Below are 117,070 nucleotides of genomic sequence, written 5' to 3'. Positions count from 1 at the left end.
TATCTCTGAGCTGCACCCCCAGCCCTATATTTTATTCTTTGTTTTGAAACAGGGTCTCACTAAGTTGTAGTGGGCCTCACTAAGTAGCTGAGGCTGGCTGTGAACCTGGGATCCTCCTGTCTCAGCCTCCCAAGTACTGGGATTACAAGCGTGCGCCACCACACCTGGCATTGAGAATGTTATTTAAAAAGAAGGTGCAAGCCAGGCCTGGTGGCCCACGCTTGTAATCCCCGCGCTTGGGAGGCTGAGACAGGAGAATCGCACAGGTTCGAAGCCAGCCTCAGCTACTTAGTGAGGCTCTCAGCAACTTAGTGAGACCCTGTTTCCAAATAAAATATAATATAGGTCTGGGAGGATAGCCCAGAGGTAGAAAGCCTCTGGGTTCCACCCCCAGTACCACCAAAAAAAAAAAAAAAAAAAAAAGAAGGTGCAAAAAAGCACACACCTGTAATTCCAGTACTTTGAAGCCGAAACACACACACACACACACACACACACACACACACACACACACACACGGTCGCTTGTAATACTCCCTTCTGGCAATAAGTGTGATTGACAATGACTGGTCAGAGTTGATGCTTCCAGGTTGACCCTATATCCCTTTATTATCTAAAACCTCCAGGCAACAATTACTATTTTCGAAGAAAACCAAAACTAAAGTTCAATTACTTTTCTTTCCTTAAAAAAAATACAATCAAATGGACATTCTGGGACTAAAATGCAACATCTGAAATTAGAAATTCATTAGATGGATTTAACAGCAGGCTAGACACAGATTATAAAATTAGCAAACTTGAAGGCAGCTCATTAGAAAATATCTAAATAGAATTTAAGAGAATAAATAATAAAAATTAAGAGTAAAAAATGGGGAATAAAAGATACATGAGATGAATCAAAATACCAAGATGAAGCCTGGCGTGGTGGCGCAGGTTTGTAATCCCAGTACTTGGGAGGCTGAGACAGGAGGATCGCAGGTTCACCACCAGCCTCAGGTACATAATGAGGCCCTCCGCAACTTAGTGAAACCCTGTTTCAAAATAAAGAATAAAATTGGGCTGGGGATGTAGCTTAGAGGTAATATGCTCCTGGGTTCAGTCTTCAGTACTGAAAAAAAAAAAGATATATAGAACAAACCTAAAGCTATATGCACTTAATAACAATTTTTTTTCTTGTGCTGGGGACTGAACCCACGGGCATTCTAGCTCTGAGCTACACCCCCAGTCCAATTTTTTATTTTTTATTTTGAAACAGGGCCTAGATAGTTGCCGAGGGCCTCACTAAGTAGCTGAGGCCAGCTTCTGTCTCCACCTCCCAAGTACTGGGATTGCAAGAATGCACCCCCACACCCATCTTTTTTTTTTTCTTTGTGGTACTGGGGGTTGAACCCAGGAGCATTCTACCTCCAAGCTACACCCCCAGCCCTATTTTCTTTCTTCTGTCTCTCCCTCCCTTCCTCCCTCCCTCCCTTCCTTCCTTTTTTCCATCCTCCTCCTCCTCTTCCTTCTTTCTTTCTTTCTTTCTTTCTTTCTTTCTTTCTTTCTTTCTTTCTTTCTTTCTTTCTTCTTTCTTTCTTTCCTTATCTCTTTCTTATTTTTGCAGTACTGGGGATAGAACCCAGGGGAATTGTGATTATTCCTTATTTGGAAACAGGATCTCACTGAGTTGCAAAGGGCCTCACTAAGTAGCTGAGGCTATCCTTGAACCATGATCCTCTTGTCTCAGCCTCCCAAATGTTTATACAAGCTTACATCTCAAGAAGTTACCAAAAGGAAGAGAAACTAAGCCTAAGGAAAGCAGGAGAATAAGAACAAAAATCCGATCTACACCCCAGCCCTATTTTTTAGTCTTTTTATTTTTGAAACAGCGTCTCACTGAGTTGTGAAGGGCCTAAGTAGCTGAGGCTGACTTTGAATCTGCGATCCTCCTGTCTCAGACTCCTAACTAAGTACTGGAGTTATGAGTGCGTGCTACCACGCTGGGTTCACACCAGCTTTAATAACTCATTTAACAATATATAAAAGAAAAGTTAAGCCAGGCTTGGTGGTGCATGCTTTTAATCTCAGCAAACATTTGGGAGCCTGAGACAGGAGGATCATGGTTCAAGGACAGCCTCAGCTACTTAGTGAGGCCCTTTGCAACTCAGTGAGATCCTGTTTCCAAATAAAGAATAAAAAATAGGGCTGGGGGTGTAGCTTGGACATAGAATGCCCCTGGGTTCTATTCCAAGTGCCACACACACACAAAAAGTTAACAAAACCAAAAGGGGGAGTAGACAATTTCATAATCAGACTGGAGATTTGGCATGTATCTCTCAGACACACAACACACAGAGAAAAATTCAGTAAGAATATAATTTTCTTGCTAGGTGTGGTAGCGCATGCTTGTAATCCCAGCATTTGGGAGGCGGAGACCAGAGGATCTCAATTCACGGACGGCCTCAGCTGCTTAGTGAAGCTCTTGGCAACTCAGTGAGACCCTGTTTCAAAAATAAAAAACTAAAAATGAGGGCTAGAGGTGTAGCTCGAAGGTAGAATTCCCCGGGGTTTCATTTCCGGTACCGCAATAAAATAAATAAATAAATAAATAAATAAATAAATAAAAATAAATAAATAAAAAGAAAAAAAATATATAGTATATATATTTTTAGTACTGAACTTTTAACCCAGGTGCATTCTATGTCTGAGCTAGGCCCCCAGCCCTGTTTTATTTTTTGTTTTAAAACAGGGTCTCAGTAAGTTGCTGAGAATCTCACTATGTTATTGAGACTCTCCTCTAACCTTTGATCCTCCTGTCTCAGCCTCCCAAGTTCAGGAGCTACAGGTTTGTGCCATCACACCCGGCTCAAATACTTGGGTTTAAAGCAATTCATGGAAGTAACCTATAGATCAAAGAAGAAATCAGAAAATAAACTATAAAATGGTTGGAGCTGAATATTTTATGATATACTTGAGAGAATTAGGCAAATCAATACTCAGAAAAAATTTACATTTAAATAAATGTTTTACAAAATAAGAAAGGTTTAGCCAGGTGTGGTGGTACACATTTGTAATCCCAATACTTGGGAGGTTGAGTAGGAGGATCGCAGGTTCAAGACCAGCCTCAGCAATTTAGTGAGACACTTAGCAACTTAGCAAGACCCTGTTTCAAAATAAGATATAAAATAGGGCTAAAGGTGTAGCTTGGAAGTAGAACATTACTAGGTTCAATCCTTACTACTCCTCCAAAAAATAAATGTTTAAAATAAATGATACAAGCCGGGCATGGTGGCGCACGCTTGTAATCCCCGCGCTTGGGAGGCTGAGACAGGAGGATCACCTGGGTTCGAAGCCAGCCTCAGCTACTTAGACTCTCAGAGACTTAGTGAGACCCTGTTTCCAAATAAAATATAAAATAGGTCTGGGAGTATAGCCTGGAGGTAGAAAGCTTCTGGGTTCCACCCCCAGTACCACCAAAAACATAAATAAAATAAAATAAGATAAGTGATACAAGCTTACATCTCAAGAAGTTACCAAAAGGAAGAGAAACTAAGGAAAGCAGGAGAATAAGAACAAAAATCAATGAAATAAACTGGGTGCAGTGGCATACGCCTGTAATTCTACAATTCCAATCCATGGGAAGCTGAGACAGGAGGATGGCAGATTCAAGGTCAGGCTTCGCAACTTATTGAAGCCCTTAGCAACCTGGTGAGACTCAGATTCCAAAAATAAAATGGGACTGAGGGTGCGGCTCAGAGGTAGAACGCCCCTGGGTTCTATCCCCAGGACCACCACCGCCTCAACACCAACAGTGAAATAGAAAGCAAGCATCCAAATGATAAAAGCAACAAAATCCAAAGCTGGCTCATTGAAAGCTTGATAATATTGGTTAATGACTGGCAAAACTCACAAAGATAAATAAATACATGCTTTGGCCTAGTCATCCCGACATCCAGTGTCCCTTTCCTCCCAACCCCAACTGGGCCCATCTGCAGACGGCCTGGGGCAGGCCCGGGGGGCCACAGCCCTGCCACTGCTTTGGCCATGTGGGCGCAGCTGAGGCGTCAGTGCTTGATAGGATTCACGAGAATTTATCTGGGTGTAGTACTGGGGATGGAACCTCCTGGGGGCTTCTACCTGAGTTACACCCCCAGCCCTATTTTATTTTGAAACAGGGTCTCACTAAGCTGTGGCGGGGGAGCTCACTAAGTCGCTGAGGCTGGCCACGAACCCGGGTCCTTCTGTCTTTGGGCCTCTCAAGTACTGGGATTACACCACGCTCGGCTTTGAGGGTTCTCCTTGTGGGATGGTTTTCTGTTAGGAATTCAGTTTCCTTAATGGATATAAGCCTATTGAAGTTTTGTATTTCTTCAATCAGTTTTAGCCATTTGTTTCTTTCACTGAACTTGCCAATTTCCTCTAAATTTTTGAAGTTATTAAAGTTGTCATACACTTATTGTATAATCCTTTAAATGCCTATAGTATCATGATTTTTTTTTTTTTGTATTAGGAATTGAACCCAGGGGTGTTCTGCCTCAGAGCTACACCCCCAACTTTTTTTTTCTTTTTTGAAACAGGGTCTCCCTAGGTTACTGACAGTTGCTAAACTCTCTTTGAACCTGGGATGGTCCTGTCTCATCCCCCCAAATACTGGGATTACAAGTATGCACCATCATACCTGGCTTCTTTTATTTCTGATATTAATAAATGTTATCTCCTCACCTTTTCCTGATCAATTTATTAGCAGTTTATACATTTTATTGATCTTTTAAAGAACTAGTTTTATTGTTTTTTCCATTGTTTGTTTTATACTTTTAAAATTCTGCTTTTATCTCTATGATTTTTTTTCCCTCTATGTATTTGGGGGTTAATAAGCTCTGTTTTCTTTCTTTTTCTTTTTTTTTTTTTTTTTGCGGGTCTGGGGATGGAACCCAGGGGCATTCGACCTCCCAGCTACACCCCCTGCCCTATTTTTTATTCTTTATTTTGAAACCAGGTCTCACTGAGTTGCAGAGGGCCTCACTAAGTAGCTGAGGCTGTCCGTAAACCGCGATCCTCTGGTCTTAGCCTCCCGAATGCTGGTATTACAAGCATGTGCCACCACACCCGGCCTCTTTTTTCTTAAGGTGAAGTTTTTGGGCTTTTTTTTTTTTTTTTTTTTAGTACTGAGAGTGGAACCCAGGGGCTTTTCCATCTCCGGGCTATACTACCAAACCTATTTTATACTTTATTTGGACATAGGGTCTAAGTTGCCAGGAGCCTCACCAAGTAACTGAGGCTGGCTTTGAACCTGTGCAATCCTGTCTCAGCCTCCCAAGCACTGGGATTACAAGCATGTGCCACCACGCCCAGCTGGGCCTCTCTTTTTAATATAAGCATTTAAAAGTATGCATTTCTTGGTAGGGTGCCTGTTTTTGGATAATTTGAGCTTGTTGGTGACAGCTGTCTCACTTTTTGGTAAAGACACATTAGCCAGAGCCGGGCGTGGTGGCGCATGCTTGTAATCCCAGCATTTGGGAGGCTGAGACAGGAAGATCGCAGTTCGCAGACAGCCTCAGCTACTAGTGAGGCCCTTTGCAACTCAGTGAGACCCTGTTTCAAAATAAAGAATAAAAAAATAGGGCTGGGGGTGTAGCTCAGAGGTTGAATGCCCATCGGTTCTATCCCCAGTACCTCAACACACACACACACACACACACACACACACACAGCCAGGCATGGTGGCACCCACCTGTAATCCCAGTACTTGAGAAGCAGAGAGATAGGAGGATCACAGGTTTGCTGCCAAGCGTCAGCTGCTTAGTGAGAACCTGTTTCAAAATAAAAAATAAGCTGGGCATGGTGTTGCATGCTCATAATTCCAGTATTGAGAGGCTGAGACAGGAGGATCTTAGGTTCTAGAACAGCCTCAGCAAATAGTGAGACTCTCATCAGCCTAGTGAGAGCCTGTTTCAAAAATAAAGAATAAAAGATAGGACTGGGGTGTGGCTGGGAGGTAGAATGTTCCTGAGTTTAATCCCCAGTACCTCAAAGGAGGAGGAGGAGAAGGAAGGAAGGAAGGAAAGAAAAGGAAAAGAAATGTAGCTTCTTATTCCTGGTATTAGTTCTTGTTCTGAAGTCTGCTTTGTCAGATACTATTATAACCACTTTATTTAAATTTGATTAGTGTTAGTTTCCTTCTTTCTTTCTTTCTTTTCTTCTTTTTTTCTCTCTCTCTTTCTTTTTTGGGTATTGGGGATGGAACTCAGGGGCATTCTACCTCTGAGCTACAACCCTGGCCTTATTTTTTTTTCTTTATTTGGAAACAGGGTCTCTCTGAGTTGCAAAGGGCCTCACTAAGTAGCTAAGGCTGTCCTAGAACTGTGATCCTCCTGTCTCCGCCTCTGCTATTTCTTTTTCATCTTTTTACTTTTAGCCTATCTGTGCCCTTTCAGAGTAGACAGCCTCCGCCTCTTTGTTGAAGTGTTTTGTCTGTTTACTTTAAAAAAAATTTTTTTTTGGTACTAGGGATTGAGCTCAGAGACCTCTGAGTCATACCCCAGCCCTATTTTATTTTCATTTTGAAGTAGGGTCTCACTTAGTTGCCAAGGGTCTCACTCAGTGGATGAGACTGGCCTCAAACCTGTGATCCTCCAGTCTCAATTTCCCAGGTACTGTGATTACAGGTGTATACTACTATTTACTCTGAATGTGATTATTGATATGGTTGACTTCTTTTTCCTGTATTTTTTCATTTTTTCTCCTTCTCTTCTTCCCCCTCCCTTTCTCTCTTCCTCTTATACTAGGTGATTGAACCCAGGGGCATCCTACCTCTGAACTATACTCTCAGCCTTATTTTACTTTTTGTTTTGAAACAATGTCTCGCTCAGTTGCTGAGGTTGTCCTCAAACCTGTGATCTTTCTGTCTCATCCTCCCAAGCACTGGATGACAGCTATTCACCACAGTCCTATTTTTATTAATTAATTAATTAATTAATTTTTATTGGTGGATTGTAGACATATCTTAATGGGATACAAAATGGTGGAGACACACATGCACACATCACCCAATTAGCTCTTATCAAATTCCCACCTCATCCCCTCTCCCTCCCTCCTTCTCATGTTTGGCTTAGTGATTGAATTTGATATGCTTGTTAAAGTACATCATGTGCATTAAAGGATTTACCTCTTCCCCCTCCCATCCCCTCAGGTTGCCTTATTTACTCATCTATAAAATCTCCTTCTTCCTCTAAAGTTCCTCCTATGATCCATTTTCTTCCTAGCTTTAATGCTTATTAGGGAGAACATCTGATTTCTTATTTTTTGTGACTGACTAATCTCACTTAGCACAATGCCCTCCAGTTCCATCCATTTCCTGTAAACGATGTACTTGTGTTCTTTATGTCTGAGTAAAATTCCACTGTGTACATATCCCACAGTTCTGTAATCCATTCATCTGTTGATGGACATCTTGGCTGGTTCCATAGTTTGGCTATGGTGAATTGTGCAGCTATGAACATAGATAACACATGCATTAGTTTGGTAGTTTGGTTTCCTATCTTTTGGGTAGATACCCTGAAGTGGTATTGCTGGATCAAATGGTAGATTTGTTCCCATTATTCTGAGGATTCTACATACTGTTTTCCAAAGTGGTTGCACTAATTTGCAATCCCACCAACAATGTCTTAGAGTTCCCACTTCTCCACATCCTCACCAGCATTTGTTGTTGTTTGTGTTTTGAATGATTGCCATTCTAGTTGGAGTTAGGTGAAATCTCAGGGTGGTTTTGATTTGCATCTCTCTGATTGCTAATGAAGTTGAGCATTTTTTATGCATTTATTGGCCATTTGAATTTCTTCCTTTGTGAAGTGTCTGTTTAATTCACTTGCCCATTTTTGGTTGGGTTATTTGTTTTCTTAGTGCTGAGTTTCTTGAGTTGTCTGTATATTCTAGATATTAGTCCTCTATCGGTGGCGTAGGTGGCAAAAATCTTCTCCCATTCTGTTGGCTCTCGGTTGAGGTTCTCGATAGTTTCCTTTGCTGTACTGAAGCTCTTCTGTTTCATGCAATCCCACATATGGATTTTCCTTTTAGTTTTTTGTGCCTTTGGGGTCTTGTTGAGAAAGTTTTTATCTGTCCCTATGTGTTGCAGTGTTGGACCTATGCCCTCTTCAAGGAGCTTCAAGGTCTCTGGCCTATTTTCCAAGTCTTTGATCCATCTTGAATTGACTCTTGTGCAGGGTGAGAAAGTGGGATTTATTTCCATTTTTCTGCATATGGTTAACCAGTTTTGCCAACACCATTTGTTGAACAGGCTTTTTTTTCTGTGTATCTTTTTGGCCCCTTTGTCAAAAATCAATTGGCTGTAAGTATGTGGATTTGTTTCTGAGTCTTTTATTCTGCTCCATTGGTATATATATATATATATATATATATATATATATATATATATATATCTGTTTCTGTGCCTGAACCATGCTTTTTTTTTATTACTATCGCTTTGTAGCATAGTTTAAAGTCAGGTATTATGATTCCTCCTGCATGGTTTTTGTTGTTGAGAATTACTTTGGCTATTCTGTTTTTTTTGTTGTTGTTGTTCCGAATGAATTTGACTGGTTTTTCTATGTCTGTGAGGAATGATCTTAGTAATTTAATGGGTATTGCATTGAATATGTATATCACTTTTGGAAGTATGGCCATTTTGATTATATTTATTCTATTAACATGGGAGATCTTTCCATATTCTAAAATCTTCTTTGCTTTCTTTTTTCAGTGGTTTATAATTTTCTTTGTAGAGGACTTTAACCTTCTTGGTTAAGTTTATTCCTAAGTATTTTATTTTTGTGGGAAATCCTGAGTGGAAGTGTTTTCTGGATTTGTTTTTCCAGTGGATTTATGGTTGGTGTACAGAAAAGCTTCGGATTTTTTAAGATTGATTTTTTTTTTTTGTGGTACTGGGGTTCCTGGAATCCCTTCTACCTCCGGGCTACACTCCCAGACCTATTTTTACATTTTTATTTGGAAACAGGGTCTCCTAAACCAGCGCGCGCGGCTGGCTTCGAACCTGCGCAATCCTCCTGTCTCTGCCTCCCAAGCGCGGGGATTACAAGCGTGCGCCACCACGCCCGGCCTTTAAGATTGATTTTTTATCCAGACAGTTTGCTGAATTTGTTGATCAGTTCTGTAAGGTTTTTGGTTGAGTTTGTTGGGTCTTCTAAATATAGTATCAGGTCATCTGCAAATAGTGAAAGTTTGAGTTCTTTTTTTCCTATTCGTGCTTCTTTAATTTCTTTTCTTGCCTTATTGCTCTGGCTAGAGTCTCAAGTATTATATTGAAGAGAAGTGGTGATAATGGGCATCCTTGTCTTGTTCCTGTTTTTAGGGGAAATTCTTGAGTTTCTCCCCATTTAATATGATGCTGGCTGTGGGCCTGTTGTAGATTGCCTTTATGATGTTGAGGTGTGTTCCTTCTATTCCAGTACTCTGCAGTGCTTTTTAGCATAAGTGGATGTTGGATTTTATCAAATGCTTTTATTTTTGAGCATCTATTGAAATGATCATGTGATTTTTGTCTTTGGTTCGGTTTGTGTGATGAATTACATGGATTGATTTTCATATGTTGAACCAGCCTTGCATCCCTGAGATGAACCCTACCTGGTCATGGTGTATGATTTTCTTTATTTGAATGCTTGTTGCTAGTATTTTGTTTAGCAGTTTTGCATCAAAGTTTATCAAAGATATAGGCCTGTAGTTTTCCTTCCTTGAGCTGTCTTTATTTGGTTTTGGTATTAATGTGATGTTGGCTTTATAGAATGTATTTGGAGAGTCCTTTTTTATTTCTCAAAATAGATTGAGGAGTATCAGGATTAGCTCTTCTATAAAGGTTTTATAAAATTAACTTGGGAAACCATCTGGTCCTGGGCTTTTCTTTGATGGTAAGCTCTTTATTGCTATTTCAACCTCTTTGATTGCTATTGGTTGGTTTTAAAATTTCTATATTTTCTTGACTCAGTTTAGGCAGGTTATATTTATCTAGAAAGTTATCAATTTCCTCCACATTTTCCTTTTTTTTTTGGAGTATAGTTTTTCAAAGTAGTTTCTGATAATCCTCTGGATTTCTACACTATCAGTAGTGATATTTTCTTTTTCATCACTTATCTTCATAATTTGGTTCATTTCTCCTCTCTCTCTCTCTCTCTCTCTCTCTCTCTCTCTCTCTCTCCTCTCTTTGGTTAGGTTAGCTAGTGGTTTATCTATCTTGTTAATTTTTTTGAGAAACCATCTTTTGGTTTTGTTCATTTTCTGTATTTTTTGATTCCCTATTTCGTTGATTTCTGCTCTGATTTTAATAATTTCCTATCTTCTACTGGCTTTGGGGTTAGATTATACCTGTTTTTCAAGGGCTTTGAGATGTGTCATTAGGTTATTTATTTGATGATTTTCTTTTTTTTTTTATGTGAGCACTCAGTGCTATGCATTTTCTTTCTTAATACTGCCTTCAAAGAGTTCCAGAGGTTTTGATATGTTGTATCTCTATTTTTGTTTGTTTCTAGAAATTTCTTGATTTCACCCCTTATTTATTCTATGACCCATTCTTCATTTAACAGTGTGATGTTCAGTCTCCACATATTTATGTGGTTTCTCTGGGTTTCCTTATAGTTGATTTCTAGTTTCATTCATTCCATTATGGTCTGAAATGATACTGGGAAGTATGTCACATTTTTTGAATTTGCTAGTGTTCCCTTTGTGGCCAAGAATGTGATCTGTTTTGGAGAAGGTTCTGTGAACAGCTGAGAAAAATGTGAACTCTGCTGTAGTTGGGTCGAATATTCTATATGTGTCTAACAGGTCCATTTGATTAATGGTGTTCTTTCAGTCTGAGGCATCTCTACTGACCTTTTGTCTGGAAGACTGATCTAATAGTGTGAGAAAGGTATTGAAGTCTCCCAGTATTAATGTATTGGGATTTATGTGTGTCACAAAGAGTTTGTTTTATGAAAGTAGCTGTACCTGTGCACCTATTTTGGGGGGCATAAATGTTGACTATGATTATTTCCTCTTGCTGGATTGTTCCTTTAACCAGTAAAAAATGACCAGTAAAAAAAAGAAGCTGGGCATGGTGGCACACACTTGTAATCCCAGCGCTTGCGAGGCTGAGACAGGAGGATCGCACAGGTTTGAAGCCAGCCTCAGCTACTTAGTGAGGCTCTCAGAAACTTAGTGAGGCCCTGTTTTCAAATAAAGTATAAAATAGGTCTGGGAGAATAGCTCAGAGGTAGAAAAGCCCCTGGGTTCCACCCAAGTACCACACACAAAAAGAGAGAGAGAGAGAGAGAGAGAGAGAGAGAGAGAGAGAGAGAGAGAGAGAGAGAGAATGAGAATATGACTTTGTCTCTTCTAATAAGCTTGGGCTTGAAGTCTAACTTGTCTGATATCATAGTTGCTACTCCTGCTTTTCTTTGAGTTCTGTTGGTATGGATTACCTTGCTCTAGCCCTTAACCTTAAGTTTGTTGCTATTTTTACTTGTAAGGTGTGTTTCTTGCAGGCAGCAGATAGATAGATTCTGGTTTTAAATCCATTTTGCCACTTTATGTCTTTTTACTGGGGAGTTGAGGCTATTAACATTCAGTGTGATTATTGGGAGATGATTTTTAATTACAAACATGTTGAGATTTAACTTTTGTTTGAAATAGTGTTTGTTGTTCTTTGCTTAGTTGTCTCTTGGATGGAAATTCTTGTTTCTCTGGTTCTGGCATATATTACTTACTTCTTTGCAGTTAATCTCTTTGAGTATTTTCTCTAGTGCTGGTTTTGTTCTTTTTTGTGTGGTACTGGGGTTTGAAGCCAGGGACATTCTACTTCTGAGCTCTCCCCCGCCCCAGCCCTATTTTGTTCATTCTTTATTTTTAAATAGGATTTCACTGAGTTGCAAAGGGCCTCACTAAATAGCTGAAGCTGGCCTTGAACCACAATCCTCCTATCTTAGCCTCCCAAATGCTGGGATTACAAGCGTGATCCACTACGCCTGGCTGTAGTGCTGTTTTTTTGGTTTTTTTTTTTTTTTTTTTTTTTTTTTTTTTTTTTTTTTTGGTAGTACTGGGGTTCCTGGATGCCCTTCTACTGCTGGGCTACATTCCCAGACCTATTTTTCTATACTTTTAAATTTGGAAACAGGGTCTCTTAGGCCAGCACGTGCAGCTGGCTTCAAACCTGTGCAATCCTCCTGTCTCTGCCTCCCAAGCGTGGGGATTATAAGTGTGCGCCACCATGCCCAGCTATAGTGCTGGTTTTGAATACATAAATTTCTTCAACTCTGTTTGTTGTGGAAGACTTTTATTTTCCCATCTAATTTGAGTGATAGGTTTGCTGGGTAGGAAAAATTTGGCTGCAAGTTGTTTTCTTTCAGAGTTTGGACTATGTTGCTCCAGGCCCTTCTGGCTTTCATGACTTGATTTGGAAAGTCTGGAGTGATTCTAATTGGCTTGCCTCTGAATGTCATTTGGTCTTTTGTTTTTGTTGCCTTTAAGATTTTCTCCTTGGCTTCTACATTGGCTAGTTTGACTATTATGTGGTGTGGAAAACCTTTTCTATGATCTTGTCTAAAGGAGGTTCTATAAGTTTCCTATACCTGTGTATTGACCTCTTGCTCTATGTTTGGAAAATTTCCTGATATTACTTCTTTTTTTTTTTTTTTGGTACTAAGAATGGAACCCAGTGGCATTCTATCTCTGAGCTACACCCTCAACCCTATTTTTTTATTCTTTATTTTGACACAGTGTCTCACTGAGTTGAAAAGGGCCTCACTAAGTAGCTGAGTTTGGCCATGAACTGAGATCCTCCTGTCTCAGCCTCCCAAATGCTGGGATTACTATGCCCAGCTCTGATATTACTTTGAAAAGATTGTTGATTCCTTTGGTTTTGCCTTTTTTTCCCTCCTCTATGCCAATTATTCTTAGGTTAGGTCTTTTAAAATGGGCTCATATTTCTTCAATGTTCAATTCATGCTGTCTAATTGTTTTTTCTAAGTTATATACTATACATTCATTTTTGAAGTGATCATCTTCTAGAAGCGAGATTCTATTCTCTATGTGGTCTAATTGATTCTTTATAGTTTTAATTGATGTCTTCACTTCAATGATTGCATCTTTATTTCTTTCAGACTCTTTCTAAATTTTTTTGGAAGTCCTATATTATTTATACAGTTACATTCCTGATTTGACCTTCTGGAGAGCTCTGCAATTTTGTGTTGTCAGGTTCTGTTATTGTGGTGCTGTAGGAGCTCATTACTTCCTTCTTATTCTGCCTTCTCAGAAGTTTGTATCTGTTGCTTTTGATAGATTTCTCTCAGCTTCTAAATTGAGGTATATTCCAAGGGCTAGTTGTAAATGTAGCCGGTATATCCAAGGGCAAGTTGTATTGTATTCAACAGTGAAGGTTGAGTGAGGAGGGAAGTGATCATAAAGGAAGAATAGGGTGATGTCTCAGATAGGACCGAATAGAATGAGAGTATGAGTTTGGTAAGGTAGTATATACTAGAGATTAGAGATAGTGAAAATTTAGTAGTATTCTAGTAACTAATGCAGAGTTTCTGGTACAGTGATATGAAGTGGATTTAATACAAGACAAGGAAGAGAGAAGAAGAGAGAAAAAAGTTAGAAAAAGAATAGAAGAGAGTAGGTATATACAAGGGAAGAAGCTTGGGAGAGGGATTGGGAGTAGGGTTAAAAAAAACAGGCATACACGCTGGGCATGGTGGCGCACGTTTGTAATCCCCGCGCTTGGGAGGCGGAGACAGGAGGATTGTGCTGGTTCGGAGCCAGCCTCACTGGCTTAAGAGACCCTGTTTCCACATAAAAATGTTAAAATATAGGTGTGGGAGTGTAGCCCATGGGAGTGTATCCCGGAGGTAGAAGGGCTTCCAGGAACCCCGGTACCACCAAAAAAAAAAAACCAAAAAAAAAAAAAAAAAGTACACACTCACACACAGAAAAAGAACAACAACAACAACAACAACAACAAAAAAACCCAAAACAACTCCAATGACAAATTAATGCAACTCTACAAATAAATGACTATTCAGCAGATTGGGTCTCGCAGTCTCTCTCTGTGCTGGTACTGAGTGCCACCGGCATCTTTCCTGCTGTAAGCCTGGTTCTCTGAGTCTTTCTCAGTCTATGCAGCTGGTCAGTATCGATGGGGCTAGATCTAGTGTTAAGCGCAGGTCACCCTCCAGGGTTTCCACAGATTTGGAGCCTCAGTCTCTCCCTGCCTCCACAGGTGGTGTATGCCTCTGAGACCAAACTCAATGTAAGAGTCTCTGTTCTCCACAGCTAGGGCTTGTCTGGTCTGACTTCTCCCCTTTCACCATGATTGGGTGGTCTGTGGTGATCCTGGAGATTCTACTAGTTAGGTCTAGTGTTAAGCCTAAGTCTCCCCCTATGCTTTCCACTGATCAGAGCCTGAGTCTGTGTGAGCCTCTGCTATGTCCAACAGCAGACTCTAACACCACCTTCTCTGGGTTGAACCGTAAAGCCCCAGACCCAGGGAGTTAATCGAGGCTACGCGAGTCCCTGAAGGTACCATGCTGAGTGTTCTCCTGTGGGAACTGTGACTTCACTTATGGTGTTATTGAGTAGAGCTCTGGATCTTTGGAGGGCATGGTAAACTTAGCCACCATGGCTCCAAGTTGTAGACTCCATCCCCTCCTTCGCTGAGTTGAACTATAAACTCTTAGACCCAGGGCATTTGTCGTGGCTGTGGGAGTCCCTGGGGGCACTGTGCTGGATGTTCTCCTGCGGAGACTGTGGCTTCACTTACAGTTTTGGTGTGTGCCGGTCTGGATCTCTGGAGGGTGTGGTGGGCTTGACCACCACTGCTGCAAGTTGTAGCTGGTGTTTGTGCAGGAGGACTTAATGCTTACAGTTCCAATGATCTGCAGCTGTTTACTCCAGGTCCTTGGATGTTTTCCTGATCATTCCTGGATTCAGGTGCAGTGAGACAAGATGGTGGTGCTGCAGCGCTGCAAGGCAGGTGGGTTTCTTTTCTGATGTTGAGCTCCATTCTGGATCCCTGGAGGGTGTGATGAGCTCAGTTACCACTGCTGGAAGTTGTAGCAGGCATCTGCACAAGAAGAACCTCGATGGTCTGCAACTGCTCACTTCAGGTCCTTGAAAACCAGTGTCTCTGGAGTTGGGAGCTGTGAGGTAAGATTGTGCCACTGCTGCAAGGCAGGTGGGTTTCTTTTCTTCTGCTCTTTGATTGGTCTTCTAAGCTTCTTTTTCTTTTCTTTTTTTTTTTTTGTGGTACTGGGGATGGAACCCAGGGTCTTTTCTACCTCTGGGATATACTCCCAAACCTATTTTATACTTTATTTGGAAACAGGGTCTCACTAAGTTGCTGAGAGCCTCACTAAGTGTGCAATCGTTCTGTCTCAGCCTCTTATGCGCTGGGATTACAAGCATGTGCCACAATGCCTGGCTCTAAACTTCTTTTAATCTGTCCCTTGTATCTATAATTTTTATTTCTCTACTGATAGTATTTTCTGCCTTTGTAGAATGCTGTTTTTGAGGGAATGGAGAGCAGGTGTCCGCAAGACTGGTATGTACTGTTTCCCTTGGTCTCCATCTTTCTGGAAGTCATTTATTTATTTATTTATTTATTTATTTATTTATTTATTTATTGTGGTACTGGGGGTAGAGCCCAGGGCCTTTTCTACCTCCAGGCTATACCAGACCTATTTTATACTTTATTTGGAAACAGTGTCTCACTAAGTTGCTGAGAGCCTCACCAAGTAGCTGAGGCTGGCTTTGAACCTGTGTGATCCTCCCGTCTCAGCCTCCCAAGCGCTGGGATTACAAGTGTGCACCACCATGCCTGGCCCCTCTTTATTTTTTGAAACAGGGTCTTACTAAGTTGTGGAGGGCCTCACTAAGTAGATGAGGCTGTCCTCCAACCATGATCCTCCTGTCTCAGCCTGCCAAGTACTGGGGTTACAATTGTGCGTCACCACACCCAGCTTCATTGTACTTAGATAATTTTTGGTCATTGTTTCTTAAACTAGTTTTGTGTCCTCCTCCTCCTCTTTCTGTGTGACTCTAGTTACAGGCATGTTCAACTACTTGAATTTGTTCCCCATTGAGTCTCTGTTCTGGCCCAGGCTTTCTCTTTCTCTCTTCTTTCAATATTTTATATTGTGTTTTTAACTTCACCTATACTTCTTTTTCCCCAGTGTCTAAATTACTCTTAGTTCCATTACTCTTAGTTCCATTTACTGACTTTATTATGTCGTACCTTCATGATTTGTGTATATATATATATATATATATATATATATATATATATATATATATATGTATTTAGTACTAGTGATGGAACCCAGAGGCATTGTACCTCTGAGCTACACCCCCAGTCCTATTTTTTTATTTTTTGAAACAGGGTCTCACTGAGTTGAAAAGGGCCTCCCCAAGTAGCTGAGGCTGTCCGTGAATTGAGATCCTCTGGTCTCTGCCTCACAAATGATGGGATTACAGGTTTGTGCCAATACACCCAGCCCTCCTAGATTATTTCTATTTTAAGTCTTCCATTTTTCTTCTCAGTACTCATGTTTCCCTTCATGTTCATCAATCTATCAAACATATCTACAATAAAATTTAAAGTTCTTGTTTTTTAATCCACAATCTTACTTCTTTTTTTATAAATTTTTTTTTTTTCGGTACTGGGGATGGAACCCAGGGGCATTCTACTTCCGAGCTACACCCCCCAGCCCTAATTTTTTATTCTTTTTTTTGAAACAGGGTCTCACTAAGAGTTGCAAAGGGCCTCACTAAGTAGTAGCTGAGGCTGTCCGCGAACCGCGATCCTCCTGTCTCAGCCTCCCAAATGCTGGGATTACAAGCATGCACCACCATGCCCAGCTTTTTATACATTTTTATTGATGCATTGTAGTCATACATCTCAATGGGATAAAAAACTTGTGGAGATATACATGCACACATCACTCAATCAGCCCCTACCCAATCTCTGACCCCTTCCCCCCCTCCCTCCTACCCATGCCTGGCTTCCGGATTGACTTTGATATGTTTAAGTACATCATGTGCTTTAAAGAGTTTTCCTTATCCTCCCTCTTATCCCCTCAGATATGTCACCTTCATTGCTCCTCTATAGGGGCCCTTCTTCATCTAGAGTTCCTCCCATTACCCATTTCTCCCTAATATTTTACACATTAAGAAAAGCATCTGATTTCTTATATTTTTGTGACATTTCACTATAAATGCCATAATTTTGTTCTCCCTTATGGCTGGGCAAAATTCCATTGTGTACATATCCCATAGTTTTGAAACCCACTCATCCGTTGAAGGACATCTTGGCTGGTTCCACAGTTTGGCAATGGTGAACTGTGCAGCTGTGAACATGGTTGTTCACACATTAGTTTGGTATTTTGGTTTTCATTCTTTTTGGTAGATACCCAGAGGTGGTATTGCTGGATCATATGGTAAGTTTGCTTTCCTTCTTTTGAGGATCTTCTATACTGTTCTCCAAAGTGGTTGCGCCAACTTGCAATCCCATCAACAATTTATTAGAGCTTTTATTTTATTTCTCATTTCTGATCTTTTGTTTTTTAAATTTTTTTTTTTTTTGGTACTGGGGGTGAAACCCAGAGGCTTTCTACCTCTGGGCTATACTCCCAGAAATATTTTATATTTTACTTGGAAACAGGGTCTCACTAAGTTGCTGAGAGCCTCACTAAGTAGCCGAGGCTGGCTTCGAACCTGTGCGATCCTCCTGTCTCAGCCTCCCAAGCGCGGGGATTACAAGCGTGCGCCACCATGCCTGGGTCTGATCTTTGCTTCTATTTACTAATCCTGATTTTTTGTGTGTGGTATTGGGTCAGGATTGAACGCAGGGGCATTCTACCTCTGAGCTACACCCCCAGCTCTATTTTTTATTCTTTATTTTATTTTATTTTTGTGGTACTGGGGTTCCTGGAAGCCCTTCTACCTCCGGGCTACACTCCCAGACCTATTTTTTTATATTTTTATTTGGAAACAGGGTCTCTTAAGGCAGCGCGGCTGGCTTCAAACCTGCACGATCCTCCTGTCTCCACCTCCCAAGCCTGGGGATTATAAGCACGCGCCACCACGCCCGGTTTTATTCTTTATTTTTGAAACAGGGTCTCACTAAGTTGTCGAGGGCCTTACTAAGAAGCTGAGGCTGGCCGAAAACCTGTGGTCCTCCTGTCTTAGCCTCCCAAGTACTGGGATAACAAGTGTGAGCCACCATTAATTGTGATTTTGGCTCTGGTTACATTTGTTGCTCTTAGCTCATCTACTTTCTTTTGGATGTTGGGCACTGTGAATGGTATCCAGGTTTCGTAGCATCCTCTAAAGATGTGTAGGCTTTGACATGCTAGGAAGCTAATTTACTACGCAATCACATTGATCTTTCTGAGCCTTTACTCTGTAGGTAGCTTTATTGTTTGGCACTGGGGATTGAACTCAGGAACATTCTACCTCCTAGCTACACCCATAGACTTTTTTTTTTTTAAGGTACTAGGGATTGAAACCTGGGGTATTCTACCTCCGAGCTACACCCCCAACCCTATTTTTTATTTTTTATTTTGAAAAAGGTCTCACTAAGTTGTAGAGGTCACACTTAGTAGCTGAGGCTGGCCGCAAACCAGCAATCCTCCTGTTTCAGCCTCCCAAAAGCGAGTTTACAAGCTTGTGACATCACACCCAACTTAACCATGACCTATTATTTATTTATTTATTTATTTATTTATTTATTTATTTATTTATTGGTGGTACTGGGGATGGAACCCTTCTACCTCTGGGCTACACTCCCAGACCTATTTTATATTTTTTATTTGAAAACAGTGTCTCTTAAGCCAGCAAGGCTGGCTTCGAACCTTCACGATCCTCCTGTCTCTGCCTCCCAAGCGTGGGGATTACAAGCGTGTGCCACCATGCCTGGCTATTTTACTTAATTTATTAATTTTTTTGTGGTCTTGGGGATGGAAACCAGGGGCTTTCTAACTCCGGGCTACACTCCCAGACCTATATTATATTTTATTTGGAAACAAGGTCTCACTGAGATGCTGAGAGCCTCACTAAGTAGCTGAGGCAGGCTTCGAACCTGATCGATCCTCCTGTCTCACCCTCCCAAGTACTGGGATTACAAGCATGCATCTCCACGCCCGGCCTCCCATTTAAATTTTTATTTTGAAACAGGGTCACTCTAAATTGTCAAGGCTGGCCTTAAACTTGTGGTCCTCCTGTCTCAGCCTCCCACCTATTGAGATTATAGGCATGGGCCACCATGCCCTGCTTGTAGACAACTTCCTTTCTCTACCAATGCATGACCCTTCTGGTGTTGACTGAAGGCCTCGGGTATTCAGTGAGGATGCGCTCCTCTGGGTGAACCCGATGAAACCCCCAGATCTGTGCTTGGAGATACCTTCTAGACTAGACTGTGGTGCAGGGGAGTGGATCCCAAGCAGAGTATGGCAGTCTTGTTTGGTTGAGGAGAGGAAATGTGACTCTAGGAGCCTGAGCTCATTGCAATTAACAGGGAAAGGTTATCCACAAGAGGAACTGCACAGAAGCGAGCTTCAGATCTGCCGAGGCATCCCCTTGAGTTTATGCTGAAATCTGAGCTATAAATGGAAGGATAAGCACCACAGAGCGATGCAAAGAACACGTAAGGAGCTGTAAGCTGGAGATTCATCAGCACTTCTGGGTCTCCAGCCGGCTCAGTGCAGATCCTGGGACTTTTCAGTTCCTGGCATCCTGAGATCTGGTTCCTAATAAGAGGGCTCACTCTGTTTATTTTCCTTTTCTCAGGTCCACAGGACTGAATTATTTGTTTTATACATAAAAGCAGCTTTTTCTTAGATTTTGTCATGTTTCTTCATTATGTTAGAAGGATCAGCATGGGCCCTATTATTCATGCACTGCCCTAAGCAAGAGTCAAGACACACACTGCTCCGAGAGTGTGTAACTGGTCCAAGAATAGAGAAACAGCCTAGTGGAACAGAACAGAGGGGAGAAACAGGCCCAGGCACACACGGTCTTCTGCTGGACGTTGTGGTGCATGCCTATAATCCCAGCACTTGGCAGGCTGAGACAGGAGGATCGCAGGTTCGAGACGAGCTTCAGCAACATAGCAAGGCTCTCAGCAAATCTGGCCAGACCTGCTTCCAAACGAAAAAATAAAGGGATGGGAGTCTAGCTCAGTGGTAGAATGCCCCCCGAGTTCAATCTCCAGTACCGTCACGCATACATACAAACACAGTTCTTTGACTTATAACTAAAATGCTACCAAGATTCAGTAAGAGAAAGGAAGATTTTTGAATAAATGATAAAGGAAATAAACCTAAAGCTGAACATGGTGGCACATGCTTGTAATCTTAGTACTTGGGAAGCTGAGACAGGAGGATCGCAGGTTAGAAACCAGGCTCAGCAAGATCCTTAAGTGAGATCCCATGCAACTTAGTGAGACCTTGTTTCCAAATAAGAAATAAAATCAGACTGGGATTATAATTTGGAGGTAGAATGCCCCTAGGTTCAATCCCTAGTACCACAGAAGAAAAAAACCTAGCCAGATATGATGGCACATGCTTGTGATCCCAGTACTTGACAGGCTAGACAGGAGAATCATAGGTTCGTGGATAGCCTTAGCAACGTAGTGAGACCCTGTTTCAAAACAACAACAACAAAATAAAACAAAATAAAATAAAATGAGCTGGGGTTGTAGTTTGGAGGTAGAATGCCTCTGGGTTCAATCCCTTATCTGTCTGTTTGTCTGTCTGTCTGTCTGTCTGTCTCTGTCTCACACACACACACAGCAAATAAACTTATCCCTACCTCACACCATACCTAATATGAATCAGAGATGGAGCATAGACCTATATGCAAGAGACAGAATGATAAAGCTTCAAAAAATCCAGTGGGAGAATGTATTTATTACATTAAGGGGTAGGCAAAGATTTCTTAAAGAGGAAAAATAGAAGAACCAACTGTAAAAGAAAGAGTGGTAATTTTTATTTCATTAAAATAAAAAAAAATAGCTGGGCGTGGTGGCGCACGCTTGTAATCCCAGCATTCGGGAGGCTGAGACCTGGAGGACTGCGGTTCGCAGACAGCCTCAGCTACTTAGTGAGGCCCTCTGCAACTCAGTGAGACCCGGTTTCAAAATAAAGAATAAAAAATAGGGCAGGGATGTAGCTCGGAGGTCAAATGCCCTTGGGTTCCATCCCTAGACCTGCAAAAACAAAAAACAAAAAACAAAACCTTCTTTATGACACATTATAAAAGTTTTTTTTTTTTTTTTTTTTTTTTTGCAGGTCAGGGGATGGAACCCAGAGGCATTTGACCTCCGAGCTACAGCCCCTACCCAATTTTTTATTCTTTATTTTGAAACAGGATCTCACTGAGTTGCAGAGGGCCTCACTAAGTAGCTGAGGCTGTCCGCAAACTGCGATCCTCTGGTCTCAGCCTCCCAAATGCTGGGATTACAAGCGTGCGCCACACATACACACCCGGCAAAATAAGAGGTTTTAAAGGTAAACTACACTCTGGGAGAGAAGATGTTTACAATATATATTTTAGAAATATGTATTTTTAAACACAACTAATAACTGGAATATATAATAAACCTCTTCAAATCAATTTTTAAAAAAAGACCTACAGCCCAAGTTTCAGAAGATAAGAGACTTTAACAGGCACTTCACAAAAAGTCAAAATAGTTAATAAGTATTTATAAAAGTATCCAACAAAATTATGTATCCACTCAAGGCAAATTAAAACTACAATGAGACATCATTTCATGTCCATCCACTTTTAGAATAGCAAAAATTAAAAGAACTGACAATTACAAGAATTAGTGAAGATGCAGAAAAACTAAAAGTCTCATATATGGTTTAAGAAAATGTATAGTTTGCATAAACATTTTTTTTTGGCGGTACTGGGGATGAAACCCAGGGGCATTCTACCTCCAAGCTACACCCCTAGCCCTATTTTTTATTTTTTGGAACAGGGTCTCACTGAGTTGCAGAGGGCCTCACTACGTAGCTGAGGCTGTCCCCGAATCACGGTCCTCCAGTCTCAGCCTCCCGACGGCTGGGATTACAAGCGTGTTTGCATAAACATTTCAGAACAGAGCCCACTAAAGAAAAGCAAACATTTGTTACATTGTGTGCAGCTCGGCTCCTGGGTATATGCCCAAGATAAATGAACACATCCATCCACTAAAAGACATGCACAGGCACATTTATAGCAGTGCTATTAATTGTTGCTCCACATCGGAGGCAAATTAGATGTCAATAACAGTAGACTGGATCAATAAATCATAAAACAATCTATAATACCAGAATACTACACAGCAGTGAAGAATAATTAACGGAATGAATCTTACAGCTATAGTGTTGAACAGAGGACATAGAAAATTATACACTTTATGATTCTATTTTTATATAAAGTATGGATAAAGCCACTTTGTGGTAATGAAATTCAGAATGGTGGTTTCCTTTTAGGACACTGAGAGGTTTTATAGGACATTGAAAATTTCTATATATTCATCTGGATGGCAATTACATATGAAATAATTCATGAATATAAAATATATTCCAAATGAGAAAATTGTACTTCTTAAAATAGACATGATGTGCTAATGATTTTTGACTTTCATTGTTGACAGTTCACAACATATATAATAAAGTTAGTGCTCCACATGGCTTCTGTAGCTGGGCTCAGTGGCGCATGCCTGTAATCTCAGTTTTTGGGAGGCTGAGATAGGAGGAGCATATGTTGGAGGCCAGCCTCAGCAATTTAGCAAGATCCTATTTTAACTTAAAAAATAAAAATGGCTGGGAGTGTAGCCTGGAGGTAGAGTGCCCCTAGGTTAAATTCTCAGTACAAAAATAAGTAAATGAATAAATAAGTAAAATAAAAAATAAAAAGGGCTGGGGTAGACTAGCTAAGAGGTAGAATTCCCCTGGGTTGATCCCTAGTACCACAAAGCAAAGCAAAACAAATCATGACTCTTGTTCTTGTACAATCTAGTTTAATGGAGTAATATTTATGTTCTGAAATGTTATGTATAATTTCTCCTCTGGCTAAATTGGCCATTAAATTCTGAGTCTTGTCTTGAGCTCACCATCTCAGACAGTGATTATTTTATCATTAATTTCTTATCCATATGACATGTTTGTCCAGTTTATCATCACATTTCAAAATCATTTTTATTATATCAAAAATATCTATCCTTCCCTGGAAATATTGAGATTTGTTAGCTAAATATCAAAACATATTATTCTTTTAAGAATATCATACCAATGTTCCATATCAAGTTTATATTCATTTAATACTATCAGTGGTTGCTTGCAACAGCTCTGGATCTAGAATGACAGACATCTCTGTGTTCTTTAACAAATTAGTGTGTGTGTGTGTGTGTGTGTGTGTGTGTGTGTGTGTGTGTGTGTGTGTTTCATTCCAGGCCCTTCAAATTACAGTGACCGGAGATGGAATCTTTTGCCTCCCGTCTGCTTTCTTTCCTAATGCCTGATCTGTAGTAAGCAATTGTAATTCTCCCCATTTTGAGAACAGTTCTTATTTCAAATACTGTCATAGCCAGATGTGGTGGCGAATGCCTGTAGTCCCAGTACCTGGGAGGCTGAGACAGGAGGATCACAGGTTCACAGCCAGCCGCAGCAACTGAGGGGGGCCCTCTGCAACTCAGTGAAACCCTGTTTCAAAATTAAAAAAAAAAAAAAAAAGGGCTGGGGATATAGCTCAGGAGTAGGATGAGTTCAAGCCCCAGGTTCAGTCCTGAGTACACAAATATGCGCAAAAATTTGTAGTCACATCACCCTCATCAGTAGCTAACATTTTAATGAGTGTGTCCTATGTATCAGGAATTGTTTAAAGCACTTTATATTTGTTTACTCATTAAGTATTTAATGTTTACTCACAAGAACTTTATAAAGTAGGTATCATGATTACCCCAGTTTTACAGATAAGAAGGCTAAAGATAAAGAGGATAAACAAATTGACAAAAACAGTGAAATATTCCAAGAATGTCAATACTTTAGCATTTTCTTTGCATTTTCTCCCTTATGTCGGGAAGACCCACAAAAATCCATTGCAAATCATGGTCCTCAGTTCTTGGTTCAGAAAATATGGTCACCAAGTCTGTCTAGCCAGCCCCAAGCATTCCCTGGAGTTCTAATGCCAGAATTCCAACTGAGTGCTAGAAATACGTCTTGTGATTACACATCCATCTTTCTATATTCCTCCAAAATCAAATTTCTAATTTTCCATTGCAAACTTGCTTTTTCTCTGGCGTTTTTTATTTCAGCTAATGACACCGCAGTCCACTCACTGGGCCATCCAAACCAGACTCGGATGATCTCAGGCTTTTCCTTTCTGCTTCTACTGCGTGTGTGTGTGTGTGTGTGTGTGTGTGTGTGTGTGTGTGTGTGTGTGTGTGTCTGGGCCAACAGCTCAAGCAATTTTATCCCAGGCTCTCTCCAACTGAGCATGACACGAAAGGCACACTTTCCATTTCACAAGAGATAACTTTAATCTCAGGCATCAGCCCGGAGCATTTCCGTTCCACTAACAGTGGCTCATGGCATTGTGGGACTGCCAGTGTGGGGTGGCCCTTCTACCAGCGCCTGGGTCCTGAGCCTGCAGGTTTCCTGCTTTGGCTAGCCAAGGCCCAAAGCCCCCACATTTTGCCTACTTGCAAAACTGCTGGTCTTAAGCTACTGAGATTTGTTGATTTTTTTTTTTTTTTTTTTGTGTGTGGTACTGGGGATGGAACCCAGCGGCACTGTACCTCTGAGCTACACTCACTCCCAGCCCTTTTTAAATTCTTTATATTGAAACAGGGTCTCACTGAGTTGCCGAGGGCCTCACTAAGTAGCTGAGGCTGTCCGCGAACCACGATCCTCCTGTCTCAGCCTCCCAAATGCTGGGATTACAAGCATTCGCCACCATGCCCAGCTAGCCTTGAATTTCTTTCTGATTATCCTGCTTGTTATTTGTTGGGCATTGATAGCTTGATCATCTTCATCAGTTTTGGACTCTGCCTCTGCCCCTTTCTCTCCCGCTGGTCTCGGCTCTGATTGGCTGGCGGCTGGGCCATCTCCCGTCAGCCTTTGTACTCCTAGCCTCCCTTCAGGGCTTTGTCTCCGTGATGTTTCCTGGGTATTTTTCAGCTCTGTCTTCTTGTTCACTGATTCTATTAGCCCTTGCCTTCGGTTGACTTTTAAGCCCATTTATCGAGTTTCTAATTTTAGTTATTATAGTTTTCATTTCAAGAAGTTATTTTTGGCTCCTTTTCTTATCTGCTTGGCCTTTCTTTAAAATTTCTCATATTTCAAGTTTGTCTTTTATTTTTTAATGGACCTGAGAGACGCAGACTTGGATAAACCCTAGTCTTTGGTCCGTGGTTCTTCGTCATCACCTCCTCTACCCCTTATTTCTGTATGAATGTATGTATGTTTTTATAAAAGAATGTAATGAGTGCCCACCCCACCGCCCAGCCCTAGAGCTGCAGAAGCTGCCCCTCCCCTCCCTTCCCTCCAACTCTGCTTTCTCCTTTCCAAAATTGTAATTCTTGTTCCCTTTAATAGTGTTATAAAATATATATATATATATATATATATATATATATATATATATATATGTATCGTTCAGCATTTGTCATTTTTGAACTTTATGAAAAGGGCATTACGGCATATATAATCTTCTTTATGTTGGTTGGTGCTGGGAATTGAACCCAGAGGTGTTCTACCTCTGAGCTACACCCCAGCCCTGTTTCATTCTTTTTTTTTTTTTTTTTTTTTTTGTGATACTGGGCATGGAACCCAGGGGCATTCTACCTCAGAGCTATACCACCATTCCTATTTTATTTATTTATTTATTTATTTATTTATTTATTTATTTATTTATTATGGTACTGGAGATTGAATCCAGGGGCATTTTACCTCCGAGCTACACCCCCAGCCCTATTTTTTTTATTCTTTATTTTGAAACAGGGTCTCACTGAGTTGCCGAGGGCCTCACCAAGTAGCTGAGGCTGGCTGTGAACCGAGATCCTCCTGTCTCCCCCTCCCAAATGCTGGGACTACGAGTGTGCGCCACCATGCTTGGCAGCATTTTTTAATTTTGTTATGCTACTGGAAGCTGAACCTAGGTGCATCTACCTGTGAACTACAGCCCCAGAGCCCTATTTTATTTTTAAAAATTTGAGACAGGGTCTTGTTAAGTTGCCGAGGATCTTGCTAAATTGCTGAGGCCGGCCTTGAACTTTGATCCTCCTGTCTTAGCCTCCCAAGTATTGGAATTACAGGCAAAGGGCACCAACATACTCAGCTGAGATAATGCTTTTTTGGTGTATCTTTTTTTTTTTTTTTTTTGGTGGTGGTACTGGGGTGGAACCAAGGGGCCTTCTACCTCCGGGCTATACTCCCAGACCTATTTTCTATTTTATTTGGAAATAGGGTCTCACTAAGTTTCTGAGAACCTCACTAAGTAGCTGAGGCTGGCTTCCTCCTGTCTCAGCCTCCCAAGCACAGGGATTACAAGTGTGTGCCACCACACCTGGCTGTTGTATCTTGTTTAAGAAAATCTTTATAATCAAGGTCAAGAGGATATTTAGCCAGATGTGGTGGTGCACATCTGTAGTTCCAACTTTTCTAGGCTAGCCTGGGACAATATAACAGAATCTCCACCTCCACCTCCACCTCCACCTCTTCCTCCTCCTCCTCCTCCTCCTCCTCCTCCTCCTCCTCCTCCTCCTCCTCCTCCTTCTTCTTCTTCTTCTTCTTCTTCTCCCCCCCCCTTTTGTGATACTAAGGATTGAATCCAGGAAAATACTACTTCTGAGTCATACCTCCAGCCCTATTTTATTTTTTATTTTACACCAGGGTCTGGCTAAATTGCTGAGGCTTGCCTTGAACCTGTAATCCTCCTATTTCACCTCCCAAGCATTGGGATTACAGGTGTGTACCACCATGCCCAGTCAGGGTTTCATCTATTTAAAAAATTACCTAAATTTCTGGGATGGTTAATTTTATATGTCAACATAACGCCTCAGAGCACCCAGATATTACGTTAAAAATTATTTTTGGGTGTGTCTATGAGGGTGTTTCGAATCATAATTAGAGTAAAGAATTTGGTTCTCCTCAGTGTGAGTAGACTTTATCTGATCTACTGAAGGCTTGAATAAAATAAAAAGGTTAACAAAGGATTTTTTTTTGGTACCGGGGATTAAAACCCAGGGGCATTCAGCCTGCGTGGTGGTGCATGCTTGTAATCCCAGCACTTGGAAGGCTGAAACAGCAGGAGTACACAAGCTCAAGGCCAGCCTCAGCTACTTAGTGAGGTTCTCAGCAACTAGTGAGACCCTGTTTCCAAATAAAGTATAAAATAGGTCTGGAAGTATAGTTGGGAGGTAGAAAAGCCCCTGGGTTCCACCCCCAGTACCACCTAAACAAAACAAAACAAAACAAACTAAAAAAAAAAAAAAAAAAAAAACCCAGGGGCATTCTACCTCCAAGATACACATCTATTCCCCCCACCTTTTTGGTGGTACTGGGGATGGAACCCAGGGGCATTCTACCTTTGAGTTGCATCCCCAGCCCTATTTTTTATTCTTTATTTTGAAACAGGATCTCACTGAGTTGCAAAGGGCCTCACTAAGTAGCGGAGGCTGACTGTGAAGCGCGATCTTCCTGTCTCAGCCTCCCAAATGCTGGGATTACAAACGTTCGCCACCATGCCTGACTTCCCCTTTTTATTTTGAAACAGGATCTCACTAAGTTGCTGAAGGTCTTGCAAAATTGCCTCTAACTTGAGATCCTCCTGTCTCAGTCTCCCAAGTACTGGATTGTAGGTGTGTGCCACTGCACCCACCTACAAACAATTCTTTCTCTCTGCTTGACTCTCATTAAGCTGGGCTATTGCCCTTCTGTTTTGGGGCTCTGGCTGAAGCTATATTATCTGTCTCAGTCTTCAGCTTGCCTACTGCAGATCCTAAGACTTCTTAGCTTCCATCACCCTGAGATCCAGTTTCTTAGCATCCATCTATCCATCCACACAGACAGACACAGACAGAGAGACAGATACACACACACACACACACACACACACACACACACACACACTATTGGTTCTGCTTCTTTGGAGAATCTGGATTAATATAACTTCTATTAAGAATTTTGCATTTGATATTTAATTCATTAACCCAACCCAACTGGAGTTGAATTGTACATTGTGTGAAGCAGGGTACCAATTAATTATTTTTCCAAATGGATAATCATTTTTCCTCCTTATTTTACTTCTCTGCCGTGGCCTCTCTGTCATCCATCCAAGTTCCATATGTAAATCTGTTTCGAGCTCTCTGGTCTATTGTGCTGATCATTTTGTTTCTCTGAGCCAGCATGGACTGCATGGTGTAGATGCTGTGTCTTCTGATATGTGATGGGACAGATGACACCTCCTTAGTGTTCAGCAGTGTGTAGAGTAATTAATGAGATCTCTTAGTACCTGGTCTGAAGCTTCTAATACCATTCAAATTAAAAGCAGCCTGTATTCTTGGGAACGTGGCTATTTTCAGGTCTGGCACAGTAAATGTACAAAATAAATGGAAGTTCCTTCCTTCTTTCCTTCCTTCTTTCATTGCGATTGAAGCCAGGGGCATTCTACTTCCAAGCTATATCCCCAGCTGCTTTGGTTTTTTACTTTGAAACAGGGGCTTGTTAAGTTGCTGAGACTGGCCTTGACGTTGCAATCCTCTTGTCTCAGCCTCCCAAATACTGGGATTGCAGGAGGGCACAGGCAAACTATTTTCTTGTATTATACAGCAAAGGAAATTACCACTTATTTCTGGGTTTGTGAAAGACCCAGCAGCTAACTTAAAAAAGCTACCTTTGGGCATAAACGGGGAAAATAGAGCATAAACAGAATCGAAGCCAAGCATTAAGGATGGTTCCTTTCATTAGGTGACTCTGGCTATCAGCAGAAGGCCCCGGGGCAGCTACCCCCTCTAACCTGCTCATTGTGTAATAAGTCAGGAACTGCACGCGGGCAAACTAATCTGTGACAAGAATAGCCTGGAGAAATAATGATCTTTCTGCTTGAGGTTGGCAGAACTGAAAAAGCATCTTTTGACCAGGTGATTAGGATCAGATGTTCATCCTCTGTCCCGCCCGCGATGAGAAGGTCCCCACCAGTCTTTGGCCACCCAATATCTACAGTGAGGAGGCACCCCCTAAACTGGGAACACCCACCAACTGCCTGTATGAACTACTCCTAAATCAGCTGCCCGGCAAGAGAGACATTGTGACGGGAGTCCTCCATCTTCTTGTCTAGCTGGCTTTTTGAATAAAATCACTTTCTCTGCCTCAATACCTTATTTCTTGACATAATTGGCTTGCCATGTGGCCAACAGCTGGGCTTGAGTCTGGTAACAGAACAATAGCTTCAGTGGGTTAAAATACAACAAATGTGGGTATGATCATACTCTTTTGGTCTCCTTTATCAGACCCCTTTGGAATATGCTAGAAAACCAAGTTATTACTTTTTTTTTTTTTAGTTAAAAATGATAGTAAACCAGCTGGGCATGGTGGCACATGCTTGTAATCCCAGTGTTTGGGAGGCTGAGACAGGAGGATCGTACAGGTTCGAAGCAAGCCTCAGCTACTTAGTGAGGCTCTCAGCAATTTAGTGAGACCCTGTTGCCAAATAAAATATAAAATAGGGCTGGGAGTATAGCCAGGAGGTAGAAAGCCTCTGGGCTCCACCTCCAGTACCACACACACACAAAATTATAGTAAAGCAGCTGGGCGCGGTGGCGCATGGTTGTAATCTCAGCATTTGAGAGGCTGAGACAGAAGGATTGCAGTCCATGGACAGTCTCAGCTACTTAGTGAGGCCCTCTGCAACTCAGTGAGACCCTGTTTCAAAATAAAGAATAAAAAATAGGACTGGGGATGTATCTTGGAGGTAGAATGACCCTGGGTTCCATTCTCGGTATCTCACACACACACACACACACACACACACACACACACACACACACACACAATGATAATAAACCGGGCATGATGGCGCACGTCTGTAATCTCTATAATCTCAGTATTTGGGAGGCTGAGATAGGAGAATTGCAGGTTTGAGGCCAGTAACAGTATTTTAGTGATATCTTATTGCAAAATAAAAAATAAAATAGGACTGGGAGTGTAGTTCAGAAATAGAGCCCTCCTGCGTTAAATTCCTAGACCCTCCCTCCAAAAGTAATAGTAAAGTACATTCTAAGTGTTTAGGGTTTTTTGTTTGTTATTGGATTATTTGTTGTTGACATTTATTTATTCATTTATTTTTGTACTAGAGATTGAGCCTAGGGGTATTCTACCTTTGACCTATACCTCCAAGCCTCCTTCCTTTCTTCCTTCCTCCCTTCCTCCTTTCCTTTCAATTCTGGGGCTAGACCCAGGGGAATTCTACCTTAGAGCTATACCCAGTTCATTTATTTATTTATTTATTTATTTATTTATTTATTTATTTATTTTATTGGTAGTACTGGGGTGCAACCCAGGGGATTTTCTACCTCCCAGCTATACTCCCAGACCTATTTTATACTTTATTTGGAAACAGGGTCTCTTAAGCCTCATTGCTGGCTTAAGAGACCCTGTTTCCAAATTAAAAAAAAAAGGTCTGGGAGTGTAGCCTGGAGGTAGAAGGGTTTCCAGGAACCCCAGTACCACCACCAAAAAAATTATATATATATATATATATATATATATATATATATATATATATCTGTGGAAATCATTTGAGTCCTGAGGTGAAAGTGGTGTGTGTGTGTGTGTGTGTGTGTGTGTGTGTGTGAATTGAACCCAGGGACATTCTGCCTCCAAGCTACACCCCATCTCTATTTTTTACTTTGAAACAGAGTGTTGCTAAGTTGCTGACAGCATAAGTTGTCGACGCTATCTTTGAGCCTGTGATCCTCCTGTCTCAGCTTCCCAAGTACTGGGATTATAGTGAAAGTGAATTTTTTTTTGTGTGGTACTGGGGTTCCTGGAAACCCTTCTACTTCCGGGCTACACTCCCAGACCTATTTTTATACTTTTTTATTTGGAAACAGGGTCTCGGTGTCTGTCTCTCTCTCTCTCTCTCTCTCTCTCTCTCTCTCTCTCTCTCTCTCTCTCTCTTTTGGTTGTACTGGTGTTCCTGGAAGCCCTTCTACCTCCGGGCTACACTCCCAGACCTATTTTATATTTTTATATGGAAACAGGGTCTCTTAAGCCAGCGCGGCTGGCTTCGAACCTGCGCGATCCTCCTGTCTCCGCCTCCCAAGTGTGGGGATTATAAGCGTGCACCACCACACTTGGCGAAAGTAAATTTTTTTAAACAAACATTTATATTTTCTTCTGCCGGTGGTGGGGCACTCTCATTCTGGAAGTATCTTCTTCTTATTATTTTTTGGTGGTACTGGGGGTGGAACCCAGAGGCTTTCTACCTCCGGGCTATACTCCCAGACCTTTTTTATATTTTATTTGGAAACAGGGTCTCACTAAGTTGCTGAGAGCCTCACTAAGTAGCTGAGGCTGGCTTCGAACCCGTGCGATCCTCCTGTCTCAGCCTCCCAAGCGTGGGGATTACAAGCGTGCGCCACCACGCCCGGCTTGGAAGTATCTTATACTAAGTTTTTGGCTTGAATTTTTCTAGCTCAGCTGGGTAGAGTGAATTTGACTGTATATGAGGTCTAGCTTGTAGCTGTGGATTCTCAGGAGGTGGTTATTTTCCCTGACATCCATTGCTATCACCAAGTTTAAAACAAGCAATTTTCTTGCAATTTCCTACGTCTGGAGATGGGGTGAGTTCTCTTGTACATTGACAGTAACAGCCCTTTGAGGTTCTGAATTTATGCACAGGAGTATTGACCATCTTGAGTAGTCTCTGGGTTTTATCTTTTTCTCATACTCTGAGGAGCAGGACAGCTGAAGTGAAATTCCATCTGTCAGCAAATGTCTCTATGTCACTTATTTATTGCCATGATATTGTGGCGTAGCACATAATCCTGAAACTCAGTAGCTTAAGTTAATAAGGAGTTATTATTGCTCAAGAGCCCTCACATTGGCTCGTTAGTTCTCCCCACTCTGCTGGGCTCACTAATATGTCTGAGGTCAGCTTTGGCCACGGTCGATACCTCGGCTGATCTTGGCTGGGCTCTCTCACATGCTTAGAGGTGAGCAGCTATAGGCCGTCTTTCATTTCTTAGCTGGGACAGTGGGATGACATGGCTCTCTTCTACCTGGCTGCTTATGCTCCATGGGCTATCTTAGGCTTGTCCTCATAGGAAGACCAGTATGCAAGTCTGTTGGGGCCTAGGCCTACAAAGGACACGTCTTATATTGGCTAAATCAAGTCGCAAGTCCATCTAGATTTAAGGGGAGGGAAAACAGAGCCTGTCTCTTGATCAAAGAGTTGCAAAGTCATCTGGCAGAGGACTCAGACTCAGGGAGAGGTAGGTACTTGGTGCATCCCTTTTGCACCTGATCTATCATAGTTCCTGGTACTTAAATTGGCCTTAATGCCACATTATCTTCTCATTGTGCTGTTAGATTTGGGTTGGAGTAATTCTTATTTCCTTGCCAGCATATCTATACATTTAAGAAGATTTTAAAAATCTTATTTATCATTTTTTAATCATCTATTGTGTTTTCAGCAGGAAGGTCAATCAAGGTACCCAGTCTGCCATACAGCTTGCTTGACACTTTTATGAGTCTTTGTCTTGTGTGACTGTTCACCTGAAATTCTCTCTCCAAATCTTTGGGGACTCTATTCAAATGTCTCCTTTATGCTTCTTTGACTGCCTCTCTTCACCCAGACAGAGCTGGCTATTGCCTCTAGACTTTAAAAACATTCTGTAGAAAGGCATAGTGGCACTTGTCTGTAATCCCAGCATTTGGGGAGGCAGAGGCAGGAGGTTCCCAGGTTTGAGGCCAGCCTGGGCAACTTAGTGAGCCCTTACCTTAAAAAAAAAAAAAATAAAAAGGGCTAATGATGCAAGTTTGTGGTAGAATGTCCCTGGGTTTTATCCCTAAATAAAATAAAATAAAATAGCCGAGCTGAGCATGGAGGACACACTTGTATTTCTATTTCTTGGGCGACTGAGACAGGAAGGTCGCAAGTTTGCAGCTAACCTCAGCAACTTAGTGAGGCCCTCTGCAACTCAGACCCTATTTCAAAATAAAAATTAAAGTAGAGATGGGGGTGGAGCTCAGAGGCAGAATGCCCCTGGTTGAATTCCCAGTACCCTCCCTCAAACAAACACAATAGCTGGGTGTGGTGGCACATGCCTGTAATTCAGTGCTTGGGAGGCTGAGATAGGAGGATCACAGGTTTGAGGCCAGTGTATGGTAACCAAAAAAATCTTGTTTCAAAATAAAAATTAAAAAGGGCTGGGAAGCCGGGCGTGGTGGTGAACGCTTGTAATCCCCGCGCTTGGGAGGCAGAGACAGGAGGATCGTGCAGGTTCGAAGCCAGCCGCGTGCTGGCTTAGGAGACCCTGTTTCCAAATACAAATGTAAAAATAGGTCTGGAAGTGTAACCCGGAGGTAGAAGGACTTCCAGGAACCCCAGTACCACCAAAAAAAAAAAAAAAAAAAAAAAAAAAAAAGGCTGGGAAGCTGGGCGTGGTGGCACACACTTGTAATCCCAGCGCTTGGGAGGCTGAGACAGGAGGATCCTACAGGTTCGAAGCCAACCCCAGCTACTTAGTGAGGCTCTCAGCAACTTAGTGAGACCCTGTTTCCAAATAAAGTAAAAAATAGGTCTGGGAGTATAGCCCGGAGGTAGAAAAGCCCCTGGGTTCCACCCCCATTACCACCCAAAAAAAAAAAAAAAAAAAAAAGGGCTGGGAAAGCCAGACATGGTGGCACACGCTTGTAATCCCTGTGCTTGGGAGGCTGAGACAGGAGGATCCCGCAGGTTTCAAAGCCAGCCTCAGCTACTTAGTGAGGTTCTCAGCAACTTAGTGAGACCTTGTTTCCAAATAAAATATAAAATAGGTCTGGGAGTATAGCCTGGAGGTAGAAAGCCTCTGGGTTCCACCCCCAGTGCCGCCAAAAAAAAAAAAAAAAAAAAAAAAAAAAAAAGGCTGGGAACCAGGCGTGGTGCACACTTGTAATCCCAGCATTTGGGAGGTTGAGACAGGAGGATCACAGTTCAAGGACAGCCTCAGCTACTCTTAGTGAGGCTCTTTGCAACTCGGTGTGACCTTGTTTCAAATTAAAGAATAAAAAAATAGGGCTAGGGGTGTAGCTCAGAGGTACATCCGAGGTTCCATCCCCAGTACTGCCAAAAAAAAAAAAAAAAAAAAAAGGACTGGGGGTATGGGGGTATAGCTCAAGATAGAATGCCTCTGGTCCAGTCCTCAGTACCACAAGATAAATATAAAAGTATTCTTTTTTAAAAGTTATTAACAATTTCAAGGCAACAACAGAATGGGAGTGAGATGCTGTGTGTGTGTGTGTGTGTGTGTGTGTGTGTGTGTGTGTGTGTGTTACTGGGGATTGAACCCAGGGACATTCTATCTTGGAGCTACACCCACAGCCCTATTTTATATTTTCATTTAAAACAGGGTCTTGGTAGGTTGATGAGAGTCTCACTTCTTGCTGAAGCTATCCTCCAACCTGCAATCTTCCTGTCTCAGTTGCCAAGTACTGGATTATAGTTGTGAATCACCACACCCAGCAAGGTGAGGTACTTCTAAAGATGGGGCTCTGTACAACTGCCCTGCTCAAACTCACCTGAAGTTGGCTTTAATTTTTATTACTATTATTGTTTTTGGTGTGGGACTGGGGATTGAACCCAAGGGTATTTACCTCTGTACTATACCTCCAGCTTTATTTATTTATTTATTTATTTATTTATTTATTTATTTATTTATTTATTTATTGCAGTACTGGAGATGGAACCCAGGGGCATCCTACCTCTGAGCTACACCTCCAGTCCTATTTTTTTATTCTTCATTTTGAAACAGGGTCTTACTGAGTTGCAAAGGGCCTCACTAAGTAGCTGAGGCTGTCTGTGAACCTGCAATCCTGCTGTCTCAGCCTCCCAAATGCTGGGATTATAAGCATGAGCCACCATGCCTCTTTCTCTGTCTGTCTGTCTGTCTGTCTGTCTTTTTGGTGGTACTGGGGGTGGAACCAGAGGCTTTCTACCTCTGGGCTATACTCCCAGACCTATTTTATATTTTATTTAGAAACAGGGTCTCTCCAAGTTGCTGAGAGCCTAAGTAGCTGAGGCTGGCTTTGAACCTGTGCGGTCCTCCTGTCTCAGCCTCCCAAGCATGGGGATTACAACTGTGTGCCACCACACCCGGCTTCTATTTTTATTTTGAAAAAGAATCTTACTAAGTCACTGGGGCTGGCCTTGAACCTGTGATTCTCCTACCTCAGCCTCCCAGGTACTGAGATTATAGACATGTGCTACAACGTCCGGCTTATTATGATGATGATGGTACCCCATGGCCATTTTACTTGTGAGCTACACTCTAGTCTTTTTTTTTTTTTTTTTTTTTGGTACTGAATTTGGAACCCAGGAGTATTCTACCTCCAAGCAACATCCCAACCCTATTTTTTATTCTTTATTTTATTTTATTTTAACTTTTTTTTGTGGTACTGGGGATGAAATCCAGGGGCCTTCTACCTCTGGGCTAAACCTCCAGACCTATTTAATATTTTATTTGGAAACCGTGTCTCACTAAGTTGCTGAGAGCCTCACTAAGTAGCTGAGGCTGGCTTCTAACCTGTGTGATACTCCTGTCTCAGCCTCCCAAGTACTGGGATTACAAGCATGTACCACCACGCCTGGCATTTATTCTTTATTTTGAAAAAGGGCCTAAGTATCTGAGGCTGTCTAAGTATCTGAGAATTGTGATCCTCCTGTCTCAGCCTCTCAAATGCTAGGATTAGAAGCATGTGACACCATGCCCGGCTCTAGTTCTTTTAAATTAATTAATTAAATTATTTTTTGTGGTACTGGGGATGGAACCCAGGGTCATTCTACTTCTGAGCTCTACCTCTAGCCCTATTTTATTTTTTATTTTGAAAGAGTGCCACTGAATTGCTGAGGCTGGCCGTGAACATGTGATTTTCCTGTCTCAGCCTCCCAAGCTCTGGGATTACAAGCGCGTGCCACCAGGCCCGGTTTGGCACATGCTTCTAATCCCAGTACTTGGGAGGCTGAGACAGGTGGATCGCACAGCTTCGAAGCCAGCCTCAGCTACTGAGTGAAGCTCTCAGCAACTTAGTGAGACCCTGTTTCCAAATAAAGTATAAAACAGATCTGAGAGTATAGCCCAGAGGTAGAAAAGCCCCTGGGTGGTTCTATCCCCCGTATCACAAAAATAAATAAATAAATAAATAAATAAAGAGACTTAAAAATAGGGCTGGGGGTGTAGCTCAGAGGTACAATGCCTCTGGGTTCCATCCCCAGTTTAAAAAAAAAAAAAAGCATGTGCCACCATAATGGGCTTTATTTATTTTATTTTATTTTTTTGGTACTGGGGATTGAACCCATGAGCATTTTACCCTCCAAGCTACACTCCCAGCCCCATTTTATTTTATTTTTATTTTTAATTTTGAAAAAAAGTTCTTGGGGTCTTGGCGGGGTTGCTGAGGCTTGTCTCAAACCCGTGATCCTCCTGTCTCAGCTTCTTAAGTGCTGGGATTATGGGCCTGTGCCACCACACCTGGCTTTGGATAGTCATTGATTCACATCTTCATCCTTATTAATCACTGTAAGGGCGTTCTCTCGAAGGTAAGCCTATCTGATTAATCATTATCTCCCAAGAGGATAGCAGAGTGCCAGGTCCAATCAGTAAATGGTTGTTGAACATACAAAGGAAAACTGCATTCGGTTCTCAATTGTAGAAACTACAATTCTCTAGCTATGTGTGACACCGCTCGCTTGTAATCCCAGAGCTTGGGAGGCTGAGACAGGAGGATCACAGGTTCGAGGACAGTCTCAGCAAGTAACGGGGCTCTCATCAACCTAGCAAGACCCTGTTTCCAAATAAAAATAAAATAGGGCTGGGGGTAGAGCGCAGAGATGGGATGTTCCTGGGTTCAATTTCCAGTGCTCCCCAACTTTTTTTTTTTTTTTTTTTTTTTTTTGGTGGCACTGGGATGGAACCCAGGGGCCTTCTACCTCCAGACTACACTCCCAGATCTATTTTATATTTTATTTGGAAACGGTCTCTTAAACCAGCTGAGGCTGGCTTCGAACCTGCGCGATCCTCCTGTCTCAGCCTCCCAAGCGCGGGGATCACAAGCGTGCGCCATCACTCCCGGCTTCCCCAACTCTTTTTTAATAGCTTTAAGAGAAAAGTAAAAAGGCCCTGCTGTCTCCAGCCTAAGTAAGATGCTTTCCGGTTTCAGAATGGTATACAAAATATACCTGTTAGAACTGACAAGGCGTGGTGATGCCTGTTAGCCTCCTACCTAACGACCGTTCTTACGCTCCAAGGACAGTGAGACCTCTCTTTCAGTTCTCTTTAGAGTTCCCGGGACTAACTTTCTGTCTTATTTTCTGTGACACCTGTTCTTGGCTGAATGAACCCCGGGCTGGGAATTGTCTGCAACCTCATAGCACAGGATTGATTGGAGGGACGATGAGCTGGTTTTGTAGGCGGCAGGACAGTTGCCCGCACCGCTCGTCTCCCTCCGGACTTCTCTGTTTCCCTGGGGAGCAGGGCTCTCAAGTCTCTTTCTGTCGTTTCCGTACGGAGGCATCTTTTAAACACCTCCCTGGGGCTGGCCTCCCAGTTCCAGGTCTCTCGGGCCTGTGGCTGGTACTTTCTGTGCCTCGGTTGTCCCTTTGTACAGGAAGGAGAGCCGGTGGCTTCAAAGGGATCGAGAGAGAACGGAGCTGTTAGGAGGCACTGAATCAGAACCGCTCCAAGGTCTGGGAGGTGGACCCTCCGAGCCTGGCTAGCCCACCCTCTCGGCCTCAAGTTTTCAGTCCCCAACGAGGTGGAGGAAGGGGGCTTTAGGGACCCCACTGCCCCGCGCCCCAACTCTCATTGCCGGAGGCGGTGTGCCCTCACACCCACCTGGAAAAGCCGGAATCCACGGCCGGCCCCTCCCCCACCGCGCCAGCCCCTCCCCCTGCGGCTTCCCCCACGCGGCCCCTTCCCCCACGACAGCGTCGCTCCGGGCGCCAAGACGGATCCCAGCCAGGGACTGCTGCAGTCGGCTCCCCGCCTCGCGGCTCCCGCAGCCCGCGTCCTGGCTCCGCAGCCGCGCCGGGCTCCGGACAGTCCCCGTCCCTCCCCCACCCCGCCCCCGCCATGGCACAGCCCCGGGCTCGGGGCCCAGAGGTGGGCGGGCACAGTGGGCGCGGGTGGGGGCCCCGGCCAGGACGGCAGGTAGAGCGGGGTTCTCCCGGCCGGCCGGGGATGCCTCCGCGCGCCGAGGGGGTGGGGGCCGCCCGCCCGCGGCTCCGCGGCCGGCACAGCGCCCCCCTCGGCGGCTGAAGGCGGGCGGAGAGCGCGGGGGGCGCGGGGCGCTCGGCGGGCGGCGCCTCGCCCCAGCGCCCATCCCTGGCGCAGCGCGGCCGGGGGGAGGGCGGGGGTCGGGCGCTCGGGGCGGGCGGCGCGGGGGCGGCGCGCGCGGCCTGCGGGGGGCGGGGCGGCGGGGGCGGAGCGCGGGCGGGATCCCCCCGCCCCCCTCCCGGTCCCGGGGAATCCAGCCTCCGCGGCTGGGCCGCCTCCCGCGCCGCCCGCCCCGCTCGGCGCCGCTCGGGGCTCCGCAGCCGCGCGGCCCTCCGCCGGGGGCTCCGCAGTGCCGCCGCCGCCGCCGCAGCGCCCCCCGCCCGGCCCGGGCGCCGGCGCCATGGACCCCGGCCGGAGCGCCCGCCGGGCCAGGTAAGCGGCGGGCGGTGGGCCCGGCCGCGCTCGCCCTCCGCAGCGCCCCCCGCCCGCCCGGCCCGCGCCGCCGCCCACGCCCCGGGCCTCGCCGCCGGCCGCCTGCAGGCCCGCGCGGACCGCCGGCCAGGGCCGGCCCCCCCCCCCCGCCCACCCTCGGCGCCGCGGCGGGGGCCGGGGGCTCGGGGCCGGGCGTGGGGAAGCCGAGGTGCGGGGAGACCCGGAGAGAAGTTTCCTCTGCAGGTGTGCGAGTGTGAGTGCGGGTCAGCGTGCGGGTCCGCGGGGGACGGCGCGCGCCGGCGAGTGTGTCACTGTGGCCGGCGTGTGCGCGTGCAGGGAGGAGTGTGTGCGGCGAGTGTGGAGGGTGTTGCTGGACATGTGTGTGAATGAGTGCGCGTGTCGTCACTGTGTGCGGCCGTGCATGTGTGTGTGTGTGAATGGATGTGTGTGTGTGCCTGTGCGGTGTCTCTCAGAGCGGGTACCTGGTACCTGTGCCCTGTGAGGTTGAGTGTGTGTGTGTGTGTGTGTGTGTGTGTGTGTGTGTGAGAGAGAGAGAGAGAGAGAGAGAGAGAGAGAGAGAGAGAGAGAGAGAGAGAGAGAAAGAGAAAATGTAGCTGAGCAGGTTCACTCTGAATCTCCTATACCTGGGCTTGGCCACCCCCCAGTCCTGGTGGGACACGGGGCAGGGTGATGGGACTTTTCAGAGGTCGGATCACCCCCTTTTCCCTGGGGGCTCCTCACCCTGGGCTCAGACCAGAGCCTCCTGCGCTCCCCGCCCTGGTCACCTTCACCTACCTCAGGGGCACCCTTCCTGGGCTTCTGGCTGTGTCCTTCCTGCATGGAGCCCTGCTGGTGGTGGGCCTGGAGTCAGCGGGAGTCTGTGCCTGTGTGTGCTGCTTCTCCCTCTTGGTGCCTGGAGCTTGTGTCACCCAGGGCCCTTGGAACCAGGAGCTAAGGAGGCCAGGTGGAAGTGGCTTGCCTATTGTTAGTCATCGGAGCGGGTGGCTCCCCCACAGTTCCAAGTCCCAAGTCTCCAAGTTCTGGGTCATGGGTTCAGCCCACTGGTCCAGGTATGTCTGGACTAAGCTCCTGGAGGTAATAGTACCACTGTGGCCCTAGAGCAGTCCAGGACTCTTGGAAATTCTCCCCTCTCAACTCTTCTTACTTCTCCAGCAGGCTTGGGAAGCAGGCAGGCAGGTACCAGGTTGAGCCATGTGAAATTGCCAGTGTTCAGCTGTTCTTTTTTTAACCTACAACAATAGCCATATGGTTCATCCTATATGACGCCAGTTTACAGATGAGGATGATGAGGTTTGAGAGACGTATTGCATTTCCCCCAATGATATACTTCTTATCTCAACACTTCAACCCTGGTCTTTTGGTGACCCGGGAGCAGGTCTGGGCCAAGGTTAGAGAGTGGCACCTCCTGCTGGGCGCGCTCTGGTGCGCACTGGGGGGCACTACCCTCCACCTCTGCCCAGCATTTCCTGAAAGCCGGGGCTACTTCTGCACCCAGCTGCCAGTGCCTAAAAGGGAGAGAGGGGGAGAGGAGAGAAGGGAGGGAGCGAGAGGCTTCGTGAGTTGGCAGTGAATCAGGGTCTAAAAAGGGAGCTGGGAGGGCTAGGGTGGCAGGTGTTTCTAAAAGGAACATGAACATAGGATGAACAGCCTCAGACACGGCCCCCGCACCCCCCACTGCCCCACTGATCTGGCAGCCAGTGCCCACTGCATTTTGTGCCAGGGGGCTCACGTCCAAGGAGTGAGCTTGTAGCTGTAGAATGATGGCCAGGGAAGGAACCTTAGAGCTGACTGGGTCCAACATCTTAAATACAGACTGGGGACTCTGGAAGCCCAGAGAAGGGAGGGGATCTTCCAAGGTCACCAGGCCAACTTGTGGGTTCTCAGCTCAGGAACTTTCCAGCCCCCCACCCAGTGTCACCTCCTGTTCCTGAGCTCCCCGCCCCCATCAGAGCTGGGTGCAGGAGATTTGGGGAGAAGAAAGGAAGACTTAGCACCCCTTGTAAACCCTTCAGCCTGGGACTTTGCAGAGAGCGGAAGCTGTGCGGGCTGCTGGGGATGGGGGTTCCTAGCTGTGCCCACCGCGGAGGCAGGCCATGGGCTTGCCTTAGTTCCTGCCCGTGAGGGGCTGGCGCTGCTCACAGGCCCGACTCCCAGACTCTGTTCTGTCTCAGTGCCTGCTTTCAGCAGCTGCCTGGCACCTCACATCTCCTCCAGCTGATTTGGGGCCTGAGCTGGCTGCGCTCATTTTCCTTCATCCCACCCAGTCTCAGATGTATGTTGCCTCTAGCTGGGCTGACAGTTTCATACCTTATTGGGTTTCTGATGGGTAGAGAAACTTCTGGGGCATGTCTGATTTAGAAAGCAGCTCTAGTTACCCCTAAGCTCTTTCTGATTAAATCTTCCAGGAGTTTGGGGGAAATGATAAACATGATTGTACCTATTTTTTTAGGTGAGCTGATGGAAATTCAGTGAGGGGCTTCCTGGTTGGTTGTTTTTTAGGTGGCTGGCGTGAGTGGATGATGGGAGCAAATGACACAGAAGCCTTGTTGAGATAGGCCCCCACAGGCCCCTTGCAGCATCTTAGCATCCCCATGGTCAGAAAACCTTCCCAGATTCTGATTTCATTCCCACTTGGTGGAGTCAAAGCTTTGTCTCCCAGTGGGGGGCTGGAAGAACAGCTGCGTACCCTCACTATGCAAGCATTATGTCTCAATTCCCTCTTTATCCACCCCCCCTCCAGTCTGAAGGCTGCTGGCTCAGCGGGCCTCCTGCCGTCTGGGGAGTCTGGGTTTGAGCTGGGGTGAGGCGGTGGCACCATCGTTATGGTAACGAGCTGCCAGCTCATCGTTGCTAATAACTTGTCAGGCCCCTGGGCTCAGTGCAGCATCCCTTCCCACTAGTCCTTCTTCCCATGTCACAGACAGACAAAGTGAGGCTGGGGGGGGGGTAGCCTGGGGAGGTGGGTGGCCTTTACCCGGGGACTCTACCTGGTGGGCAAGGGGATGGAAGGGAGGTTGCTGGGGGGCTGGTTTACATGTGCAGGTACATAGGTTTGTGCTTGCTTACATGGACTGTTAACATGTGAATACACTCAGAACCTGCTTCTGGAAACTTGCACATGCTAGCTGAGATGCTCCTGTGGGTTTACACAGCAGCCCGCAGGCGAGCACACTTCCAAGCCTCAGAACATGCTTGTGCATGAGCCCTGCCTCTGCCATCTGCACACAAGGCACCCAAGAAATCTGGGTTTGTGGGGGTGTCCAGGTATGTGGGTGGGGATCTGATCTTTTTCTGATGCAGCTTCAAAGTGTCTTGTTAACAAAGGGACAGAATGGTCCCGGGGTTCCTTCTTCCTTTCAGTCAAGAGCTCAGAATGGGAGTGGGTTGGGGTTGGTGTGCGGGGCCCAAGCTCTCCTCTCCCAAAGGCCTCTACCTCTGTGCCCTTTGAGCTCAGGTAGCCCCTGCCCCCCTCTCTCTGTTCTTTCTCATCCTCTTCCCTTCCTGTGTGTAAATATTAAAGAGCTGAGCCTGCAGGGCTGATGTAGACATGGGGAGAGAATGAAATTAAAAAGGATTCCCTCGCCCCCATCCCAACACCCCCACCCCGCAGTCCCCTGCTCTTGCCTCCTCCCCTCTTCCCTCCCCTCACCCAGTCTTCCACATGTCTCTCCTCCCCCCAGTCCAGATGGGAGCTGGCTCCTTCAGAAAGGGGGCTCAGAACAGGGTGTGGGGAGCTACCTCTCTCTGCCTTCCCCCAGCACATCTGCCTACAGGGCTGGGAGCCCCCACGTGAGTATTTCTCTTATTTCTCCGGTGGTGGTTGAGGAGGAAAGTGTTTTTTAGAACCAGCTGTGAGTGGCGTTGAGAGGCTCAGGGCTGAAAGGAGGTGGGTGGGGTCCTATCTCTAGACTTCCTCAGGGAAGCTCTGGGTCTAGATTTCTTTTTCCTCTTGGGACGCACAGGGAAGGGAGGACTAGCAGTTGTCCCCGGTGGATGGGAGCGAGTGTGGGAGAGGTAGAGGGGCTTTTCTAAAGAGGATTTGGGATGCGGTAAGCCTGCTCCTCCCTGGAGTCCTGGGTTTCTGGCCATGGGGCCGGAGCGTCCCTGGGAGCTGTCCCAAGTGCTGAACGAGACTGGCGGGGACTAGCTGCTGTGGAGCTGTCCAGGGTTCTGAACCGGACTGCGTTACGGCCGATGATGGAAAGGCGGCTGGACAGTGCTGAGGGCTCTGTAGAAAATTTCTCCCAGATGACCCACTTTCCCAGGGCAGATTCCTTGGATAGAAGTATAGATCCTGGGGTCTTCCTTATGGATTTATCCTTCACAGTTATTAGTGGTACTTGGAAAAGGGTCTCTCCTTTCCCTGTTTCAGTTCACCCTCCTCTTTCTAAAACCATCCTACTGTTCAGTGGGAGGTAGGGATGGAAGATAAAATTGTGGCTGTGAGATTTGTCTTCCTGGCATCGTTTTTGGTGTGGCAATCTTAGGGGTACTGTCACCAGTTTTTCTTCTACTGAGTCCCAGAAGTTCAGGTTCAAGGCAGTTGTGGGTTAAGAGAGCTTATGTCTTACTGGTTAGGCCTGGGGTGACTAGAAGTCAGGAGTTCATGGTAATTTAACTATGGTGGTATCCCGCTACTCACCACACTTTGGAATTCAAGACGGGCACACTGACATATTCTACAAGCCTGTCTTGTGTGTTCTGCCCATCCCCAGCCCTAGCTCAGAGCAGCATTTGGGAGAGACTTTTGTTGAGGAGGGAGATTTCTAAGCAGAGGATTCAAGGAGTGGGTGGGGTTGTTCAGTGCCATGGAGAAGAGAAGGAGGAGGCTACTGGAGACAGGGCAGTGGGAAAAGAGGACGGTGTGGGGGAGTCAGAAATATTCAGATTGAGGGATGAGGTCTGAGTTTCAGTCCTCAGCTCCCCTGGATATATTTCTCCACTAACCTCTTATCAGGGTCATCTCCATTATCTGGGTCCTCATGCTCTGCCTTTGTATCTGTGGAGGCAATAGAGCATGGAGTTATTTCTCTAGGTCCCTTCCCTTGTCATCCCAGGGGGATGAGAGCCAAATGTCAGGACATGCAGATGAGACAGTGGGGGAACGACAGGCAGGAGGGGTTGATGGCAGCTCACCTCCCATTCCCAAGAGCACAATCAAATATTCAAATGGGATCCTTCTGAGGGGGAGAGGAAGGAAAGGGTTTCCAGATGATGCTGGGCAGGAATTGGGTGTGGCAGGGAGTTCAAAACAAGGGTGAGATTTCTAGGGACCTCAAATTGAACCAGTTCCTCCCTGCCCAGATATGACTTCTAGTTAATAAGGAGCCCTTCACCCATCGTGTTTTTGATGTAACTTATCAAGATGATCCCTCCCTTCTCAAGCTGCTTGAGAGGAGCTGAGTTTTCCTATGCTGTGGGTGCTGGGAGGTGGTGGGTGTGGGTGTGGGTGCCTGTTTGGGGAGGGGAGGTGTTTGTGCTCCACTCAGCTCCCTTGGTTACATAACAGCTTTGATAAGACTTTACTTTGGAGCTGCTGCTACTGCCTGAAGCAGTCACCCCTCCACCCCCACATGGAATGCTAGATGTCCACCCCCTTGTCCCCGGCCCCGCGGAGAGTCCTGCTATTCATGATCCAGTATCCCAGCAGCTGCTCCCCTGCCAGGCGGTGTCTGCAGCTTGCCTCCCAGTTCCCTGACTGGCTCCGGTTTTAAATACTTGCTTTTTTTGTTATTCTAAGCCCAGGTCACCCCCTTTCCATCCATAAGCCTCCTGGCCTTCCCTCTCCTTGGGCAGGGCATTCAGCCTGGGATGGGAGGGGTTAAGGAGACATCACGAAGCTCCCCTCTGTGAAGGAGGAAGGGCATCTTGAGGGGCTTAGGTCCAAAGCTAATTCTTATTGTTCTTCCTTTACCTCAATATCTGTTTCAGAGTTTTGGAGTGGTGAAACATACCCAGAAGTACTGGGGGGGAGAGAGAAAATACTAGTTTCTCTAGTCATGGGACAAGGGAATTTCAGAGCTTTTTTTCTTGGAGGGGGATACTGGGGATTGAACTCAGGGGAATTCTACCTCTATCCTACACCCCTAGTCTTTTTTCTTTTTTAAATTTTGTTTTGAAACACAGTCTCTCTAGATTGGTGAGAATCTTGCTACATTGCCGAGGCTGGTCTCGAACCTGTGATCCTCTCAAATACTGGGATTATAGGCATGTGTCACCCAGAGCTCTTCTTCAAAATGACCTTTTCCTTTTCTTTTTTTCCCTGAGGGTTGGTGAGAGTGCAGTGTGTCTAGGAGCAAAGTGTAGCTATTGATGATGGGGACACCTTTCCAAGTGGAGAAGCAGGAGTCTCACAAGTTTGTTGTTGCCTCACTTGAAGACAGTATGGACTTCTGGCTTTGTGGACAGAAGCCAGGGCAGGGCATGGATAGCCCTGTGATTGGGTCTGTAATTACATTTGTATGTGTGAGTTTGCTATATGTATGTGTATCAACACATTCATGTATAAAGATGTGGGCACATATGTATGTATGCATAATTATGTATATGTTCATCTATATATATGATTGTGAAGGAAATTAAGCCTCTGTGTGTGTGTGTGTGTGTGTGTGTGTTGTGTGTGTGATGTGTTTACCCAGCGATGCCTACGTGTGAGTAAGCATGCATGGAGAATGTATGTGGGGGCTACGTGTATACTATACATACATGAATTGACAGTGTATAAATATATGTACTTAGTGTATGTGTGGTTCTGGGGATTGAACTTAGGGCCATTCTACCTCTGAGCTACATCTCCAGTCCGATATTTTATTTTGAAATAGTGTCTCACTAAATTGTTGAGGGTGGTCTTGAACCTACAATTCTCTTGTTTTAGCTCCCCAAGTACTGGGATTACAAGAATGTGCCCCCATGCCTGGCTGAACATATGTACTTAAGTTGAGTCATGCGTGTGAATAAATATATGGAGGGGGAGATATTCTCATTGAACATTAGGGCTGTCCAAAGTTGTTTTCCTACTAGCTTGAACTTAGTCACTCTGATCCCTGTGGCTCCTCTCCAAAAAGCAAGCTCCTGAGGTCTCTCAAATCTTCATGTCCCAGGGAGCCAACTATATTCGCCACCACCCACCGCCTTCTCCTAAGGCAGTAGCTGTGGCTGGTTAAAATGCCCACGTGCACGTGTGTGTGTGTGTGTGTGTGTGTGTGTGTGTGTGTGTGCATGCATTCATATACCGTATCTCCCTTTCTCCACCTCCACCACCCATATTTTCAATCAGGCCCGACTCATTCTACTTTTCTCACCAAAGTTGGCACAACAGTTTCCCCACGGCCTCCCAGCCTCTGTGCTTGCAGGCCACCTCCATGGGCTCTCCCTCCGAAAGCAGCCCGAGTGAGCTGGAGTCATGCCTTTTAGCAGCCTTCCGTCTCACTTGGAGTGAAACCCACAGTGCCTGGTGGTCTGAGTGGCGCGTGCAAGGCAGTCCCCGATGACCTCCCCCCTCCCACACGGGCTTTCTTGCTGTCCCAAAAAGATGCCGTCCCGCCCTGAGGGTGTTGCCTTTGCTTCTTCCTTCAGCCTGAAATTCTCTCCCTCAGATATCCATGGAACCCTCTCCTTCACTCTATTTAAATCTTTGCTCAAAAGCTCCATATTTGGAGAGACCTCCCCAACAGTATCACTTAAATAGCCTCTTGTCATTCTACCCCCTCACCCCAGTTTAGATATATTTTTAAATTCCAGCTCTTGCCACCACCACCATCTCATCTATTTGTCACCCCACTTTCCCTACTTGAACATAAACTTCATAAGAATGGGAGATTCAAATGGTGTGTTCGCTGCTGCATCTTCTGTGTCCAGAAGAATGACTGGCTCAGAATAGGCACTCAGGACATATGTGTGGAATAAACCAACATAGATGGGTTGCACCGGCAGCTGATGAGAATGGACGGAGTGGAAGAGGATACAAGGCAGAGAAGACCAGTTAGAGGCCTGTTGTGATCTCTTTGGTGAGAAATTAGGACGAGGTTAGCCTGAGGTGGAACACTGGCAGTGGAGATAAGAGTGTATGAACACGCACGTGCTGGCACACACATGTGCCTGTGTGCAATTTAGCCAGCCAGGTCTGCTGTCTTACTAGGAGGAAGGGTAAGTAGGAAAGTAAGTGACTATGTGTGCGTGTGGTGTGCATGTCATGACCGCCCCATATAAGCTGGACGCCCTTGGGCCAGCCCTGGCCTCCTGTCCCCTGCCTTTTGGATCTAGTCACTAGCATCCCATGTACGCCCACCTCTGCCAGCCAGGCTGCAGAGCGCTGCTAGGTAGTATCTGTGATTCCATTCCACCCGTGAGACAGAGCCCTCCTGCCTTGGGGGTCAGGGGAGCAGGCAGGGTCCTGAACAATGGGAAGAATCTTAGGAACTGTCAGAGCCACAGATGGAGGCATGAGGGTCCAGAGGGCTGTGGGTCCAGAGTTCCGAGCCCTCTGACTCCCACATGGCCCAGACTTCCTGAAGCCAGATGTAGTGTTCTGTTCGTTTGGTCCTCTCTCCTGGGGATGGGTGCCGGTGCCATGGCCAAAGATGGGCTTGGGAGTTATCGGCCCCCAACTCTGGAGTGAAGTCAGTCCAGTTTCTGCAGGACAGTCTGGGATTTGGCAGTAGCGGAGGAATTTCTCAACTTTCATTATTTTTCTCTCTCCCATGGGGGCCTGGGGAATTGAGTTATGTTGCAGAATAGGAGTTAAGGTTAGACCTTAGGCAGGACCAATAGGCTGCTAGCTGCTAGCGGGAAGGGACTAAGGCTTACTCTGTGGGCAAAACCGGGAGGGGGCAAAGGAGGAAGAAGTGGGGGTGGGGGTGGGGCTCAGCCCCACCCGTGCTGCTCCGGCTTCTGGCGGGAGGGGGCGGCAAGGCCTAAGTGTCTCTGAGAGTTCCTCCTCCAGACCTTGGCGCCTGGGGTGGTTTGCTTCTGTCCTGAGGGGCCAGGGCTAGAGCTGGGTGCAGGTTCTGGGGTGCGGTCTGGGGCTTCTGCTGCTGCTGCTGCTCCCTCGGGCCGGGCCGGGCACCTCAGCCGCTCTCCTCCACCTGGGCTGTGAGCATGGGGGTTGGGCCGAAACAGCCGCCAGAGCCGCCCACCTGCCCGGGTGTCATGGTAACGACTCTGCCCACGTGGACGGAGAGGAAAGGGAGGAGAAGCGAGGAGAGGAGGCATCACGACCGTGCCGGGTGGGAGGGGGCTCCTCCGGGTCCCTCTCGCTGGAGTCCTCACCCCTCTAGTTGGGCCCCAGTCCTAGCCCTTTGTACCTTAGAGCCCCCAGGGCAGGGTGGGGCTGGCACTCTGAGTGCCGGTGTCCTTGAGTGTGGGGGTGATGATGACCTTGGCCTCCCGCTGTGGTGTACTGGCCAGGGTCCTGGGGGACATGGGGCTATGGCACGTGCAGCTTCTCCCTCGCTCCCCATCCTGCAAGTCGGGGTTGGTGCCTGGGGCTGAGGGGATGAGAGCCCGACCTACTTCTCCATTTTCTCACTATTTTTCAAAAGGAAAATGACCCACTTTTCAGCCAATCGGACCGGGGCCTGCTCCCAGGCTGAATCCCTGAGCCCCCCTGCCCAGGCCTCTGCCCCATCCCAGCCTCTTAGCCACGTGCTGGACTCGCTTTCTAAGGGAGGCAGGTGCGCCTGTGTGGAGGGGTCCTCCCTGCTTTCTGTGCTGGGCTCAGGGAGGGACCTGTTTTGGGTGAGGCAGGAGTGAGCTGAGGCCTGACTGAAGGAGCTGACTGACCCTGCTTTGGGCAGAGGCCATTGATTGCGTAGGTCCTGGGCTCTCTGAGCACCCTATCTGCCCTCCTCCATGTGTGTGTGTGGGTACTGGGATTGAACCCAGGGGCATTCTACCTCTAGGCTACAACTCCAGCCTTATTTTATATTTATTTATTTATTTATTTATTTATTTATTTATTTATTTATTGTGGTACTGGGGGTGGAACCCAGAGGCTTTTTACCACCGGGCTATATTCCCAGCCCTATTTTATAATTATTTGGAAACAGGGTCTCACTAAGTTGCTGAGAACCTCACTAAGTAGCTGAGGCTGGCTTTGAACCTCTGTGATCCTCCTGTCTCAGCCTCCCAAACACGGGGATTATTTTATTTTTGAAACAGGATCTTGCTAGGTTGATAAGAATCTCACTACTTGCTGTGGCTGTCCTTGAACCTGAGATCCTCCTTCTCAGCCTCCCAAAGTACTGGGGTGAGCCACCATGCCTGGCTCCTGCCCACACCTAATACTTCTGGGCTAAGTCTCTCATCTCACTAAGTGTCAGGCAGGGTTCTGGGGAGGGGTAAGGACTGTGACCCTCCTTGTGCCTGTATTAGTGGGCAGTGGGGTCTGTCTTCTCAAGCTGCTGCTCCATTTCCATGTGGAAAGGGGGCCTGTGGACTGGACCCTCCTCCGTCTGCCTGCCTGCCAGAGTCCCTCCTAGTGACCCCTCCTAGAGCTCTGCGGGCTTCTCTTCCCAGGCCCCTCCTCCTCTCCTGGATATTGGTCTGGGCCTCAGAGCCCCCTCCCTCCCTTAGCTATATTGGCCTGGGCTGGCTAGGGGGGTGATTAGGGATTTAATTATTTAGTTTCTCCAGCTCAGTAGATTAATTCCATCCATCACAGGCAGGCCGAGCCTTCTCCCCCTCTCTGGGCTGCCTGGCTAACCCCAGAGGGAACCAACATCATTGCTCACCTGGGCCTAGTATTGGATCTGGGAACAATGGATAAAGTTCTTGTTGGGGGAACACTTTGTGTATGACAGTGAGCAGATGTGGGTGCCTAAGAGCAGCGACATGTACGTGTATAGTGGTCGTATGGGGGATAAGCGTGTGGCCATGTAAGGTGTAAGGTTTGCATCTGCTCAGCTTCTGTGCACACAAGTGCCAGTGTCTCTGGATGAGAATGCACATGTGCACGAGCCTTCCTGGGAACAAGTTTATATGCATGTGTGTACATGACGTGGCAGTGACTATATGTGAGGACAAGTGCTGAGTAAGACACATGCATGCCCACAGGGCTATGTGGTGTGCCTGTGGACGAACACATGTGCTAAGTTGTGAACGAGCCATCTTGGGAACATGAATGTCCTTGTGGGAGGGAGGGACAGCAGGCGTGGCGCTTTCTGGAGGCTGAGCACTGGGTCGGGTCCAGGGGTGTCCTGTGACTGGCCTCATCACACCAGTTTGGAAGAAAACCATGTTCTGTTCAGCCTGTGCTCGGCCTGCTGGTGTTTGAGAGTGTCAGGTTTGGATTCAAACACATTATACTTCTCGTACCACCATGGGCAAAATTTTTCTTTCATTCTAAACCTCGGGTGTTCTCATCCCAAAATGGGACTGACAGTGGTCCCTACTGCACAGGACTGTCGCCAGCGCTGCACAGGGAGCTGCATCTGAACACGGTGACTGTTCGGTTGCAGGCATTGAGAGAGCTGAACTTTAGGCTTCAGAGTTGAAAGGCACCAGAAGTGCTTGACTCCTACCTCTGTTTGCATGGCTCCTACCTGTTGGTTACTGGCGGCTCTGCTGGCTCAGGTATGGCAGGCTCCTGAAGGTCAGAGCCACGTCAGCGTAAATCACAAATGAAAGAATGTACTCAGATGCTAAGGTCAGGAGAAGCCAATGGGTGGAGACAAAGGTGCCAGTGGCCTCGGATAGATCGGCTTAGTTACTCATTGCCACAGCCCAAGGAGGTAAGTATCATTGTCTCTAGTTTACAGAGGAGACAGTTGGGGCTCAGACTGAGAAAACAAGTCTCATGGTCATGCAGGTGGGCTGTAGTGGGATGTTTGGAGGATGATCGCTTCTCTAGTGCCCAGCTAGGAGACTGCTGAGCTTTCCCTTCCAGGAACCTGGAGTTGGAAGAGATTGCCAGCCCCGGCTGTAGGTGTGTGTGTGTGTGCGCGCGCGCGCGTGTGTGTGGTGTGTGTGTGTGTGTGTGTGTGTGTGTGTGTGTGTGTGTGTGTGTTCTGTGAATCAAGGGCTTCTACTTCTCTCAAATGCTACCATCTTTGGCCACTAGGGCTGTCTTGCTCTCTTCTGTGTGCTCCAGATGTAAGAGGTCTTCAATCCCAGGCAAACAATTCCTAGATGTGGGAAATGAATTTTCAGAGTATCTGTTTTCTTTCTTTTGTGGTACTAGGGACTGAACCTAGGGTGTTCTACTTCTGAGCTATACTTGCTCATTTTCTTTCTTTCTTTTTTTTTTTTTTTTTTTTTTTTGGTGGTACTGGGGTTCCTGGAAGCCCTTCTACCTCGGGGCTACACTCCCAGACCTATTTTTACATTTTCATTTTGGAAACAGGGTCTCCTAAGCCAGCACGCGGCTGGCTTCAAACCTGCGCGATCCTCCTGTCTCCGCCTCCCAAGCGCGGGGATTACAAGCGTGCGCCACCACGCCCGGCTATACTTGCTCATTTTCTATTTTGTTTGGAAATGGGGTCTTGCTAGGTTATTAAGAGTCTCTATGTTGCTGAGGCTGGACACACTCCTGTGATCCTCCTGTTTCGGGCTCCCAAATACTGACATTACAGGTCTGTACCACCTTGGCCACCCCAGAATCTCCATTTCTGATCCCAAACCCATTAGGTATGGTCATAACATCTGCCCAGGGCTGTCTGAGGAATCTTTTCAGAGGCCCTGTGCCTGGTCCCCATGCATTTAAGTGACTTCTCCTCATTGTGAGTAGCTAACCTTCTACAGTATGCTGGACATTTACCTGAATTTTCTTCATCCTTGAGATTTTACAGTGAGAAAGGAGCGTTTCTTGCCCCTGTTTGAAAACAGGGAAACTGAACTTGAGAGAGATGAAGGAACTTCCTTAAGGCCACATGCTTAGTAACTGGTGGATTGGGCTATAAACCCCAGCAGTTTGGCTCAGGACTCAGAACCCACCGTCTCTCTCACCAGCTGTCCCTGCCAGGAGCTCTGAGGAGATCTGGTCCTGGGAGTCTTCCTTCTCTGCAGAAGAAGGTCCTGGGTGCTTCCTGGAGGCAGCGGGAGGACAGGACGAGGCATCACAGCCGTTCTGACAGAGACAGGAGAGGGGACTGAGGATGGAGGCAGTTGGCCGGGAGAAGTGAGGCTGCCTGAGAAGCACTGTGTCTCAAAGGAAGGCGGGGGAAGCTCACACTTTGTTTCTGGGGCCTCTTGGCTACAGGGCCCCCGCTGGAGAAGGAGCTGGCACCCAGCAAGTTAGAGTGAGCAGACCTCCTCGGGGCTGAGCGGTGGCCTGAGCCTGGACCCTGCAGTGGCGCGGATAGTCCCTCCTCACAGCCTCTTTTCCGGGTGGCCTTGGGAGGGCCACTGTTTTCCTTCTTACTCCTCCTCCACTACCCTCTCTGTGCAAAAGGGTGATCTGTGGGAACCAGGCACATAGGATGAGCAGGGCTGGGTTTGGAGGCAGGATTTCTTTCTTTCTTTCTTTCTTTCTTTCTTTCTTTCTTTCTTTCTTTCTTTCTTTCTTTTTTTTTTTGTGGTACTGGGGGTGGAACCAAGGGGCTTTTCTACCTCTGGGCTATACTCCGAAACCTATTTTTATATTTTATTTGGAAACAGGGTCTCAGTAAGTTGCTGAGAGCCTCACTCAGTAGCTGAGGCTGGCTTTGAGCCTGTGTGATCCTCCTGTCTCAGCCTCCCAAGTGTGGGGATTACAAGCGTGCGCCACCACGCCCAGCTCTGGAGGTAGGATTTCTAATATCAACACCTCTGGACCATTCCCCAGCCTTTTGAGGGACAGGCGTGGAGGCCCTTGTTGGGGCTGTGGTGTATAGGCAGGTGGATATGGGCTATGAAAGAAGACAGCTGCTCATGTAGGAGAGACTTCCTGAGCACCTGTTAGTGCTGGGCACTGTTCTAGGCTCTGGGAACGCTGCAGTGCATGAGCTAGGCATGGTCCCTGCCCTTCTGGAGCTTGTCCTACCATGGCAAGGCATCCTATAAAGCTGCAATGGATGAAGAAAGTAATTCCAAGGAGCAGTAAGTGCTATGAGGGCAGCAAAAGAGGGTGATGCAGAGCGACCTGGGGGTTTGGCTTGGCTTTAGCTCCAGTGTGAGTGGTCAGGGAAGGCCTCTCTGAGCTGAGCCCCAAAAGATGAGACAGGAAGCCATGGGAATATCTGGGGCAGAGTGTTCCAGCAGAGAGAACATCAAGTGCAAAGCCCCCTGAGGTGGGATTTTCAAAGAGATTATAGGTAGTGCAGGTTATTCACAGGCCGAGCACTGCCCATTGGGTCAGGAGACACATTTAGACTCATATCTGCCTAAATGTCTTGAGTATTTTGGAACAGTAAACCCATTTTCTGTAAAATTCCTGTCTCACGCCCCCAGGAAGAGTTGATTAAATAAAGCAATAAAGGTGAATGAACAAGACTGTAAACCTCCCTCTTTCCATGCTGTCCCTTGCTCCTCTTTCTCCATTTTCTAGGGCAGGGAGGGTAGGAGGAAGATTTTCCTTGGAGTCCTCAGGGCTGGGGTTAGGCACAAGGGATGCTGACTCTTCAGCCATGGGGCTGGGTGGTGGGGTTGAGGGAGGCCAGGGACCAGGGCTCAAGGGAGCTTAGGCAGAAGTGGATGTGGGAAGAGTAGTCAGGTGACTACTCAGGAGTGTGAGCTGAAGGTCAGAGGGTCTGTGTTGGGACCCCCAGGGGTCAGCCCATCTGCAGTGGACATACGGCCCTAGTCACCCACGCTGTGATCAGGTCAGGTCAGGGGATGGTGGGGGCTGGACAGGGAGACTGAGACAGATGCTAGCCATACTGATTAGGGAAGCCCAGGGAAGGGGATGGAGGGGCAAATCCTTAAGCTTTGGGATCCCCAGGCACACATGGCTGGCTCACCGCAGGCATGGGGGAGCCCAGGCCAAGGGAAGCAAAATGGACTCTAGGCCTGGCTCACTGCAAGTTCTGATGTAAGGTTGGAACTGGTGTGGCAGTGACCCCTGGGCTCTGTGTGAGGACAGTGGGTAGGGCTGACCCCCAGCCAGGGAGCAGCTGTACACTTTGCTGCTTTCTGGACCATCATGTCCAGCATGTGGCTTTCTCAGAGCATCCTGAGGGGGGGGGATCAGCTAATACTTGATTTTTGAAGATCTTCATCTTTGACTGTGGCATCACTCTGGTGTCAACCTCTGAGACACCAGCCTTTGTCGAGCACGCCTGGACCCTTGGGTCCCTCGATGTAGAAGATCGTAAGGACTTATCTTTTTCTCCAGCAGAGCACTTTTGGCCTTAGATGGTTGTCTCAGAGAGATTAAACAACCTATCCAAGGTCACGCTGTAATCCAGTGGAGGAAATAGTGGAAATAAAACTGTGGATAATGAGAGTTACTTTTATTGGGTATTTACCATGTGCCAGGTACAGTGCGAGGTGAATTGCAGGCTCTATTAACCATCACACCATTAGTACCTTTATGATGGCTCTGCTATTATCCCCATCTCTCAGATGAGAAAATACTTTAAGAGAGGCGAATCGCTTGCCTGAGTGCACACGGCTAGTGAGTGAGTGGAGAGGGATTTGAACCCAGAGAGTTTGACAAGGGAGTCCACACCAGTAACTGCTTTGATCCTGAGAGCTTGTGAGTCACTTCTGTCTCAAGAGAGGAAAATCAACTGATCTGGCTGGGCAGGGCCCTGGGGGAGAAGAAGAGAAACCACTCTGACTCCTTCTTCTGTATCCCTTCTCCTTCCCCCATTTTCCATTCCTTTTCTGGAAGGTAATTGCTTGGGGGCAGTGACAACCTCCTGGCGAATTACACAGCTGGTTTCCCAGTGAGATTTGTAACAACAACCCCACCAGCCCGGCAGCCCCCAGCAAGTTCCGGTTTAAGAAACTAATTGCTGGATTGTGTAGTTGGTGCTAAATTGGGTAATTTCTTGGTGACGGCATCTGTGCCACTTCTTCCATTCCCAGATAGATTTGAGCTACATCAGAAGAGGATTTGTCACACACGGCGCCCTCCCCTACGACTCTTCCTGCTTCCCAGCCAGTCACAGGCGAAGGCAGAAGTGGCTGCTGCCTCAGCCGGTCCGGGTGTTCCTCACCTGGCCAGTCTCTGTGTCCCGGGATAGGACAGAGATGATGTGGGGCAGGAAAATGGGGGAAATAATGCCAGCAACCACAAAAGTCACGGGGCTTCAGAGAGATAGAATTAATTAATTAATTAATTAATTATGTACTTTTGGTACTAGGTATTGAACCCAGTGGTGTAACCTGTGAGGTACACTTCCAGCCTTTTTAATTATTTAATTATTATTATTATTATTATTATTATTATTATTATTATTATTATTTTGGTGGTACTGGGGTTCCTGGAAGCCCTTCTACCTCCGGGCTACACTCCCAGACCTATTTTTACATTTTTTTATTTGGAAACAGGGTCTCCTAAGCCAGCGCGCGGCTAGCTTCGAACCTGCGCGATCCTCCTGTCTCTGCCTCCCAAGTGCGGGGATTACAAGCGTGCGCCACCACGCCCGGCTTAATTATTTTTTTATGGTACTGGGGATTGAGCCCAGGGGTGTTTTACTTCCAAGATATGTGCCCAGGCCTATTTTATTTTATTTTTTTATTTTGAAACAGGGTCCTGCTAAGTTGCTGAGGCTGACCTCGAACCTATGATGCTCCTGTCTTAGCCTCCCAAGTTCTGGGATTACAGGCATGTGCCACCATGGCCAGCTAGGGAGCTTCTTTTATTCTGGACTATCTGACTTTAGACTTGGTACAGACTCACCACATGGGGAGAAGGCTAACCCAGGCACTGGTTGGCTCTGGAATGTGTGGTATGCATGAGGCCTTTTTATTTGTTCCTTTAACAGGAAACCAAACCCACGTTCATTACTGTATTTGTTTGAGCGTGGCATTTGCTAAGCTTGATTTCTCTGGGCTAACATTAGGCAGGAGAAGGGCTAAGGCTTTGGTGTCAGCCAGTGCTGGATTTGGCTTCTGGTTTTGCCACCCACTGTCAGTGTGATCCTGGGTGGGTCAATTTGCTTTTTCAAAGCCTCAGTTTCTTTTTCTGTAAGTTGGAAGGGGTGAGTATAATATCTGTTTCTTGAAATTATTTTGGGAAAATATGATAGGGGACGAAAGGGTCTTATCCTTTGTAGGTGCACATTCCTCAACAACGCCTGCCAGATGCCAGGTGTTGGGCTTGGGACAGGGAGGAGTGCAGCGAGTGGGATGGACAGAATTCCTACACAGGACTTACAGTCTAGTGGGAGGGACAGGCAACCTTGGAACCACATGGATTTCAGGTGGAGACGCTGTAAGAGCCAGGCCCATGGCTCCTCAAGGGCAGACAGTGGGGGTAGGGGATCTGACCTGCTCAGGGAAGCCAGGAAATGCTTCCCAGCGGAAGCAACAACCGGGCTGAGGTCTGAAGGGGATGCTGGGGTTCACAAGGCAGAGGGAAAGGCTTTCTGGACGGGGACGAGGCTCCATGTGAAGGCTTGTGGCAGAGAGAAGACTGGCTTGGCTGAAGCAGAGGGCAAGGAGCAGCATGTGAGGAGAGGTGGTGGAAAATAGCCAGGGCCGGACCCTGCAGGCCTGGCTGGATAGGTGAGGGTGCTTTCTCCTAAGCCAAGGGGGAGTTGAAAGCCGAGAAGCGACATGTCGAGAGTCTTTCCAGATGATCCCTTGGGTTGGAGCCGGGTGAGAACTGAGGCAGGGAGACCAGTTGGGAAGACTCTTGCAGATGTTCAGGCAGAAGGTGATGTTTGGAGGTAGAGTAGATTCTTTAGCAGCGTTTTCTGCTGCAAATGCAGAAAATCTGGCCAACGGTGGTTTAAAATAGTGTACTCCTTATCACAGATAGGCCTGGGGAAAGGCAGCCGCTTGTGCCGCTTCCCTGGCTCGGTGGTGCCAGCGCCAATATCTCTGCGCTGCTCTCGGTCTTTCTCTCATGGTGGCGAGGTAGCTGCCCGAGCTCCGGCCATCATGGTTCTAGCCCAGCCAAAAAGAAGGGGAGGAAGGAATGCACTAGCAAGCAAGCCCCACCCTTTTTGCCACCAAGACCAAATCTTTCCCAGAAAACCCTGACTCACATTTTTCTGTATGTTTTCATTCGCTGAAACTGTAACACGTGGCCTTTAGTTAAAAGGGAGGCTGGGAAAGGGAGAAAGAGGTTGGGAATGAGCTCTGGCTCGTCAGTCAACAGTGACAGGTGGGTATGGAAATAAGTGGGCACATCTATTTTTAGGAAGCGAAATCCATAGGACTTGGTGATAGATTGAGTTATGAGCTCTCTCCTCGGCTGTTTTCCCTTCCCATTGATCATGACTGGTAGTGGGGTAGGGGAAGGAACGTGATCATAAAGCATCCCACACAGAAGGGAGCCAGTCATTCATTAAATGTTTTCTTTAGGAAATCCATAAATGGGATATCTGCTTCCCCCAGTAACTCGGATTTAGTTTTATCGTTTACTATTTGAACATCGGGAAGTTTCGCATGAGAGATTGCCTGGCGTGATCTTGGAGAGTTTACCGAGTGCCGTCCTGGCCTTGTGTCACTTCCCTGGCAGGTGTCATTAGGCTGAGAGGGGTTGGGTCACTTGTCTGGTGTCCTTACCTTCTGGTCTTGAGCTGTGTTCTTTTCACTGGACAGTGCTACCCTGTGAGACCTGGGTAAAGGAGCCAGAGAGGGGCAGTTGCAGAGGCTCATTTCCTCTGAGAATACAGCCCGGAGGACATGGAATGGGTCAGAGAGACTGAGGTTTGGTGAGATCCTGACGATGACCCAGCAGCTTGGCAGTGGCGCCCGTGTGAGGCTGGGCACCGGGAACAGCTGATAACACTCCCCTTAGGAGCTCATTGTGATGTTCCAGCTTGATGTGACCATAAACAGAGCAGATGGGAGGGTGCCAAAGTGGCCTTTTGTGTTGTGAGCCTCACACATGGGTCCTGCCCGAGGCAGGAAGAGGAGCATGCCACCGGTGAAGGACCAGGCCGTCCAGGTGGGGAGATACTTCCAAGTGATTTTCTGAGTGTTCTGGAAGCAGCCATCTTGGTCCAAGTCCCTTCTGTGACCCCAGAGAAGGGCAGTGAAGGAGGAGGATTGTCATAGAGCCAGGAAGTCACCCCAGTCTCCCTCCAGGCAAGATAACCAACAGCTCCTCCAGTCCAGGCCCCAGGGTAGGCTGGGAGCTGGGCGTGTCTTGCCCTTTCCTATGGAAGATTCCCGAGAGACTCTACAATCTTCTTCGTTGTCTCACATCCCTCAGGGTCAGGAAGTTCTTCCTGATGTCTGACTATGTCTCTTCCACTACTATTAATCATGCGTGCAAAGCTCGCTCTTCTTCCTGACATCCCTGCATCTAATAATGGCATCATTAGTCTTCTAGTCACGGCTGCTGCAAACTTGAGCGTCGTCTTCCTTTCTGACTCTCTTTCTCTCTCTTTCCCAGTATTTGCCCAGCCCTGTCTGCTGGAACTTTCCAAGCCCATCCCCCAGAATTCCTTACTTGCGTACCTTTTCTGCCTTGGGCCTGCTGATTCCTCCACTGGGAGTTATCTCCCCTCCCCCTTTGTCTGGGGGAACACACAGCCCTCTCGTATTCCAATTCAAATGCCCTCTTCTCTGGGAAGTCCTCCTTGATTTCTCTCTACTGAATCTGGTGTTGCCCTCATCTGATCTAGCCTGATACTCTGGTGTCATTCTCCAGCACGTATTTCTTGGTGAGTGTGAACTAAAGGGTCCTGAGTAAGGTGCTGGAGATCCAGAGATGGTGCCCATCCTGCAAAAGACCATATTGTAGAGGGGAGATAGGAACTGAAACAAACAACTTCAGTGCAGTGCTGTAGCTGCTTTCCTGAGGATGCCCAGGGTGTCATAAAAGCCCAAAAGAGAGGGATAACCCAGAATAAGAGTGCAGAAAGTCTTCAAGGCAAGGTGGGGCTTAATATGAGTGAGTCTTAGCCAGTTTGGGGAGGAGTCGGGGGGAATGAAAGGAGATTCTAGGAGAAGGGAATTGCTTGTGCAAAAGTATGGGGACCTGAAATAACACTGTCACATGAGTGGTTTTTCCCCTGTTAGACTATAGAGCCCTCAGGGGCAGGGACTGCACTTAAATCGCCTCTGTGCGCTTTTCATTGAGTCTTACTCAAGGTAGCTGCCCAACCAGTGTTTGTGGAATGCAACCACATTTAAGGGCAATAAAAATGCTGTGGCTCAGCACCATGGACAGATCACACAGACACCTGCAGTTGGAGGTAGTCCAACCTGTGGGCTCATTTGCATGTATTTGCATAATGAAGCCAACTTCTTTTCCCTGGGGGTCTGAAGGCTCTGCAGTGGGGGATCCAATCAGTCCTGTTTTGGGGGGTTGGGAAGGGAAACTGTCAGGGCCAGAAACCAGTCTCAAGGACTCCAGAAGAATCTCTTTCCCCTTTGCTGACCACTTCTCTTTTTCCTGTCAGGAGCCAGTGGTCCCGAGCCTTCTGAAGCTAGGATTCTGCCTGGCGGTGGGGATTCTGTCATCAAAGATGGGACACCCTGGATGGTGAGTGCCAAGGAAGTCTGGGACACGGGGATTACATTGAGGTTCTCAAATTTGAATAACTTGGGCTTGATTCTTGATTTGGAGTGACTCACCTGCATATGGGCCTTGTAACCTCACCATTTTGAGCTCCATGTTCTCATGGCCAATGTGAATAATGTCTGCGTTACGAAATCCCAGCTGGGTAGAGAGGGCTAGGTATGCGCGGTGCCTGGTACGCAGCGAGCGCTCAGGCAGGAGTAGTAGGACATGAGCTGTGAGCAGGCTCTGGGTGTGTGTGTGGAGCCCGTGGTGGGCAGAAAGGAGATCGTCTCAGAGGTGCTGCTGTCTGGAGTTTGAGGCTGTCAGTCCCTCCTAGTCAGCAGATGGCCCAGGAGCTGGTCTGGATGAGGGAGGGCTCCGTCTGCCAGCTCCTCTGTCCCTGTCCCTCCTGCTGTCACCCCCTCCTGCTGTAGCTCCTGTCCTGGCAGCTCCTGGAGCCCTGATTGGAGGCAGCTCTTGCTGAGAGCTGACCTCTCTGTCTTGTAGCCTTGGCAGGCTTGGGATGGAGGCCAGAGGCACTGGTTCCAGATCTTCTCCATCACCTCCCCGCCTCGCCGGCTCACTTGTCCCTGGGAAGAGGAACTCCTGGGTTCCAGTCCCAGTTCAGGATTCAGATGCTACTTTATACAGCCAGCATTCCTCTTCTGTGGGGTTTCTTTCCTCCATGATGCCCTTCCAGTGAAAGAAGGTGTGAGGAGGGGTAAAAGGCAAAAGGAAAAAATTTTCTAGGGAATATCTGGAACACAGAAAAGGTAGGAGGAGTCAGCCCAGGCTTAGCTCAGTCCTGAGGGGAGGGAGAAGGAGCCTGCAGCTGGGTAGAAGGACAGGGTATGGGAAGGGAAGGAGGGGCTTTTCTGTGGAATGGTGCTGGATTTGTGGATTGCATCTAGTGTTCCTTTTGGCGGCAGTGCCGGGAGCTGTGACCCTGAGGCCCAGGGTCACAGGCCCAGGGTCACAGTGGGGTGTGGAGTAGGTAGGGTTGAGGCGGAGGTTTGACTGCAGACTAATTTGCCGAAGCCCAGTTTGTTAAAAGCTAGTTTGCTTCCTGATTGGTTTTTGAATATTTGGTATGTGTACTTGGGTCTCCTTTTGTTTTTGATAATCTAAGGATATTTAAAAACCCATTTGGCTGAGAGCATTTCCTTTTGTGAATAAGTATCAAATTTGCAGCATTTGATGAATGACAGGATTATTTTATGTCCTTGTGTCTTTGTCTATTATGACTGTCTTAAGGACTTTTCAGCCCATTTGTGGAAAAATAGTACCATTAATCACAGTAAGTTGATATGCATTACCTACAGGGATAGAAGAACACCTAATGAAAGATGGTTTTAGGTGAAGTCGCTTTCTGTTCAGTCTGAATCCCTTTTCTCCCTACTTTCCCAGGAGGTTCCTGGGGCCTGGCCCCCAACACTATGAAGAGCCTTTGCTGAGGCCATGAGGGGTTACCATGGCGACCGAGGCAGCCATCCCCGCCCAGCCCGCTTTGCTGACCAACAGCATATGGACGTGGGCCCTGCTGCCAGGGCCCCATACTTGCTGGGCTCCAGGGAGGCCTTCTCCACCGAGCCCCGCTTCTGTGCCCCGAGAGCTGGCCTGGGACACCTTTCTCCGGAAGGTCCCCTGAGCCTGAGTGAGGGGCCGTTGGTAGGCCCTGAGGGAGGGGGGGCCGGGGCGGGGGGAGGCAGCAGCACCTTCCCCAGGATGTACCCCGGCCAGGGCCCCTTCGACACCTGTGAAGACTGTGTGGGCCACCCCCAGGGCAAGGGTGCCCCCCGCCTGCCTCCCACACTCCTGGATCAGTTTGAAAAGCAGTTGCCCGTTCAGCAAGATGGCTTCCACACGCTACCATACCAGCGAGGTCCAGCAGGTGCTGGGCCCGGGCCTGGGCCGGGGTCGGGCTCTGGCCCTGCCTCCGAGGCCCGCAGCGAGAGCCCCAGTCGCATCCGGCACCTGGTTCACTCTGTGCAGAAGCTCTTTGCCAAGTCCCACTCTCTGGAGGCGCCCGGGAAGCGGGACTATAATGGGCCCAAGGCTGAGGGGAGAGGCGGCTCTGGGGGAGACAGCTACTCGGGCCCGGGCTCTGGAGGCCCCCACACCTCCCACCACCACCACCACCATCACCACCACCACCACCACCAGTCCCGGCACAGCAAGAGGAGCAAGAGCAAGGACCGCAAGGGGGATGGGCGGCACCAGACCAAGGCTGCGGGCTGGTGGAGCTCCGACGACAACTTGGACAGCGACAGCGGCTTCCTGGCGGGTGGGCGACCCTCTGGGGATCCTGGCGGTCCCTTCTGTCTGGAGGCTCCCGACGGGTCCTACCGGGACCTGAGCTTCAAGGGGCGCTCGGGCGGGTCAGAGGGCCGCTGCCTTGCCTGCGCCGGCATGTCCATGTCGCTGGATGGACAGTCGGTCAAGCGAAGTGCCTGGCATACCATGATGGTCAGCCAGGGCCGGGATGGATACCCAGGGGCCGGGCCAGGCAAGGGGCTGCTGGGTCCCGAGGCCAAGGCCAAAGCCAGGACTTATCACTATCTGCAGGTGAGGCTGTGTGGGGGTGGGGAATGGGGTCCTCAGCCCTCGCCTGTCTGTCCTGTCAGCCAGGGGACAGTGGAAAGGGTTGGGTGTGAGCCAGCTGTCCTTGTGATGGACAGCCTGGAGGCAGGGAGGCTCCCAAGCCCCTGCTGCACATCAGGGCTGGGAAGACTGCTCCTTGACCTGCTGTTTTGGATGCGCGGTGCCGACCTCTGTCTTATGGGTGGGAGGCAGGATGAGGAGGAGAGAAGGCTATGGCCAGGATAGTGCACACCTTGATCTCCAGCTGTGGCTGCCCTTGAGCTTGGGGGTTGGCAGGCGGGAAGCAGTTCTCCTGCCCCAAGGCCTTCTCCAGCTTTTCTGCGCAAATCTGAGTGGTTTAGATGTTGCTTGAATATGAAGGTCAGTTCCAAGAATACGCCTCTACTTGGGGTAATGGAGGTGGGAAAGCCTCTGAGGCTGCGGAGGAGCCCGGGAGCCTGACTTGTGGGTTTCCCTAGGCTGGGGGACGCATTGAAGGCCGAGCCCTGATCCAGTTTCTGGGGCGGGGTTGTGGTCTTGGGAGGAGAAGGTTCTGAGGAAAGCTGCTCTCTCCCCAGCCTGTCTTACCACCCCTGTGGCTCCTGCTGGTGTCCCTGCCTCTGCTTATGGAGCCTTACCCTAGCCTCCTCCAGCATCTACTGTTTACTTGACTCGAGCGCCCACGTAGTTTTAGGGGGAAAAGCCAATACAAATCCTGGAGGTCCAGTAGATTTGGGGCTCTCGGCCTCACCCACATTCCTCATAGATAGTTAATCTCTGTTCACGCATTCAGTGAGCATTGCTAGGTGCTGTGGATTTAGAGATGTAGACACCGTTGCTGTGTGTGGGAGCTCATGGTTTAGAAGGGACAGACAAGAAAGCAGATGGACTGTACTGGGAGAGGCTGTGACAGAACCACCCTCAGGCAGCCCCGGGACATGGGAGGCCCCTCACTCACCTGGTGGTGGTGGCCAGGGGTGGCTTGGAACAGCTCCTGGGGGAATGTCCCCTGAGCCGAGTCTCAGTGGGGTTGGAGTTTGTCGAGTGCAGGATAAAGATGGTCCTGAAAGAGACTCCAGCATGTTTGAGGTGGGCATTTTTGGGTGTCATTGCCCTTGCTGGTGAGTTGTCCACACATTAGGGCTCTCCTAGGGGAATTCACGAAAGCCCAGAGGAGAGCGTACGAACATAGTGGAAGCAGGAAGGGACTTCTGAGACTCAGGACCCGTGGGTTGGCTTTGGTTGACCCCCTCTTTGGGTAGGAGGGAGGGAACACGCACCATCCCTCCCCCATAATGAGCCCTTGCCATCCCTGGGGCTTTGCCGCTATTCTGCTGCTCTCCGCCGCTTCTCCAGGGCTGCCCTGACCTCCCTGGGGGCTACCTTTTTAACATGCACCTCACAGTGTCCTGCAGAGGAGCGAGGAGCCCTGCAGTGTGGCAGAGCGTGCCCTGGCTATCCCATCTGCCGGCCTGCCTGCTGCTCCTCTCTGTACGGTATGGGGAAAGGGGACGATCTTCAGGGTCCGGGCTTTCAGGGCATCGTGGGACTGGGAATTCTGAGCCTATATAGGGAAGTATCCGGGGGCTGCATGATCTTTCTAGACAGCCTGGTGCTCCCTGCCCCAAAGCAGGGGAGGCTGACCCCTACAGACTAGGCGTCTTCTTTGGACTCTGGACCCTTTGTTGAGGCACTTCTGCTCTCCCTGGATACCAGCGTTCCTTCAGACCTCTTCTGGGGTCCCTATTTCCAGTCTGAACCCTTGTCCCTTTACGGAGCCTCCTCTCCTTTCTGTGTTCCCGTCCTGCAGTGGCGCCCGCCCCTGGCTGAGCCCGGCTGCCCCTGGAGGGCTCTTCACAGGGCACCGTCCCTGTTCCTGCTGCTCATGCTGATCCCTGTGTGCACCCCTCCTTTGAGCCCTGTAATTCCTGTGCCTTGTCCCTTCTAGGAGCCCCCTCCTTACCTCATTTAAACTCTTCTCCACAACAGATGTTTTAAATCCTCACTGCTGGGAAGGTAGTTTAGCCGTGAGTTTGATTCCCAGCACCACATGCACTCACAAATCCTCCCTGCCTCCCCAGCCCTGGCCCCTGCCATCACGGACACCTCATTCTTTGCAGAATAGGTGACCGTTAGGGGCATCCTCAGAGGAAAATCAGGGCCACCCATCCTAGATTGATCCTTCTACCTGCTACCTGCTTGAGCCTGTTTCCTTAAAACCCACTCCATCCCTCAGCTGCCCCCCGCCCCCCGTTTTTGGTAGTGGTGGTGCTGAGGATTTAACCCAGGGACATTCCATCTTTGAGCTACATTCCCAGACCTTTGTTTTAAATTTTATTTTGAAACCAGGTCTCTGTAAGTTGCTGAGGCTGGCCTTAAAAGAGGAACCTGCGACCCTCTTTTCTTAGCCTCCCAAGTACTGGGGTAACAGGCGTGTGCCATCACGCCCGGCTCTTTTCCCATATTTAAAGAATATCCTTTTCTTTTTCTTTTTCTTTTTTGTGGTACTGGAGATTGAACCCGGGGGTATTCTACCTTTGAGCTACACGCCCAGCCCTATTTTATTTTTTATTTGGGAACAAGGTCTTACTAAATTGCTGAGGGCCTCATTCAGTTGTTGGGGCTGGCCACAAACCTGTGGTCCTCCTGTATCAGCCTCCTGAATACTGAGATTATAGGCATGTGCTATCATGCCTGCTTTAAAGGATATCTTTATCGGCTCTTCTGTTATACTGAGACCATGCTTAAAATCACTTTAATCCTAAAAAAAAGTTTCCTTAATCACATCCCCCTTCCACTTCCTGTTTTGCCCAAGTTTTGAGACCACAGACTCCTTCCCTTTCTCTTCTGCCCCTCACTGTCGGCTGACTGCACACCCCCGTCCTCTGCAGTGCCCAGGCACTGGTCACCAATGGTCCCTTTGGAGACATCTCCAAAAGGCATCTTCCATTCCTATGATAAGCGTGCAGTTTTTCAAGCACCTGCTATGTGCTGGGCCCTTGGTACTGGCCTACTTCCCTTTCCCATCATCCCTCCGCTGTCGGCCATCACCAACTCACAGACCAGGAAATTCAGATATCAATGGATTTTGCTCAAATTCACCTCAGTAGCAAACAGCTGGGCCAAGATTTGCGCATGATCTTCCAGCTCCTGAGCCCGAGTTACTAACCTCTGCGCGCACTGTGGCATTTGACATAATCGACTCCTTTTATTCTTGAGATGTCTCCTGTTTCTGTGACATGGCATTCTTCTGACTTCCCTCCTACCCCTCTGCCCACTCCTTCTCAGGTGCCTACACAGGCTCCTCTGCCTTCCTTTGCCGTCCCTTTCTAAATGTCAGTGGCTCTCTCCCAGCGCTCTCTTCCTGTTCCTTTGGGCTGTCCACTCCATGGACCTCGCTGCCGCCCATGAACCCCACAAGTCTGCCTCCAACCCCATCTCCCCACTGGACCCCAGAACCAAACCTCAAGCGCCCTACTCAGCAGTTCTATGTCAAGCTCAAGGTGCTCAACTCCAAACCTCCCTCCTTTCCCGGGACCTATTTTTCTAGGGTTCTGTGGTTCACGGAGCCACAGCACCGCCCCCAGGTCCTCAGCCATCCGCCCTTCAGCATGCTTCACTCCTCCCGCCTCCTTTCCCCACGGCGGAGGGCTCATGGCGCACGGATGCTCCCTAACACCTCTCAGCTCCATCTCCTCCTTGTCCCTGTCCCCTCGTTGTCATTGTCTTAATTTAGGCCTTATCATCTCTTGTCTGGATCACAGCCTCAGCCTCCTAATTGCTCCCCCACCCACCACTTGAGCCCCAGTCCTGCGCCCCCCATCCACCAGGCAGCCTGTCTGGGCTGTTGAGAACTCTTGGCATAACACTCTCTGTGGCTCCTGGTGGGGGATGGGGTGGAGTTAAAAGAAGGTTAAAAGATGGGGGAGGAGGAGAGATAAAAGTGGCCAAGATCAGCTGATGCCTTAGTACTTGGAGCTGGATTGACACGGGTCACATAGGCCTCTGGTCCTCAACCTCTTGGCACCTGGCATGCCGCAGCCCAGGTTCTCTTAAGTGGCTTTCAGTTAAGTGGCAAAAGGTTCCTGGAGGATGAAGGATGGAGGCTCTCCTGCAAGGGAGGCTGGGCCTGAGGCCTCCCCGCTCCTTCCTCTCTGAATTCTCCCTCGTGTGGTCTGCTCCAGCCAGGGCAGAGTGTGGGCGTAGAGGATCCTGGCCTCTAGAGTGACCAGGGCCAGGTCTGAGAGACAGAGGCTTCTGTCCCTGCAGGTGCCGCAAGATGACTGGGGGGGCTACCCCACGGGTGGCAAGGACGGGGAGATCCCCTGCCGCAGGATGCGGAGCGGCAGCTACATCAAAGCCATGGGGGACGAGGAGAGTGGTGACTCGGACGGCAGCCCCAAGACGTCGCCCAAGGCTGCCGCCCGGCGCTTTGCCTCCCGCCGCTCCTCCAGCGTGGACCAAGCCCGGATCAAGTAAGGAGGGGGCTGATGGGGGTCCTGCCAGAGGCATGTGTGGAGTGGGTACCAGTTGGGTAGCCCTGCTTAGGGTTCAATTGGGGTGTGTTGCTCTGTTCCATACAAAGGGGGAAGTCATGGTCCTTGAGTGCCTCTTTGGGGGAATCTCTACCCAAAGTCTCCTGGGGGAATCTCCTTGGGGCCATTTGGGAAATGAAACCTGGTCAGAGGCCACAGTATTATCACTCCCTCTCCCTCACTTCCTAGCACACTCCCATCCTAACTCCGGCATTTTGACCTTTTTCAGCTGCTGTGTCCCACCCCGGATCCACCCCCGGAGCTCCATCCCTGGCTACAGCCGTTCCCTCACCACGGGACAGGTAGGGAGAGGCCCCGTGCACCAGGAGTGGGAGTGGGGCATTCAGTTTGATGCTCAGCCTAGGCCTTTGAAGCAGGTCTGGTCACAGGGAGAGCCCAGGTGTGGTTCCAGTGACCCTGAGAGACCTGGGTTAGGACTCCTGGAGCCGACTTTCACATGGCGGTCTCAGACAGGCACATCGATGGAACTCACCAAGGACCCTCAAAGTGATGTCCTTGTGAGGAGGGGCGGTGTCAGGTGTCTGAGATTCTCCAGCTCTTTCCAGACCTGGCTGCTTCCATCGCCTCGCAAGAGGCAGGGCTGATTTGCACAGACAGGGCAGAGGTCAAGCCGCAGTTTCCGAGACGACCTGGGCCTGAGTTCTGCCCACACCGCCTCCGTCCCTTGGGGCTGCCAGCAGTAGACCTTACCTCTGATGCCTCCTGTTTCTCATCTCGAAAACGACAACGGTAGCCACAGTTCTCTCTCCGGGGATTTGCGAGAGCTCAGTGGAAAACTGTATGCAAACGCCAGATACCTGTCCCCAAATTGACATTTTATACATTGAGTTCCATTCCTAAGTGTCTGTGATTAAACAGAGGCGGCGGCAGCTGAGTAATTAAATGCTGGAGATGGGTTTCGATTCCGGCTCAGCTACTTACCAGCTGAGTGACCTGGGGCAAGTTACTTGACTTTTTTGAGCCCCACTTTCCCCATTTAAAAATAGGCATCATAATAGTGTTCTTGGCACATGGCCATCACTCAAGAAAGGTTAGCTATTTTTACTATTTGCTGGGGGGGGCAAGCAAAAAGAGATGCAAAATACGGCCCACGTGGGCTCCCGTTGTCCCCCCCGGCAGCGTCAGTGTCCTTGGTTGCATTTCCTGAATCCGGGAATCCAGCAGGCACAGCTGTCTTTTCACATCTGACTGTCCTGTGTTACTAAACCTACTAGATGCCCAGTGTTCGAGTTACGTGACCCATCGGCAGCATCTAACGCAGTTGCCAACTCTTCTCCCTCAGACGGCTTCTCAGTTGGCTCTGAGCACACCACGCCATCTAGATCCTCTTCGATTCTCCCCCGGCTGCTGATTCTCCTCTGTGTCTCGGGTCCTTCTGCAGCCTCTGCAGATCCCCAGGATCTCGACACTGGAGTGTTCCAGGGCTCTGGAACTGCTCTCAACACCCACTTCTTGATGATCTCATCCAGGCTCATGGCTCTGAATATTACTGAGAGCCCGATGCCTCCCGGATGCATAACTCCAGTCCAGATCCTCTGTGAAGGCCAGGCGTGCAGATCAAGCTGTGTATTGAAACCTCGCTGGGGTGCCCAGCAGACATTTCAGACTTAAGATGATCAGAAGCAAACTCCGCTTCCCCTCCTGCCCCTCCCTCTTCCCCAGATCACTCACTGCTCCGTTCCCTGGAATCTCCTTTTTGAAAAGATAATGGCAACTTTGCTTTTTTTTTTTTTTTTTTTTTTTTGTCCTGGGGATTGAACCCAGGGGCATTCTACTTCCAAGCTACGCCCCAGCCCCTTTTTATTTTTTGTTTGGAAACAAGGTTTCTGAGAGTCCTGCTACTTGCCGAGGCTGACCCCAAACTTGTGATCCTCCTGTCTCAGCCTCCCAAGACTAGGATTAGAGCTGTGCGCCACCATGCCCAGCTAGCATGACTTTTCTTCTTTTTTCAGTGCTGGGGCTCAAGCCTGGGGCTTTGTGTATGTTAGGCAAGCGCTCTACCATCGAGCTACATCCCAGCCCATTGTCCTTTTGAGAGCTCTGGTATAAAAACCAGAAGCCAGACTTTTCTTTATTTTCTTTATTTTGTTTTTGGGGATCAAACCTAGAGCCTCACACATGTTAGGCATGCACTCTGCCTTCGTGTGACAGCCCAGCCCCTGAAGCCAGTCTGTTTTCGTTCTATCTCCTATCCCATATGTAATCCTTAGCAAATCCTGTGGGTCCCCCTTTCCAAATATATCCAGGACCCAGCCACCCTTGACCACCCACCTGCACTGCGTGTCACTCAGCGTGTTCTTTTGTCCGGGTGACTGCAACACTGTCCAGTTGGTCTCCTGTGTCTGCCCTGCTCACTGCATCCTCTGTGGATATAGCCTAAGCGATCAGTTAAAAACATAACTCCATGCATTCACTTACCTGCTCAAAACCTTTTCCTTGCTCAGAGTAACCATCAAGGACTTTACTATGATTTTTTTTGTACTGGGATCAAACCCAGGGGCATTCTATCTCTAAGCTCCACTCTCAGTCCTATTTTATATTTATTTATTTACCTAGTTGTTTGTTTATTTGTTTATTTTTTGTGGTACTGGGGATGGAACCCAGGGGCATTCTACCTCCGAGCTACACCCCAGCCCTATTTTTTATTCTTTATTTTGAAACAGGGTCTCACTGAGTTGCAAAGGGCCTCACTAAGTAGCTGAGGCTGTCCATGAACCTCAATCCTATCTCAGCCTCCCAAATGCTGGGATTACAAGAGTGTGCCAGCACACCCGGCTTGTTTGTTTGTTGTGTGTGTGTGTGGTGCTGGGAATTGAACCCAGGGTTATTTTACTCTGAGCTGTGCTCTCAGCACTATTTTATTTTTCATCTTGAAACGGTCTCACTAAGTCGCCAAGGCTGGCCTTGAACCTGCGATCCTCCTGTCTCAGCCTCCCAAGTACAAGCGAGTGCCACCGTGCCCGGCTCTTTACTCTGATTTCTGAGGTCCTGCGTGCTTTGTCCCAGGCCACCTCTGGTTCCTCTCCTAAGGCTCTTCCCCTCTGGACTCCAGCCGTAGGAGACCTTTGCTGCTCCGCAGACACCGCAGACATCGCAGAAGTGCTCCAGCGCGAGGGCCTTTGCTTTGCCACAGCCCTGCCTGGATGCCTCCTTCCCAGACGCTGCCTCGAGTGCTTCCTCACTCCTTTCTGCTCTTTCCCCAAATGTTCTAAAATTTTAATTTAGCCACCCCCTGCAACATTTCCTATTCCCTTTCCTCCTCCTTCTGCTGCTCTTCTTTTCTCCACCTCCCACTTTACATTATCTAACATCACATATACTCGACATATTTCTCCTGGAGGAATGGCTCAGAATTCCTGCTTTACAGAAGAGGAAAGAGGTTTCAAGCACTAGAGATGCTGCCCTATTATCTCTAATAATCCTTCTCGAGTCTTTTTTTTTTTCTTTTCTTAGTATTTGCCTATAACATCTTTTTCCATCTTTGGCTTTAAAGCTGGTTATCTCCTATGTTCCAGGTATGTCTTTTGTAAATAGTTTGTGGCTAGATTTGACGTTATACCCATTGGATAACTGCTTGCGAGTTTAGTACGTTTATATTTATTGTGATTGCTGGTATCCGTGGATTTATTTCTGTTATCTTATATCATGCCTTCTATCTAGCTTGCCTTTTCGGTGATGCATTCATACTCCTTTGCTGCTTTCCCTGCTGATTGATTGAGTTTTCTTTATTCGTCTCCCTGCCAAATCCCACAGTGCTTTGGCAGTTACGTATTCTCTTTTATTCTCTTCAGTTGCCTTTATAATTTTAATGTGCATACTTGACTTAGCAGTCTAAAGCTGACAACTTTTTTTTTTTACCCTCCCTCTGAACAATGCAAAGACCTTAGGGACACTTTAATTCTGATGACGTCTTCCCTCCTCCTCCTCCTCCTCCTCCTTTTTTAAAGCAACAACAATTTATTTTCAGGCTGGGAGTCCTAGCTCAGTGGTAAAGTGCTTGCCTAGCATGCTTGAGGCCATGGGGGCTCATCCCCAGTGCCACACACAATATGTACATGTACATGTATGTGTGTATATACACATAATACACATGCTCATGATTCTGGTTACTAAAAATGTGATATTAAGGTGTTAACTGGGGTTAACATGTATTTTCATGTTGTTTGAAGAACAAAACAATCTTTTTTTGCTGGTGCTGGGAATTGGACCCAAGGCCTTGCACATGCTAAGAAAGTGCTTCTACCACTGAGCTATATTTCTAGCCCTAAAACATCAAAATTGACCAGGTGTAATTCATCAAATTTTATCTTTTTGTTTGTGCTTTGAATGTTAAATTTAAGAAATCTTTGCCTAACCTAAGATTACAAAAAATTACTCTAATGCTTCTTGTACTTTGTTTTTTGTTTGTTTGTTTGTTTTGGTGGTATTGGGGTTCCTCGAAGCCCTTCTACCTCCGGGCTACACTCCCAGACCTATTTTTTATACTTTTTTATTTGGAAACAGGGTCTCTTAAGCCAGCGCGGCTGGCTTTGAACCTGAGCGATCTTCCTGTCTCCGCCTCCCAAGCGCGGGGATTACAAGGGTGCGCCACCACGCCCGGCTCTTGTACTTTTTGATCTAGGTATAATGATCCAACTTGAGACTTTTTTGTGGAGAGGGAGTATATGCGTGATTTGAGTTAGGGGTCCAACTTCATCTTTTTATATTTGCATATCCACTTTTTCAAGCATCATTTGTTGAAAAGACTTTTCATTCCTTATTGAAATTTCTTGGCCCCTTTGTTACACCCAATTTACGTAAATGCAGGTGTTTATTAATGAACCTATTCCACTGGTCTATCCTTATGTCATTACCACATGCTTTGATTACTATAACTTTGGAGTAAGAATTGATTTTGGTAAGTTTAAGTAATAAGATTTTGTTACTCTTTTTAAAAGTTGTTTTGTGAGCTGGGCATGGTGGCACACGTTTGTAATCCCAGTACTTGAAGGCTGAGACAGGAGGATGGTAGGTTCTCGGCCAACCTCAGTACTTAGTGAGGCCATCTTAGTGAGACCTTGTTTGAAAATAAAAAAAGTGAAATAGGGCTGGAGGTGTAGTTCAGAGGTAGAATGCCCTTGGGTTCCATGCCCAGTACCACACACACAAAATTGTTTTGTGTCTCCTTTACATATACCTGTGGATTTTGAAGAAGCTTATTTCTCTCCCAGCTTCAAGTATAGTTGGGAATTTCAAAGGGCTGCATTGAATCTGTAGATCAATGTATGGGATGTATGTTCTAAGCATTATTAAGTATTATTAGCCTTGGACATTGGACATCTTTTCATTTATTCAACTTCTTTCTTTTTTCTCTTTCTTCACTAGGAATTAAATGTAGGGAAGCTCTATCATTGAACAACATCCTCAACCCTTTATATTTTTTATGGTACTAGGAATTGAACTCAGGGGCATTTTACCACTGAGTTATATTCCTAGACTGTTGTATGTATGTATGTATGTATGTATGTATGTTGGTTACTGGGGATTAAATCCGGGGGTATTCTACCTCTGAGATACACCCCAGCCCTATTTTATTTTTTATTTTGAAACAAGGTCTCACTAAGTTGCTGAGGGCCTCATTAAGTTGCTGAGGCTGGCCTCAAACCTGCACTCCTCCTGTCTCAGCTTCCCACATTCTGGAATTACAGGAGTGGGCCACCATACCTGGCTCAATGCTCAGTATTTTAGTTTCACCCTTTAGCCTCTCAGATTAGTCTTTTTTATTGTTTATTATTGTTGTTACTTTTTACGCCATCAGGACTTGGTTTATGTGGTCACGTCTCTACCTCTTTTCCTCCTTGCTTTTGTGTTTTAGATTCACTCCTTCCTCCTAAAGGATATTCTTCAGTAAATTTTCAATGAACGTCTCAGTTGAGACTGCGAACAAAAGTATAAGTTACCCTCACTTTCTCTTGTGCTTGGGATCAAACCCAGGGCCTCACACATGCTAGACAAGTACTCCACCTAAGCCACACACACCTGTCCCTTATGCTTACTATTTGATGTGGTTTGCCTTATTAGGGGAATTCTAAATCAATAAGTAATCTCCCTCAGTGTTTTAAAGAATCTTGTTGTGTGTCTTCTGTTGTGGCTGTTAAGAAGTCTGCTATCAGCATAATTGCCTTTGAGGGTAATTTTCCTTCTCTGGTTGCCATTGAGACCTTATTTTGATTTTGGTGCTCTGCATTTTGCTCTGATGTGTTTGGATGTGTGCTCCCGACATCTGAGGATTCATGTCTCTCATCAATTTTGGAAAATTCTCTTGGTGTTGTTTGTGTGGTGCATCTTAGAATTCCATTTGTATATTTAATTGAAGGCATGCCTCTTGCAGACAGCATATAGTTGGGTTTGCTGGTTTTTATTTTTATCCAGTCAGACAGTCTCTGCTTTTTGAATGGGAATAATTTGTCCATTCACATTTTTTTTTTTTTTGGGTACTGGGATTTGACCCGGGGCATTCTACTTCCAAACTATACCCCCAGCCCTGTTTTATTTTTTATTTTGAAACAGTGTCTTACTGTGTTGCTGAGGGCCTCGTTAACTTGCCGAGACTGGCTTTAGACCTGTGACCCTTCTGTCTCAGCCTCCCAAGTATTAGGAGTACAGATGTGTGCCGCCATGCCCAGCTATTCCTTCATATTAAATGCAAAAATGGTTGTATTGTCTCATGTCAGTTTTTGTTTATATGTTCCTCCTCTATTGCTTTCTTTTATAGTAAATATGTAAGTTTAGTATAGTATTTAAATTATTTTGTTATTATTTAGTACAAAATTTGAGTTATTAGTGGTTACAATAGAAATTATAATATATAATCTTTGCTGATTATCAAAATATAATTAATCCTGATAAACTATAGCATTGAACAAATATATCTCCTTTTTCTTTCTTTTTTTATTTTCCTATTTTTTTTGTGTGGTACTGGGGTTCCCGAAAACCCTTCTACCTCCAGGCTACACTCCCAGACCTACACTCCCAGCCAGCATGGCTGGCTTCGAACCTGCGCGATCCTCCTGTCTCTGCCTCCCAAGTGCTGGGATTACAAGCGTGCGCCACCACGCCCGGCTTATATCTCCTTTTCCTATGAGTTTTTTTTTGTGGTATTTTTGTTATATAAGTCACGTATACATGGGCTATTAACCTAGCAGTTGCTAGGCATGGTAGTGAATGTCTGTAGTCCCAGTGTTTGGGAGACTGAGACAGGAGGATACCAGGCGTGAGGCTAGCCTCAGCAATTTAGCAAGACCCTTAGCAAACCAACCAACAAATAAGACACACAGGGCTAGGTATGTAGCTCAGAGGTAGAATGCCCCTGGGTTCAATCTCTAGTATCACTAAATAAATAAATAAAACCTAACAGTTGTTATGAACCAACAGTAGTATGACGGCAAGTGCTTTATGAAACCTCTGTCTTTCAAAGAAGTCAAGACGGTGAGAAAAATATCTTATAGATCATTTTCTGTTTACTCACCCACTTACCATTTCTTGTGTTCTCCATTTCTTGTTGTGTGTTTACCATCAAGTGTTACTTCCCACTAGCCCAGAGGATTTCCATTGGTATTTCTTGTAAAGATATGTCTGCTGGCAATAACTTCTTCAGTCTCTATTTGTCTGGAAATGCCCTTATTTTTAACTCATTTTGAAGGATAATTTTGCGGCAGGGTAGTTTTGCTGTGTATACAATTTCTGGCTGGCAGTTTTTCCTTTTAGCACTTTGGACCCTTCTGCTGCCTCCTGGTGTTCACTGGTTCTGGTAAAAAGCCAGTGGTCTCTCTGTATGTGATGCATTGTCTTTCTCTTGCTTTTAAGATTTTTATCTCTCTTCAGCTTTCAACATTTTGACTGTGTTTTAATATAGATCTCTTAGTGTTTAACTTAATTTAGGTTCATTGAGCACCTATGCTCTATAGGTTCATGTTTGGTAAGTTTTAAGACATTATTTCTTCAAATATTTTTATGTTCTTGTTTCCTTCCTCCCTTTCCAAGTCCTTCCCCCTCCTCCTCTGTACAGGGATTGAACTCAGGATCATTCTGCCTCTGAGTTACACCCCAGCCCTATTTTATTTTATTTATTTTTTTATTTTGAGACAGATTCTCAGTAAGTCTCAGAGGACCTTACTAGGTTGCTGAGGCTGGCCTTGAACCTGTGATCCTTTTGCCTCAGCCTTCAGTGTACTGGGATTACATGCCTTACTTTTTTTTCTTCCTTCCCTTTCCCTCCCTCCCTCCCTTCCCCTTCCTTCTCCTCTTCTCCTTCACTTCTTCCGTTACATATATAGTGGTATGCTTATCCCTTAGGTTTCTTTTATGTGTGTTTATGGTGTTGGGGATTTAACCCAGGGCATTCTACTGCCAAGCTATACCCCTCACCCTATTTTATTTTATTTTTTATTTGGGAGTAGGGTCTCCATAAGTTGCTGAGGCTGGCCTTGAACCTGCGATCCTCCTGTCTTAGCCTCCCAAGTACTAGGATTATAGGCATGTGACTCCACACCCAGTTTGTCCCTTAGATTTCTGAGGCTCTGTTCATTCTATTCAGTCTCCTTTTTTTCTCTCCATCCCCCAGATTAGGTAATTTATATTGATCTATCTTCAGGTTTACTGAACATTTCTTTATGTTGAGTTCCTCTACTGAATTTTTCATTTCAGTTGTACTTTTTAGCTCTAGATTTCCACTTATTTCTTTTATAAAAACATGTCTATCTCTTTATTGTGACTTGCATTCATAAAATATTATGCATATTTTTTAAAATTTATTTTTATTTTTTTAATTTTTTCTATTGGTGCACTGTATACCATTATGCATATCTTTAAGCATGGTTTTCTTTGGTTCTCTGAATTTATGTATTTTTGTGTGGTACTGGAGATTGAACCTGGGGCCTCTCACGTGTTAGGCAAGCACTTTACTACTGAGCCACATCCTAAGCCCTTGAACTTATTAATTAATTAATTAATTAATTGGTACTGGGGATGAAACCCAGGGGCATTCTACTGGTGAGCTACACCTCCAGCCCTATTTTTTTATTCTTTATTTTGAAGCAGGGTCTCATTGAGTTGTGAAGGGCCTCACTAAGTAGAGGAGGCTGTCCCAAAACCTGGGACGACAAGCGTGCGCCACCGTGCCCGGCTCCTTGCATATATTTGTAACGGCCACTCTGCAGTCCTTGTGTGATAAATCCAACGTTTGGGGAACACTTGCACTTTCTCATTTGCTGTCTCATAACTTTTTTTGTTGACAGCTGAACATTTTGGGTAGTACAGCAACTCTGGATTCTGACTCTTCCCCCTGAAGGATGCTCTGTTAGTTTATTAATTCCTGGACTACAACAGTGAAGTTTGTCTTCCTTACAACATGATGTCTCTGTTCAGTTTTTTTTATTTTTCTACCTTTTGTTCTGAAGCACCGTTTCCTAGAGGTTACCCGGTATCTCAATGCTTTAGTGTTCAGCCAAAGATTGGTCAGAAGTTATAAACCTCGAGCTTGTAAAGCTTCTTCTCTCTGCATATGGCTCAGGGAAGGAAAACTTGAGGATGTTTGCAAGCCGGCCCTGGCTTTTACTCACTACCAGGCTACTGTATTTCCTCTGCTTGTGTATATGGGCTCCACCGGCCAGTAAAATGTTGGTGGTTCAGAGCCTCTCTGGTCTGTGCTGATCACTCAGACTCCCCTTCATCCAGAATATGTGGAGAAGTTATCAACTGCCCTGTGGCTGTTTCGTTCCCTGGAATTCTCTGTTAAATACCTAGCTGGTCAGCCAGCTCATCGCTTGCCCCGCCCAGTGCTCAAACCTCAGCCTGGCAGAGTTGGTGGCCTTTCCTGTTCTTGACACTACAACAGACAGTGTTCTACATCAAGCAGAACCCCTGGCGGTGGCAATGAAGCGGCTGTTTTTCCTGGCCTGCACCAACCCTGGGCCAGCCATTGCAACCATGAGGGCTTGGGGGGCTTGGGGCAGGGGGTGGCCCCACGCAAGGCTGCCCCAGAGTCCTGCCGTTCCTACTCAGAGTTGTCATTTCCATGATACATTTTATTTTTGTGAGCCTTTGATCAATTTGTAGGTGATGAAATGGTTGTTTTTGACAGTTTTGTTCAGCCTTGTAGTTGTCTTGGATGATAGGATTTGGTGTCTTTGTCATTCTGTCATGTCTAAAATCAGAAGGCTGGAAAATTCTCAAGCAGGGTCACTATCTCTTTAAATATTTCCTCTTCCACAGTCTTTGTAGTATTTCCGTCTGGACCCCTATTAGTTGGAAGTGCAGCCTTTTTAATCTTCCCTCTGTGTATCTTGACCTCTCCCTCATGTTCCCCGCTCTTTGCCTCTCTGTGCTGGTACCCGGTGTGTCTTCTGGGTCATTAGGTTTTTCTTCAGTGTGTATCATCCACTATCAATTCCTCATTTGTGTGTGTGTGTGTGTGTGTGTGTGTGTGTGTTTATTTTTGGTGGTACTGGGGTTCCTAGAAACCCTTCTACCTCCGGGCTACACTCCCAGACCTATTTTTATATTTTTATTTGGAAACAGGGTCTCTTAAGCCAGTGAGGCTGGCTTCGAACCTGCGTGATCCTCCTGTCTCCGCCTCCCAAGCGCGGGGATTACAAGCGTGTGCCACCGCGCCTGGCTTCTTTTTCATTTCTTAAAATCCAGTTTCAATCCTTTTTACTCTTTAGTCTTTTTTCCAAAACTTCTAGTCTATCTTTATTATTTTAATTTTAGCTTTTAAGTTTTAGGACTTTTTTTTTGTGTGTGTGTGTATGTGTTTTACTGGTGCTTAAACTCTGGGACATTCTATCTCAGAGCTACACCCCAGCTCTATTATTCTATCTCAGAGCTACACCCCGCTCTATTTTATTCTTTATTTTGAAATAGGATTTCACTTACTTGCTTAGGGCCTTGCTAAATTGCTGAGGCTGGCTTTGAACCTGTGACCTTGCTGTCTCAGCCTCCCAACTAATGGGGTTACAGGCATGCATCCACACCTGGCACATTTTAGGACTCTTAAAGATGATTTCAAGCCAGGCACAGTAGCATCTGCCTGTAGAGTCAGCTGTTTGGAACAGGACAGTCATTTGAGCTTTGTAATTCAAGGCCTACTTGGACAACATAGTGAGACCCCCATCTCAAAAAATAAAGCATGAAACATGGCTTAAAAATGCTATATAAAAAGCCAGGTATGGTGGCACACGCTTGCAATCCCAGCATTTGGGAATCTGAGACCAGAGGACTGTGGTTTGCGGACAGCCTCAGCTACTTAGCGAGGCCCTCTGCAAATCAGTGAGACCCGGTTTCAAAATAAAGAATAAAAAATAGGGCAGGGGGTGTAGCTCAGAAGTTGAATGCCCCTGGGTTCCATCCCCAGACCCACACACAAAAAAATGCTATTTATAAGCTGGGCGTGGTGGTACATGCTTGTAATCCCAGCATTCGGGAGGCTGAGACCAGAGGTTCGTGGTTTGCAGACAGTCTCAGCTACCTAGGCCCTCCGCAACTCAGTGAGACCCTGTTTCAAAATAAAGAATACAAAATTGGGCAGGGGTTATAGCTCGGAGGTCAAATGCCTCTGGGTTCCATCCCCTGACCTGCAAAAATAAATAAATAAATAAATAAATAATTAATAAAATGCTATTTATAGGTGGGTACGGTAGTGTACACTCATAATCCTAGTATTTAGGAGGCTGAGACAGGAGAATTCCGTGTTCGCAGCCAGCCTCAACAATTTAGTGAGGCCCTCCGCAACTTAGTGAGACCTTGTTTCCAAATAAAAAATAAATTAAGGCTGGAGGTGTAGCTCAGAGATAGAATGCCCCTGAGTTCAATCCCCAGTACCACAATAAAAATAAAAAATGCTTTTTGTTATAGCTAAGGTACATTCGCTGCTGTGACAGATAAGACCTGAATTCTCAATGACTTAATAAAAGTGTGGTTCTTGTTAGTGTTACAGTTTATATGATGTGACTTTAACATATTGATACATAGTAAACTATCCCAAATCATAGTGTCTTAAAACAACAAATAGCTATGGTCTCCTGGTTTCTGTGGGTGGGGAGGCCAGGCTGTCATAGCCAGGTGCTTCTGCGTCAGGTGTCTCATAAGGGCTGCTACCACAGTGCTGGCCAGGCCCGTGGTCCCCTTGGGGCTCGCCTGGGAGGAGACCACTGTCAGGACCACTCACAGGCAGACAGTTTCTTGCCACACAGGACTCCCTTCAGGGCTCCTCACAACAGGCTGCCTCCCTCCCAGTAAAGGCTCTCCGTGCAGAGAGAGGGAGTATCTGAGATGGAAGCCAACCACAGCCTCTGTAACCTAGACTCAGAAGTGCCATCCCACCGTACCTACCATAGTTTGTTCCTTAGAAGTGGGCCAGTAAGTCCATCCCACGCTCCAGAGGAAGGCATGCCTGCCCGGAGATCCCGAGGGCGGTGCCAGAGGTGCCTCCCACATAGACACTTCTTCAATGGGGCTGCACCTCTGAGGGGCCTGGGCAGCTCGGGTTCGGGATGGATTCCCGTAGGAAAACTTTTCAGTGACTTCTGTTAGGATCTTCTTGGACTGGAGCCATTCTATGATAAGTTTTTTATTTAGGCTGTGTTAAGTCTGTGCAGACGTACAGTCCTGTGTCTGCCGTAGGACTGGCTTGTGGTTCAGATTAACGGGGGGCGGGGGGGGGTAGCTGAATGCAGTGGTATGAGGCTGAGACAGGAGGATCACAGGTTTGAGGCCAGCCTCGGCAACCTAGGCTGGCCCTCAGCCACTTAGCGAGACTGTGTTTCAGAACCCAAAATAAAAAGGGCTGGAGGTGTAGCTCAGGGGTAGAATGCCCAAAGGCTCAGTCCCCAATACCCAAACCAAAAAAGCAGATTATTGGGGGAGTTGTCTCATCAACCGCTGCCCCCATCCAGTGCCTGAACCACAGACTGTCTCCCTTCTATCAGCCTGTGCTGAGGATTGCTTTTTTGCTTTTTTTTTTGGTCTACATTTTTGTTAAAGATTTCCTCTTTCCAAGCTTTATGAAGTTTCTCATTTGGGTTTCATCTGGGCCCAGAGCCTCACTCCTGCACCCGAGTGGGTGTTTAAACCCCAGCGTTTCGTTGGCTGAGACCAGCAGCGCCGGCCCCCTCGCCTCTCTGGGCCGTCTGCATCACTGACTCACACGGCTCCTATTCTGATTTCCAGTCTCCGCTTTGCTTATGTCCCCTGGGGACTTAGCTGGCTTCCTTGTGAGCTCAGCTATGCATATAAAACAACGTTTGTTATGTTCTCCCAGTATTGTGGAGTGGCTTGAAATGGGAGGTTTCTCCAAAGGTTATCTCAACTAATGACTTATGTAAAGTGTACAGGATGTTGCCTGGCCCCCAGCTGGACCCACCGCTCTGGCATGGACGGTTTTCAATGAGATTCAGACCCAGTATTTTTCCTCTTGGTATCCATCCCGTGCGCTGGAAATGCCTGCCGATGCTGAGTCTGGTTTGGAGAAAAGCTAAGGGTCTCGTTTCCCAAGAGGATCCCTCCCCCCCTTCATGGTACTGGGGATTGAACCCAGTGGCATTCTATTTTTGAGCTCCACGGCCCTTCCTCTTTTTTATCTTTTCTATTTCAAAACAGAAGGTCTTAGTATGTGGCTGAGGCTAGCCTCGAACCTGTGATCCTCCCGTCTCAGCCTGCCAAGTACTGGGATTGCGGGCATTTGCCACCATACCCGGCTTCCAGAAGATCTTTTGACTTTGACTCTTCTGTGAGTGGGGGTGGGGAAACAGGAAGTCCTGCAGGGCTAATAGGAGTAGTCACAGGACAGGGTTCCCATTTCATGACAGTGATATAATATGGTGCCAGAGCACCCCAGTACAGTCTTCCTCTGAGAATCTATGTTTCCTTGCATCCTGGCCCTTTGTTGGAGCCCCAGAATCTCCTCTTGGCCAGTTAAGCTGGGAGGCGTGTGGCCCCACTTGCACCATCTCTGCCTTGGATATAGTTGGTCGTGGACATAGCCTCTGGGTGGGGTTTCAAAAGAACCTCTGAGATAGAGACAGCTTATTCTGAGTGGTATTGTCACTGTGATTTAAGAATCCCTTGCTGCTGGGCGCGGCGGCACACGTCTGTAATCCAAGGACTTGGGAGGCTGGAACGGGAGGATCGCAGATTTGCGGCCAGCCTCAGCAATCGAGCGAGATCCTTAGTGACTTGGTGAGGCACTGTTTCCAAACTAAGAATCAAGTAGGGCAGGAGGTGTAGCTCTGGTTTAAGGCCCCTGGATTTAATCCCCAGTGCCACGAAACAAAACAAAATAGCAAAGAGAATCTCTTGCTACTGATAGTAGCAGCTAATGTTTATTGAGCGTTTACTGCGTGCCAGATGCGGCTGGTGGTTTACACCTACAAGAAGGCCGGGGGTTAAATGCAGAGCAAGTTCCTATAGCCCTGACGCCCAGGCTGCTCAGCATCAGCCTGTTCTCGGCGAGGGTCCAGTCAGAGCTCACGTGGGCTCCAGGAGGGGCCCTCGGGCTTGGACTGACTCTCGCTGAGAGCACCTTGATCTAGCCCAGAAATAGCAGGAGTGAGTTCAGCTGCTGAGCTTTAGGAAGCATCCGGGCTACTGCTGTCCTCGGTGTCCCCAGACGGGAGACATCTGAACTTCCTCCGGATCTTGGATGGATTGTCCCATCTCCTGTGATTTCTGAGCCTCCGCCGTGAAGTTGCTTTAGAAAAAGCTGCAGCAAGAAATCTGGACAGTCCCTTTTCATTACTGGGCCTACATGTGTCTGCAGATTTGTTTCTGAGCTTCCAAGCAGCCATAGCAGAGAGAGGCCCAGAGAAGGGCCGAGTTAACGCGGGTTTAACAAGCTCCCCGGGAGATTCCGGTGCCTTCTGGGGGAGCCAGTAAATACGGCCTTTTATTTCAGTTTTATCACTTACCAGCTGGGCGCCCTCGCCCTCGGAAGGTTCGCCTGCCCCTCTGAGTCTTCGTTTTCCCATGGCTAGACTGGGATGGAGACACCAGCTCTCTCTGAGGCAGGACGAAGTGCACTGGAGGCTATGGAAGCGCTGAGCCGCGCCAGGTGTTACACCCGGGCCAAGCCAGCCCTTTGAGCCTCTGGTGACTTCACATAAATACGATGCCGTGAGTGTTTCCTGGGAAATGTCACAAGATCCAGCCTTGGGATACATGCCGTCACGTTTACCACAGGATGTTATGGGGAACCGTCTGAGCCTCCATCCAGGGCCTCTGTGTACTCATCACAGGGTGTCAGTGTCTAGCGCACTGGAGACCTAAGGGTAAAGCCGATGCACGGGACACAGGGGAGGCAGGTTTCATGTATATTGCATGTTTTATTGAAAGAGCAATCAGACTTTTATAGAGAAAGCTTCTATGGGATCCATAGACAAATGAACTATTTTAGACACTATAAGGTTATCTTAAAGCAACAATTGCTGTGTGTGAGTAAAGCCAAAGGACGAGTCTTAAAGCAACTTTTTGTGTTATAATTAGAAGCAAAGAACATTTGTGACTGCTCATAACATCTCAAGCTGTTTATCATACCAATAAGTATTTTGAGCTATATCTCTGTTGGGAAGGGCCGGAGCTGCTTCCGACCTTGAAGGCAACTCGGCAAGGCTCCTAGCTCACTGATTAGAGGAAGTGTGCTCGCCCCAGCCTGGCATTCCAAGCTGCTTCTCAGGAGCACAAGTTGCTTCGCTAACCCTTCAAGCAGGAGCCTGCATCTCAGTACTCTCACTACAGGGGACTTCTCAGTGACAGAACAAGTGTAATTCTCATAAGCACCTAGCCTGCGTCTACCAGGTGCACCCTGAGATCTTCCCTGAGGACCACCTATGTGCCTAAATAGTCCTCTGAAAATGGTGCCATTGTTACTCCCATTCGACAGGTGAGCAAAGCGAGGTCCCAAAACATGAGCTGTCTGGAGCAACACTGCTAGGAAGGGACAGAGTCAGCTCTGGGATGTAGGTGCGGCTCACTGCCTTGCCCCCACGTGCCCAAGCGCGTGCGCACGCGCACCTCCTCGGGGTCAAGTGTGTGCCCGTCCTGAGCGATGCCCAGGACCTTGTCCCCTGCGTCCTGGGGTAGAGCTCTCCCCCCAGCACTGCCTTTTCCTATCTTTATTTTAGTTCTTGCCATGACCTTTGTAGTATACTCAGTCTTTGGGTGTGGTGTGCAGCATGGGTCCAGGAACAAAAACTGTTTTTTTTCTTCCTCGTTTTAATTTTTTAACTTTTTCTCTCTCTCTCTCTCTCTCTCTCTCTGTGTGTGTGTGTGTGTGTGTGTGTGTATGTGTGTGTGTGTGTGTGTGTGTGTGTGTGTGTGTTAGTTACTGGGGATTGAACCCAGGGGCATTCTACCTCTGAGCTATACCCTCAGCTCTGTTTTTTACTTTTGAAACAGGGTTTCCCAAGGTTGACAAGAGTCTCACTACTTGCTGAGGCTGTCCTTGAACCTGCGGTCCTCCTGTCTCAGCCTCCCAAGTACTGGGATTACAAGCATGTGCCACCATGCCCGGCCCTTTTAATTTTTAAAATACTTTTATTGGTGCATTGTAAATATACATCATAGGGAGATTCAAAGTGATACAGACATGCATGCACACAGCCCTTGGTGCGTGCTCCAGACCCCTCCTCTCTCTTCCTCCCTGTGCATGTTAGCAGTATCTTTGGTGGTGATACCACATGGATGGATGTAACCTTATTTGGACTGTTCCCTTCCCTCAAACCTTGTCTTTTTTTTTAATTTTATTTTTAACACCACTGATTCTGCACCACAAAGTAAAAACAAACAAAAAACAACAAACCAAAACCCAAACAAGAATTCCATCCAGCAGTGGCTGAGCTCTCCTTAGAGGTGAGGGCAGGACAGAAACTAGTGGGCTGAAATGGGGAAAGGCTCAGTGATGACCACCCTCCCCCATTTTAGCCTGCCGCTTGCTACATATCTGCGGAGGTTGCTTTCAGTCAAGTGTGTGATGTAGTAGGAAATACGTGATAAAAGGTATCCTCCCTGCCTTCCCCAGGCTGGCATAGGTTAGGAAGGGGGATTCCAGCCATGGGCCTTGCTCAGGTCAAATGAGAAATAGCTGAGGGGCCAGGGAGAGAGGGAACTCCAGCGGCCTGGAGCCTGGGGTACAGTCAGACACCAGAGAGGCCCGAGAGAAGGCCAGGGAGGGGTGTTTGTTTGTTTGTTTGTTTGTTTTTGGTACTGGGGATGAAACCCAGGAGCTACACCCTCAGCCCTATTTTTTATTCTTTTATTTTGAAACAGGCTCTCAATGAGTTGCAAAGGGCCTCACTAAGTAGCTGAGGCTGTCCGTGAACCAGGATCCTCCTGTCTCAGCCTCCCAAATGCTGGGATTACAAGCGTGCCCCACCACGCCCGGTTTAGGAGAGGTGTTTAGAGGAGAGACAGCCCGGAGTTGGCCCAAGGCGGGCCTGGGGAGCAGCACCTGGCTGAGGTGCCCTCCGCCGTGGCGGGTTTCTTGGAACCCAAAGGCAGAAGCGGCCTCAGAGGCGCAGCCAGTGCAGACTTAGGGTATGCGAAGGCAAAGCGCCAGTCCCCGCTCCTGGGTAACTGACCTGCCCGCCCTGTCCCCAGCTCAGCGACGAGCTGAACCAGCAGCTGGAGGCCGTGTGCGGGTCTGTGTTTGGCGAGCTCGAGTCCCAGGCCGTGGACGCCCTGGACCTGCCGGGCTGTTTCCGCATGCGGAGCCACAGCTACCTCCGGGCCATCCAGGCCGGCTGCTCTCAAGACGACGACTGCCTACCCCTCCTTGCTGCCCCTGCCTCTGTCTCAGGGAGGCCCGGCTCCTGTAAGTACGCCCGCCCTGCTCCTAGCCCGGCTCTCGGCCGGCTGTGGGATGGTGGGCAGGTCACGCCCCTCTCTGGGCGGGATGAGGAGAGCCCTCCTCGATCCCCTAGGCAGCAGCACAGGCTGCTGCGTCCTCCCGGGCGGGCCAGGTGGGGGCATGGATTCTTGCGGGTTGCGTTTCTCAAGTTTCTCATCCGTGACCCCTGCTTCCACTCTCCGCAGCCTTCAACTTCAGAAAGGCCCCGCCCCCCATCCCAACGGGAAGCCAGGCCCCGCCCCGCATCTCCATCACCGCCCAGAGCAGCACCGACTCCGCTCATGAGAGCTTCACGGCAGCCGAGGGCCCGGCGCGGCGCTGCAGCTCCGCCGACGGGCTGGATGGCCCCGCCATGGGCGCGCGCACCCTGGAGCTGGCGCCGGTGCCACCCCGGGCCAGCCCCAAGCCCCCCACACTCATCATCAAGACCATCCCTGGCAGGGAGGAGCTGCGGAGCCTGGCGCGGCAGCGCAAGTGGAGGCCGTCCATTGGGGTTCAGGTATGGAAAGAGGATGTATGGTCCAGAGCTCAGGCTCTGGACAGCTGTGGTTGGGTTGAGAAAACCCAAGGGACCTTCTGCATACATGGATGTTGGCACCGGAGCTGCAAGTAGACCCTGTGCCTGGGCATCACTGACACGGCCCCAGCCGCCCACATCCCCTCCCTCGACCCTCTCCAGGTACCGCCATCCCTGCCGGCCATGCAGAGCCGTGCCCAATGGTCGCCACCTGATCGATACCTCTATGCGCTCGGCTCTTTCTGGGAGGTTATCGTTGCAGGATTTGCCAGCTGGTCTGGGGCTCAGCCACTGCTGTCCACTCTCCCTGGGAAGGGCCCCTGCCCCCTGGCCAACCCTAGCCGCTGACTGTCACACCCTGCCACAGGTGGAGACGATCTCAGACTCAGACACCGAGAATAGGAGCCGAAGAGAGTTCCACTCCATCGGCGTGCAGGTGGAAGAGGACAAGAGGTAGGCCTCCGTGGTGACATCTCAGTCTGCGCTGGGGGAGAGAGGCTGGTCAAGTCGGTCCCTGCCCATGATGCTCTTCCCGGAGGCAAGACCACGCCTCCTTATGGCGGTGGAGTCAGAGCAGATACCGCGCCACTGTCACCAGGGTAGTCCCCAAGTCCAAAGCCAGTTCTGCTTGTGCTCCGGCCTCTCTCAGGGGCTCCGAGGAGACGGGAGATACACAGTGGCGGGTGGGAATGGGAGGTGGGGAAGCGTGACGGGCCCTGAGCAGGCCCCTACAATTTTCCTTTCCTGGGGATAAGAGGGCTCCATCAGGTCCTCCTTTCATGCTGTGGTGTACAAGTAGGTGAGCTCAAAAAGAAACAAATAAACAGAAAGATTGCCGCTCTCAGCCCTGGGTAGATATAACACTCCCCCTCACTTGGCTCCAACAGGCATTTACCCAGTAGGGGGTACCTGTTACATGCCTGGGTCTGTGGTGTTCTGGAGACAGCGGAATCACCAGCAGCCACTATTCTGGCATTAGGTGGCCTCAGAAACATTGCTGCCTTAATTTCCAACTGAAGGATTAGCATTATGAGCTCTGGAAGGCGTCCTCCCTCTGGTTGGGTGCCTCCGAGAGGTACTTCCCTAATAGCCAGTGGCCCGCTCGTCCTCTGGACAGCAGTGCTGCCAGGCCTGTGGCCCTGAGCATGGCGCCTGGCTGCGAGGGGTTTGTGGTGATGTGACGGACCATTGTGGAGTCAGTTCCTCCCACAGCTCTTCCCAGCTGCCATCGTTAGGCGTTCCAGGCTTCCCCACGGTTCCCCCATCTCTTCCTGGGAGCCCCTGGGGCTGTCCTGGGTGTCTGTCTGATGAAGTCTCCTTGGAGTCCCCACGGGATTTGCTATTGGGCTCCATCCTCGGCTGGCCCCTGAAATTCCCCGTGCTCCATCAGGGGTGGCAAGAAGCTGCCTTTGCTGCCCCACCACACCTAACAATGCTGTCCTCCAAACTCATAATATGCTGGGAAGATTACAGAAAAGCAGCATTTTATGACAAACTCACTGTACAAACCTGAGTTCTTGAGAGAAGGATTAGGAGTTGCAGACAGATGCAGCTCTGTGCGCTGAATTCCACGCCCCTGGCTGACTCCTGTGCCACTTGTCGGCAATATACCAAGGCACGGGTCCCCACTGACTCCCTCGGGGGCTTGTTGTCCTCTCTTACAAGTAAATCCCTGGGGCTCTGGAGGGGGGTCCCCTTCCATTCCTCGCAACAAGCCTGAATTCTGGGAGGAATATGGCAGGCATTCTAGCTGAGCAAATCCTGCTGTTCATTTAGTGATTCATTCAACAAATACTTTGGAAACATTTGTTATATGACAGCTCCTGTGCGCTGTGTTGAGTACTAGAGAAACCACCAAAGACACGAATCTTGACCTCAGAAAAGTCTAGAGGGGAATTGGGGCAATCAAGAAATAACCCATAGGCTGTGGTGGCCCCTGCCTATAATCCCAGTACTTGGGAGGCTGAGACAGGAGGGTTGCAGGGTCGAGGCCAGCCTCAGCAACTTGTTGAGGCCCTCAGCAACTTAGGGAGACTCTGTTTAAAAATAAAATAGGCCGGGCGTGGTGGCGCAAGTTTGTATTCCCCGCGCTTGGAAGGCGGAAACAGGAGGATTGCTCAGCCAGCCTCGCTGGCTTAAGAGACCCTGTTTCCAAATAAAAATATAAAATAGGTCTGGGAGTGTAGGCCAGAGGTAGAAGGGTTTCCAGGAACCCCAGTACCACCAAAATAAATACATACATACATACATACATACATACATACATACGATGATAAAATAGGACTGGGGGTGTAGCTCAGAGGTAGAATGCCGCTGCATTCAATCCCCAGTACCACACACACAGACACTCACACAATAATGCATGAATAAGAATAAGATTATGCATTGTGGTATAGTATGTAATGGGAGATTACTATAAAACAGGTGATAAGAGAGAAGGGACCTTCTTTACATTAAGCGGATGACATTTGGGCTGAGGCTTAAGAACACTGGTGAGCGGGTGAGGGTGGGGGTGGGACGGGTCCAGGGGAAGGAGTGGCATAGGTGGAGGCCCTGGGGCAAGAGTCTGACCTGCCTGCCTCAGGGACGGAGAGGAGGTTCCTGCCACTGCCCTGGAGTGTGGTGGGGGAGCGGAAAGGGAGAATTAGAGCGGTCCAGGGGCCAGGTCATGCAGAGCAGGGCCATGAAAAAGAATTGGAATCTAATTATAAGTAATGAGTAGCTATTAAAAGGTTAAAGAGAGACGGTGACATGCTCTAATTTATGTTTACAAAAGAACACTCGCTGCTGAATGGAGAATAAATTTAGGGGAAAGTAATTGTGGAAATGAGGAGGCCTAAAAAGGATGACTTCTCATGGTCCAGAAGAAAGGTGATGGTGTTTTGCACTATGTAGGGTAGCTATTATGATTAGGGTCTTTTTTTCCCCCTGTTGTATTTTATAATTGGGCACTGTTAGTGCATGGGGACACTATTAAGTTTTGTTTATTGATTTTTGTATTCAGAAACCTTGCTGTTCTGTCCTGTCAGTTCTCAGGTTATCTGAAAAATTATGATTGGTTTCCTATATAGTCAGTTATTTTTCTGCAAATGAGGCTACTTATAAGTCTGCATTTTAAATTTATTTTTGTGTGTGTGGGGGTAATTGGGGATGAAACCCAGGGACATTCTACCTTTGAGCTATACCCCCAGCCTGATTTTATTCTTTTATTTTGAAACAGGATCTCACTGAGTTGCAGAGGGCCTCACAGGTTGCCAAGGCTGGCTTTGAACCTGAGATCCTCCTGTCTCAGCCTCACAAGTACTGGCATTACAAGCATGCACCATCACACCCCGCTTTATTTTTCTTAAAATAATACATTAATAGGATTTTCAGCTTAGTAGTAGCATACTTGTTAGGTAGATATGCTTCTCAAGATGACCTGGCTATACATTTTGATGGGTACCATTCTGTGAGATTAAGAAATTCTCCTCTATTCCTACTTGACTAAGATATTATTATTATTATTATTATTATTATTATTATTATTATTATTATTATTTTGTACTGGGGAATTGAACCTAGAGGCATTCTGCTTCCAAGCTTCACCCCCAGCCTGATTTTATTTTTTATTTTGAAATAGGGCCTCACTAAGTTTCTGGGGCAATCTGTAAACCTCTGATCCTCCTATCTCAGCCTCCCAAGTACTGAGATTACAGGTGTGCACCACCATCCCCAGCTCCTTTTTATTTTATTTTTTATTTTTTGGTACTGGGGATTGAACCCAGAGATAGTCTACCTCTGAGCTACACCCCAGTCCTATTTTATTTCTTATTTGCAAACAAGGTCTCACTAGGTTGCTGAGAGCCTCACTAAGTTGTAAAGGTTGGCTTCAAACCTGTGATTGTCATGTCTCGGCCTCCCAATAATTGGGATTACAAGCATGCACCACCATGCCCAGCTTCTTTTTATTTTTTGGTAGAAAATACAGCCTCCTGGGAGGCTGAGACAGGAGGATCGCGGTTCACAGACAGCCTCAGCTACTTAGTGAGGCCCTTTGCAACCCAGTGAGGCCCTGTTTCAAAATAAAAGAATAAAAAATAGGGATGGAGTATAGCTCGGTGGTAGAATTCCCCTGGGTTCCATCCTCAGTACCACAAGATAAATAAATAGAAAATATAAGCAGAATTTTATTGAATGCTTTCTCAGAGTCTACTTAGATGATCTTAAATTTTCTCCTTCCATATGGAATGTGGTGCATTACTTGACTAATTTTTCTACATTGCCCCAATTTTTTCATTTCTGAATAAACTCTGTATGCTCCTATTGTCAGTCTGGAAAAAAATCTGGCTATTGCTGAGACTCAGGAGTGCCCTAAACAAGTGTCTGTCTCTCACACTTACAAAAAGCCTCCTGGATATAGGAGATGCGGAGTCAGGACCCCGGCTCCTTCTCTCTTGCCCTTCTCCCACCGTTGGTGTTAGCTCACATCTAGGGAGCTGCGGTTCAAGCTCTGCCTGTCCTGCCTGTATTCTGAGCAGTGGGAGTGAGCAAGGAGGAAGAGGGACGCCGTCCTCCTTTTCAAACGACTTCCTGAAAGTTATACAGCACTTTCACCTACATTGCTTTGGCTGGAACCACATTACACGGTGGCCCTGGCCCGTTGCGTGGGAGGCTGTGGGGGGACAGTCTTTTATCTAGGAAGTGATACGCAAGGTACCCGGTGCACAGCTAAAAAGTAAGAGTTCTTAGGGGCTAATCATAAGGACAAGAATGGTTATATGGAGCTCCAGCAGTTTTTATCACAGTCTTGCTACGTTATTTTTACATACCCTGTTATATTTCTGAATAGTTATTACTTTAAGATTTTCATATCTATGTTCATAAGTGATATTGGCCTGAAATTTTATTTTAATGGTTGTTACTCAGTTCAGGTATTAAGGTTATGCTAGACTCCTGAAATGGATTTGGTAGCTTTCTCTGTGTTTCTGTTCTTTGGAACAATTTGTGTAAAGCAGGAACGATCTATTCCCTAAGGTTTGGGAAATGTTGACTGTAAAGTGAGCTAGGCCTGCTGGCTTTTGGGGATAGGAGAAGCTTTTAAAATTATAGCTTCAGTTTCTCTACTGGTTATTGATCTATTTTTTTCCTTGAACCAATTTAGGTGATTTTTATTTTTCTTAACAATGGACCATTTATAAAAACTGATAGTTTTCTATAATTTTGGGGATAAAATATTCTTTCTCATAGTACTGTAATTTTGTAAGTGTTCATAGTTTCTTTAGGTTATCTCTCTCTTCACTCCTAATAGCATGTATTTATGCTTGACCTCTCTTGATTGACCCTGCAATATTTTAATTCTTAAAGATATTTCCTACATTGTATTTAATAGCCTTAAAAGACTAGCTTTTGGTCTTGGTGAGCAGTCTTTCATATTCCCTGTTTCTTTTTGCTTTGGTCGTGTCCTCTTGTTTTTTCGTTCGTGTTGTCTTTTTTTTCCCCAGCCTTTTAAACACTAACTTTCAAAATTTTGTATTTTCTAACATGTGCTTTAAGGACTATCGGTTCTCTTCTAACTGTACTGCTTTAGCTGCATCTTTGTTTCGAGATTTAGTATTTTTCATTGCCTGGTTCTAAATTGTTTGTAACTTTCATTATAATTTCCTTTTTAACCTGTAAATCATTTAGAGGAAATTTGACGTTGTTGTGATTCCAAATGTATTTTTGGAGGTGGGGGCTGCCTTTCCATGATTGATTTCTGAATTTGCCACATGTCATCATAGTATGTGTTCTGTCTGATAATGATTCCTTAGAATGTCTTGAGGCATGCTTCATCATATAAATATACATATAGAGTATGGGTCATGTAGATGGTCTAACTCATAAATTATATCTTTCAAATGTTTGTCTTTCATTTTATTGGTGTGTTTGATCTACTAGTTCTGAGAGAGGTGTGTTAAAATGTCTTACTAATCGGGCGTGGTGGCTCATGCTCCTAGTACTTGGGAGGCTGACACAGAAGGATCGAGGTTTGTAGCCAGCCTCTATAACTTTGTGAGGCTCTCTACAACATAGTGAGTCCCCGTTTTCAAATAAAAAATGAAATAGGGCTGAGGGTATAGTTCAGAAGTAGAATGCCTCTGGTTTAACCCCCAGTACCTGTCCATACACACACACACACACACACACACACACACACACACACAGTCTTGCCATTTTTGTAGACATTTCAGTAATTAATTTTTACTTGAGTTGAGAGTATACTATTTATAAGTATTCAAACTTATGATTATTTTATCTTTTCAGTGGGCTGACTCTTTTTTTGTGTGTATGTGGTAGAGAGGATTGAACTAAGGGATAATCTACCTCTGAGCTAAATACACCCCCAGCCCTTTATACTTTTTGTGTTTGAAACAGGATCGCACTAGGTTGATAAGAACCTTGATACATTGCTGAGGCTGGCCTTGAACCTGTGATGCTCCTGTCTCAGTCTCCCAAGTACTGGGATCACAGGCGTGCCCTAGCACACCTGCTTGGATTGGCTCTTAATACCATAAAATGGGATGCTTTTCATACTTGCTATGAAAACTTTTACCTTCAATTTTTTTTTCTTCTCTGATTTTTATTGCTGTGGCTGTTTTCTTTTGGTTAATTTTCCAATACATTTCCCCCCACCTCTTTATTTTCAACCTTCCTGGATCCTTATGCTTTTTTCTTTTCAGTACTGGGGATGGAACCCAGGGGCATCCTACCTCTGAGCTACACCCCCAGCCCTATTTTTTTAGTCTTTTTATTTTTGAAACAGGGTCTCATTGAGTTGCGAAGTGCCTCGCTAAGTAGTTGAGGTTGTCCATGAATGGCAATCCTCTGAATGCTGGTATTACAAGTGTGCACCACCATACCCGCCTTATCCTTGTTTTAGATATATGGCTTATTATAAACAATATATAGTCAGAGTCGAGCAGACATATTCAATCCATTTACACTTTATTTTGGAATACTGGGATGGAACATAGGGGCATTCTACCTCCAAGCTACACCCCTAGTCCTATTTTTTATTCTTTATTTAGAAACAGGGTCTCATTGAATTGCAAAGGGCCTCACTAAATAGCAGCTGAGGCTGTCCACGAACGTGATCCTCCTGTCTCAGCCTCACAAATGCTGGGATTACAAGTGTGTGCCACCACGCCCGGCTCCATTTACACATTGTGATTACTAATGTATTTGGACTTACATCTACATTTCTAAAAGAATTTTAATATTTAACATGCCTTTTCCTTGCTTTTCTCCTCTTCAATCCTTCTATCTTTCGTTGAATGGATCAAGTTTATTTGTGTGTGGGGGGGCATGGAACCGAGTGGCCTTCTACCTCTGGGCTATACTCCCAGACTTATTTTATATTTTATTTGGAAACAGGGTCTCACTAAGTAACTGAGGCTGGCTTCGAACCTGCACAATCCTCCTGTCTCAGTTTCCCAAGTACTGGGATTACAAGTGTGCGTCACCACACCTGGCAAGTTTATTTCTTTTTTTCCCTCCACTGGTTTGGAAGTTTATACTTTTTGGTGGCCTTTGAAAATTTGACAGATATGCTTAATTTCATATTTTTCTAGTAATGTCTAAAATTAATCAGTCTTTTTGTCCCTTTTGGGCACAAAACAAGAGCCTTGGAGCACTTTAATTTCCCCCATAACTCCTTCCTCAACCTTCTGTATTATGTTTATGTAGGTTTCTTATTCTCTCTCTTTAAAAGGCTCTGCTATCTGGGCGTGGTGGCGCAGGCTTGTAATCCCAGCATTTGGGAGGTTGAGACAGGAGGATCAAGGTTCATGGACAGCCTCGCTACTTAGTAAGGCCCTTTGCAACTCAGTGAGACCCTCTTACAAAATAAAGAATAAAAATAGGCTTAGGGGTGTAGCTCAGAGGTAGAATGCCCCTGGATTCCATCCCCAGTTCCGGAAAAAAAAAAAAAAAAAAAAAAAAGAGGCTCTGCTAAGTCGGTTATTTTTTTTTAATTTATTTTTTATTGGTGCAATGTATTCATACATCATAGTGGTATAAAGAAAATACTTTTGTAGACATACATGCACATCTCGCCCAGTTAGCCCCTACCACGATCCCCACCCCATTCCCTCCCCATCCCTCCTTCCCACGCTTGGCTTACTGGTTGACATCTAGTTAAGTCGGTTATTTTATCTTTTATTGCTTAATAGTGTAGATTTACAAATGTGTTTGGACAGTTTGCGAATTTGCGTGCTCGTGCCTGCTTGTTACTGCCCACTCCTTCCTCATGGGCTCCATTTCCATCACTCCAAGACACTGCTTAGGCTGGGGACCAGTTTTAAAGTTAAATCTCAGTCTGAGGTTTTTGTGATTTCCTGGTAGTATGCATTTGAACCCTGCGCCCAACACAGAGCAGCAGCCTAATGATCTGACTTCCCAGCCACATTCCTGAATCACGGGCATGAGTGTTTCTGGTCCAGGTTTGTAAGCAAAGCAGACCTTCCTGGCTGCCAGCCTCACTGTGACGCACAGGGTGGGGGTCTCTTCCCTTCCTCGCTCCGCAGGCCCTCCCGCCTCTAGCATATGTCTGTCCTGCGACTCCTGCAGCTCCTTTGGCTCACACGCCCTTTCACTACTCAGGTTTTGAATTTCCTTTTTGCTTTGGGCACCTGAAGATGTCGCTTTACTATTTTTAGGCTTGGCACTGTAACAAAAACACCTTTTGGATTTGATTTGATCCAGCATTTCTCTGCGTTGGGGCCTGGGTGGAAGCATCCAACGTGGGTTCAGTCCAGTATAGTGATGGGGTGTCTTGATGGGCTGATAGCAGCAAAACAGGGAGAAGTGGATGGGTGCAAGAAACGGCGAGTGAAAGACGGGCGGGCAGAGGCAAGCAGGGACCTCCATCTTCCTTGTTCTTGAGGAAGTGCTACGTGAGGTCTTGGTGGGGCGGGCTCAGGAGGGTTGTGGTGTTGGAAGAGCACCTAAAGGACCGAATTGCCTGGGACAGGTGATCACACTGAGAATTCAGAGGCAGTGACAGGTGGGGAAAGGGAGAATCTGGCCCATCTCTCTGGCCAGGCTCCCTTACTTGTCTGCCGAAGGCATCCGTGGCTATACACCTGCACGGACCTTGCTGTTCCTTCTGTCCCTGGCACTTTAAGTCTGACTCATCACACACCAGGCCCCAACTGGTACATAAAAGCCAGCCATGAATTCCAGCAGCCTTGCTAGGTGGACACTGAGGACAGGCCCCACCCACTGCCACCTGTTTTCTTGGACTCTTGTCTTCTTTATTCCTGTCTTGAGCACCTGTACTTTGTTTTTTGTTTGTTTGTTTGTTTGTTTTGCATTGGGGATTGAACCCAGGGGCATTCTGCTTCTGAGCTATACCCCTATCCATTTTTATTTTTTGGTTTTGAAACAGTTTCTCTTTAAGCTGCTGAGAATCTCACTAAGTGGCTGAGGCTGACCTGGGACCTGTGATCTCCCTGTCTCAGCCTCCCAAGTACTGGGATTATAGGCATGCTCCACTGTACCTGGCTTCAATCTTCTTTACCTTTAATTCCAGGTCTAGCAAAAACAAAATCAAAACCAAGCCATCACCACCATCCAAACAAATAAACAGCAGGATGCCCAGTTAAGCTTAATTATCAGGTTATCAGATATACTTTTATATAAATATGTGCCATGCAATATTTGGTAAATACCAATACTAAAAAACAAAATGTTATTTAACTGAAATTTAAATTTTTTTTGTGTGGTGCCAGGGATGGAACCCAGGGGCATTCTACCTCCGAGCTACACCTCCAGCTCTATTCTTTAGTCTTTTTATTTTTTGAAACAGGGTCTCACAGAGTTGTAAAGGGTTTCGCTAAGTAGCTGAGGCTGTCTGCGAACCATGATCCTCTGGTCTCCACTCCTGAATGCTGGAATTACAAGTGTGGGCCACTACGCCTGGCCTTGAAATTTAAATTTAATTGGAGCTGGGCATGGTGGCCCACGCTTGTAGTCCCAGTACTTGGGAGGCTGAAACAGGAGGATCACAGGTTCACAACCAGCCTCAGCCACTTAGCGAGGCCCTCTACAACTCAGTAAGACCCTGCTTCAAAATAAAGAATGAAAACTAAAGCTAGGGATGTAGCTTGGAGGTAGAATGCCCCTAAATTCAACCCCTAGCACCAATAAATAAATAAATAAATAAAGTAATTAAATTAGGATTACAGGGGTTTTTTGGTGTGTGTGTGTGTGTGTGTGTGTGTGTGTGTGTGTGTGTGTTTGCAGTACTGGGGATTGAACCCAAGGGCATTCTACTGCTGAGCTATACACCCAGCCCTATTTTTTATTCTTTATTTTGAAACAGAGCCTCACTAAGTTGCAGAGTGCCTCACTAAGTAGCTGAGGCTGGTTTTGAATCTGTAATTCTCCTATTTGAGTCTCCCAAGTACTGGGATTATAAGCGTGGGCAACCACGCCAGGCACAACCCTCCCTGTAACCACTCTGACCCACCTGGGGCCACCTGGGGAACGTAGGCAGGCCTGTCCAGCCTTTCCTCAGCATCATGGTTATTTCTGACTTTAGGACCTTGGGAAGGGCCTGTGTTGGAAGTAAAAGCCCCTCGAGCCCTGGGAAGGAATCCTCTACCCCAAGAGGTTATTTTCCAAGACCAACCCTGGAAAACCAAGGAAGAGCTCCCTGCCCACCAGTCCTGGTACAGACATTGCCTTCCTTCCTCACCCCACATCCAGGCCGGTTCCAATGGATCTGCATGACTCCAACTGAATCTGCCAACTGGCCCCACCTTGGCCTGGCTGTCACAGACCCCAGGCTGGGGTAGTGGACTCCAGGATCCCAGCTTGATTGTTTTAGCAGAATCCTTAGAGAGGAACTGACGGGTCCAGCCTGTCAGCGGTGGGGCTGAGCAGGAAAATGAGTGCCGATGGCCCCAAACAGAAGCACATGGAGCCGGGAGTCGAGTCAAGCAGGATCTCGTTTATTTTTTCAGGCAACCCAGTTTAAAGCAAAAAACCGCAAGGGGGATTTCCAACAGGAAACTATTCTAACCTATCAAGCTAAAGGTCACTCTTGCATGCACAAAGCACATAACTTGTAGCCAATCATTATCCAATGCACGAGGGGTTCACGAGCATAGAAGCATTATTTGAGCCAATAAGGCTCAACATTACCAAATTGGGCTAGCGGGGGGAGGGGAGTAGTTACGCCTTTCATATCCGCTCGGCGCTACAAGTAGCCGATTCATCGGAAGTTTTGTCAGGCGATTGAGCAGACCCCAACAAGGAACCATGCCTGTACCTGGCTGGAGTGTTCCTGTCACTCCTCCCCCCATCCCTGCTAGCCTGCTGTCAAATACTCCTTGCAAAACAAAACCTCTTGAGTTTTCTGGGTTGGAGCGTTCCTTGGACACTGTGTCTCTCGGGTTGATCCTGTTTCTTCCCAGAGGCTTTTGTGTTATCCCCTGGAGGATCACAAAATGTCTGCCTGAAGTCACCAGAAACACAACCTCCAGAATCACCAGGAAAGCAGTCATTGTCAGTTGGATGAACTGGAGGGGAGGAGGCCTCTGCAGCCTGGTTAAAAGGCTAGGGGAGAGAATGGTGAATGCATTGTTGCGTGTTTGTAATAATTCCCAGCTACAGCCAGTTTCTATCCTGTGCTGACAGCTGTGGGTAGAGACCACAGAAAATACTGCCAACTTCCCAATTAAACAGGGGCGTAAGCCCTGGACCTCACTACCTTGAAAATTCAGCTGTTATAGTTGGATTACGTTCAGCTGTGAGTTACAACTCCCCTTTTTCTCCCCCAAATCAGAAGCTTAAATATGATTGAAATTTTATTCTTTCTTGATTAGAAGAAGTCCGAAGGCTGGTAGGTGTTTCACGCTGCCGGGGCCCAGACTCTTTCTTATTGCTGCTTTGCTCTTGATAATTGTCTGCTATCTCGTGTTCCAGGACTGCTGCTTGAGGTCCAGCCATCATGTCTACCTCTGGTATCAGGGAACAGGAAGGGACAGAGAAGGGTATATCCCTCCTTTTAATAACACTTTTTCTTTTCTTTTCCCCCCTCCTCATCCCTCCCTTCCTCTGTTCTCCCTCCTTCCTTCCTTCCTTGTTTCGTCCTTGGGATTCAGCTCAGGGCCTTGGGCATGCTAGGTATGTGCTGCAACACTGAGCTACACTCCCAGCCCAATACTTTCCTTTTAAGAACACTTTCTGGAAGTTGCACATACATCACTTCTGCTTATATCCCATAAGCTAGAACTTAGCCATGCGGCTGTATCTAGTTATAAGGGAGATTGAGAAAAGAATCTATCCAAAGCAACCACGTGTCCAGCTTAAAATTATGGGATTCTGTTACGAAGGAAGAAAGAGAGAATGGATGTTGGGAGATAATTAGTGGTCTCTACCATCCTTCCTCCCAGCCAACCAACCAATCAGCCACCCAGCCAACATTTATGTTTGAGGAACTGCCCTATTTAGTGCGAGTACAGATATGCAAATAGCTCCCTACAATACAATGTGATGCTGAGTATAAAAGAGGTTTTGTTCAGAGTGCTGTGGGAGAACAGATGGAAGTGATCAACAGCAATCAGAATAATTAATAACCACACCACCCTAGCTGGCTTCTCCGTGCTCCATTCGGACCATTGTGTTTATCCAGCGGCTCCCTTTCTTTGCGGCGAAAGCCACAAACTTCGCCACTTCTCTATAATCGCCAGCACAATGGGCAGGCAGGTGCTGTCCTAAGTCCTGTACATAAATTATCTCATCACAATCAAGCCGAGCTGGTACAGTCATCCTTTCCCCTTGCAGATGAGAAACCAGACACAAGCCAAAGAGCTGGGGTTCAGTCCCAGGCTGTCTGGCTCCACAGTACCTGGGCTCAACTTCCTCCTGCTGCCTTCCCTACAGCTGCTCATTCTTGTTCCTTCCCTGCCCTGTCTCTGGCAGAGAGACGCCCCCGGCCACTTCATTGTGACGCTGGAAGTCATTTGGTGGGGCCTGGCTCTTCTTCCAGACCAGCCCCTGACTTGCCCGCATCTCCTCCTCCACCTCCTCCACCAGCCCTGTCTGGGGGGGCAGGCACCTGATTAGATTCCGAATTAGATCTGCGCTCTTCCCAGGGGTCTAGGGAGGCAGTAGAGTGCGGTGGCTCAAGAGGTGCCCTCTGCTGGCGGTGATCGCACATGCCTGTAATCCCAGTACTTGGAAAACTGAGACCGGAGTACTGCAAATTTGAGGCCAGCCTCAGCAATTTTGCAAGACCTTCAGCAATTTAGCAAGACCTTATTTGAAATAAAAAATAAAAATAAAAAAGGACTAGGGGTGTCGCCCAGAGGTAGAATGCCCCTGGGCTTAATCCTTAGTAACCCCCCCCCCAAAAAAAAGAGGTGGCTTCTGCACTAATTTGACAACCGTCTCATCTTAGGAAGCCACTTAATCCAAGAGTCACTTTCCTTACCTGTAAGTAGGGATGATGATACCAACACCCTTATCGTTGGACTGGTTTTGCAGAGGAGCAGGTTTATTCATGGGAAGTGTTTAACTTAGCACACACTAAGTGTTCAGAGGATGTTCATATTTCTTATCCCCCTATATCTGGTTCCTTGGACTACCGCCTCGCTCTTCAGTCGGTTTCTCTTTACAAGTTGTATTAGTTTCTGGTTCTCGCCATAACGGATCACCACAAACGTGGTGGCACGCACTTGCCTCTTGCATTTCTGGAGGTCAGCAGTCTGTAGTGGGTGTCACTGGGCTCACGTCAAGGTGCTGGCAGAGCGTCCCTCTGGAGGCTCGGGGAAGAGCGTGTCACCGTTTCCAGTTTGCAGAGGCTGTCTGCATTCCTTGGCTGGGGGCCGCCTCTGGTTTCCAGGCCAGCCTCTCCAGGTCGAGTCCTCCAGCTGCAGCCTTCCAACCCTGATTCCAGCCCTCCCGCTCTGGCTCCCTCTGACTCAGCTCTCCTGCCTCCTCCCGCGCTGATAAGGACCCAGGTGTGATGGCGCAGGCGGGTAATCCCAGGCTGAGACGGGAGAATCACAGGTTTGAGATCAGCCTCAGCAACTTGGCAAGGCCCTCAGCAACTTAGTGAAACTCTGTTTCAAAATAAAAAGGGCTGGGGATATAGCTCTAAGGAGAATGTCCCTGGGTGGAATATCTCCAGTAATAACCACAAAAAATGACCCCTGTGATTAAATTGCACACACCTGGATAATCCATGCTATTTGACTCAGCTGACCTAACTCAGTCACACTGCCAAGTCCCTTTTGCCGTGGAAGAGAACATATCCCCAGGTTCTAGGGTCTAGGATGTGGGCCTCTTGGGGTGCCATTATCCTGCCTACCCCTCAGGTTCTTTCCCCTCTGGGATAAAACAAATGAAACACCCCTCCATCACCACTACCTCCCCATGCTTCCTCACCTCCACCAGCTGTCCCCGCTCCCCAGCAGCCACTGTTGGCTGTGTCTGCTCCCACTGCTCTCTCTGGTCACCGCAGGCTCCAGGAGTGCCAAAGCCATAGACGCTTTTCTTTTCTTTTCCTCTTTCTTTCTTTCTTTCTTTCTTTCTTTCTTTCTCTTTTTCTTTCTTTCTTTCTTTTTTGGTACTGGGGATTGAACCTGGGGGTTCTGTATCTCTGAGTTGCACCCCAGCTTTATTTATTTATTTACTTAGAAACAGGGTCTTTCCGAGTTGCTGAGGGCCTCACTCAGTTGCTGAGACTGGCAGTGACCCAAGCGTGCCCCACTGAGCCCGGCCATCTTTCATTCTTAACCAGCTGTGTTCCTGTTGGCTTCCCCTTCCTTCTTGAGACCTCTCTCCCCCTCCTGCCTTCCGGTCATTCTCCTGAGGTTTTCTTCCTTCTTCCCCTGGGCTCCTTCCTCACTTCTGTGGGCCACTCTGACTCTGCCCATCTGTGAACTGTCCGGGTTCCCCAGGGCTTTGTTTTTGTTTTTGTTTTGTGTGTGTGTGTGTGTGTGAAGATTTAAAGAAGTTTATTAAAAAGATAGAAATACAGAAGATAGTTACAGCCCCATGCCAGAATGGCACGGGGGTGGGGGGGTCTGAGCCAATTCACCACCCCCTCCCCAGGGCTTTGGATCTTTGATTCTTTGCTCTTTTCTTGCTAGTTTGAAATGCCACTTGTGCAAGGATGACTGGCTCCTGAGCGCGGTGTGTACAGTTCTGGCCTTGGCTGGGAGCATCGGTGAGGAGTGTGCTTCTGCTAATCCCATAAGCTCCTCACTTCTTCCGTCTCCTTGAAGTGCGCACGGTGAGAGAGCTCACCAGGCAGTGAAGGGCCGGGAAGCCCTGGCACTGGGTGCAGCTGTTGCAGGCTGGGCCGCTGCTTCCATCTCGATGGAGCGGGATCCTCTCCGGATGTCTCAGGACAGGCGTGAAAGGCAGCCGACGCAGTGGTGCCAGAGGACGGATCCATGTTTAGTGGGGGTGACGGGGCGGGGGGCAGGCAGGGATGGCGGCTCCTTAGGAATGTCTTTAGTGGGGACAGAGCTTATCCCCACCTCTGTGGATTGCAATTCCTGGAGCCCTGAAAGAACCACAAGCTAACTGGAGCTCAAAGGCACAAAAATATTGATAGGGAGCCAGTGCACCTGACAGTACAGTTAGACATGTAAGCCAGGAACAAGTTAACCAAATAGTGGAGCTGCAGCCAGGAGTGGTGGCACACGCTTGTAATCCCAGCGCTTGGGAGGCTGAGACAGGAGGACCACAGGTTCATGGTCAGCCTCAGCTACTTAGTGAGGCCCCCCACAACTTGGTGAGACCCTGTTTCAAAATAAAGAATAGAAAATAGGGCTGAGAGTGTAGCTCAGAGGTAGAATGTCCCTTGGTTCGGTATCCAGTAACTAACACACACACACACACACACACACACACACACACACACACACACACACACACACACAGAGTGGGGCTGCTCCGAATGCAAGAAAATCGCCGGAGGAGGATATGGAACTGAAGAGTGGTCTTGAAGGAGTCAGGAGATTTGCAGAGGAGGGAGATGGACTTGAGGACTTGAGTGAGAAATGGACAGGGAGGAGGAGGAGGGAGAGGAAGAATGCCAGATCAGGTGGGGGCATCAGCATGTTGGAGTCATGTATCACCCATGGGGGAGACGAGGCTGAAGATGAGTACCGCTTCCAGAGTTCAAGAGCCTCGGGTAAGTGTTAGCACAGGACAGTCGAACTTTATCTTGTTGGAATTGGCAAAGTATAGAAAGTTTTTTTTTTTTTCCTTCCAATACTGAGGATTGACCCCAGGGCCTCATGCATACTAGACAAGGGCTGTATCAATGAGGTTTTTTTTTTAATTTTTGAGATTTAATCCGGGGCCTTGCATATGCTAGGCAAACGTTCTACCACTGAACTACATCTCCAGCCTGTATGGAAAGTTTTGAGCAGGGAAATGACTTGGCAGAGCTCAGCTTTAGGAAAACTACTCCACTTTGGGGTATATTGGGGAGGAACTGTTGTGCCCTAGATCTTAAAATATGCAAGGCATAATTTTAAAGGAAATACCTTGGCAATTACTGGTTTATTCCTATAATTTTATATGCATATGTATATGTTTTTAGATATATGTGTATGTGTCTGTATTTATATATAGCATATAATCCTGTGTATCATTGGTGTTGTCTACACTCACACACAGTAGATGGACACATAGCGACAGAGCCAGCATTAGAACTCAGGTCTGCTTCCTAAGCCCGAGATCTTCCTCCACACTATTCTGAGCAGATGCAGAGGCCAGTCCCACAGTCATGAAGTAGTGATGCCAGTCTTGACCAGGGCAAACGCCAAGGAGAAGACCATGTGGGAGGCAGTGAAGACACATTCTCCCTCCTCCTTTCTCTCTGGGTGGGGGTGGAGACATAGGGCTTGTGGAGACTGCACATGAGTGCATCTCTCTTTCCTGGGTCCTGCAGCATCCTTCTGGGCCTGGTTTCTATGGAAACAGGCTCCCAGCAGGCAGCCTGCCAGCTGGAGGGAAGCAGACAGGAAGGCAAGGAGAAAAGGCCTGGGCAGCACCGAGGAAGGCTGAAGTTGCGGGGGCTGGGAGAGGCTCCTGGGAAGCTGGGTGGCCCTGGAGCTTCCCAGTGAGCCCCTCTCTTCTGACCCTTTGGGGGTGGAGAGAACTCAGGACCCATGGACCTTCCTTGTGAGCTCCTTGAATTACCAGACCTTGAATTCTGTTATCCTCCACCCCCACCCCATCTTCTGACTCTCACTTCTTAAAGTGTCGTCCAGCCCCAACCTCATGCATCTTGGGGGGAAGGCACTGAATTCTTTCTAGAGAAGAGCCCCTACCCTGAACTCAAAGGGGGAGAAATGAACAAGGCCAATTGACTTTCTGTTTTTGCATAGGATTTGCATATTATTAACTAAAAGACAAGAAATTTCCAGGCCCTGTGTCATTCCTGCCAACAACTTAATTCAGCTCCACTGGCACCGGCATTCTGTGTCTGGGCAGACTGTGGGCTGAGCTGTCAGGGTCCCTAGAGGAGAAGTCCTCCCAGCTGCGGGCATCTCCTCTCCTGATGTTCTAGCAGCTGAACCCGCAGGCAGCCCTGGGTCCAGATCCTGTCTCTGTGTCTGTAGCTGGGTGACCTTGGGCATTAGTTTGCTCATCTCTGTGTAGGGCTGAGGACACTGTCCAGCTAGTGTAAATTTGCACAGACATGCCATTTGAGTACTCTCTCACTCATTGGTAAAGAGCCACCACCAACCTAGACCTCCCCTGGGCCTACTGGTCAGTCCTGCAGCCCAGTTTCTGCAGGGCGTTCCTCCAGACTCCGCCTGGTCTGATTGGCCTCGGCCAGCATCTGTAGTGGCTCTCACATCTTTAGACTCAGCCGGTCCAGAGGCAGTGGGATGGGGAAGTATATAAGGTACCTACCAGTTGCAAGCATCTAGGTCAAGTCTCGGATTTGTGCTTTTGCTTTGTGGGGTCCCTTCCTTTTTGCCTGGGGCAGGGTGGGGTGGGCTTGAGACTGGGCAATGGCAGAGGGGAGAGCAGGCATTTCTCCCTGCAGGCGGGCGAGGTTCAAGCGCTCCAACAGCGTGACGGCTGGCGTGCAGGCGGACCTGGAGCTGGAGGGCCTGGCCGGCCTGGCCACGGTGGCCACAGAAGACAAGGCCCTGCAGTTTGGACGCTCCTTCCAGAGGCACGCCTCTGAGCCCCAGCCCGGACCCCGGGCCCCCACCTACTCAGTCTTCCGCACGGTCCACACGCAGGGCCAGTGGGCCTACCGCGAGGGCTACCCACTGCCGTATGAGCCTCCGGCCACCGACGGGTCGCCCGGCCCTGCCCCCGCCCCCGCCCCCGGCCCCGTGTCCGGCCGCCGTGACTCCTGGATGGAGCGCGGGTCACGTAGCCTCCCCGACTCAGGCCGCACTTCCCCCTGCCCACGGGACGGCGAGTGGTTCATCAAGATGCTACGGGCAGAGGTGGAGAAGCTGGAACATTGGTGCCAGCAGATGGAACGCGAGGCGGAGGACTATGAGCTGCCGGAGGAGAGTGAGTCGCCCCCCTGGCAGTAGGGGGCGCTGGGGACCTTGGTGGGGCGTCGTCTTAGGAGGTCTTGGTTTCGACCAGAGTTTGCCTGCCTTCCTGCTACTTCCGCACCCAGAGCTTGGGGGTGGGGGGTCAACACTAGGCGCAGGACGTGCTCGTGCTCCAAGAGCATGGGGACAAAGGGGACTCTGTCCAGCTCTGGATGCTGTGGGGCCCCAGTCTTGTCCAGGTGGTAAGAGCAGACCCCAAGACAGCAGGCAGGCGGGTCAAGTGAGATCGGGTCTGAGACACAGATGCAGGAGGCTCAGGCAAGCAGGTGTGGTCCTGGCCGGGTGGAGGGCGTATTCTCTCCCAAGTCCAGGCTGAAGGGAGACAGTCATACCACAGAATCCCCAAGGTGAGAAGCTAGTGACTAGGAAGACAAGTGTCATGCTCACAAAATGAACCAGAAATTCCATTATTATTATTAATTGTTATTAACAATCATTATTATTATTTTGCAGTATGGGGATGGAACCCAAGGGCATTCTACCTCTGAGCTATAACCCAGCCCAATTTTTTTATTCTTCTTTTTTTTTTTTTTGTGGTACCGGGGGTGGAACCCAAGGACATTCTACCTCCCAGCTACACCCCCTACCCTATGTTTTATTCTTTATTTTGAAACCGGGTCTCACTGAGTTGCAGAGGGCCTAAGTAGCTGAGGCTGGCCGCGAACCACGATCCTCCCGTCTCAGCCTCCCAAATGCTGGAATTACAAGCGTGCGCCACCACACCCAGTTGCTGCTGCTGCTGCTGCTGCTTATTCTTATTATGTATCAAATCCATGGCCTCGCATATACTAAGCAAGCTCTACTACTGAGCTACATCCCCGGCTCTTTTTGTGTTTTGTTTTGATAGGGTCCCACTAAGTTTCCAAGGCTGGCCTTGGAATTGTGATCCTTCTGTCTCAGCCTTCCAGGTCACTGGGCTCACAGGTGTATGCTACCGTGCTGGGCCACCTACCTAGTAATCTTTTTTTTTTTTTTAACTGCAGTCCTGGGGATTGAACCCAGGGGCATTCTACCTCTGAGCCACACCCCGGCCCCCCCAGGTTTCTGAGAGCTAAGTTGTTGAGGCTCTTCCTTAATCCACCTGTCTCGGCCTCCCAAGTACTGGAATTACGGGCCAGCCTTTTCTAGTAATTTGTAATGGGCCCAGGAGACATGCTCTAATGTGTGACAAAGTTCAGGCAATAGGTGGTCACTCAGCTGGTGCCCTGGCCAAGGATACAGGGCTAGGCTGGGGCTGGTTCCCATCTGTTCTGCAAGCACTCCATAAATGTAGGAAGGAGCCTGAGGACGCGGCAGCCTTGGCGAAGTAGACCAGGAGCTGCTCCTCAGGAACGTAGGATGGAGCGGGGAGGGGGCTGCAGAGATGGGTGGACAGACAGTGCAGTGTACTGGACAGCAAGGCATGCCAATGCCCCGTTCCCCTCCTCGGATTTCCTCCTGCCCTCCAGTCCTGGAGAAGATCCGCAGTGCCGTGGGCAGCACACAACTTCTCCTGTCCCAGAAGGTCCAGCAGTTCTTTCGGCTGTGTCAGCAAAGCATGGTGAGTCCCCGTAGGAACAGGCCTGCCAGGTATGTGGGCCTGGGGTGACCCAGACTGTGCTGGGAGGTGAGGCCACCTCTGTGTGCCTGCAGGGCGGCTTTGAACATTGCGCCTGGAGGTGGGGCTGGGTATTTGTGCCCCTGGAGGAGAGTTGTGGGTTCTTTCTTGCCCCACTGTCTCCCACCCCACTCTCCCGGGTTGAACTTCTGGGTGGTGAGACTGGATGGGGCTCCTTGTGGAGCCCTAACTCTCTTGTGCCTCTCGCCGTCGCAGGACCCCACTGCGTTCCCCGTGCCCACCTTCCAGGACCTGGCGGGTTTCTGGGACCTCCTACAGCTCTCCATCGAGGATGTAACCCTCAAGTTCCTGGAGCTACAGCAACTCAAGGCCAACAGCTGGAAACTCCTGGAGCCTAAGGTGTGTGTGTGTGTGTGTGTGTGTGTGTGTGTGTGTGTGTGTGTGTGGTGCAGGCACCAAGGGCTTCCAGAAGGACTCTCTCCCTTCCTGGCCATTGCTGTGTGGTCATCGCTGTCTGCTTAGCTCCAGTGCTCGCCTGTTACAACTGCAGCTAGAGGGTCTCCGGCACCTCTGCCTGCTCCAGCTGCAGTAGGAGACCTAGGAGGTCGCCTCAGCTCAGACCTGCGCGCACAGGGCAGAGCCTGGATCTCGCAGCTTGCTAGCCCTAGTCTGCGGGTCAGAGGCGGGTTGACCGGGCTTGCCTTGCCTGGGTTGAAGGCACCATCCCCACCCATGCCCAGGCAGCACTCCCAGGCCAGCGTGGAGAGCGGCTCCACCAGGGGGCGCGCGAGCCCCCGCGTCTCGGCGGGAGATGCGATGGGGTTTTGACCTTGTCGGGGCTCGGGGCGCGGGATGCTGGCGGGTCCCAAGCATCATCGCATTCAGAGCCACGCTGTTCCCATCCCTCTGGGAGCTGGGCACCGGGGTGCGGTCGGGGGTGCTGGGTGCCCCCCAGCTCAGCCGCCACGCTCTCTCCCGGCAGGAGGAGAAGAAGGTCCCTCCGCCGATACCAAAGAAGCCCTCGCGGGGCCGGGGCGTGCCGGTGAAGGAGCGCTCCCTGGACTCCGTGGACCGGCAGCGGCAGGAAGCGCGCAAGCGGCTCCTGGCGGCCAAGCGCGCCGCCTCCTTCCGCCACAGCTCGGCCACCGAGAGCGCGGACAGCATCGAGATCTACATCCCCGAGGCCCAGACCAGGCTGTGACCCGCCCGGCCAGCCCAGCCCGGCCGGGCCCGCGGTTTTCTACCCGTACTGTACACCCAGCGTCGAGGTCACTGTGAACGCGGGCCGCCCGGGCGCCCGCCGCGCCGCCGGCACCGCACGCCCCGGCCCCTCCTGCCGGTCTCACTCTCGTGGGTTTTTTACCTTTCCAACCCCACGCGAAGGCGCCCGGGCTGGGCTGGGGGCCGTGCCTCTCCGCCCTGCGCCCCCACCTGGAACCCCCACCTTCCTGGTCCGACGCTTCGTCCTCACCTCCTCCCCACGGGCACCATCTCTGCCATTATTCTTCCTCTCCACGGGCCAGGCCGGGCCGGGTCCCCCATCTGGGCTCTGCGTCCCCCTCCCCACCCCGCGGGGCTGGGCTTCGTGGGGATCAAGCTTCGTGGCTTTTTATGGAGAACCCCGAACCCCGCCTAGGAGCCCGCCCCACCCTCCCAGGGCTCCACCCTCTGCCCTCAGCCCACTGGCCCAGGGACTGTCGCAGTGGCTGGACCAACCCAGGACCAGGGCGCCTGGGCCTCTCCCCTTTCCCAGCGGCTGGGGAGGGGAGATGGGGGCTTCCCTTCACCACACCTGTGGCTGTTCCCACACCCCCTGAGTATCCCAGGAAAAATAAAACCGCAGAACTGCACTGGAGCCCTGCTCTCTCCTGAAGAAGCTGCCTCTACCCGGGGGTGGGGGGATGGAGGCAGAGAAGTTCGGGTTTGCAGGGGGGACTCCGCCCCCCTGCTGGCCTCAGTGAGGATCCACACCTTCCTGGAAAGGCTAGGTGGCCCAGAGGGGAGGGTGTCACTTGCCTCTGCCCCTGGGTCTCTGGGGCTCCCTTTCTGTATTCCAGTCGGTTCTAGGGTTCTGCCAGAGGACCAAGCTCTGTAGCTCAGTACCTGGCGCATGCATGCGCTCAGTAAGCTGGGAGTGGGGTGAGTCGTGGGGTTGATAGGGCTGCCCTTCCCGAGGGCTCAGGAGTGTCTTTTCTGCTCGGTCATTTCTGACCAGCAGCAGAAAGCTCTTGGGATTCGTGGCTGCTACTTCTGATGCCTCCTATGGGTGGAAGCTTGGGGGGAAAGGAAATACAGAGACCAGGGCTTGCTTGTGAAGCCAACCCAAGCTGGTGGCCATGGCTAATGTTTACCAAATGCTTGATCTGGGACAGGCAAGGGGCGAGAGCTTTACAGAGAGGAGAGAGCTGAGCTCAGGGGTGTTGAAGCCGTCTATCCAAAGTCACAAAGCTAGAAGTGGTGGACCCAGGTCTAACGGCAAACTGTGAGCTTTTAGTTCATAGCCTTCCTAGCCCGGAATGGTTTGGATGGGAGCCCCTCCCAGAAAAGCCCCCATTCTAGTCCCTGGAGTCCCAGAGGCAGGCGGAGAAGCCATCCGAGGACTGGGTGCCCTTCTGGGCTACAGGAGACCTGTTCTCATTTATTTGTTCAGCAAACATCACTCAAAAACCACAGGAACAATGCAGCGTCTATCCCTGTGGACTTTATGGTCTGTAAACAGGAGTTGAAACACAGGGTAAGTGCTGGGGATGACAAGTATTAGCCACTGGCGGGGGCCTGGGGCTGGGGGTCGGGCAGGCCAGGCAAAGGTCAGGAGGAGAGGGCACTGGGAGCACACTGCTGATCCTGTTGGCCTCTGCGCCCTGCTGAGGAGGGTGGGCCTGGCTTCCCGGTGCCTTGGGGGCCCACAGGAGGATTCTGAACTGGAGAGTGGTGTTGACACCATTTTATAGGTCAGTTTGGGAGACAACTTCTGGAAAGCAAAAGACTACACACACACACACACACACACACATACACACACACGCACACACGCGCACACGCACACACACGCACGCACACACCTGGGCCCATAGGGAGGGCTCCACTGGGATCTGAATTCCCAAATCAAGTCAGCTTGGAACTGATCCCATACAGATTCCTGGGCCTGGTCCAAGCTTAGTGAACAGATCCGTCCTTGCATGGGTTTATAGCAAGTGCTCCAGGTGATTCTGAAGCGTGGCCAGGTTTGGAAACACTTAGATGGGATGACACGGGGTTTCCTCTGCAAGTGCTTATTTCTCTTCACAGTGACAAATAAAGCCTGAGTTGTGTCACTTCTCTAAAGTTGGGACATGAGTGGTTTTCCAGCCAGTGCTCAGAGCCATCCTAGCAAGCAGGTAGTTTTCCTCATGTACAGATGAGGAAACCTGAGACAGGCAAAACAGGGTGCCTACCCCAAGTCTAAAGCTGGGAAGTGGGGAGGCTGAGTATAACTTTCTACATGATGGATTTATTTTTTCTGAGTCTATATTTTTTCTCAAGAATGGGCCGGCCAGCCTGCCTGCCTGCCTTCTTTCCTTCCTTCCTTCCTTCCTTCCTTCCTTCCTTCTTTTCTTCCTTCCTTCTTTGTACTGGGGATTTGACCCTGGGGCGTTCTACATCTGAGCAACAACCCCAGTGCATTTATTTATTTATTTATTTTAGTGCTACTGAAGATTGGCTACTAGAGCATTCTACCCAAGACACAGCCCCAGACCACTTATTTGTTTGTTTATTTGCTTATTTATTTCTTATTTACTTACTTACTTAGTGGTACTGGGGATTGAACCCTGGAGCATTTACCTCTGAGTCATACTTGAACTGTTTTTATCTTGAAACAAAGTCTCATAGGTTGCTGAGACTCTTGGCACTTGAGGAGGCTGTCTTGGAAAATACAGTCCTGTTATTTTTTTATTTTTGAAATGGGGTCTTGCTAAGTCGCCAAAGCTGCCCTTGAACTGGAATTCCTATCTTAGCTTCCCAAGTACTGGGATTATGGGCATATGCCACCATGCCTAGCCCTAGTCACCTTTTAAAGGTCTCACTTCACACACTTAAAATGGCAATTAAGTTCCTCTCTCCCCCCCTCTCTCATTGTGCTGAGGATGGAACCCAGGGGCATTCTACCTCCAAGCTATACCCCTAGCCCTATTTTATTTTTTATTTTGAAACAGGGTCGCACTAAGTTGCTGAGGGCCTTGCTACGTTGCTGAGGCTGGCCTCAAACCTGCTATCCTCTTGTCTTCGCCTCCCAAGTACTGGGATTACAGACATGAGCCACTACGTCCATTGGCAGTTAAATTTCAGTATGAGTTTGGAGGGAGCAAACCTCAAACCATAGTACCCGAAATCTGGGAAAGCTTTGTCTCATGAACTGGATCTTGCAGGACAACAGTATTTTGTGATACTGGGAATGGAACCCAGGGGCACTCTAACTACTTAGCTGTATTCCAGCCCTCCCCCTCCCCCAAGCACTGGAGATGGTGCCCAGGGGTATTCTACCTTCAGCTATACCCCCAACATTTATAATTTTTATGGGTTTTAATAAGTTGCTGGGATCTCGCTAAATTGCTGAGACTGGCCTCAAACCATGATCCTCCTGTCTGTCTCCCAAGTGCTATGGTTACAGGCATACACCACCATGCTATGATTTAGCATTTTGGAGTCAAGGAAGAAAAGGGAGAACATTCATTTCAGGCAAAGGGACCACATTTGCAGAAGCAAGCAAGGGGTGTGTGTTGGGAATGACGGGAATGGCAGAGGCTGGAGAGGGAACAGGACAGGACAGGGGTGTGGAGGACGGGAGAAGATGTGGCCAGAAAGGAACCATGGTGGCAGCTAATCTGGAGAGTTCATGGTTTTATTTAAGTTTTTGAAAGACACGTGGGCCAAAAGAAAGAGAATGGACCAGAAGAGGAAGTGGGAAGGCAGAGGGCCCATTGAGGGAACTGCTAAAGTGGTCCAGGTCAGAGATAATTAGTAGCCGGGATGGTGGTGCATGACAGGAAGGTCACAGACCAGCCTCAGAAATACAGTGAGACTCTCACTACTGTGAGACCCTGTCTCAAAAAAAAAAAAAAAATAACGCATGCTGGAGGCGTAGCTTAGGGGCAGAATGTTCCTGGGTTCAATCCCCAGGACAGAGAGAGAGAGAGAGAGAGAGAGAGAGAGAGAGAGAGAGAGAGAGAGAAAGAGAAAGGAGGAGGAGGAGGAGGAGGAAAGAGAAGAAAAAAGGAAGAGAGAAAGAGAGAGGGAGAGAGAGAAAAGGAGGAGGAAGAGGAAAGAAAAAAGGAAGAGAGAAAGGGAGAGAGAGAAAAGGAGGAGGAAGAAAGAGAAGAAAAAAGGAAGAGAGAAAGAGGGAGAGAAAAGGAGGAGGAGGAGGAAGAGGAGGAAAGAAGAAAGGAAGAGAGAAGAGGAGGAGGAAGAGGAGGAAAGAAGAAAAAAGGAAGAGAGAGAGAAGAGGAGGAAGAAGAGGAAGGAAGAAGAAAAAAGGAAGAGAGAGAGAGAGAGAGAGAGAGAGAGAGAGAGAGTGTGTAAGTCGACTTTGAGAAAACTTCAGGAGGTTGAGTGGCTTAACCTTGAAGATGTCACTCAGATTTTTTGCTTAATAAATGAATAAAGCAAAAAATGGACATAGAACCTTACAGAAGGAGAGATAATTCAAAGAATTCTTAACATGCCAAGTATTATGCCAAGCACTTTATACACATTAAGGCGATTTAATGTTCACACCAACCTGAAACAGGAGGATCACAAGTTCATGGCCAGCCTCAGCTACTTAGGCCCTCTGCAGCTTAGTGAGACCCTATTTAAAAAAAAAAGAATAAAAAATAGGGCTGGGGGTATAGCTTGGAGGTAGAATATCCCTGGTTCGATCTCTAGCAACACACACACACACACACTCCTGACTCTGCCTCTGCTGTCTGCTAATCTCAGAAAAGCTACAATAATAGTACCCTGTTTCAGCCTTCCAAGTGCTGAGATTGCAAGCGTGTACCATCATCCCCAGCTCAGAATCAGGATTTGAACCCTCGCCCTTCTGGTTTCTAAGCCTGAGCTCCTGAGCCTCACTAAGTTCTGCCTGAGGGAAGTGAGAGTCAGTATTCATGATGCAGCTCAAGGGCTGCATCATGAGGGAGCCTTCCTCCTCCGACAGAGTCTGACCTCCTCTGTCATTACATTTCTTACCCTCGACAGATATTCTGTAGACTCCTCTACTTCCCCTTCCGTCAGAGAATTTCCGAGGGCAGGAAAGGTCTCAGTTTTTTTTGCACCCCCAATGCCTAACACATGTTGATTGGCTGGCCAAATGCTGGGTATTCCAGGCAATTCTCTCCCCTTCGCTTTACATATTCAATGTGCAAATAAGCAAGCTTTGTTAATCACACACACACAGACAGACATACATACACACCAGACACACACACACGTATGCAATGGGATTGAACTTGAACCTGGGGGGGGGCTTTCTACCTCGGAGCTACACTCCTAACTCTATTTGATTTTTATTTTGAAACAGGGTCTCACTAGGTTGATGAGAGCTTCACTACTTGCTGAGGCTGTCCTTGAGCCTGCAATCCTCCTGTCTCAGCCTCCTAAATACTGGGATTTACAGGCATGTGCTACCACCCCCGGCTTATTTTCATGATACGGTTTCTTCATCTCCGTCTCTATTGCTCACCTTAGCTTTGGGCTCTTTGTGGTAATAGAGAAAGGGTCTCTAACTATGAAAAGGATTTGTGAGTTTATTTGTTTGTTTTTGGTGGTACTGGGGGTGGAACCCAGAGGCTTTCTACTTCCGGGCTATGCTCCCAGACCTATTTTTTTTTCTATTTTATTTGGAAACAGGGTCTCACTAAGTTGCCGAGAGCCTCACTCAGTAGCTGAGGCTGGCTTCGAACCTGTGCGATCCTCCTGTCTCAGCCTCCCAAGCGTGGGGATTACAAGCGTGCGCCACCATGCCCAACAAGGGACTTGTGAGTTTGAAAACCACCACCACCACCGGGAAAGCTACTTTGGTAAAGATACATGGGGAGAGTATCCCAGGAAAAGGGAAAGGCTTAAATCTAAGCACAGACGGGTGAATCCGTTTGGTCTGTGTTGGTAAAGATGAGGAAATAGGCCAGGCTGAATGAGCTGGGAAGGCAGGACCATGTGGCGGCACGGAGGAGGTGGGCACTGGGGCTTTGTCTGTGGTAAAATAGACCTCTGTTCAGGGTATTATAGAAACACAGAGGGGTGCGTGAATACTTGTGTCTCAGGGGTCATGTAAGGCAGATTTCGCTATATTTCAATTGTTCACAGACTCACAAATATCTACCATTTCCCTGCATGCTATGTGCCCGGCACAGTACTTTACACACACGATCTCATCTAATCTACACTACATCCCCACAAAATGGGAATTATTACCTCTAAGAAGGAAGGAAGGAAAGGAGGCTCCGACAGGTTAATAATGTTCCCAAGGTCACACAGCTAGAAAATTAGATCGGATCCCAAGAGGTCTTAAAGCACTAGATTAATATTCTCCTCAGGAGAGCCTCGTGAGGTCAGAGATCAGGTCTTAATTTTCTATGCACGCGACCTAGGCCCTAGAAGACGTCGAATAAACGTCAGTTGAAGAACCGAGCCTTCCACCCCACGAGAAAAGCGCGTGGCGACGTCGCCGGGAAGCCTCCCGGCCACGAGGGGGCGCTGCAGGAAGCTCCGCGCTGCCGGGCCGGGTAGCGGACGCCCAGCTCTCCGGCGTCGCAGCTCAGCCAATCCCCGCGCTCGAGGGCGCCGGCGCCTGGGGGCGGGGTCACGGGCGGCGCCCCGAGGGCCGCCGGGAGCCGGGACGTCGGCGCTCCCGGCCAGCGGGCGCAGAGCGGGGCCAGGCGGCGGAGTGCGGGTGGGCCGCAGGTGAGCGCGCCGCCCGGGAGCCAGGTCCCTTCCCGGGGCGGCGGTCGGGGCCGCCCCTCCCGTGGCGAAGGCTGTTGGTCGCCACTTCCGAGTTAGGGGAGGGTGTTCGTGAGTGTCCGCCCCGGCACTGGCCCGGCATGGCGGCGCCCTGTCTTCCCCGCACTCTGTTGCAGACGCTGGGAGCCCCGCTGGCGCTCTGCGGCCCGCGCTCCTCTGCCCGAGGACGGGTGTTGAGGCCATGCGTGTGGAGGGGAGGGCCAGGCTGGGAGCCCGCGGAGGGGAGCGGAGTGTGTGGACCCTGACCTCACCTACGCTCCCGTCCGCGGACTGGGCTCCAGTGACTGCGAGGGCCGGTTCCTCCTCCTCCCCGGGCCTCCTCTGACCTTGTTAGCAATCCTCCAGTTTGAGAGTGCGGCTTCGGACCTCACTGGGCCTCCGGGGCTCAGGCACAGGGGCAGTTTTGCCGGCCACCCAGCTGACCTGGACCAGAAGGGTTTTGGCGGGCTCCGCCACTGAGAATAGGCGTCACAGTATTTGTGAGGCACTAACTTCTTTAATTTTGATGCCATAGGGACGACTTCGGGGACTCCCTAGCTCCTTGTAATCAGCTAGGGCATCCGCTGTGTCCCTGCCACCTTTCGAAGGTGGGTGTATGCTTGCCGTGGTTTTTACACTAGTGAATTGTTTGAGCTGTCATTCATCAAAAAAAAATTTGGAACACTTTGTATCGGGGAAGGGGATGGATAGGGCATAGTGGGACTAGACAGACTTGGACATTGTTCTCTTGGAGCTTTAAGGTGCTTTGAGAAGACTAAGCCAGCACAGTGCTTCATACAGAGAAGGTAGTTATAAGTGTTGAATGAATTGATTTGGAATCACGCGAATATGAACAGTATGACAGAGACCTTGGATTTGAGTGTGAGAGAGTATTAGTTGTACACTTGGTCTTGATATGTTTTAAGACAAATTGGAAATTCGAATGGAGAGTTGGCGTTTAGAAAGTGTTTACTTATAGCCGGGCGTGGTGGCACACACTTGTAATCCCAGCTTTCGGGAGGCTGAGACAGGAGGATAGTGGTTCTCAGACATCCTTAGCTACCGCAAAAAAAAAAAAAAAAAAAAAAAAAGAGAGAGAGAGAGAGAAAAGAAAAAGAATTTACTTATAAAGAGAGAACTTGCCAAAAAGGTAGGAAATAAAATGGAGAAGTTTGAAGTTTGGAATTCTTTAGGAGTGCCTCTTAATAATGCCTGTATGTTAGAATGTCACATATCTGTCAATATAATCTTAATTTTTCAAAACGCAAGCCCCTCTCGGTAACAGTGCTAAGCTAATGGGGAAGAGCAACAGCAGGAGGAGGCTGTCTGTAAATCTAGGATTTGGACAGAAACCGTACACATTTATGCCCAACATATTTTCCACTAGAAAGAGCCTTTGAAGTTGGAGAAGTCTGGGTTCAAAATTTATGGGTCTGTTGCATCTAGTATGCTTCTAAGCTCTTGAGCTTTTGTGGCCTTAGACAAAACTCTGGACTAATAATTCCTACATCATAGAGGTGTTGTGAGGGTGAGATGATGACTAGTGTTTTAAGTTGTCCAGCACAGGGCCTGGTGCTAAGACAAAGGATTGGGAGGGGAATCTTGAAGCTACTGCAGCCCCCCCCCCATGCTCCATTATAGTCTTAAGTCCAGAAAACACTTGGATTTCTCCAGAGAGAATTGAAATCAGAGTGAGGGAGACAGTCGTTTTAGTCTTGGTAAGGTTTTCATTGTTCAGGGGTAGCACTGCTGGAGAAATACCTGCAGGAATACAAGCAGATCTTTTAGTTGAGACTATTGGGCAAGATACTTAACCTTCTGATAATGTCGTCTATGTCTAAGAGGGAATGTGGGGACTAAATGAATATATATGCAGTGCTTCGTTCAAGCCTAACTGTAATAAGTGCTCAATGAATGGTAGCTGTCATTACTGTGGTAATTATGAATACTTTTTGAGAATTGTTAATAATAGTAATAGTCATTTGTGACTAAATAGCTATTAAAATGAACCAGTTTGTTTTTATATTACTTTGGCATTGTCCTATTTCATTTCAGGAAGCCCCGGGGCAATTCCATTCCTTTTTTCCCCCCTGCCATGGCTTGTACAGTGGTTTTTACAGAGAATTTTCAAGTCCTAGGGTGTCCAGAGTATGCATAATGGTTTGTGATATTTCTAGTAGCTTACTATGCAAATATGAGGATATGGGTTTTGTAGAAACAGTGTGTTTTGAAAGTGGTTTGGTCAGCAGATTTGTAAAATACAGGTTAGTTCCATTATCAGAAAAGCCATGATCAGAACAGGATAAAACTTTTATCTCTCTTAAGTCCAGAATATTTTGACAGTGAGTTATAGTTTCGGCTTTTTAAATGTACTCCTTAAGCCGGGCATGTTGGTGCACGCTTGTAATCCCAGCATTTGGGAGGCTGAGACAGGAGGATCGCAGTTTGTGGACAGCCTCAGCTACTTAGTGAGGCCCTGCGTAACTTAGTGAGACCTTGTTTCAAAAATAAAAAATAGGGCAGGGGGTGTGGCTCGGAGGTAGAATGCCCCTGGGTTCCATCCCCAGACCCACACACACACACAAAAAAGGGATATAGGATGGTTAACCTTGACTCTCACTGTTGGGGGGAGAAGGGGAACGGGGTGGGGGAGAGGGCACCAAGCACAGTCTAAATATATACATACCATTTTCAATATGTTCCACACATAAATAAAATTTTAAAAATATGCTCCTTATGCTTCATATGAGGAAAAGGAACTGTCATTATCAAGGTGTTGGGAGATGCATAGCGGGATTGTGTAGTGTGAGCATGGAGACATTTCATAGAGCAGAGGAAGGCTTCTTTTTCCTTGCCGATGTGTTGGCAAACTGGAGAGGGAGGGCCCAAGGTCCACAGCAGGCCTGAGGCCCAGAGGCCCCTTTGTGGGGAGCACTGCAACGCACAGGAGCGCCATTGTCAAAGATTCTTCCCCATTTCCTAACAGTTGACAAGATTTCAGGGACCCAGCGGCTGCATAGAGCATAGTAGCCTCTTGCGTGCCAGTGTGGGGCGCGGCTCAGGCCGCTGTACCAGGTTCCCTGGCGAGTGGAGCGTCTGGGCATCTGCCAGGGTGCTCGGACCTCCCTAATACTACCTGTGCTCTTCTGCAGATGTCATGTGGCCTGTCTTTTGGACCATGGTGCGTGCCTATGCTCCCTATGTCACGTTTCCTGTGGCCTTCGTGGTCGGGGCTGTGGGCTACCACCTGGAATGGTTCATCAGAGGGAAGGATCCGCAGCCCGTGGAGGAGGAAAAGAGCATCTCAGAGCGTCGGGAGGACCGCAAGCTGGATGAGCTGCTAGGCAAGGACCACACCCAGGTGGTGAGCCTTAAGGACAAGCTGGAGTTTGCCCCTAAAGCTGTCCTGAACAGAAACCGCCCGGAGAAGAATTGATGGAGGACACAGGGCCCTATGGGCCACAGGGCTGTGACTGGCCCTGCCACCATGTCACCCAGCCCCTGAATGTACATCTGATCTGCATTGCTGCTTATTCTGGCCCCTCTCACGGCCCTCAGGTGCTTGCTGCTCCTTGTGGCCAGGCAGAAACAGCAGCAGCTGATGGGCCAGCACAGAGGAAGGCTGCGCCTGTTGAGTGGGGGCCACAGCTGCTCAGGCTTCCGAGCTTATGCAGGTGCACAGCCCGAGAAGTGTTAGATGAACTTTGGCTCTCAGTCTCCCTGGGGAGGAGTTTGACCTCAAGTGGGAAGGGCTGGGATTCAAGAGTTGCCTTTAGGAGAGATTCTTACACGTCTAGTTCCAATTTGCACTGGGAAGAATTCAGAAAACTCCCTGGCTCCCTTGACTCATTTGCCCTCTCCTCCTTGTTCAGTCTTATTGCAATTCTGTTGTTGGCTCAGGAATGGGGTTCCCCAGGGGAGGAAAGCAGTTTTCTGTGGTCGGAAGCTCAGGCGGTTCACTTTGGGGCAGGGAG

General features: G+C 48.0%; 2 protein-coding genes across 3 annotated transcripts; both read left to right on the top strand.

Moving 5' to 3' along the window:
* Positions 1–60,928: 60,928 nt before the first annotated feature.
* DLGAP3 (DLG associated protein 3) lies at positions 60,929–106,341 on the top strand (the record flags this gene model as incomplete). Of its 2 annotated transcripts, none has more annotated exons than XM_080690811.1 (10): positions 60,929–62,035; positions 66,320–66,525; positions 66,815–66,887; positions 84,235–84,448; positions 84,670–84,983; positions 85,369–85,454; positions 103,051–103,535; positions 105,031–105,122; positions 105,429–105,539; positions 106,123–106,341. In XM_080690811.1, 10 exons carry the CDS (start codon positions 60,929–60,931, stop codon positions 106,339–106,341), a joined length of 2,907 nt encoding a protein of 968 aa, XP_080546937.1. The 2 variants fall into 2 exon arrangements, with proteins under 2 accessions (XP_080546937.1, XP_080546936.1); XM_080690810.1 differs by having other exon boundaries at positions 105,396–105,539.
* Positions 106,342–116,253: 9,912 nt separating this feature from the next.
* Positions 116,254–116,532, top strand: SMIM12 (small integral membrane protein 12; the record flags this gene model as incomplete). Its single annotated transcript, XM_080692542.1, has 1 exon — positions 116,254–116,532. One exon carries the CDS (start codon positions 116,254–116,256, stop codon positions 116,530–116,532), a length of 279 nt encoding a protein of 92 aa, XP_080548668.1.
* Positions 116,533–117,070: the final 538 nt, after the last annotated feature.

This window comes from Muscardinus avellanarius (genome assembly GCF_963383645.1).
Source record: "Muscardinus avellanarius genome assembly, chromosome: 3".
NCBI classification, from domain to species: domain Eukaryota; kingdom Metazoa; phylum Chordata; class Mammalia; order Rodentia; family Gliridae; genus Muscardinus; species Muscardinus avellanarius.
Note: the sequence above shows the minus strand (reverse complement) of the source record. Positions and strands in the feature narration are given on the sequence as shown.